The 144,179-nt window shown below is 42.0% G+C and overlaps 1 long non-coding RNA gene across 1 annotated transcript; it reads left to right on the plus strand.

Moving 5' to 3' along the window:
- Positions 1-53,434: 53,434 nt before the first annotated feature.
- Positions 53,435-114,391, plus strand: LOC112578130. The gene is made up of 5 exons (XR_003102403.3): positions 53,435-53,574; positions 95,862-95,955; positions 107,917-108,014; positions 110,864-110,920; positions 113,885-114,391. It is a non-coding gene; the product is annotated as an uncharacterized LOC112578130 (long non-coding RNA).
- The last annotated feature ends 29,788 nt before the right edge of the window (positions 114,392-144,179 follow it).

A 144,179-nucleotide genomic window follows, 5' to 3' on the forward strand; every position in this document is an offset into this window, starting at 1 on the left:
GGAGTTATTTCTCCACTGATCTCCAGTAGTATATTTTGCACCTACCAACCTGGGGAGTTCATCTTTCAGTGTCATATCTTTTTGCCTTTTCATACTGTTCTTGGGTTCTCAAGGCAAGAATACTGAAGTGGTTTGCCATTCCCATCTCCAGTTGACCATGTTTTTTCAGAAGTCTCCACCATTACCTGTGTGTCTTGCGTTTTCCTACACGGCATGATTCATAGTTTCATTGAGTTAGACAAGGCTGTGGTCCATGTGATCAGTTTGGTTAGTTTTCTATGACTGTGGTTTTCATTCTGTCTGCCCTCTGATGGATAAAAATAAGAGGCTTATGGAAGCTTACTGATGGGAGAGACTGACTGTGGAGGAAACTGGGGCTTGTTCTAATGGATAGGGAGGCCCTGAGTAGTAAATCTTTAATCCAATTTTCTGTTGATGGGCGGCGCTGTGTTCCTTGTCTGTTGTTTGGCCTGAATCCAAACTATGGTAGGGGTAATGATGGTAATGGCGACCTCCTTCAGATGGATTTGTGCATGCACTGTTGTATTCAGTGCCCCTGACCCTAAAGCAGGCCACTGTTGACCCACGCCTCCGCCGGAGACTCCTGGACACTCACAGGTAAGTCTGGGTCAGTCTCTCGCTCCTTTCTCCTTGCTCCTGGTGCACACAAGGGTGGTTTGTGCCCTCCAAGAGTCTGTTTACCCAGTCCTATTGAAGTTTGGTCATACACAATCAATGCATGGTCATATGTTGCAAATCTACAGTAACTTCCTGAGCCAAAGAAGAGATATTAATGCTAAAGTCCCAGGGCTGGAGTTTTCGCCTCAGTTTCTGGAAAACTATTTGCTTTGATTTCTGAACTCTTTACCCATTTTTCGAAATAAGAATCAGTAGCTCTATTGAGAAATTGCAGACCCTCCTTTTGGAATGGTCCCTTTCCCTGCTCAGGAATGGCTTGCACTATAGGCAAGTGTATGATTAGGGGCCAGAGGTGAGACTGTGGGGAGGGGTGGCTGGTCCACGGAGAGGGTCCTGGATGGGGATCCTTTGATTTCTCTTGCCAACACAGAGGTAGATGATAGGGAGAGTGGGTGGCAGAGTGGCTGTCTCCCTGTTCCCTGTGGATGAGGCTTTTGAGATCCGCTGCTTAGACGTGGAGTTTCTGGGGCTGTCCAGGATCAGGCACATCCTCACAACATAAGAGATCACAGAAAGCTGATGGGCGCCTGGTAGGGTGTCCACTGAAGATGGGAGGTCCTAGTTGTGTCCCAGGGGAGCTCAAGAGCAAGGCTTCAGAGTAGAAAGAATCCAGCCAATCAGAGTCTGGCCAGGCTCCAGACCAAGACATCAAGGGAGGGTGGGCTTCCTTTGCCTGGAGGTTCTGTAATCACCAGACGGGTGTGTGAATGGGTTCTTTCCAGAGCTGTGGAAGTAAGAAAGCGCCGTGAGCTGTAGCAAGGAAGGAAACATCTTGTTTACAAATGTCAGGCAGCAATTAGCATATTCTAAAGAGCGGAGCCTCCACTGCTGGCTTTTGTTAGTTGAAAACCTCGCTTGCTTTCTTGTGGGTCTGCTTTAAGAGGCCGGGTAGACACAAAGACTCTGAACCCAGTTCATAAATAGTTGATTTCATATTTTAAAATCTTGCACTAAAACTGTCACCCCCTCTCGTGGATCACAGATGGTGAAGAGCTAATGTGTTACTGTTTGATAACTGCTTTTATGTATCAAAGTGCTTATTTACTGCTCTGTGGGGGAAATGACAGACTAAGAACCATTGTGTGTTTTCTCTCCCTTTTTCTTTAACCGCGAAGCTTCTTGTTTCCCCATAGCCTGTTTCTCATTTGAAACATAAAATCACGAATCTTTTGCATATGCTGGCCTGATTGAACCCCCTTCTGGGGGGATCGGAAGATGCTCTCCAAACATATACCCAAGCCCCTCTTTTCTGATCCTTCTTAATGCCCTGGAGCCACGTCATAACACCCATCTCTCCTGCTCTAGCAAGCCAGGAAATGTTTCTGATCAGGGATGCCAGTGGGGGCTTTGCTTTTAAAAGCTGTCAGGGAAATGTATGAAGGTGTGAGAACAGTCACGAGCTGAATCCAGATCGCACGTTCCTTGTTTCCGGACAAACGTCTCTCCTTGATCATGGATTTTTGTTCATTCACTTGCTCACGGATTCCCGCACTCACTCATTCACTGATGTATTCACTCATTCATTCATCCATTTCATATTTAATTCACTTTTTCACTCAGTCAACCAGTTGACTGCTTTCCTTGTGGGAGGACCTGCTGGCCTGATTGGAACTTAGCTGCAGGTGCAGTGGAGGCTGAGCTTTGTGCGTATGCAGCACCACCCCTGCCCCTGACCTTGAAATGCCTAGAGGACAATTTGACAGTGAGCTAGTTCAGGAGGGCAGACTGCAGACTAGGAGCTGAGAGTAATTTTTGTATTTTCAAATGGTTGAAAAAGTCCAAAGATGTCTTGATGTGAAAATTACGGGAAATTCAGTTCTTGGTTTTCTTGGAACTCTGTGTCAGTGTTGGCTGACATGTATCACTAATGACCACATTCTTGGTCATGACCAAGAAAAGTGGTCAATGACCACTTTCTGCCACTTTCCACAGTGCTGGAACTGAGTCGTTGTGAGTGGGGCTGTGACCTACAAAGCCTAAAATACTCATCATCTGGCTTTTCACGGAGAAAGGTTACTGACCCCTGAGTGGCTCATTCCCTGATTCTGCAACACAATGAGGAAGGATTTGAATCACACCCCTGGTTGTAATTAAGATATATAGAAACATTTCTGCTAAAGTGTGTGTGTGTGTGTACATGCACATACATTAGCGTGAAGGTGGGATGGGGCACCAGAAGCGGGGTGTGTGTGTGCACGTGTACATGTACGTATATTAGCGTGAAGGTGGGGTGGGGCATCGGAAGTGGGGTGTGTGTGTGTATGCACATACATTAGTGTGAAGGTGGGGTGGGGCATCGGAAGTGGGGTGTGTGTGTATGCACATACATTAGTGTGAAGGTGGGGTGGGGCCCCAGAAGTAGTGTTGGTGTGGTAAGTTCTAATTAACAGTAGAGCCTTTGCAGGAAGAAAAGTGGAGATTTAAGAGTGTGAAGTAACCCTTGAACTCAAATGAACCCATCTTCCCCACCCTCTCCCCCCTAATACAGAAAGAAATCAGAGCATCTGAACAGAAATAACTATGTCCTGGGGATCTCAGTTCCTCTACTAAAAGAGTTAAACACTAAAGTTCCATACACTAAGAGAAGTCCTTTCCCTGCTGGCAGATAGAGACCAGAGTCCCAGGTCAGGGCGTGTGGAGGAGACAAGCTCCAAGAGCTGCAAAAGGCAAGCTCTGGGGGCAGCTGGTCTGGGCATGTGTAAGAGTGACACCCAGGGGTCTAGGAATCCGGATGATCTAGGGACCACATCCCACAGGGTCATTACCTACAGCAGGACTGACAAGTTGGCTAAACTGAAGTGTATTCAAGCTCTACGCTCATTCATTAAACACTTACTGTTCCAAGGTTTGTGCTGGATGCACCTGCTCCAGTGAGGTACCTATGGCATATTCCTTATTCTCAATACAGAAAAAAATGAAATGCCATCCAGTCCCTAAGCAGAGAGGAAAGCCTTGTCTACAGTTGAGCTCCATCCTGGTAGCTCCCCCTCCTCTACTCACTGAGCACCAGTCATCCTGCAAAGGTTGTCTTCTGCCCTAGGGCCTTTGCACATCTTGTTCTCTTTGCACACTAAATATTCTTTCTCCACACCAATTTTACATATTTTTTCCTCCAGGTTTTACATTGAACACCACTTTATCCAAGGAGACTCCACAATGCTTCAGACTAAATTAGGTCTTTGTATTTCATGCTTCTGTTGACCATCATTTTTTTCTTCTTTTCTTTGATAAGGGTGCTTGTCAAAGTTTTCAGTTATTTGTAATAGTGCTATGATTTATTTGATATTCTCATACAAGCTCTGCTGTTGTTTTTTAGTCAGTAAGTTGTGTTCAACTCTTTTGTGACCCCATGGAGTATAGCCCACAAGGATCCTCTGTCTATGAGACTTCCCAGGTGAGAATACTGGAGCAGGTTGCTATATCCTCCTCCAAGGGATCCTTCTGATACAGGGATCGAACCTGCATCTCCTGTGTCTCTTGCATTGCAGATGGATTCTTATCCAATGAGCCATCAGGGAAGCCCTTTGTGGTTCAGGAACTGTGATAAATGCCGTTCACATTATAGTGCATAGGCCCCTCCATGGTAAGATATGAATCTCATTTTACTGATGGAGAAAGTAAGGATGCTTTGGAGGGTTTGGCAGAGTTCTGTCTGACAGTGAGAATCCGCTTCTATCTGACTCCACATCTTTCAGGACTATTTTACAGATAAGGAAACTGTGTGTGTAACTCATCATGAATCAAATCAATTCCCACTGGGAAAGAAAAATGCCACAGAAAATATTTTAGTCTATACACAAAAAGGTTTTCTCAGCATGTTTTATCAACATAATCATCGTCACATTATCATCATTAAGACATGAAAGGATCACACAATTCAGAGTTTCTCCTTCCTCCTCAGCCACTCGGGGAGCAGACGGTAAACAGATAAACTGCTCTGCTCGACGTTTATTTGTGCTTCCTTTCTTGAATATCACAAGTTGCTGGAGTATTAGGAGGAACATTCGAGAAGCTCTCACTCACCCTGCTGAGTGAGTCCTCAGCCCAAGAAATACGAGGGGACTTCTCGTTCAGAGAATCCTCAGTCAACTCAGATACTCAGAATAAACTTTCTCAGCAGTGTTTGTTCCTGGGACTCCTTCCTGAAACCCTCTTTGACTTTTACTATACTTGATAACAAATGGCTCACCTTCAGCTTCATCATGTCATAGGTTTTCATGTTATTTAAACTAGTCCCCCTGTCCTCCCCCTCACACCCTGCCGTTGATTGCCCAGGGTTTGATTTTGAAGAACTGAACGTGTGAAATCAAGAAAGCAGATTTTACTTGTCACTCCTGGCTCATCAATATTGGATCGTGGGTGTTACTACGAGTCAGGGTGTGCTGGGAGGGCATGCAGCTTCTTAGCATACCAATCCCTGTTACTCTTTGCCCACATGAGGTCCAGTTCAGTTCAGTTCAGTTCAGTCGCTCAGTTGTGTCTGACTCTTTCTGACCCCATTAATCGCAGCACGCCAGGCCTCCCTGCCCATCACCAACTCCTGGAGTTCACTCAGATTCACGTCCATTGAGTCAGTGATGCCATCCAGCCATCTCATCCTCTGTCATCCCCTTCTCCTCCTGCCCCCAATCCCTCCCAGCATCAGAGTCTTTACCAATGAGTCAACTCTTCGCATGAGGTGGCCAAAGTATTGGAGTTTCAGCTTTAGCATCATTCCTTCCAAAGAACACCCAGGGCTGATCTCCTTTAGAATGGACTGGTTGGATCTCCTTGCAGTCCAAGGGACTCTCAAGAGTCTTCTCCAACACCACAGTTCAAAAGCATCAATTCTTCGGCGCTCAGCCTTCTTCATAGTCCAACTCTCACATCCATACATGACCACAGGAAAAGCCATAGCCTTGACTAGATGGACCTTTGTTGCCAAAGTAATGTCTCTGCTTTTGAATATGCTATCTAGGTTGGTCAAAACTTTCCTTCCAAGCAGTAAGCATCTTTTAATTTCATGGCTACAATCACCATCTTCAGTGATTTTGGAGCCCCCAAAAATAAAGTCTGACACTGTTTCCACTGTTTCCCCATCTATTTCCCATGAAGAGATGGGAACCGATGCCATGATCTTCGTTTCCTGAATGTTGAGCTTTAAGCCAACTTTTTCACTCTCCACTTTCACTTTCATCAAGAGGCTTTTTAATTCCTCTTTACTTTCTGCCATAAGGGTGGTGTCATCTGCATATCTGAGGTTATTGCTATTTCTCCCGGCAATCTTGATTCCAGCTTGTGTTTCTTCCAGCCCAGCGTTTCTCATGATGTACTCTGCATATAAGTTAAATAAGCAGGGTGACAATATATAGCCTTAACATACTCCTTTTCCTATTTGGAACCAGTCTGTTGTTCCATGTCCAGTTGTAACTGTTGCTTCCTGACCTGCATACAAATTTCTCAAGAGGCAGGTCAGGTGGTCTGGTATTCCCATCTCTTGAAGAATTTTCCACAGTTTCTTGTGATCCACACAGTCAAAGGCTTTGGCATAGTCAGTAAAGCAGAAATAGATGTTTTTCTGGAACTCTCTTGCTTTTTCGATGATCCAGCAGATGTTGGCAATTTGATCTCTGGTTCCTCTGCCTTTTCTAAAACCAGCTTAAACATCAGAAAGTTCATGGTTCACGTATTGCTGAAGCCTGGCTTGGAGAATTTTGAGCATTACTTTACTAGAGTGTGAGATGAGTGCAATTGTGCGGTAGTTTGAGCATTCTTTGGCATTGCCTTTCTTTGGGATTGGAATGAAAACTGACCTTTTCCAGTCCTGTGGCCACTGCTGAGTTTTCCAAATTTGCTGGCATAGCCACTTACAACATAAATGTGAATGGAGATCAAGAATTCATCCTGTACTTTCAGAGCACCCTTAGCCTTCCTCTGGATACAGTGATGATGATGGTAGTGACAAGAATGAAAACAGTAGGTGTTTAGAATGCACTTTACATTTGGCAAAGTCTTCCGAGGTGCCTTTACTCATGAAATCTTCACTCTCTTCCAGTGAGTATCATCTGGTACTATGGCTCAGTCTGCCTGTGAGGAAACAGAGTTCCTGTGGGCTTATGGGAAGTTCCACAAATCACATCATAAATAAACGGCAGACCCAGGGAAAATGCTTTATTGTTTTTAAGGAATAGAGTGACATTTCTCTGCCCTCTAAAACTATCTCTACATCTGTTCTCTAATTCCTCAAACCATGGTAATATGAGAAAATTCATAAGAGAAATGCCCCAGTGAAAGACTCAAACACTAACTTAAACTCACATTGAAGTAAAAATCAAATGACTACACGCTTGACTTGGGGAGTGCCAGCTTACACCTGCATCACTGCATGATTGCTAACAGTTCCAATCTTATACTACCAAAGTGTCCCTATTTGGACAAACAATTATGCACCATGTGGACAATAAGTTATGTATCATGCGACCACTCTAGATATAAAGAATTGAGCAGGCTTGGCTGGGATGGACAGGAAAGGAGGAGCGATCCACAGTATCTGAAGGAAAGTGAAAGGAGCGGGGTGGTCCACCTGCCCCTCAAGTTTCCTTCAGGCTGGTTCAGAAGTTGTGTAAGAACAAGACACACTCCTCAGCAGTCATTGAAATCTTGGTGAGGTCTTTTTTTCTGAAAAAAAAAAAAAAAAATGGTATTATTATATTTTCTCCAGCTTCACTGAGGTGCAATTGACAAACAGAATTGCAAGACATGTAAAGTGTATGTTGTGATGACATGTGTATACATTGTGCGAGGACTCCCCCAGCTAGTGAGCACATCCGTCATCTCGCTTTATATCTTTCTCTTCTTTTTTCTTGGCTTTGCTTTCTTTTTTGGTGAAAGACATTTAAATTCAACTCTCTTAGCAAATTTCCATTATATGATACAGGGTCACTAACTACACTCACCACATTTTATATACATAGATTCTAAGACCTTGTTCATCTTACAGCTGAAAGTGTCAACCTTTTCCCAACCGTTCCCTAGTTTCCTCACCCACCAGCCCCTGGGCTACCACTTTTCTACTCTGCTTCTATGAACTAGACTTTTTTTTTTTTCAGATTCCACCTATAAGTGATAGGTGGACTCTATAAGTGATACATGTGACACGTGTCTTTCTCGGTCTTATTTCACTTAGTATGATGCCCCCAGGTTCCCTCCATGTTGTTGGCAGCAGCAGAATTCCCTTCTATTTCATGGTGGAATGTTCCATCGTTATCTCCGTACTAGGTGGTGTCCTTCTTGGTGGGGATTGAGGTTTACACAGCATCTGTGAGCTTCCCGTGTATTAATAGCATCCTCCCGTCAAAGCCTGCTGTGAGTACCCCGCCACCAACGTCAGCTCCACAGTGTCTTATTGGCATTTCAAACTTACCTGTCCTTCTCCAGCCGGGGCTGTGTCACTCAGACTGACTTGTAGTGTGTGAAAAATACTTTCTTCCACTCCAAGCCATAGCCTTTTTTCTCATTCATATTCACAACATCTCCCAGATCCTATAGATGTCTTCATGCCACCTGCCTTCTTGAAGATCTGTGCCAAAGTCAGGGTCGCAATGGGACTGTCGCCTCTGGACACCTTAGGCAAGGTCACCAGCAGCTGGGAGGGCCACGTGGACCTCATAGATATCTGTCATGTCCCAGCCCCTTCTCTGCCCGCCTGCAACTCACCCTGAGTGCTCCACCCAGCCCTGCACCACATGGTCACAGATGTAGACACGCAACTCACGTGTGTGTGTGTGTCTGTGTGTGAGTGTCAGGACAGACATATGTGTATAGGGGATGGCCAGAGAAGAGAAACCCCGGAGAAAGAACACATTCGAAATTTATCCTTCCTCGTGTGTTTTTGATTTGGGGATAAAAGTGATAGCATGTTTAATGTGACTCTGTGCCCACATGGCAAAAGAAAGACTTGTGCTGTACATTCGTTGTACATTCTTCCCAAGGAAGCCCATCTAACTGTGTATCTCCAATGTATGGACATACAGAAAAGATTTCTGTATGTTCCTTGAAGATGTTTATATTCTAACATGGGAAACAGATGTGAATATAAAGGAGAAGGGATGTGTTTCCACAAAGCTAAAAGTATGCGAGAAATGTTTAAAATGGTCACGGAACCGCTCTTGTAATTCTTGGTGGGGACTCCAGTCCTCGGCACCCTTTTTATTTCACTCTGGAGGCCACATGGACTAGACTTCTCATGTCTTCGTGCCCTGACCCAGGTACTGCCTCTGAGCACAGGCATCGTTGGGGCTCCTGGGTTTGCTGAAGCCATTCTCTCTGGCAGAAGTTTTATGACTTAGAGGTATTGGTTTCCACTTAAGTGGATGATTTAGAGTATGCCAGGCCAAGGCATTATTTGCCAGCATTTTAACATGATACACAAATAAGGTCTGAATTTCTGCTTGGAAACAGGAAAAAGGTCATTTAAACAGCTTAAGTGTTATTAACTCTCTTAGAAAAAGAAAGAAAAAAGAACCCTGAAGCTATAATGGCATCTCCAGCTAACTGGAGAGATTTATTGAAGTTTTTGTTCTATGTTAGAAATAAATCTACAGATGCCCCGTGGTAAAATTAGGTAGGCTTATGGCACTTAGAAAACTGAAATCTAGAAACACATGGAATGAGTAAGATGATATTTCCAGCAATCAATGCGTTCTATAAAATGATTGAGGAGAGCTTCCTCTACACAACAGTTTTGGACTTATGGCTCCAGTTCTGTGTTTCTTGTCCTCAATTATGGTAAAGGCCAAATCCCATTATGACAAATTGTAATAGATCATCAAAATTCTTGAGTTAGACCTACAAATCTGTTATGTTAATACGTCTTGATCTAAATGTGACTGGGACTTGGAAATCTTTTTTGTTGTATTGAAAATTCTGGCTATAAAGATACTCCATGGATGTGTTCAGCTCTCCCATTCCTAGAGCAGAAGAAATCCCAGAGTCTAAAAAGAGCAGATTACTGGGTGAACTGGCCTAGACCAAAGAGTAGGGCTGCAGGCTCATGTCTGTTTATTGCCGATCCAGCAAAGGAGCAGAGGCGTAAGAAATCATGGATGCCCGTGGGTGTGTGTGGCCTTGGGGACCCCTTTGTCTCTCACAGAAGAGGGACTCATAGTGGTGCAGAGAGCCACTTTTGTTGGTAAGGTTGGGGGCTGGTGCACCTCCCTCAAAGCTGGGCTCCAGCCATTTTAGCACTCCAGGAGCACTTCATATCTTACCAAATAATTCTTCCTGCATTCCATATAAACATCAACGGGTCTACCCAAACATTCAGTGCAGGAACTAGCTAAAAAGGTAACTGCTGAGATAGTCTTCTGAAATAAAGAGTTTTTACTAAAAACTGTCTTTTCTGGAGGGTAATGTATTAAAAGTACTTTAAAAAGAAGCCAGAGTTTTAGAAGCTAATGATTTCTTACTTTTATTGATTTGTTGGTGATGATCAGTCATTTAGTCATGTCCGACTCTTTGCGACCCCATGGACTGCAGCACATTAGACTTCTCTGTCCATCACCATCTCCCAGAATTTGCTCAAACTCATGTCCACTGAGTCGATGATGCCATCCAATCATCTCATCCTCTGTCGCCCCCTTCTTTTCCTTAATAATAATTTTATGACTTTTACCATAACTAATGAAATGCATGTACATATTAAAATGTTCATTAGAGTCAAAGTACCCTTTTCTTCACAAACACATTCATTATGAGCTTCCTATTGACTGGGCTATTTTTATAACTCTAGAGGGTCAGAGTTCTGGGCTTCTGAAGTGGCTCAGCAATAATGAACCTACCTGCCAATGCAAGAAACGTGGGTTTTATCCTTGGGTCAGGAAGACCTCCTGGAGAAGGAAATGTCAACCACTCCAGTATTCTTGCCTGGGAAATCCCATGGACAGAGGAGCCTGGTGAGGTACAGTCCATGAGGTTACTAGAGTTGGACATGGCTTATTGACTAAACAACAACAAGAACAGCAAGTGATAGAGGTTAAGGTGTAGATTTTTATCTGGCAGAGTTACAAATAACTCTGTCCAGTGGGAATAATTAGCCTCAAAGATTTTAGTGTATGGCCTCACAGAACATTAGCCAGTTAAGGAGGTAACCTAGCAATCTTGTTCAGTCTTTTAACAATATAAGTGTATATTTACAAATATCCAGCTCTTCAAATTCTCATTTGACCCATTATTTACATCTTAGTGACTTCTTTATTACGTAACAAACAGGAAAAAAAAAATGTATGGCATGTGTTTATATTTGCGGTAGAGTCGCATTTTCTTTAGCTTTTTGAAAGTTGGACTGTAGCACTAGGAAATAATGGTGCAGAGCCTGGCAATTTCTCCAAAAGTTTTTGCAGGATTCTCTGAATAGCGTTCCATTTCTATCTCTCTTCTCTGCCCATGGGGCTTTTCTGAGAAGGATTCACTAGCTTCCACTCTTCCCAACAAAATGTTCAACTGTATCTGCACATGCCAGGGCCATCTGGATGGAACTTAGACTTCTAAGAAGAGAAAGATGAAGCACAAAGTAAGTTTGGTGGCTCTTCCCTCACGTAGAAACTCTGCCAGCAGGATAGGGAGGCCCTGATCAGAACTAGGTGCTGCTCGTGATCCTGAGACTCTGTCACCCCGAAGCCTGCCTCCCTACCTGGTCATCCCCCCAGGGTCCTCTGCTGGACCAGCCACCCCCTTAGAATGACTTGTGTTTGCCACTTTGACCTAAGGTAGCTTTTACCTGCCCACCTCACTGGGGCAGTTTTCCCTGTGGGAAGCTTGGTCTTGCTGCCCAGGGACCAACTTTGAGCCTACACCCTGTCTTTTCACATTCTGACTCTGCTTTCTCTCAGAATTGCACAAGACTGTCAGCACAACATTTTCTGGTGTTTGTTCATGGTAATTTGCTCCTCTCACTTCCCCATTATGTACAAAATGTACTCCATGCCTCATTATATGTCCCCTGCTTTTTCTTGTTTTCTCTTTCTGGGACATCTTCCCCTCTTAGAGGGCTCAGGCACACTCCAAATCCTTTAATTTTGTATTGTTGAGTAATTCATGTCTTCCTTTCCAGAATAAGCCTTGGGGGTTACAACTTCCCATGCAAAATAGGCCAATTAAGGTTCTTTTGCTAAGTAAAAGGGTTATGGACTCTAAGGAAGAAAGTCCCTTCTCTAGGAATCAGAAAAGACAGCAGTGTTTCCATTGGTCTGAGTAGCAACACTTTTACCCTTCACTGTATGCTAGCACAGGTATTTGGGACAAAGGTGATTCTGAGGCAGGAGATAGGCGGGCCCCAGGCTCAACAGTTTCTCCCCTATGGACAGATACTGCAAAATAGCAGCAATGAGAGAGGAGCTGAGCTCTGCTCAAACAAGAGAGCAAATACCACATTCCTGAAAACAAGGAGACCTTCAAGACCACACATGTGCTGAAAGGCTCCTTGGAGGTCCAAAAGGGAAGGGGCGCCATCCCATAATAAGTGCTGTCAACCTACCGAGAAGCCTCTTTGCTAGAATCCATCTTGACTAAGAGATGTACAGGCATACGCTGGGGGATCCTGAGATAAACCAAATATGGACCCGTGTGTGTGCGCTAAGTCGCTTCAGCCCTGTCTGACTCTGCAACCCCCTGTACAATAGCCCTCCGGGCTTCTCTGTCCATGGGATTCTCCAGGGAAGGATACTGGCATGGGTTGGCGTGCCCTCTAGGTGATCTTCCTGACGCAGGGATCAAATCCATGTCTCTTACATCTTCTGCATTAGTAGGTGTGTTCTTTAACACTAGCGCTACCTGGGAAGTCCAAATACGGACTCCATTACCAGGCAAATCAAAATGATTGGCCAAAGGAAACCTGGAAGAAATGCCCCATAAAAGAGATTCAAATTACCAGGAGGGCACAACTCTGAGTCTGCGCTTGTGTCTATCCAAATGTATCCTTTTTCTTCCTAACAGACACTTTGCTTGTCTCACTACTTACATCTCCATGTGGAAATCTATGTCTACACGGCTGATGGGTCTTGTCAGTGGCCACTGGTCCCTGGTGGATCTAGGGGCCAGGATTTATCAATTCCATGGCCTGGCCTTAGTCTCTGGCTGGGAATGGAAGCTCTGCTTCTGGCCACTGCAGGCCGAGGCCTCCCTGAGATCAATTGTAGCAACTGGAGAATCCTGGAGAAGGAGAAGACTTGGTTTGAAGGTGGGAAGTTCTGCTTTGCAGCAGTGCCAGGGGTGGGTCCTTTGGGACATCACAGTCTCATGGGAAGATTTTCATGACTTGAGACGCCTGCTTCAGGGTTGATACTTTCTACTCTTCCCCAGTGATGGGGAAGCCTTGCCTCTCGTTTTGGCTTCAGGTCACTGGAAGCCATTTGTTTCTTGTTCCCTAGTCCCCTCACATTTGGCTCTGAATTAGCAGGAGGCAGCCCTTTGTCCAGCTCAGGCTCTTCTAACAGAATGAAGTATGGAGTCCTGAGTGTACCCTCCTAACAGACCCCTGGCCTGTGCCCATGGCAGGCTGCCCCACACCTCCCTGGCATGCCCACTTTGTTGTGTGGTCCTGGCGGCAGTGGCCGGACATCAAACTTCAGCTGCTGATCCACAGCTTGGGTTTTAAAGAGCCCAGAAGGAGAGATTGAAACCTGAATGACAAGTGTGGCCTTCAGATGCTCTGTCTATCTATCACCCAGACAGTCTGTGTGGAGCCAACATGCTTTTTATATCTCACCCTCCACTAGCAAGAACCACTCAACTGTACTCATCAACCAATCAGGGTGAGAAGATTTATACTGTTGGGCCAGAACAAATCAAAATTGTTTTATGTTCTAAAAACCTGCATTATGGGCAGTGAAATTTCCCTAAGCTAGTGTGTCTGGTCTTGTAAAAAATGGTTGCCTGGAGGACTTGGGACATTTCCTGGGAAATATTTAATTATGTATTTTAGAGTCTGAGAATTAGATGTCGTTATTATGGATCAGACTGACTTGGTATCGTTTATACTCACCATTGGCCAAACTACATAGAAATCTATATTGTGCCAAAAATCTTTCAGAGGTAAATTAGAGAGTAAACATTAAAAAAAGAAATAACCTAATTAGTAGAAAGATAACTGGAAAGAGAGCTGGAGATTTCATTACTAGTTTGAACTTGATTCCCACCCAGCTGTGTGCCCTGGTAAGACCCTTACCGGTTCACAAGGCTCTAGTGTAATGTACAAGGTGATGAAGTTAAACTAAACACTTTCCCGGGCCCCTCTCCATTCTACACTTCATTCTGTGTGTGTTTCTATCTACATTCCTTGTAGGACGAGAAAGATAAGCTCCCACACTTCTCCCTGCTCACCTCACCCACCTGATCTAAGGGATCAGCAGGTATCAGGCCATGCCATTGTCATGGCCTTTCCCCCAGGAGCCCCACTTCCTTAATGAGGTGTTTATTGTAATGACCACCACTCATTTTTTGGTTGCCCAGCATCTGAGCATCTCTCCTTGCCTTGAAGATCCAATTTGTCACTTCCATAGGGTCCTGGGAGCCTTGATCATCCTAGAACCTAGCTCCCCAGGGTGGAAGCTTAACACATCAGGCTCTTGCTGTGCTGATCTCCCTTGCAGTTTGGGTACAGACTTAGGCTCTGCCATCAGTGTTAACACTCAATGATGCTGAGACCTCAGGGAACCCATGACGGTGGTGGTGGCTGCAGCCTTCCTGGGAATGGTGCTGGGAGCAGCTCCCAGGGCCCAGGTAAGTGGCACAGAGGCTGCAAGACACAGGGCCGGCTGCCAGACAGTAGCATCAGGGCTGTTCCCAGCAGACCCGTTCATGGTGCGAACTGGGGGGACATTGCTCCTGGTGATCTGCCTGTAAGTCTGGTGTCCCAATCTTCCCAGTGCTTTTTTGCAAGTTCATCTGCAAAATTTTAACATAGTCTCTCTATGCTTAACTCAGCCAGACTCAGTTTCTTTGGCTTTTAATGAACTACTCTGACTTGCATAGTGGCAATTTGGACAAAAAACAAACAAACAAACAAAAAAACCTAGGCTTTCCTTCTTTCTCCCTTTCCAGAGACCAAAACTGGATTAAATCATATAATCATTCTGCTTAAATTCCTGCCTCTACCACCATCCTAAAGTTCTGCAAGAGCAGTGTGTGTGCTCAGACACTTGGTCGTGTCTGACTCAGCAACTCCATGGTCTGGAGCCTGCCAGGCTCCTTGGTCCATGGGATTCTCCAGGCAAGAATACTGGAGTGGGTTACTATTTCCTTCTCTAGGGGATCTTCCCATCCCAGGGATTGAACCTGAATCTTCTGCATTGGCAGGCAGATTCTTTACCACTAGCTCCACCCCAGAGGCAATTCCTTATTTGTCTCTATGGACCTAGAACTTAATGCTCTACATTATACTGCACAGAAGGAGTTCTTTCATAGGAATATGAGCAAAGTGTAAAGGTCGTTCAAAGGAGAGGTCTTGTGGGATTCAAGACAAGAGTTATCATTTAGGTTGGGTCCTAAAATAGAAGTAAGTATATGTCAAGTAAATGAGTTGGCAAAAACATTACAATAGAGAGAAAAACTGAGTGTAAAGGCCAGAATGGGACATTCAGTTTAGGGCAGTCCACTTCATGCTTAGGGCTGCATCAAGCTGTTTCTTCCCCTACAAATTTGGCAGCAGCATTTAGTGCTGCAAGGTCAGGAGAAGCCCAGAGGAAAGAGGACTTTTACTCATCAGAACAACTCCCAAGTTTGCAAATCTTAGCCTTCAGTCAGTTCAGTTCAGTCGCTCAGTCGTGTCCAACTCTTTGTGACCCCATGAATCGCAGCACGCCAGGCCTCCCTGTCCATCACCAACTCCTGGAGTTCACTCAGACTCATGTCCATTGAATCAGTGATGCCATCCAGCCATCTCATCCTCTGTCATCCCCTTCTCCTCTTGCCCCCAATCCCTCCCAGCATCAGAGTCTTTTCCAATGAGTCAACTCTTCGCATGAGGTGGCCAAAGTACTGGAGTTTCAGCTTTAGCATCATTCCTTCCAAAGAACACCCAGGGCTGATCTCCTTTAGAATGGACTGGTTGGATCTCCTTGCAGTCCAAGGGACTCTCAAGAGTCTTCTCCAACACCACAGTTCAAAAGCATCAATTCTTTGGCGCTCAGCCTTCTTCACAGTCCAACTCTCACATCCATACATGACCACAGGAAAAACCATAGCCTTGACTAGACGGACTTTTGTTGGCAAAGTAATGTCTCTGCTTTTGAATATGCTATCTAGGTTGGTCATAATTTTCCTTCCAAGGAGTAAGCGTCTTTTAATTTTATGGCTGTAGTCACCATCTGCAGTGATTTTGGAGCCCAGAAAAATAAAGTCTGACACTGTTGCCACTGTTTCTCCATCTATTTCCCATGAAGAGATGGGACCGGATGCCATGATCTTTGTTTTCTGAATGTTGAGCTTTAAGCCAACTTTTGCACTCTCCACTTTCACTTTCATCAAGAGGCTTTTGAGTTCCTCTTCACCTTCTGCCATAAGGGTGGTGTCATCTGCATATCTGAGGTTATTGATATTTCTCCCGGCAATCTTGATTCCAGCTTGTGTTTCTTCCAGTCCAGTGTTTCTCATGATGTACTCTGCATAGAAGTTAAATAAGCAAGGTGACAATGTACAGCCTTGACATACTCCTTAAGCTTAACTGTCTACATTAACATATCTAAAGGCAGAATGCTTCCCCAGAAGCTCAGAGGTAAAGAGTCTGCCTGCAATGCAGAAAATGGTGAGACATGGGTTCCATTCGTGGGTCTGGAATATTCTCTGGAGGATGGCATGGTAACCCACTCGTTTTCTTGCCTGGAGAACCCCATGGACAGAGGAGACTGGTGGGCTAGTCTATATGGTCATAAACATTCGGAGACAACTGAAGCAACTAATCACACAAAGGCAGAATTGGCACATAAAAGGTGGGTGGATCTACCACAAATTGGCATCTGGTTTATAAAATCAGTCTTGCTAGTTTGGTTAATGGGAGACTGTCACAAAAAATTATTCTCAATTTTGATGATGATAAATTAAGATTTCTAAACAAGTAAGGCTCTGAAGCCGATTTAGGATAGAGAATCACTCACTGAGGAAATGCCATCTAGGTATTTGTAGCTGAGAGTTGACCAGTCAGGTATTTCATTATGCAGCATTTAGCAGTCTGCAAAATATACCTTTATTTTGAGCTTTTATATTTGGCATGGCTAGAAAGCAGGGTTTCTGGAAGGGGGTGATAGGGGTTGGGGGATCAGAAGAAGAACATGGGGGCTGCGTATATTGAGGGAAATCAGCCCTAAGTATGTTTGCATCATATGATGAGCAAGAGAGATGCTTCCAGCCTATGGATTGCTGTGAAAGCAAATTAGAAAAATTGTTTTCCTTCAACAAGTACTACCTGAGCAGACTGAGCAGGCAATGCCCATGGGTCTGGCCCCAGATCACACACTGCGTAGCTCTAAGCTTAGCCCTGTATTTGGATAGGGTGTCAGACATGTGCACAGGAGCAAAAGCCATTTTATGGAGAAGTCCCTTCAACTGAGAGCTAACAGAATCAAATTAGAGGAGGAACATTTCAGTCGGAAACTATGGAGTGCTTTTTCCTGGTGGCATTTTATTAGACCATGGAATGATTTCCCTGGGCAGTAGTGGCTGGCCACTTGTTTCATTTTAAAAAGTTGGCTTAGATGATATACAGGAGGTGCTGGCAGAGGGATAGATGAGGTGACCTAAGAGGTTTTTTATTGCTCCAACTTCTGTCACCAAATGAAATCTGAACAGCTTTTTCACATCTTTCCCAGACCAATGCAAAGCAATTAGGAAGATTCCATCCATTATAAAATACCACTCTTAATAGCAACAGTAGAAATATGCCACTCGGGTCCCACTAAATCCCCAATGAATAAGATATGGACAATCAGGTGGGAACAAACTTGAAACTTGGAGGCAGGTGACATAGGAGAAGAAACGTGGATGTAGAGGGTCCTCACCCAGATCCCTCCACTCTAGATCCTCAGCAAGGCAGTGCAGAGGGCTAGGGGCATGGAAATGGGAGGGGGGATAATGGCTTCTTCATTTTCTCATTTGTCACTTTGCAGAATGATGCTAGCATATGTGCTGTTATATTTAAATAGCAGATGCAGAAAACTCACAAAGGGGGAATATGCAGAAACAGGGTACCACTTGCAAACAGGTTTTCCAGGGAAAGCTGACTTCCTCTCAAGGTTTGGAATTTATCGCATCCATTTAGTTTCTAATTACAAAGGCCCGTAGAGTGGGAGCGTTAGTGGTTCTCTCTTGCTCTCTCCCTCTCTGGCTGGCTAATGGATAGAGCGTGCAGCTCTGAAGTAGGCTTATGTGAAATTGCTTTCCACACTGTCAGGGAGCTGGGGTGATCTCTTCACAGTGTGACTGTACTCAAGCACTGGCTGGAAAGCTGTCATTTTAGAAAGGATGAAGGCAAAGGTCTCGCTTTACATCTGAGAAGCATGAGGAGGCTGAAGCCCTCATCCTCTCATTAACAGGATGAAGGAAACACTCAGGGAAAATGTAAGGAACAGATGAGACTTCACAGTAAGAAAAACAACTGCCCTGCCCAACTCGTATGTATGGATTTAATTAGGGATGCCAGTCAGTTGTAGCAAAAGCAGAAAAAATGACAAATCTTGGTTCAAATCTTGTTTCCACAATGTATTAACTGTGGGATTTGGGAAAAGTACCCCAAATGGATTGAGTTTCCAATTCTTGTTGAGAACAGCAGGGATAATCATATCTGTCCTTCAAGGCTGTGGTCAGAGTTCAATGCAATGGTAGATGGTATCTATAATGACTCTGATTCATCCTATACAAGTTAGTAGTTCAGTTCAGTTCAATTCAGTTCAGTCCTTCAGTTGTGTCCGACTCTTTGCAAGCCCGTGGACTGCAGCACGCCAGGCTTCCCTGTCCATCACCAACTCCTGAAACTTACTCAAACTCATGTCCATCGTGTTGGTGATACCATCCAACCATCTCATGCTCTGTCGACCCCTTCTCCTCCTGCCTTCAATCTTTCCCAGAATCAGGGTCTTTTCCAATGAGTCAGTTCTTCGCATCAGGTGGCCAAAGTATAGGAGTTTCAGCTTCGGCATCAGTCCTTCCAATGAATATTCAGGACTGTTTTCCTTTAGGATGGACTTATTGGATCTCCTTGCAATCTCTTAAGAGTCTTCTCCAACACCTAGTTATTATTGTTAATTAATACACTTCTTTAGCTCAATTCCTAAAGAATGAATAGTACTGATTAATTATAAAGTTCATCACAAGTTTAAATACATGTTATAGTACACTCATTTTGTAATATTAATATTAATGCTCATTCCATAGCAACTAATAAAACAATTTAAGTTACTACTGTTACATGAAGTTCTTGTGTGTTCATTGTTAGATTAATTTTTTCTACCATGTAGTTTTGTTGCTATTGATAATCATGTGTCAGTTTCCTTTTATACTTTTTTTGGTTATTTCAGGTGTAAGAGAACACTACTGATTTTTATAAGGCAATCTTGGTTTAGCCAATCTTTCTCTAATTATTTCTAAGTATCAATCTACTGATCTTTTAATAATAATATAATCTGAAAATAATAATGGTTTTGTCTTCTTTCATCTAGACCTATACTTCTGTCTTTCTTGTATATTGGATAAGTCAAGACCTTTGATGTTATATAAACAAAGGTTGTTAAAATTGGCTTTATTCTTCTCAATCTCAAAAGAAATGTGTCCAAAACTTTCTCTATTAAATGTTTTGTTTCTTTTTTTTTTTTTAAAGAATAGTACTGTTACTTAAAATACCATAAAACTAAACATCAGTGAAAAAAGTCTAGAGAATGAAAAAAATTGGTCTCATTATTTGATCATTTACACATAATGTAAGTAAAAGCAGTTCATAGTGAATGTGTTTGTGAAGAAAAGTCTGCTTTGACTCCAATGGACATTTTAATATGCACATGTGCTTCATTAGTTATGGTAAAAGTCATAAAATTATTATTAAGGAAAAGAAGGGGGTGACAGAGGATGACATGGTTGGATGGCATCATCAACTCAATGGACATGACTTTGAGCAAAGTCCAGGAGACAGTGATAGACAGGGATGCCTGGCGTGCTGCAGTCCATGGGGTTGCAAAGAGTCAGATACAACTTGGCAACTGAACAACATTATGAAGTAGAAGTCCTCACCTCTTCCCCCACCTTTGGAGGCCCCTTGCTAACACTGGGGTGACAGTCAGCCTTCAGGAAGGGCCGAGAATTCCATGGTGGTTAGGGATCGGGTGGCATGCAACTTAAAATAATACAGTCAAATCTACATAGATTTAATGAGTATACATTTTACCATATTCACAGGACACCTGTTTTTAGACTTATGATGCATATTACTAAGAAATTAATTTAAAAAGAAAAGCTGAATGGCCTGTTTTTAGATTTAAAATAGGTAACCTTGTCCCAGTGCCCATTGTGACAGAACTTACAAATGCTGAGGCTGAACTGAAGCTTGTGCTTTGGTTAGACTCTCTCCCAAGGCTTCCCATCAGAACTCAGTTTCAATAAGAATATCATGGTCCCTAACAATGGAAATCATTGTACCACATTAAAAAAAAATGAGGGTACAGTATATACAAGAGCTTTGGAAGGTAATATCTGAAACTAAATTTTGTCATTTAAAATTGCATCTTCCCATAAATCTATTGAGATAGAATGCAGATTTATGGTTGCCTGAGGCTGAGAGTGGGGATGGGGAGTGACTACAGTGGCCATGAGGTTCTTGGGGTGATGGAAGTGTTCTAAAATTGTACCATGGAATACTTTATAAATTGATCATTTCATACTTGAAATCAATGAATTTTATGGCATGCAAATTAAACTTCAATAAAGCTATTAAAATTTTACAAAAAATAATAAAATAAAATTGCTTCTTCTCATATTTCCCCACTGCCCCTATAAGCAGGAGTTTTATTAGAGAAAGTTAGAGAGAAAGACACAAGTCATAGCTTAGCTTCGAGCTTCAAAATTTAGTTTTGATTATCAGGAGCTAAAAGTTGAAGGAATTAGCATTCAATTTATCTCCAAATGATAAGATTTCATAGAATGTGTGCCTAATGGATCCCTTTTCTCTTCTATATCCCACCTGCAGCCCAGGGAGGGGGAGCTAAGTTTTCATGGGCTGGCTGTCCTAGTCACATTTGCTCAGAAGTGTTGGATACAGAAAGAGTTAGACTGAGTTCTAATTCCCTCTCCTTTAGCTCACTTCAGATTCCATCCTAGAAAGGGAGCAGTTTGTGGGGTTAGTCACAGACCCTCCCTCAGTGTGGGGATCCAAAAGCAGGAGAACCTATGTCTTGCTTCCATAGCATCTTGCCCAGGTACAGAGTGTGTGCCCAGTCACTCAGTCGTATCTGACTCTTTATGACTCTTTGTGATGCCCAGACCCTGAGTAGAGCCCCCATCCAGCCTGGAACAGAGTAGGGAACCTCACAGACACACCCGGCATGGCATGAGGAAGAGCATCACAGACATTTCAACACATCCTAAGCCTTTATTCTTTGCCAGTGAAGGTGAGAGCCAATGGAAAGGCGTTTCTAGTTGTGATATGGACTACACATGTCCCAAAGCTGAGATCATGGTTGCTCGGTGGATGGAGAAAGAGATGCAGGGGTCTAAAGACCAATGAGCAAAGACTAGCAGATGCCAGCCTCCATTCAGAGGGTACCAGAGGAGGGTACAATCTGACCTGAACAGGATTCTGCCAGATGCTGTGTGAAACATAAGCCTATCAGGAGTGCTCCCAGCCTAGGTTGAAGACAAGAAGGAAGGAAAGGAAAAATAATCTGGATTTACTGACAGATTGAGATGAGAAATTGGAAGTGACATAATTTTTCCTGCATTGGTAAGGCTTACTTTTCTGAGATACATTGAAATATGAGTCCAAAATGGTATTAAGGCAAATGGTAGAAAAATAAAGTCATATTTCTGTCCACCTGAATCCATGATTTTAAAATGTCCACATCCACAAAAAACACTAGAAGAACTACTGGAGATGGTTTGTATTGCAGGGATTACGGGAAAGAAAGAACTCTGAGCTTATTCTACATTGGAAATGCTTTTTTTGGACGAGAAAGTATTTGAACTGGATCTTGGTGATGGGTGATATGTGAAGAGGAAGACATGTCAGGAAGATTGCAAGAGTAAAGGAAGGAATGGGTAAGGCATCCTGGGATGAGTACAAAGGTGATTTGATTGGAATGGAACATTCATTGAGAAGTATGTGTGGGGAGGTGGGGGGAGGGTGGTAGGCGGCAGGGGAAGGGAGTAGGGATGGGATGATTGGAAAAACAGTGAGCCAAGGTGATTACAGACTGAGTGAATGACTTAGTATAGCTCTTGGGACAGCATAGCCCAGGAGGGTTCTGATAAAATCTCCCTGGAAGAGAAGGTTGATGAAACTTCTGAGTAGAAACACAGTAGGAAATCAAGAGAGGCAACAGTGGCCTGCGGATAAGCTGCCTTTCAAAGGAAAATGTGGGTCCTCGTCTACGAGGAGGTAGACATGCAATCCTACGCAGACCCAGCTCTCCTGGGAATGAAGCCGATGTGGCCGTGATGGGTTCATGCAGAAGCAGGTTCCATGAGAAAGCCTATTTTGCTAAAAGCCAACCCACTATAGTATTCTTGCCTGGAAAACCCATGGACAGAGTGTTGCAAAAAGTCGGACATGACTGAACGACTTCACTTTCACTCACTTTTGAAGAACCAGGATGCCTGGTTCACTTCGGTATCTTGAATGTGGTGGAAAGGAAGAGTAGTCTGTATCAGTGGGGGCTCTGGGAGCACTGGCTTGGGAAGAGGTGGAGATGTCTCCAGCCTCAAGGGGCACTTCTGCAAACCAACCCCAACAGTGAGATAGGAAGTCTCTGGAATGATCTTCCAAATTACCAAGGAGATTCTGGGGATTTTCCTAAGAAAGGAGTGCCTGGTGACCTCAACCTGCAGTAGGAACATTTAAAGTGGATGTAACCTACTTTTACACCCTGGTTTCCAGCAAGTATGACATGTAGTCTATTTTCACATTGTCATTGAGCTTGTAAAGTGTCTATGGGCACAGCCTGTTTGCCATCCACGAAAGGGAGGAGCTGTGTTTTCTGCTGGGAGACCAGAAAGCCCAGGAATCAAATCATTAGTATTTCCAAACCTTAAAATTCATGAATTTATGTGTTTATTACAAATTCAAATTTTATTTTGATTTCTCCACAACCTTCCTCTTGTTGTATTTCACTTTGGGGCATTTGGACAAAGCCTGCCTCGTGTGGTCCACTCCTCACCACTCTGCGGCCCAGGCTTTCAGAGTCCATCTGGATTACAAGCATATCATATAGCTGCTCACACAACTGTCTGTGTACAGCTCAGAACATCTGCCCTAATTTTAACTATAAAATAAAACTTTCTGCACACAACATTTGTAGGCTTATTATTTGATTAAGAGGTTGTATGCATTTACGTAACATGTCATTAATATATTTTCATACATATATGATATATTGCTTGTTTTTTATTCTGATGATTCTCAGCATGCAGGTTAGCCATAGTCATCATGGATCCTCATTTCAGAAATAACATTTCTGGCCTACATGTAAAATTTCAATATACAGTTATTAAATTTTATTTATCTATATCTCTCTCTATATATGTGCATGAATGCTAAGTTGCTTCAGTTGTGTCTGACTCTGTGCGACCCTATGGACTGCAGCATGCCAAGCTCTCTCTCTATGTATATGGGCTTCCATGATGGCTCAGCAGGTAAAGAATTCACCTGCAATGCAGGAGACACAGGAGACATGGGTTTGATAGCTGGGTCAGGAAGATTGCCTGGAGAAGGAAATGGCAAACCACCACAGTATTCTTGCTGGGATAATCCCAAGGACAGAGGAGCCTGGAGGACTATGGTCCATGGGGTCACAAAGAATTAGACATGACTAAGAATGAGCACACCTAACCCACTATAAATATATATGTATTTGGCCGCACTGCACAGCATGTGTGATCTTAGTTCCCTGACCAGGGATTCAATCTGAGCCCCTTGTAGTGAAAACAGGGTGTCCTTACCATTGGATCACCATGTAAAGCATGTAATTCTTTGTATCTACTATGCCTTTGAACTTACAACATTCAGTAAGATGGTGATGACAGTCTTGGAATAAGGAAGCTGAAATCTATAGCAACTAAGTGACTTGGCCAAAGTCCTCATACTAGCAAAGCTAGAGCCAGAATTTGAATCCAGGCCTTGTTCTGTGATCTCAGGGTTTTTCCCACTGGACTCTTTTTAAGAAACAACTCTTCTATCCTAATAATTGCATATTTAACTGGTGTGCAGCCCTTCTAGTCAATCGTGGCATTTCTCAAATCCTCATTCTAACCTGACCACAAAGGGAAGAAGCCCTGTTCTTCATTTAGACGTGGAGGAATCATTAGCTGAAGGCCACACAGCAGGACTCGTGTAGCCGGGACCAGGATTCATCATTCTAAGCACTTTGATTTTATTTTTCATTTCTTAATTTTTTAACCATTTTCTTTCTTTCCTCCTCACTTCCTTTCTTTCTCCAAAATGACTTGCTTACGTTATTCCACACGCCTCCAAAAGAAAGTATGCCAAAAGAAAAGGATTATATTCTGTAATTCCATGCTGATGTTTGTGCTTTATTTTAATAATATAATTATAATGCTTTAATTTTTGTGGAAATTTTGAAAAATATCAAAAGGCTAAAAAATAAAACATAGATTTATTATCCCATAACTTGAAAATAACTACTAGTGTATCTAACTGTCCATTTATTTATTTAAATTTATCTTCCTTTCATCTACATTTTTTCTATACTTTCAGCTATCCTATTATCTATTTATATCTTTTACTTATGTTTCTATATTTCTATGGGCCTCCCTGATGGCTCAGCAGGTAAAGAATCCACCTGCAATGCAGGAGACATAGGAGACTTGGGTTCAATTCCTGGGTTGGGAAGATTCCCTGAAGGAGGAAATAGCAACCCACTCCAGCATTCTTGCCTGGAGAATCCCATGGACAGAGGAGCCTGGTGGGCTACAGTCCATGGGCTTTCTAAGAGTCAGACACAACTGAGTGACTAAGCATGCATGCTACATCTCTATAAGCATAATCTTTTAAAAAATTCAGGGCATACATAACAAACAGATGTTTTTATTCATAAATATATCATGAAGAGCAGCCAATGTAATAAACATTTTTCAGAAATGTGATTTGAATTGCTACCCTAGTATAATTTATTTAATCAATTCCCTAATGCTGGTCATTTCTGATGTTTCCAGTTTTTTCTTCTGAAATAGGTAACATTGTGGTGAACGACATTCCTAGATATGCTTCAGTTTCCTCAAATAATCAGACTTCTTCACAGCTCACTTGTAAGTTAATTTTTCTTTCTAATACATGGTACGTGTGGATGCAGCAGGATCCCAAAGCAAACAACTAGGGGCTTAATGAATTTCTTCAAGTATGGAATTGGACCACAGGATGAACTTGAGCCCACACATCTGATAGATTTGGTGAGCTCTTGGCCCCATAACTTGGTGAGTCTGTGAGCATATTAAATTGACCAAGATTATTTTTAGAAAGTGAGCTCCTCTGGCCTTGGGTGCCAGTCAGATAAAGGGGTGATTTCTGATCCTCCTGGGGAATAACATCACCTGAGAGCTCTTGTCCCTAAGTCAGTTCTTTAGATGCTTCAAATCTCTTTGTTCTGTGCTGGAATGACAGGCGTTTAGTGAGAGAAGTTCTACAACCTTCTTTAACAAGTATTTTTAAGGTACCTCCTATGTGCAGGGCATTTTCAGATTTCCAGGTGTGGCCTAAAACCTACACTTTCATTATCTTCTCTGTGGGTAAGAAAGCTGAGGTATCCCAAGGTTAAAGAATGTGCCTTAACATCAGATGCCTTGTAAGTGGTGACGCCTGTGAATAATCCAGGTTTGTCTAATTCGATGTGTTTCCATTTCACACCATGGATATTGTGGACGGGATCCTTCTTTGTTGAGTGGGGAGGGGGAGAGTCTGCGATGGGGCTGCTGTCGATGCATCTGGGGTGATAATGGCATCCTCAGTCTCCACTCACTGATGGCAGAGCATCTCACCATTCTCCCCAGTGCCACAACCAAAATTAGCTGCAGGTGCTGCCAGACATCCTATGGGGGCAAAAATGGCTCATGTTGGGAACCACTGGCTCAGTTCCTTTGCCTCATTTTGACCATTGTGCAGAATTTCATCTCATGAAAGAATGAGTTTTACCTAATATGTTCAGTTGGGTAGAAAAGTCATTTTTCCCAGCATGAGTCTCAAATTGATCAGAGACCTGTCTCGTGATGTGCCTTGGGTGAGCGGGAAACAGCAGAAGGTGCGATCATGTTTACTGACCTCCTCCTTCCCCACCTAGAAAGCAGGTTTTCCTGCTCAGTGTGGATTATTTCATTCCAGTCTCAGAGAAAGCTTTTTTTTTTTAACTCCATCAAGTAACATGTTGGTCAAAATAGGAATCTTTTTTATTAACATTCTGAATGTCTGATAATTTTATTCATTCCTGTCTTCATCTCCAGATTGCTGCCTTTTCCTTTTTACAAGCTGCCTTGATGTTTTCCAATCATCGCGTACCTGGCACTAAGGGGAAAAAAGGCAGCTTGTGAAATGCCTATTCTTGCTTCCAAGTTAGTGTGGAGAAGGAGGGAAGTTTGCATGAGTTGAAAAAGTCATTCCCTAAAATTAAATGGCAATTTCTTCTCCTCAGTTGTCCAGGGAGGAACCAGAAGTTGCCAATGATCTCTGTCCAAATTGGTCACTAAGGGGGTCTGATGGCAGAGCGAATATTATCACCAGAAACTGCAAATTTTATTGCTACGTGGGCCTGAAAGCCCGTGTTCTGCCTTCAAATGTAGCTGCAAAACAGCTGTGATAGATAATTGGTCATTTACCAGTGCTTAATGACTAATGCCCTACCCAATCTGAATTAGCAAGATTTATGACAGAATTGCTTTGTTCAGCTGAACTCTCTGCTGTTCTCCAAGAAACTACAAAGTGAGTGAGTGAGAGTGCTGTCCGAGCTCGCTGGTTGGGGATGACGTCTACCCCACACCCAGAGGGGCTGGCAGTGGACAGCCCACCAGCTTCCAGCCTGGGTTAAAACTGAGTCACATTGCTAAAGAACTAACTCGGTCAACAAATCTCAAGGGTCATCTTAGACAGTCTTGGTCGACTTCGGAACTGTTATCAAGGCAAAGGTGTTGACTCATCTACTCAGGCCAGATTCGAGCTTATCCATTTTCACCCAGCACGATGACCCAGAGAAGGATGCTGTGAATTGAGAGGCACGGCAGTGTAGTGGTGCCAGCTTCTGTGTTGAAGCCAGGCTGCCTGACTCTGCCCCTTAAGGAACCCTGAACAATGTACTTATCCGCTCTGTGTCTCAGTTTCCTCATCTGTAAAATAACACTTGCTTCATGGTGGGCAGGATTGAACGACTCAAGTCATATAAAGCTCTCAGAACATTTCCAGGCTTGTGGTATGTGTTTGATAAATGTTACTGGTTATCATCAACATCAGCATTGTGATCATCAAGTTTGCTTTTATGTTTAAAATGGGTGATCTCCCACCGTGTGTAGTCATCTTTTAAGCATGTAGACCTGATGCCTTATTGACTCATGTGTTTATTTATTTGTTCACTGTTTTAATCATCCATTGACATATTCATTTGTCTTCCTTCCTTATTTCTCCATAAATATGGTCCTCACTGAGTTAGGCTCCATAGATACAGAGATAAGAAGGAGCCCCACCTTTCTGCCTTTCTAGAGTTCAGAGATGCAGGTGGAAAAAACATGCATGGACAAGATCAGATGTAATGAGCTGTATCAGGAGCTGAGATGTAGGCCTGTTTGCCACCATGGCAACACAAAGGGCCATGGTGCCTTGTGGACATCGACTCAACTCTTCCAGCACCAGAGGCTGGAGCTGTATCATCCCACTCATTATAACAAATCATGATGGACTCTGCATTGTCTCCACTTTACAGAGGAGGGAGAGGGGGTGTAAGTCTACATACTACCCACTGGAGGTGGAACTGTAGTCACACCCAGACCTGGGCTTCACCTTCCTTATAAGGTTGGTAAGAAGAGGTAGAAACTCATCACAAACTTGTTCCAAATTAGAGACTTTTGTTCTTTTTGTTCCATAATCTCATTCATAACGAGCCAAAAATTCACGAATTCGTCTCTTTCCACTTGTCTGCCTAAAGTTGACCACTGCTAATAGGACACATACATTTGGGTCTTTTCTCAGTTCAGTCCATTAGTCGTGTCTGAATCCTTGTGACCCCATGGACTACAGCATGCCAGGACTCCCTGTCCATCACCAACTCCTGGAGTATACTCAAACTCATGCCATCTAACCATCTCATCTTCTGTTGTACCCTTCTCCTCCTGACTTCAATCTTTCCCAGCATCAGGGTCTTTTCAAATGAGTCAGTTCTTCTCATCAGGTGGGCAAAGGATTGGAGTTTCAGCTTTAACATCAGTATTTCCAATGAATATTCAGGACTGATCTCCTTTAGGATGGACTGGTTGGATCTTCTTGTGGTCCAAGGGGCTCTCAAGAGTCTTTGCCAACACCACAGTTCAAAAGGATCAGTTCTTCGATGCTCAGCTTTCTTTATAGGCATTTATAGGTCTTTTTTTGGAGAAGGTGATGGCACCCCACTCCAGTACTCTTGCCTGGAAAACCCCATGGATGGAGGAACCTGGTAGGCTGCTGTCCATGGGGTCACGAAGAGTTGGACACGACTGAGCGAATTCACTTTCACTTTTCACTTTCATGCATTGGAGAAGGAAATGGCAACCCACTCCAGTGTTCTTGCCTGGAGAATCCCAGGGATGGGGGAGCCTGGTGGGCTGCCATCTATGGGGCCGCACAGAGTCGGACATGACTGAATCGACTTAGCAGCAGCAGCAGCAGCAGCATAGGTCTTTTCTAAGACTTCCCTGGTGGCTCAGATGGTAAAGCATCTGCTGACAATGTGGGAGACCCAGGTTCGATCCCTGTTGGGAAGATCCTCTGGAGAAGGAAATGGCAACCCACTCCAGTACTCTTGCCTGGAAAATTCCATGGATGGAGGAGCATGGTAGGCTACAGTTCATGGGATCACAAAGAGTGGACACGACTTCACTTTTTTCACTTATAGGTCTTTTCTAGGCATTTACAAAACACGCATGGACATGCCCATGTATACACACGTCCCCTGTATCATTGTAAATCACACCACAGACTCTGGGGGCTTATGAGTTGATCAGCAAGGTGACATTTCTCCCTGTTTCTTTTACCAACTCAGCTTTTCCATGGGACCAAAAGTTATTTCCGTATTTTACCTGCTTTGGCAAAGGTAACCTCAAGCAAAAAAGCAAGGGACCATCAGAGCTCGAGGGCTTGGCCACATGTAGCTGTCTATGAGGTTAAATGTTCACTGTTGCCTCATGTTGCATGTTCAGTAGTCCTGAGCATACATCTCCTGGGAACAAAGGACACCCACTGTGCAAAAGTCTGCTCTAGTGGAATGAATAAGTAGCACAATTGCTTCCTCCTGACCCCATATACTCCCGAGCCAGGTGGCAAGCTCATGACAGGCAGCCTTTTCTCCTGGAATGCTCTGGTCTCCAGCCACAGGACGTGATCCACTGGGGACCTGCACCTGTCAGACTGGATGGTTGTCATTGATGAGACCATCGCTCCGGGCTGGCAGGAGCCATAAGTGCATCTCATGGAGGAACAGACAACGGCTTCCCGAAACAGATGTTGCTGCTGGAAGAGGCGAAAGCTCACGGTCTGCCTAGCGCTGCTGGAGCTCAGCTGGTCACACAAGCCAGGCTCCAGCCACACTCGTGTCCTGGGCTCCAGCCTTGTGCAGGTAGCCAGACATGCAGAAGCAGCAGATGAAAAGCTGTTCTCCAGATGTCCCCTGCTGAGGGTGAGACAGCCTGTCCAGCAATGTCATGCTTGGCAGCTGCTGAAAATCTCCACCTACTGCTACTGGCTTAGGGCTCCTACAGGGCAGGAAAGATGCTTGCAGTTCAGCCTCCTAAAGAGACAACATTAAAGGGTAAGTTTGGCTTCACTCACAGTGATGTGCTTTCTCGGTAGCTCATTAATGGCATCTTATACTGTCAGGAGAGCCATTCAGCTCAAACAGCTATCTGATCATGTTATCCATTCATGGTTTCCCAGGTGGTGGGTGCCAGGATAGAACTCAACTCATTTTCATGGCTGTAGTTACAGGACTGGACACTGCACCCACTCTGGAGTCACATTTGTACATCAAGTGTGGCTTTTTTATTTTTTTCCTAAGAGCCCTTACCCTGCTGGGCAGCAGAAAAACTTTTTTAAGGATTTTCCAGCTGTCAAGGCTGCAGTCTCTTCTAGTCTGAAGACATACTTTTTTTGAAATATTGCCTTTTAACACCAATTCAACTCTTTGCATCTTCAGAGGCTGCTTTCAGACATTGTGGTATCCTGTAAATGCCCAGATTTTTCAAGGTGCCCTTCTAGCCCTTCTCCCCAAGACAGCATGTGGGCGAATGATAGCACCTGCTGGTTCCCATGGGAGTCAGGAAGAAGAGGGTCTTGGGTCTGCTGGGCTGCCTTTGGGTCTCTGCTCTTCTGGGCTTCATGGCTTTTCTGGTTGGCTTTCTGGACTGAAGACTGCAGGCACTCATTGGTCTTTTAAGTAATTTGCTGGCACCTTCTACAGATGTGGCCCCACCTTCATTCTGCTCTAGAATCTCCATGTAATTCACCCTCTCCAGCTCTGATCAGAAGCCTCTTTGTCCTCCCAGCTCCCCAGCATCTGTGCATACCCTTGTTGGGCCCGCTGAGCCTTCTGGATGCTACCTACATATGGCCATGGGGGCAGAAGCCCTGCAGCAGGCTCGTCCCTCTGTCTTCCCCGCAGCTTCTCTGCACCATCTCTTCTGATGGTCCTGGTGCACACTTCCTTCCAGGTCTGCAGCCAGCCCCACAATGCTCTAACTCTGACAGATGGGCTCCAAGCCCAGGTGATTGTAACTAGGTTCCACTGTTCTAGATACTTGTAAAGCTGATGCTACTTCTCAGGATGCAATCCTGCCTGGGCCGGTGGATTAAGAACCTGAAGTCTGACCTCCCTGCTTTGCTTCCTTCCTTCTTCCCACAGACTCCTTGAGCTGATGGCTCAGAAATTGTCTAAATATCATGTCTTCTTTACTAATTTCATGGGTGCCAGAGGAGAGGCTGACTTACAGAAAACATTTCAACAATAAATTTCTGATATGTCCTCATCATTTTCTTGATAATTTTCTTAATAGAAATAAATATTCACATCAACTTGAGAAGAAGCAAAAATTTCAATCCATTGATATTGGTTTATTTAGTTTTCCCTGAAATATTAAAACACTAATAGCTAACACTTAATTGATGTTTGTCCACATCCTACGTATTTTATATTCAGGTACGTGTGCTCAGTTGTATCCAACTCTCCGTGAACCCACAGACTGTAGCCCACCAGGCTCCTCTGTCCATGAGGTTTTCCAGGCAAGAATACTGGAGTGGGTTACCATTTCCTCCTCCAGAGGATATATCTGACCCTGGGATCACACCTGTGTTTTCTGTGTCTCCTGCATTGACAGGCAGATTCTTTACCAGTGTACCACCTGGGAAATGTACCATTTAATCCTCCCAACTGTAGAGGTAGGTCCTCTTATTATCCATTTACAGATGAGGAAAACCAAAGCACAGAGAGGTTAAACAATTTCCTTGAAGTCGCACAGCTAATAAGTGGTGAGATTATGCTTGAAACATGACCATGTGAATCACAGACTGTGCTGCTCACAACCTTGTCATATTGTCTCTCCAAAGACAATTCTAGTTTATGTCGTTTTCAGGAGAGTGGCCATGGCTGCAGGTTAGTTTGCTCTCTGTGGGATGAAAAAATGAGCTGGTGTCTTTTCTCTCTCTGCCCTTTTAAGGGGAATAGCTAGACCATTTAGAACAGTCAGGAAACCCAGAGGCTCACCAAGGCAGCCCCTAGAAGAAGCTTAATAAACCAGACTCCACACGTGCTTCAGAAAGCCTTGGGTATCTAAACTCCGCTCCAGGGAAGACCGTCCTTGTCTCTGGTCACTAGACCCTACCTGCTAACTGGAAGGATGCTCTGTAGCAGGACAGAGGCTCTGTCACTCAAGGTTGGACCAATGGGGGTCAACTCTGAAGGCTGCACACACAGCCCAAACAATGGTGGAACTGGGTCCCCTGGGAGGGTGAGGCGGGAATTCCACACGGCCGGTGTTCAGTCAGCATGGCCAGCTCATGGCTCCCTGCGGGGGAACCATCCCACCCCAACTGCATACCTGTCCAAATGAAAAGTCTGAGGAGGAAGTGACCAGCGTTCTGGACAGGCACAGGTGCTCGTGTATACCCAGAAGGGCCTCTGAGTCTACAGTTCTCACTTATGTGGAGAAGCTTGCCCTGATGATCCAGGAGAGAAGATAAAGGACCATGGTATTTGACCCTTTCTGTTCCATCCACACATCATACGGCCAGCTGGATGCTCTCACAGCAGTGACTGCGTTTATCCACATCACAGCCCTCTAAGGTGTCATCACGGGCTTCCTTGTCTTGGATAGAGAAACTGTCTCAGAGACTTCAACATCACATCTGAGTAGCCGCGCTGGTGACTCTCAGAGCCGGGTGAAGCTTCTTGGGTCCCAGAGACCCCAAACCCTTGCTTCTGCCCCCTCACCACACTGTTTCTGAATAACCTTGAGTGATAACTCAGAGAATCACTGAGCATAAATAATGGTAAAGGATAGAGGGTTTGCTTTTCTATTTTAACGAGCATCTGAGCCCCTAAAACCAGACCAATAAAGTTGATGAGATTGAGGGCAGGAGGAGAAGGGGGTTACAGAGGATGAGACGGTTGGATGGCATCAACAATTCAATGGACATAAGTTTGAGGAAACTCCGGGAAATGAGGAAGGGACAGGGAAGCCTGGTGTGCTGCAGTCCCTGGGGTCACAAAGAGTCAGCATGACTGAGAGACTGAACAGAAACAACAAAAGTTGAGAAAGTCTCCCTTTTCTGTGGAGAAATAAAACTTAATATTCACTAGGCTTATTAATTCTCCACCTCTGTGTTATAGAGACATATGACACAACAGAGAAAAAAATTGAAAAAGACAATACGTGCTCACACCCTCAGTGGCTGACTCAAAAATCTCTCCAAGTGCCCTGTATTTATAGCTGGAAAGAGGGGAGCGGGAGAAGCAGCTGCTTGCTGTTATTTCGAAGAACTTCAGGCTTCTGACCAAAATAGTCTCTGAACTTTTGAAACTCCCATTCTAATAGTCTCGAGGAGGAGTGAACCAATATCCTAGAATTTGAGATGATATTTTTAGTCTTGAAATAATTTGTGCCCTTTCCTCTCTCTCCTCATCACTATTCCCTCCCCCTCTTGTTGAGTGATGGTGTTTTACAGAGCAGAGGGTCTCTTGCGGGACCAATGTGGAGTGACATGTGGATTATGGCTCCATTTAAGGAAAAAAGAAAGAGAGGACCTCAAAATATTGATAGGTTAAGGCAATGCTCTGTTGAGTCAAGAAATCATTTAAAATGCATTCATCGAATTAAAAAAAATAAATGGGGAAGCTTGTTTTTAAGCTTAATAAAAGTGCTTATTAAAATAGATTTGCAGATGCTGTGGTCCATATGCATGCAGCATATCTCTGTTCCCTATATGAATATATTAAGCTCAAAATGTTATGTGCCATATGCACATATTCTTTCCTTTATTAGAGGCAGAACTAGTGATAAGATTAAGACAAATCGCACAGAGTCCATTGATTATCGTCTTCACCCAGAAACACTGGCACCATAATTTATTCTTCTCCCTTCTTAACTTCCATGGGTAGCCCATCAGTAAGACCCACTGGCTCTATTTCTGAACATTTTCAAATCTGCCCTCCTGTCTTTTGCTCCTCTGCCATCACTGAGTCCGGGTCACCTTTAGCTCCTGCCTGGATCTCTGAAGCAACCTGTCGCTCCTTTTCCACTCCTGATTCCCACCACCGCAGTAGCTCCAAATCAGTAAACCTGAAGGCAATCCGTGCTAACCGCTTTTACTCTCTGAGGATCAAAACTCCTAGCGTGGACAGTGACACTGTCCCTTGAGAACTGTCTCCTTCCACTGCCTCAGTCTCAGTGGGGCTATTGAGTGAGAAGCCCCCATCTCTTCCTCTTGCTGAGAGTGGGGGCAAGTGATTCAGGCTAGACAATCAGATGCTGATGCTGGAGCTGGAATCTGGATCAAGGGTTAGGGGGTGTTTGAAGCTAAGGATCCATTATTCCTGCTGCTTAGATGCCCAGAGGCCTTGATTCCCAGCCTTTTTATAAGGGCCACTTGTTCAGAGATTTTATCATCTCAGACTTCTTCACTTAATTTACCCAGAATCGGTTTCCTTTGTTTGTAACCAAGAACTGTAACTGATCTAGGGTCTTTGAGGATGTAGTGAGGTAACAGTATTCCTCTGTTCAAAACTTGAATGGTTTCCCAATGTAGAATAAAATGCAAGAATGCAAGTATCATCACGGTAATGGATGATCTGGCCTTACTTGTGCCCCCAAAGCCAGATTTGGTGATCAGATAGGTTTAATGTCTTATGCTAAATTATATAAGTGATAGAACAGAGATTGAAGTCTTTCTGACTCCAAGATTATATCAGTCAGGGTTCTCCAGAGAAAAAACACCAATAGAATATATCTATATATCTACAGGAATGTAGACCAAAATGTCTCACAATCTGCCATCTGTAAGTTGAAGAACTAGGAAAACTGGTGGTGTAATTCAGTCTGAGTCCAACAGCCTGAGCATCAGGAGCATGGATATAGGGCAGAAGCCGGGTGTCCCAGCTTAAGCAGAGAGCAGACCTTATCTTCCACTTGTCCTGTTCAGGCCCTCACTGGATTGGATAGTCCCCACAGCATTGGTGAAGGAGCTACTGATTCAGATGCCAGCGTCTTCTGGAAACACCCTGCCAGACACACCCAAGAATAATGTTTACCCATTGTCTGGACATCTCTTAGCCCAGCCAAGTTGACATATATAATCGTGGGCTTCCCTGGTGGTCTCAGATGGTAAAGAGCCAGTCTGCCAATGCAAGAGCCCTGAGTTCAATCCCCAGGTTCGATCCCTGGGTTAGGAAGAACCCTACATAGAATTAACCATCACAAAAAGTCTCTCCTCTTTTACCATTTTATGGGACATTTTGTCTCTTTTTGTCACTAACGTCTTCCCTAGGAGAGCACTGGAAACCACATTTGAATTTTGCGCACAGTGGCTCTTAATTTTAGAGTCTCTGGAACAGTCTACCTATCTTTCTTCTCAGACTCAATGGCTGTCAAATGGCCCTGAATTCCAAATTCCTTGAAAGTTTACCCTCATATCAAATTGCTTGTTTGGTTTGAGTAACATTTTTGTAGATGCTGTGTACATCTTTTTAATTATGTGAAAAATTATATTTGCAACTCAGCGATTATGGAGGAATTGGTTCAATGTGGCCCTATTTGGGGGTATGAAATAGGAATGGCAGCGATCTTGTCACACACCATCAAATATTTGTCCCTCAGAGTGAAAGAGCATTGTGAGGTGTTCCCACATGCATCTGTAGCTTCTCTTTCTTGGGTCTTTTATTTGCATAAAATTTAAAGACGACTTTACGGGCACTACGGCTGGGAACAAAGTGGGCCATGTCTCCCTCGTTCTGCTTCTGCCAAATAATCTGTAAATTATAGCCCATTGGCGTTTTTTCATTAATTGCACATATTCTTTTTCATTTGGCTGCAAATTCCACCACTTTGGCCAAAAATGTGTACTTCTGCGACAGCACAAAGTAAGCACTTTGAAAGGACAAGCAGTTCAGGAAGAGTAGGTAATTATACCAAGGAAAGCAAATGCAAGAGGAGAATAAAGCCCCCAAGATTGAAGTGAAAGAAGACAATTCAATACAATGAAGTCACCTTACCGCGTTTTGAAGAACCAGATGAATGGGTGGGTGAGAAGGGCCAAGTGTCCCTGCTGGAGTGCCTCCTCCTCAGCGCTCCCTGGTCAGTGCAGAGGGATTCTTCTTTTTCATCGTCCTTTCTCTGGGACCAGGTGCAACAGAAACAACTTTGCCTGAAAAATGCAGGGTTGGCTCCACCCTGGTGGCTCCGGGTCTTCTCTGAGCACCTTCTGTGTTTGAGAGACTTCACTCTGTGCTGGGCACACAAGGTTGGCTGTACTTCTCTCCATTAGCTGAGTACTAGCCATGACTGTGACTATCTTTTTTTTTTTTTTTTTTTTTTTCCAAACAGAAAACTTAGAGTTAGAAAAACTAGAATTCTCTGAGCACTCAGACAGAATCAGCTTTCAGCCTGGACAGTCTGATATCAGGGCTGGGGAGACTTATTCCTTCAGTGCCGAATGCTTTTCTCTTCTTTCATTGAAAATCCCCAGAGACAGTGTTGGATGACTTGGGAAAAGGGCCCTGGCTCTTTCTTCCAAAGGAGGACTTTATGTTTCAAATCTTGTGCTTTTGGGGTGGAGGTGGGAGGTGGGGAGGGGGGTTGGATTTTGCTGCCTCTGTCTAAACTGGCTAAGTCTACATCGAAAAGGTGAAATTTTACTCTGAAATTTACATCTTAATTATATAAATATAAATTTATAAAATTATAAAAATAGTAAATATCCCATGATTACTTCTTTTTATAATACTGAACAAGCTGACTTACAATGGCTTTTTTACTGAGCAAAGTCTGAGTCTAGTTCCCATAAAGAATGGAATCACGGTTTGATCTGTGTCTCACCCCCTGAGCCTGGATACTTTTGTAAACTCAATCTTATTGGGTAGAAATAGAATTTATAGTTGGTTAAAAGCCAACACAAATCATCTAATCTATAGTCCTAGTCCATCCAAGAGAGGATCTTTCTTTCTCTCTTTTTTTTTTTTCTCTATTTAAGCAAACTATTTGAGTTGCTGAGGATTAGTAGACTGGAAATATTTTGCAGGACATTACTTCCCCATATTTAATCAGATAATTATATGTATTTTAACATAAAGCTAACTTGTAATTTCTAAACACTCACACCCTGCTGGGTAAGGGCTTTGGAGACTGTGGAAGCAGTTTTCCTTGACATAGTACACTTTTCCCAGAGTGTACAGAGCTCGAACCACTGTACCAAGAGAGGAGGAAAAAAAAACACTTTATGCTTTCATGTAACTTCTCACACCTTTTAGAAAGTTCAGGATAGGGAAAGACCAACCATATCTATGCTTTTTAGACATGTTGGATCTTTCTGTTGTTTAGTTGCCAAGTCATGTTCAGCTCTGCAATCTCATGGACTGTAGCCCATGAGGCTCCTCTGTCCATAGTATTTCCCAGGCAAGCATACTGGAGTGGATTGCCATTTCCTTCTCCAGGTTGGATCTTTATCACTGACTAAAAGTGAAAACTTACTGAAAAAAATATGTGTGCACACAACATCTAAATGCTCCAGGGCTAAGAGACCTGATACAATGTGGAATATTCTCAGGGTAATTTCTAAGCCAGTGTTGATTTGCTTTTTATTGGTATTCACTTTTTTGACTATGCTGAGGGCTTTCTTTCCTTAAGATCTTCACACATCGTGTTGATGTGGGCTTGGATAGGAAAATAGAGTCACTGTAAATGTTCTGGGGATAAAGGGGCTTAATGTGGACTTTGGGGCTTGCCTTATGCCAGCAAATTTGGAAAACTCAGCAGTGGCCACAGGCCTGGAAAAGGTCAGTTTTCATTCCAATCCCAAAGAAAGGCAATGCCAAAGAATGCTCAAACTACTGCACAATTGCACTCATTTCACACGCTAGTAAAGTAATGCTCAAAATTCTCCAAGTCAGGCTCCAGCAATACGTGAACTGTGAACTTCCAGATGTTCAAGCTGGTTTTAGAAAAGCCAGAGGAACCAGAGATTAAATTGCCAATATCCTCTGGATCATGGAAAAAGTAAGACAGTTCCATAAAAATATCTATTTCTGCTTTATTGACTGTGCCAAAGCCTTTGACTGTGTGGATCACAATAAACTGTGGAAAATTCTGAAAGAGATGGGAATACCAGACCACCTGAACTGCCTCTTGAGAAACCTATATGCAAGTAAGGAAGTAACAGTTAGAACTGGACATGGAACAACAGACTGGTTCCAAATAGGAAAAGGAATATGTCAAGGCTGTATATTGTCACCCTGCTTATTTAACGTATATGCAGAGTACACAATGAGAAACTGGGCTGGAAGAAGCACAAGCTGGAATCAAGATTGCTGGGAGAAATATCAATAACCTCAGATATGTAGATGACACCACCCTTATGGCAGAAAGTGAAGAGGAACTAAAAAGCCTCTTGATGAAAGTGAAAGAGGAGAGTGAAAAAGTTGGCTTAAAGCTCAACATTCAGAAATGAAGATCATGGCATCTGGTCCCATCACTTCATAGGAAATAGATGGGGAAACAGTGGAAACAGTGTCAGACTTTATTTTTTGGGGCTCCAAAATCACTGCAGATGGTGACTGCAGCCATGAAATTAACAGATGCTTACTCCTTGGAAGGAAAGTTATGACCATCCTAGATAGCATATTGAAAAGCAGAAACATTACTTTGTCAACAAAGGTCCATCTAGTCAAGGCTATGGTTTTTCCAGGGGTCATGTATGGATGTGAGAGTTGGACTGTGAAGAAAGCTGAGCACAGAAGAATTGATGCTTTTGAACTGTGGTGTTGGAGAAGACTCTTGAGAGTCCCTTGGACTGCAAGGAGATCCAACCAGTCCATTCTAAAGGAGATCAGCCCTGGGTGTTCTTTGGAAGGACTGATACTAAAGCTGAAACTCCAATACTTTGGCCACCTCATGCGAAGAGTTGACTCATTGGTAAAGACTCTGATGCTGGGAGGGATTGGGGGCAGGAGGAGAAGGGGACGACAGAGGATGAGATGGCTGGATGGCATCACCAACTCGATGGATGTGAGTCTGAGTGAACTCCGGGAGTTGGTGATGGACAGGGAGGCCTGGCGTGCTGCAGTTCATGGGGTTGCAAAGAGTCAGACACGACTGAGGGACTGAACTCTGAACTCTTGCCTACTGGGAGATCTCCGGGGGAGAAGAGGAACACTCCAGGTGGAAGATGAGGGCAGACATTGAGACCTCAGGCTGAAACATCCAAGACGGCCATTCCCAGCAGTTCACTGGAAAAGGGTATGATTCTCCAAAGTCCTTGGGAAAGCTCCTGCTAACTGCTTCAGTCTGCGACAGTCAGACAAGTCTACTCTGAATGCCTCTGGAGAAGCCTCTGTGAATCCCACCTCTGCTTTCATGTTTGATCCAGCTGCCTTTGGAGAATCATGGAGTCACCTCCTCTTTCCTCTCATCAGTGAACTCCATCCTGAATGACACAGGGAAGGAACACTGGGAGACGTCGTTGTCCCAGTGCTTCCTCCCATTGCCAAGGGGCTTGGCTGGCGATACCTTGCAACAGATCCATCACTGACTTGCTGCTCCATCCTCCTGGAACACTGTTCCTGTCACTCCTACCTGTCAAGTCTCACTGTAACTTAGTGCAACCCCCTGGACAACCCAATCTAAAGCCTGTGCTTTCTGATTAACCTCTAATTGCACCCTAATTTTCCCTCTTTGAGCTTACTGCAATTTGTAATATGTGATTGTTGGCTTACTGTTTGAAGTCCCCGCTAGAATGTAAGTTTCTGTGAAGGTAGGTACCAAATCAGCCTTGTCTAATTCCTAGCGCAGTGCTTATAAACAAATGTATATTAACTTTTCTTCTGAATTTTAATTTTTTAAGGTATATGTACCCATTTAAAGTGAAAGAAGATAAGAAGAACTACTTAACAAGTACTTGCAAGACAGTCTTCTAGATACTATGGGAAGGGACATGCTAATCCAAAAGACAGCGTGGTTCATGTACTTTTTTTCTTTTTTTTGGCCACATGGCATGTGGGATCTTAGTTCCCCAACCAGAGATTGAACATAGATTGAACTCGCAGCCTCTGCAGTGAGTGGAAGCTCAGATTCTTAACAACTGGACTGTCAGGGAAGTCCTCATGTATGGCTTTTAAATAATTTAGTCTTGAACATGTTGGTTACAGCGTAACTAAGGCCTTCATCCCAAGAAAGTCTTTTACTTGTTGCCTACTTAAGTTTGATATGGCCTCTAAGTTTTATAGAAAAATATGATCCTTTTATATATGTAGTTTCCACAATGGTCAAGAGTAGAAGAGCTTATGTTAGCTTCCAAGATTTTAAGAACAGGATATATGAGCTGCGATACTTGGAATTGGTCTGTATAGCCAGGGTTTCTGACCAACACAAATGCTATTGCCCAGAAAAAAAGAGTGCTTATAAAAAGCACCCCTATGGTGCCAGCTTGCTGGGTCTTGAAGTTACATATTACTATTTCAAACTTGGTTTCAGTCACATTTAGTTAGTTCTTGCCTTGGGGAAAGAAAATAAAAGTATAGGAATATCTTCTTTGGTTTTTGGATAACACAGAAATACTGTAACTTCAATTTTTTTTTTCCTCCTGTGAGAGTGGAAAAGATTAAAAAATTGTCTTTCCTCAGATGTATTATCATGGCATCTACCCACCAGGTTAGATGTCTATCTAGTTAAGAGGGGGATTTTAATTAAAGAACATAAAATTTAAATGGTTTGGAAAATGTCAACATGGTTTCCTATTTTGAGCCCAACACAGATGATAGAACAAGAGGGTATAAATGAAAATTAAAGAAAAACAAATTCAGAACAGATGTCAGGAAGTGTTTCTTTTTTTTTTTTCCATGCAGAGAATCATAAATGTGTGGAATAGCTTACCAGGCAAGATAGTTAAGGCAAAAAGAGGGAGGTCATTAAATAAACAATTAGATTGCAAATAGATTGCAAAAACAATGAGATGTGGTGAACCAAATGGTCTATCTCTTTCCCAGCATTTGGATGTTTTTGGATAAAATGAAATCTTTGAACATACCTTAAGCCTTAAATGTCTAGAGCATGAAAAGAGAACTTACAAATATTCTAATGTCTTTATTTCTGTGCCTTAAATGTGAGATTGTTGAGTGTCATCTTGGAGATTTTCATGTTGGAATTCTTCCACTCAAACACATGTGCCTCAGGAGAAACATGAAGTGTGAAAACATTAAGTTCCAAGTAAGAGACTGAAATGATGGACAGAGATAGATGAAGAGCTGCATCAACTCTCTCTATTAAATAATCATACCTAATCTTAACATTTTAGCTAATTACACTTGTGATTACTCATGTTGAAATAAGTAATATATTGACAAAATGTCCAGTTTATGCCGATACAGGGCATGTCCTATATTTAATGATTTTGTGTTGTGTCTTATATTGACTTTGTCAGGAAGTTTTTGATGTTCCATATTTGGCTTTTATCAATAAACCTTAAAAGTCAACAGAGTTATTTTCCCACCATGGTAAATGGGGCTTTGATCACAAATGACCACACTGACAATCATACCTCTACATACAGACTTCTGGATAATCTTTGTGGTCTCTCCCACAGGTTTGGATAAGTGAAAACCAGAAGAGGGGAATGAGAATTAAAAATACTTTAAAAATATATATTTAAGAAAGGAAACAATTGCTCTTTGGCCTAACTCCCAAGTTATAAACAAGTAACTGCTGTTAATTAAAGATAACCTGACATCAGTTCGTATATTCTATAAATCAGCCAATCTGTACAATCTCAGTCCCATGTGGGATCATGTTTCTGAAAATCAGAAAGTCAATAACAGCCCCTAGTTTTGCTAAGTCAACCAAAGACAGCCCTAAGATTGCAGACAATGGTTCATTAGTGACTGCTTCACTCCAGGGAACTTGCTTTTGAAAGTCAGCCTTACTCCAGAGATCACAAGTGTGACAGCTGAAAATTCTCAAAAGCAAAATACATCCATTTCTCAGAGTCCACCAATCCTTGCCAAATAGTCTTTCCCAAACCTACTACAAGACCAGCTCCAACTTTGTTTGGGACATTGTGAATAATTCTCCCTTGCAAGCAAGCTGAGAAGTTCACTGCTTTCACAGCAGGTATAGAGCTTACCTTATTGCTAGTGTGAAAATTTGCAACACTTTTAATGATTCATTGAGCCCTGTTTATGGTTGGCTATGAATTCAAACTTGTGAGTGACAGACAAACTGAATGGCACTGACATGCTCAAATCAATCTTTTCCATTTCTATAGTGGTCACTATTTTCCGTTTATTTTTTTTTTCTTGAAGAGGTGTTTTTTTGTTTGTTTGTTTTGTTTTTCTTAATGAGCAATTTTAGGTTTGCAGCAAAATTGAGAGGAAAGTACAAAGATTTCCCTTATAGCACCTGCCACCATCCCATTATCAATGTGACCTATCAGAGGGTACGTTTATTATAGCTGAGGAATCTGCATTGACACATTGTATTACCTGAAGTTCATGTTTACATTATAGGTCATTCTTGGTGTTATGCAGACTGTGGGCTTGCACAAATGTATAATGGCGTGTATCCAGCATTATGGTCCTATACAAAGGATTTTCACTGTCCTAAAATTCCTCTGTGTCTTGCCTATTTATCACCACCGCACTTTCCATCCCTTGGTAGCCACTTATCTTTTTACTATCTCTATAGTTTTGCTATTTCCAGAATGTCATATAGTTGTAATCATCTAATATGTATGCAGAATTTTTCAAGTTGGTATTTTTCACTTAGTAATATGCCTTGAAGTTTTCTCCATATCTTTTCAAGGCTTGATAGCTCATTTTATTTTAGCTCTGAATAATATTTCATTGCCTAGATGTACCCACAGTTGACTTATCCATTCATCCAGTGAAGGGTTCTCAACTTCTTTGGCTATGACTCCTTTGGGTAGATACCAAAGGATATGACTGCAGAATTGTATGATAAGAATGTTTAGTTTTGTAACAAACCATTAGATTGTCTTCCTCAGTGGCTACATTTTGCAATCCCACCAATAAAGAATAAGAGTTCCTATTGATAAAACCCCTCATGGCTCAGACGGTAAAGCATCTGTCTGCAATGCAGGAGACCTGGGTTTGATCCCTGGGTTGGGAAGATCCCTTGGAGAAGGAAATGGCAGCCCACTCCAATATTCTTGCCTGGAAAATCCCATGGACCGCGGAGCCTGGTAGGTTACCGTCCATGGGGTCTCTAAGAGTCGGACATGACCGAGCGACTTCACTTTCACTATTGCTCCACAATCTTATTGGCATTTGTTGTTGTCAGTGTTTCTGATTTTGGCCATGCATATAGGTCTGTAGTTGTGTCTCATTTAATTTCATTTATCTGATGACATATGAAGTGAAGTATCTTTTCGTGTGCTTGTTTGCCGTCTGTTCAAGTCTTTGGTACATTTTAAATCATGCTTAAAATAATGCTGAATTTAAAAAGTTCTTTGTATATTTGGGGTAATAGTCCTTTATCAAATGTGTTTTTTGCAAATATTTTCTCTCAAGTCAGTGACTTGTCTTCTCATTCTTTTGATATTGTCTTTGATATTGCCAAAATTTTTTATTTTAATGAAGTCCAACTGAACAATTACTTATTTCATTGGCCTTGTTTTTGGTGTCATATATAAAATAGATAGCTCATGGGAAGGAACTCAGTTTGGTGCCCTGTGATGACCTAGAGGGGTGGAATGTCCGGGTGGGAGGGACATTCAAGAGGGATAGGATATATGTATTCACATGGCTGGTTCACTTTATTGTACAGTAGAAACTAAAAAAGCGTTGTAAAGCAATTTTACACCAATTAAAAAACTGTGCTGTATTGTGCTCATTTACTCAGTCCTGTGTGACTCTTTGCAATCCCATAGATCACGGCCTGCCAGGGTCCTCTGTCAATGGAGTTTTCCAGGCAAGAATAGTGGAGTAGTTTGCCATTTTCTTCTCCAGGGGATCTTCCCAGCTCAGGGATCAAACCTGTGTCTCTTGCATCTCCTGCATTGGCAGGTGGGTACTTTACCACTGCGCCACCTGGGAAGCCCTTAAAAAAACTGCAGTTAAAAAAAGACATCACCATACCCAAGGCCATCTATGTTAACTGATATTAAGTATTTCTATCTATGAACATGGAATACCTCAATTTACTTAATTCTTTGATTTTGCTCATCAGAGTTTTGTGGTTTTCTTCACATATATGTTATATTTTTTTGGTTAGACCTATGCTAAAGAGTTTCTTTTGGGGGAGTGTTAATGTAAATGGTAGTACATTTTTAATTTTAAATTCCACTTGTTCATTGTTGGTATACAGGAAAGTGTTTGATTTTTGTACATTCACCTTGCATCTTCTACTTTGTTATAACTACTTATTACTTCCAGGAGATTTTTAAATACAGTATACCATTGTTTATGATAGAAATTAAAATGCATACCAGCATAGATAAGTATTTGATGTATAGATAAGTATTTGATGTATATATAATTTTCTCAAGCAGTATCGAAGAAAATAATAAATAACAAGTTTTTTGCTGAAGGGAAATTTAAAAGAAAAAGGAAAACACAGAGAAGAAATTTTAATGGCTTTCCACTATATCATCATCAGTATTTCAGTTTAAATGTGTATTTGAATGTTCTTCTACCAAAAGTACTTCCTGATCCCAAAATTGCAAACAAATTTTTAAGTGCCAAGACAAAATCTACTTCAATAATAAAGCACATAATAGTTCCACTACTATTATAGAGATTATCAAAGATCTAAATGCTTCACCTTTTTAAGGCAAATCACAGGTGCAAGTAATCACAATGCAGAAAAAATTCTCCTTCACTTGTGGAATACTTTTTTCTCATACAAATGTTATTCTTATAAGGCTATTGAGAGTAAAAACCCTTCCAGATGACTCTTCAGAAATAAGTAAAATTTTGCGGGGACTCGTGTAGTGTTGAAGAGGGGAATGCAAACTTATGTGTGTGTGTGTGTGTGTGTGTGTGTGTATGTACATACATATACACATATGTAACACACATTTCACACATATATACACACATTTCATAGATATACACAATTTTCACATATATACATAGGCTTTCATGTATATGTATATATGTATATGTATACATATATATATATGTACATATATATATGTCTGTGAACAAATATTATTTTAAACTTTATTTTGTTTTGAGGTCTAACCTATTAACAATGCTGTGACAGTTTCAGATGCACAGCAAAGGGACTCAGCCATACAGATCCATGTATCCAGTCTCCTCTAAACTCCTCTCTAGGCTGCTACATAACATTGAGCAGAGTTCCGTGAACCATACAGTTACCTATTAGTTATCCATTTTGGCTGGATCATCGAAAAAGCAAAGAGAGTTCCAGAAAAAACAATTATTTCTTCTTTATTGACAATGCCAAAGCCTTTGACTGTGTAGATCACAATAAACTGTGGAAAATTCTGAAAGAGATGGGAATACCAGACCACCTGACCTGCCTCTTGAGAAACCTATATGAAGGTCTGGAAGCAACAGTTAGAACTGGACACAGAACAACAGACTGGTTCTAAATAAGAAAAGGAGTATGTCAAGGCTGTATATTGTCACTCTGCTTATTTAACTTATATGTAGAGTACATCATGAGAAACGCTGGGCTGGAAGAAGCACAAGCTGGAATCAAGATTGCCGGGAGAAGTATCAATAACCTCAGATATGCAGATGACACTACCCTTATGGCAGAAAGTGAAGAAGAACTAAAGAGCCTCTTGATGAAAGTGAAAGTGGAGAGTGAAAAAGTTGGCTTAAAGCTCAACATTCAGAAAACGAAGATCATGGCATCTGGTCCCATCACTTCATGGCAAGTAGATGGGGAAATAGTGGAAACAGTGTCAGACTTTATTTTTTTGGGCACCAAAATCACTGCAGATGGTGATTGCAGCCATGAAATTAAAATGCTCTTACTCCTTGGAAGGAAAGTTATGACCAACCTAGACAGCATATTAAAAAGCAGAGACATTACTTTGTCAGCAAAGGTCGATCCAGTCAGGGCTATGGTTTTTCCAGTAGTCATATATGGATGTGAGAGTTGGACTATAAAGAAAGCTGAGCACCAAAGAATTAATGCTTTTGAACTGTGGTGTTGGAGAAGACTCTTGAGAGTCCCTTGGACTGCAAGGAGATCCAACCAGTCCATCCTAAAAGAGGTCAGTCCTGGGTGTACATTGGAAGGACTGATGCTGAAACTCCAATACTTTGGCCACCTGATGAGAAGAACTGACTCATTTGAAAAGACCCTGATGCTGGGAAAGAACGAGGGCAGAAGGAAAAGGGGATTACAGAGGATGAGATGGTTGGATGGCATCACCGACTCAGTGGACACGGGTTTGGGTGAACTGTGGGAGTTGGTGATGGACAGGGAGGCCTGGCATGCTGCAATTCATGGGGTTCCAGAGTCAGACACGACTGAGTGACTGAACTGAAGTGATCCATTTTTAAACACAGCAGTGTATAATGTCTATTCCAAACTCCCAACCTATCCCTTCCCCTCATTCTCCTCCCTGGCAACCATAAACTGAATAATATTTTAAAAAGTTGATCAAGATATTCAATGTAACCCTGAAGAATAAAATTTAAAAACAAATTATGCTGTAAAATATGGTATCACGTACTTGAGTAAATCAAATTTGAGGAGTGATTATCCGAGTGTAAGTATATGTTCAATACATTGGTTTATAATACCAATACAGAGTGAAATTTTCAATATACAAAAAATGAACAGTGTACAATGAACTCGATTGGCTGTGCCCATTGTAGGAGCCATGTTGCCGCGTGGACACTAACTGGAAAGAGATGCTTATGGAAGTTCTCAGGACCACGTGATTGAGGCAAAGGAGGTGGATGCTCACACAGGTGAGAGTAGATGGTGGCTGGGACTGCTCGTGTGGTTTACAGCTGAGGTGGGAGTTATACTGACCAATTTTGAAGTGGACAGTCTCCATATTCTAGGTTGGAACCCTATGTCTAGAATTTTGAGGGCTCTATTTGGAATTTTTATCTAAGCAGCCTAGTTAGGGGAGAGCAGGCTAGTGCTAGAGGTACATAGATGGTTGGCAGAGTTGCTACCTTGAATCCTGCCCCTGGTGATGGTGGGAGACCTGAGTCCCAAGCAGTCTGAGAGACAGGAGATGGGCAGGGATGAGAAGATCTCCACTAAGTCCAGTCTTGGAGGCTTTTGCATGGGAGTGTCAGACAGAAATGTTCTTCCAGTGCCTTCCCAAGGGTAAGGATATTTTGCTCTGTACCCAAATCAGTATGCTCCACCCCTCAGCCCCGAATCCTGAACTGATGTCAGACTTGGCATGCGGGAAGTAGAAAGAATTACTTAGCACAAGCTCAGATGCAGGAGCAGAGACTTATCCTTATTGTAAGTATATTGTAAGACATACTTATTGTGAGTATGGACTAAGGATGAATTATCCATCCTTAGTAAACTGGCCTTGTGTTTCCATTCTACTGCTGCAAGCAAGGACTCAGGACCACTGTTCGTGGCAGCTCCTGATTTCAGCATCAGCAGTATAGAATTATGGGTTCTCCAGGAAAATCAGATAGAGAAAAGAAAGTAGTGAAAGACAGAACCTCCTACTCTGATATTTAAAGGTGATTAACTTTGTCTAGAGATCTTTATAAACCAGGCCAGGAACAATTAGGGAATAAAAGATCTAAATAAGATGAAGTTAATTGTTCATTCCTGCTCATACCTTCCAAGTAAGTATCTCAAGTGTTTCTCAGAGATTGCATTTTTTTAAATTTTGAGAGTTGGGTTTGAGGGGAATGTTTTAAACATTGATTCTCACGTTATCATTCTCCTAATGCAATCTGCCAGGATGTTCCATTCAGCTGTCGCAATCTGCTCATCCCTGTTTTATAAGAGGAGCTATTCTCAAATGAAACTCTCTGCACAAAGAAATAAAGGTGTCACATTTCGATTTTCTTTTAATCTAAAAAAATTCAAGCAATTACTAAAGCCTATCTTTAGATAATCAAACTCAAATTGTTTTTGTATTTGTATATTTTCTAGTCTTCCTTAGCTATCATTTTGCCTCATCACATTTTATTTATTTTGTTTAAATGTATTAGTTTGTTTAAATGCATTATTTTGTTGAAATGTAGACAGCCCTTACTATGTGCAATAAAATAGGCACCATATCAAATACTGGAGTCAGAGATGTAACAAAGATACATTCTCTCTTGTGTCAAAGGGAGAAATACTTCATTTATTTCTCTGAGAAAATTTGTTCAGTGAAAGAAAAATCCAAAAGAGCTATTTAACTTAAAAAACAGGAGTTAGTTTTAAACATCTCTCACCTGAGTTCCTCAAGACTGAGCAAAAGAGGCCAGTGAAACAGATCTGAACTTGGACCTCATCTATCACTTAGCCATGTACTTGTAGTGATATTTAATTTCTTATAGCTCAAGTTTTTCTCTAAATTATAATTTGGCCATCTTGCTATATTGTTGAAGAAGATAAGAAAGATATAAGCAATTGCCATGGTAGGTGGTTAGTAAATCTTAGTGCTCTTTTCCTTTCTTTTTCTTCTTTGTTTATATATATATATATATATATATATATATATATATATATATATATTTAGTTTTTGGTCACTCCATGTGGCATGCAGGGTCTTAGTTCCACAAACAAGGATCAAATCTGTGCCCCTCTGCAGTGGAAGTGCCTACATGCTCAGTTACTCAGTGGTATCCCACTCCTATTGACCTCATGGACTGTAGCTCACTAGGCTCCTGTGTCCATGGGATTGTTCAGGTATGAATACCGGAGTGGTTTGCTATTTCCTCCTCCAGGGGATCTTTCTGACCCAGGGATCGAACCTGCATGTCCTGCATTGCACAGGTGAATTCTTTACTGCTGAGCTACCTGGGAAGCCCACAGTGGAAGTGTGGGGTTCTAACCGCTAGATCACCAGGGAAGTCCCTCTTTTGCTTTCTTCTTTAAGGACTCCAAGTATATCTTTACATTCCCCCTTTATCCTGTTCATATCACTTATTTGTTCTGCCAGAATAGCTACTTTATTATGCTATTGGATAAATACCTTCAAAATATTGATAATTATAGAATCAAAATGGGAAGGCAAGAAATATATCATTGAGATGCTTGAGCAATTCAGTAGGGTATGAATCATTACCAGTACATGTTTATATGATTGAAAGAAATCTATGATGCAGTGCTGTCTCTGTTACCAAGGTTTTGATCTAGTTTGTAACTATGTACACAGGAAGTTTCCCACCCACGAAGGTGTCATCGCTTCTTCATTTATCCATCCAAGGCATTAACAGAAAGACTATGTGGATTTATTTAATGAACATGTATAACAGGGTATCAAGTAGAATTTTACTAGCCTGGATACCTTGACTAGTGCTCAAAGACAGAAGAGATGATTAATCTCCCATATTCAAAAGGGAGATATTAGGTATCTCCTCGTTGGGCTGAGTAGCACAGAGCTCACTGTCAGGGCAGCCTCCCACCTCCACTCCCAGCAGCTGGATGGATGAGAGACCAGAGGCTGATGAAGCTGGTGTAAGGTGGACAGTATTCCCAGTGGCGTGGCAGTGATCTGGGGTTTCCCAGGCTGGGGAGCATGATGAAGACAGTAGTCAAGCTCAACCTGCTTTGCAGAGGCAGAGATCAAGGGCATGCCTGGTGTTATGAGGCTGTGGGGTGGACTTGTGGGTGCAGGGATGTAGTGGGAGAGAGAACAGTAGAAGGAAGCCGAAGAGCCCGCTACGTGTCTGGGAAGCATGTTGAAGCTCTGCAAGGCTTCTGAGGGACCACAGGCCTGCACTTCAGGAAGAGCCCAGCATTTGGACACCTAATTACTCTTACTCCAGGAATCGTATTATAACAAAACCAATCAAGTTAGACTCTGGTATGTTTTCTCAGGTCTCCCCTCGCCCTCCCCAGCCTTAGCAGTAGAAGGAGATAACTAAGCAAGGCGAGAACAGCCCACGGTTCTTCACTGAATTCCCCTGAACTGGGGTCAGACCTGAGCTGGGAATGGGCAGAAGGCTTGACTCCAATGAGAGGGACTTTTACATACTTTAAGGTGAGTCTTATTTTCCCATTGAGATGCTCATTAATAGAAGGTAGTGAGAAATTAATGTTAGGCTGAAAAGAAAGGGTAATGCTCCAAAGCATTTGTTTAAAGATTTTTATTATGGAAAATTTCAAACAAAAATGTGGAAACAGTAATAAATCTCCAGAAATCTGTCAATTAGCTTCAAGAATTATCAACACATGTCCCATCTCATCTCGTCTATGTTGTTCTCTTATCCCCTCTCCATTTTTAATACAATTTGGTTATTTATTTTAAATATAGCAGTCTGTACATGTCAATCCCAAACTCCCTAACTATCCCTCCCCACCATCCTCCCCCCTGGTAACCATAAACATTTTGGAAGGCAGTACTTGGAGAAATTAAAGCTTCCCTGGTGGCTCAAATGGTCAATAATCTGCCTGCAATGCAGAAGAGCTGGATTTGATTCCTGGGTCAGGAAGATCCCCTAGAGAAGGGAATGGCAACCCATTCCAACATTCTTGCCTGGAGAATTCCAATGACAGAGGATCTTGGCGGGCTACAGTCCACGGGGGTGGCAAAGAGTCGGATGCAACTGAGCAATTAACACTTTCACTTTCAATTGGAGAAAAGTCAAGCTTTTTGCTCACTGCACCCACCCGAGTTCAAACCCCTCAGTACAAGGCTGAGACCTTCACAGAACTCTGACTGTTGGCTATGAGAGGCCCCGTTTGCAGATGCTACTGGAGTTGAGACAATCAACTTGACTCAGAGGGAGAAACATGCTCCAAACTCAGTTCACATCCTCCCTACCATTATGGCTCAGTCACTTAAAATCTCTTACTCAGTGTAGAGTTTTGCAAAGATAATCAGACTTGGTATTATTTTCCTTATCACATGAGCCCCAAACGAATACAGTGAGCCTTGAAAAGTCAGAGCTACATAATTAGAGACACATTACTTGAAAGACGAAGGAAAAACTCAACTGCATTTCCCCACTTCTGCCATCCCCATTACCCCCAGAGTCTGGGATCACACCCGGGGTTGTTCTGGGGCTATCTGATGATATCTGTATTTCAAGAGACTCATTTCCTCCAACGTGATGACCGTACATGTATCACACTCATCTATTTGCAAGAAGACAATGTGTCTAGGAAAAGGATTGACTCTAGAGGTGGAAGAAACCTGCCAGAAAGACTGACAAAACCTCTTTCTAGAACCTCACTGCATGTGCTTTCATTCAAATGGGAATTCTTTGGAGGGAGAAGCTCAGGAAACAACTACATTCTTGCAACTTTAGTCCCTAGGAGCAATTCTCTAATATACTTTAGACTTCCCAGGTGGCTCAGTGGTAAATAATCTGCCTGCCAATGCAGGAGGTGCAGGAGATGTGGGTTCAATCGCTGGGTCCAGAAGACCCCTTGGAAGAGGAAGCAGCATCCCACTTCGGTATTCTTGCCTGGGAAATCCCATGGACAGAGGTGCCTGGCAGGGTACAGTCCATAGGGTAACACAGAGTTGAACACAACTGAAGCGCACGCAGTTGTGCACACAGGCAAGCACACATTCACTACTACTGTAATAATTCATCATCCTTTACAATCCAGTCCCCTGATGAGATATAAACTGAATGTCTCTTAGTCAATTCTCATATCTCTTAGAGAACTTCTGCTGCTAGATATTAGAGTTACAGGTTATCTCTCTTGAGGGAAATTGCAAAAAAGAAAAAGAAAGAAGTGGCATTATCAACAGAAAAGAGAAATAGAGTGGGTTATGGCACCCCAGTCCAGTGCTCTTGCCTGGGAAATCCCATGGATGGAGGAACCTGGTGGGCTGCAGTCCATGGGATCGCTAAGAGTCGGACATGACTGAGTGGCTTCACTTTCACTTTTCACTTTCATGCACTGGAGAAGGAAATGGCAACCCACTCCAGTGTTCTTGCCTGGAGAATCCCAGGGACGGGGGAGCCTGGTGGGCTGCTGTCTATGGGGTCGCACAGAGTCGGACACGACTGAAGCGACTTAGCAGCAGCAGCAGCAGCAATCTGTTTACAGTCCACAGTTAACAAAGGTGAATAAGCAGCAAGTCATTAATGCTACCAAAAAAAGATTGATAAAGCTGGAGAGAAATAGAATAATAAAAAGAAATGAATTTATAAAACATATTATTGCTCATTTAAGATGGTCAGCATGACAATATAGATTTGTTTAGTGTAGGTGTCTTTAAGATTGTAGTTTCTTTTTTACTGTAAAAAAATATACGTGACATAAAGCTTACCACTTTAGCACAGTTCATTGACATCAGGTATAGTCACATGGTTGCTCAGCCATCACCACCATCCATCTCTAGAACTTTTCATCTTCCCAAACTGATACTTGGTCCCCAGTCATCAAGGACACCCCTCCATCCTCTCCCCAGCCTCTGGAAAATGCCATTCTACCTTCTGTCTCGAAGAATTTGACTACTCTAGGTACCTCACACAAGTGGTATTATACAATATTTGTCCTTTTCTGCCTGATTTATCTCATTTAATGTCATGTCTTCAAGGTTCACTAATGTTGTAGGCTGTATCAGATGTCATGCCTTTTTTAAAGTTGAATAATATTCTATTGTGTATATAGACCACATTTTTTTTTATCTGCTCATCTGTTAATGGACATGTGGATCATTTTCACCTTTTGGCTAAAGAATGCTGCTATGAACACAGGAGTACAGATATCTGTTCAAGCCCTCACTTTCAGTTTTTTTAATTGTATATCCAGAAGACGAATTGCTGGATCATATGGTAATTTTATTTACATCTTTGAGAAACTGTCATACTGATTTCCATAGTGGCTGAATGATCTTACATCCCTACCAGCAGTGTCCCATGGTTTTTTCTTTATTGATTGTAAAAACATTTCTTTCTTTTTTTGTGGCCACACCAGGTGGCATATGGGATCTCAGTTCCCTAGCAGGGATGGAACCTATGTCCCCTGCATTGGAAGCACAGAGTCTTAATCACTACACTTAATTCCTTAATCACATTTAATTGTTTATATGATTTGTAGACTCTTGCGCACCCCCATCCGTTACATTTTCCTGCACACAGATTCTGTTACAGCCTTAAACCACAGGTTCCTCCTGGCTATTGGCAGAATGTGGGGCTACTCTGGAATAGTGTTTCTTGAGTCGGACACGACTGAAGCACCTTAGCAGCAGCAGCAGAAGGAAAGAAAGCACTCTAATGACAGGATACTTGCAATCTTTCAAACATTTTTCATAAACATTATTTCATTTGATCTTCAAAACACTGTAAAATAGGCATTACTATTGTTACGATTCGGAGAAGGCAATGGCACCCCACTCCAGTACTCTTGCCTGGAAAACCCCATGGACGGAGGAGCCTGGTAGGCAGCAGTCCATGGAGTCGCACAGAGTCAGACACGACTGAACGATTTCACTTTCACTTTTCACTTTCATGCATTGGAGAAGGAAATGGCAACCCACTCCAGCGTTCTTGCCTGGAGAATCCCAGGGACAGGGAAGCCTGGTGGGCTGCTGTCTATGGGGTCGCACAGAGTCGGACACGGCTGGAGTGACTTAGCAGCAGCAGCATTGTTACGATTTTCATCTTATAGGTAAGTTGAGGCTGGATGTCTCATGTAACTTACGATGTGTGGTGAAAAATGTGTGGGGATTGAAGTTGAACAGATCTACTTAGCTCTGACACTTAGACAAATATTGTGACATCTCGCTATGTAAGTATCTACCTGTGCCCTGTGGCTGGAGTCCAGGGCTGAGTCAGCCTGGTGTCTATGCCAGCAAGCCTTCTTCTGAGGGCTGAAAACCCCTCTACTTGCTGTCCTGTACACCCACTTATACTGATTTATTAAAAATTTACTTCTTTGTGAAACAATTGTCTCTAACCCATCCCCCACAAAAAAGCCAACTGCCAGTGTGGATGATGAAAATTAAGAAAAAGTGAGATAGGCTAAGCCACTTAGGATTCTTCACCAGAATATAAAAATGAGTAAATTAAAGAAAGAAATGAATTCAGCGGTAGCTCAGATCTGAGGAATGAACAAGTTCACCAATTTCTCCCTACAGAAATGAGAAAAAGACATTTGTGAAACTGTTGTAAATGATCCAACCAGTGAAAAAATTGCTCATCAAGTGAGAGATAAGACTTAAGTGAAAACTGAAAAGGGGTTAATGTGTAGAGTGAGAATATGCAGAGGAAACACAAGACTTATGATGGAAATGGGACTCGGCAGAAAGCCCAGATCCTGTACAAACATTTCCACGAAGCAGCAGATGGGGAAGACTCCAGTGTGGCTCCTCAACCAGGCTTTGCTGTAAGTGAAGTCGATCGGAAAGCTTGAAGAAGCTTTTTTTTTTTTTTTTCCCTTGGATGATATCGAAGTAAGTGGGAGAAATGGCACCCATAAATCTCTTGGTTGATGACCAGTTTTCTTCTATAGCCAGAGAAATTCTAAAAGGGAAGCATGGTAGACCAGAACAAGACTCGAACACCAGTTTCAAAAGCTTGATGGGAGTTAAAGCATCTTCATGAACAAAGAAATCCATGAGGAAAGCAAACATTCTTCGGGACTTTGGGAATTTGGTATTTTGGTGGTTGAGCCAAGTTTGCTCAAATATGCCTCAAACCCCAAGGCCTTTATAATCGAGGAAGAGAACTTCCTGTTCATATATGGCAACTCTGAACAGACTGTGAAGGGAATGTGGCTTATTTCCTTTTGCACAACTGTTTTGTCAAAGTGGAATTGAGGTTTATAAGGGTCTCAAGACACTTGCCCCATGTTATAGATGGTGTGTGCTCAGTCATGTCTGACTTTTTGTGTACCCATAGACAGTAGCTGCCCAGGCTCCTCTGTCCACAGGATTTTCTAGGCAAGAATACTGGAGTGGGTTGCTGTTTCCAATTCCAGGGAATCTTCCTGACCCAGGGAAGGAAGCTGAGTTTCCTGCGCTCCTGCATTGGCAGGTGGATTCTTCACCACTGACCAACCTGGGAAGCCCATTATAGATGGGGACATGGAGACAACAATCACACTGGCAAAGGATGACTGGGACAAATTTCAACTACAGATCAATTTGACTCCAAAGTCCATGCTTTTCCCACCATTCCTTGACAACTTCTGGAGTTGGGCCAGACAAGCAGAGTTCCCCCAAATTTGACAGCAGGGCTGAGAAACAGATATGTAGGGAGACCTTTTCTGGTCCCACCCATCTATCCCTTCCCCTCCCAACTGCTGGGCAGGTCCAGCAAATAGTAGGTCCACCTAGGCACCTCGTATGTAATAGAGCAAACTCCCATAGTGTGATGAGCCTCATTTTGATTTTATATGTTTTAAAGATATTTTTCTATCAATACTGTTCACAATTTAATTACAATAATTAGCATAGTTTTCCAATATTATTTTTGCATTTGATTATATGCCTAAAAATGTTGCAGCTGTGTTTACCTATATGCCTTTTGTCTTAGGCTTCATTTAAAATGAGAAGTAAATATCATTTTTATATATAGCTTTCTACTTGCTTTGTGAACTATTTTCATAATACCCCAATTTAGCCACATGCATCCTCGGGTGTGCTCAGATCTCGCCAATTAGGGTAGGAGTGGGACAGAAATCAGAGGACAACATCAGCTCCCTGGCCCCAGCAAGCGATGCTTCCAAGTGCTAGGAAAATAAATATATTTTTCTTCATAAAAACAATGTAGATAATTTGTAGTCATATTTGGCTACCCATAGCTTTGCAAGCAAAATGGAACAAAACAAAATCCTTTTTGGCTACTCTACCTCAGAGGAGGGAAAAGGAAAACGAGTTGCTGACCAGAAGCCAATTTCATCTTGACTGTTCAGAAAAAAAGAAGAAAGAAAGAAAAAGGAAAAAAGCCGCTTAAAGACCACATGGCACAATCAAACAGCCGAACAGAACATCAAGTGGCTTCTCATTTTAGAGTCTGAATTTGGGCTGAAGCACATTGATGGTCAACGTTCAGCAGGGGAAATGCAGGGATCACACCTGTCCCCTCACCCTCAGCTTCCTTCCCAGACCTGGACTGCACGTGCTTGTCCCTGAGACTACTGCCAGAATGCAGGGTCCTGAATGCAGTCGCTAGTGACTAATTCAAACACGTGTCGGGAACTTTGACCGCATTCATTGCTGACTGTGATTGGTTATCTCCATGAAGGTTGAAGAGACTAATATAAATGCATAAAAGTCAGTCATATACCCGTGTTGTCGTTGTTTAGTCTCTAAGTTGTGTCCAACTCTTTGTGACCCCATGGACTGTAACCCACCAGGCTCCTCTGTCAATGGGATTTTCCAGGCAAGAATACTGGGGTGGGTTGCCATTTCCTTCTTCAGGGGATCTTCCTGACCTAGGGATCGAAACTGAATCTTCAGTATTGGCAGGTGGATTCTTTATCTCTGAGCCACCTGGGAAGCCCCACATACCCATGAAATATACCAAATAATATATTTGCTAGGAAGACTGGTCAGTAGAGTATTTTTTTTGTAATCTAGTTTGGTTAGTATTTCCAAAAACTATGATGCTTGTCATGATTATCACAGGATGATTTTACATAATTCTGAGATGGAAGAGGAGACAGAGGTAGTATTGGGTTGGACTATAGAAGGTGTGCAGGTTGGGGTTGAGAGGAAGGAAGAAAGAGACTGGAGAGGGAGCCAGGATGGTAAGAGAAGAAGGTTGAATACAGACACACACACAGATACCCACAGACACACCCCACTGAGCTCACAGGCATCCTTGCCAACCAACAGCTTGATCAAGGTGTGTGACTAGGGCACTTGGAATGAGCAGTGCCCAGATCCACTCATCTGTACATTCTAGAACCCCTCATGCCTGAGTAGGGACCACCGCCTTCCAGGTTAAGGCCTGATGGAGGGCATATAGTTGCTCTGAGGGTATCTAGCAGCTGCAGCTTTTAGTTCCAATTTGGAAGATAAGAGAACAGTTTTAGAACTCAACATACTGAGGTTCATTTTTTGATGCTGATCTAAGACTGCAACTTACTACTGTGTGATTCTGGGCAGGTCACCTTAGCCCCTTGAAGCTCAAGTTCATAACTATATGGTGGGGATTTCAGCTGTGAAGGATAAGGTGGAGACTGAGTGACATAGTGTGTACAGACGGTGTTGTATGGCCTTTCAGACTCAGGAAGCAGTGGCTATTTTAATTATAATTGCTAGGCAAAAACACCCAGACCAAGGAGGTGAAACCTCTGGAAGTTCACCCATTCTATCAACCTGATCATGGTTATCAATTCCTATAATGTGATTATGGTTATAAGTGTCTATAAAGGAGCTGAGAACTGTGTTGGGATCATGAAAAGACAGCTGAAAGACCTAATGCATGATGTTCATGGGTATTTTCTCAACTCAATGACAACGGTGAACACTGGATTAGACATCTCTCTGTCTACCCTTTTTGGACATTATCATATAAACATGTAAATGTACACATTCAGAAGAAGACCTGATTTTGTGGGATGTGTCGAAGTCTTCCTAAGTAAAAGTTTATTGGGAAATTCACCTTTCTTGTAATAAAAATAAACTTTCAGGGTTTAACAATGTCAGAATAATAATCTACCCTTCCCAACCACATGTGGCTAACTTAACTAGCTAAATTGAAGAAATTAAGTTTTATTGACATAGACTCCTTGTGTTCAGTGGCATACACTTTTATCTAATTGGCCAAAAACATCTCTTTCTTTCTCATGAAGTACCTTATTCTCAGGAAGTCATTTAAAACAGAGTTTATTTTTTATGTTTGCATTATATTATCCATGATTTAGCTGTACAATCTTTTAAAATGAATAGTCTTTCTTATTTGTCTTTGTCTTTTCTCTCATTTGTGCAATGGCTTAAACTTTTAAAAATACATTTATGTGAGAATAAAGTTGAGCTGATTTAAAGAGAAAAATAATATGTAAATATGAAAAGTGAAAAAAATGTTTGTCACTCAGTTGTGTCCGACTCTTTGCACCCCCGTGGACTGTAGTCTGGCAGGCTCCTCTGTCCACGGAATTCTCCAGGCAAGAATACTGGAGCGGGTAGCCATTCCCTTCACCAGGGGATCTTCCCAACCCAGGGATCAAACCTGGGTCCCCTACATTACAGGTGGATTCTTTACCATCTCAGCCATCAGATAAGCCCCTATGTATAAGTATGCACAAATATTATAAATACATAAATATTATAAATACTATAATAACAGCTAGAGTTTGGGAACAGTAATCAAATATAAAACACTAATGAGTCAACAGAAGGCTCTGTATATTATTTTTTTATTCTACTGATTTTTTAACTAATACATTCCCATTTTAGTACATGGAGTTTAATAGGGTCTTTTGATCTCCATACATTAACAAATAATGTATGCAAAATGCTTCTACTCATATTCTTTTTATATTTATATTAAATCTGAGACATTTTTAATGTCAGTAAACACATCTTATTTGTTTAATTTTTAAATACCTACATTGCTAATCGCTATTGCTAAGTCACTTCAGTCGTGTCCGACTCTGTGTGACTCCATAGACCGCAGCCCACCAGGCTCCCCTATCCATGGGATTCTCCAGGCAAGAACACTGGAGTGGGTTGCCATTTCCTTCTCCAATGCATGAAAGTGAAAAATGAAAGTGAAGTCGCTCAGTCGTGTCCGACCCTCAGCGACCCCATAGACTGCAGCCCACAAGGCCCCTTCGTCCATGGAATTTTCCAGGCAAGAGTACTGGAGTGGGGTGCCATTGCCTTCTCTGAAATACCTACATAGTTTCCTTTAATATAGAAATGATCTAATTTATTTAATCATTCCTTTTCGGTGTGTATGATTTTCCAATTTGGAAATATTACAAATAATGTTACATAGATTATTATTATTAAATTTTTGTATATGATTAAATATTTCTTTGTGAGGAGTTCCTAGAAGTAGATTTGCTGATTTAAAGTTTGTTTGTTTGTTTTTTTTAACAAATAGACAAAATTAAATTGTCCTCAGGAGGCTTTTGCTATTTACAGCATCCAGCATTGCGTGACATGGTCTTATTTTTTCACTTCTATATTTATTTATTCGTCTTCTTTGAATGTTTTATCAGTTTAAAGGATGAAAATAATATATTCTTAAATTTAACTTTTCTGATTATAAGATGGACTCCTGTGAATATCCTTATTATCTATTTGTATTCTTCATCTGTAATGTACCTATTCATATTTTTCCCCTTTATTATTTTACATTTACTAGGTATTTACTTTGGAGAAGGCAATGACACCCCACTCCAGTACTCTTGTCTGGGAAATCCCATGGACAGAGGGGCCTGGTGGGCTGTAGTCCATGAGGTCGCTAGGAGTTGGACATGACTGAGCGACTTTACTTTATTTTTTCACTTTCATGCATTGGAGAAGGCAATAGCAACCCACTCTAGTGTTCTTGCCTGGAGGATCCCAGGGACGGGGGAGCCTGGTGGGCTGCCATCTATGGGGTCGAACAGAGTTGGACACGACTGAAGCGACTTAGCAGCAGCAGCAGCAGATATTTACTTATTCTTACTTGGAATATAGATCTAGGGTTTTCTCCATGGCTCAGCCTGGGGGTGACTGTGGTGCGTCCCTTCCACTCACATATAGCTGCCAGAATGAGACCGAGGGCCTTACCTAATGTTGAGGAGATATAGACAGTCGGTGGGACTCGAGTTTTCCTCCAGATGCAGTCTGCCCTATTCCTGCAGTTGGAGAGCAAACATTCCCAGAGCACATTCAATGGCGAGAAAAACTGTCTTCTCCAAGACTCTTTGGTCCTTGAGTCTTAAAAACAGGTAGAGAGGATTCAGATAGTATGGGGTCACTCAAAAATTGATCTGACTTTTTTCAGTTTTTGGGTTTAGAAACCAAGATTTCAGAGAGCAGTGAGACCTATGTTTGGTGAGTCTTGCTTTTTCTACTGACACTAGGGATCCTGCGGACTTTTGACCAACAGGCTCCTCTGTCTATAAGATTTCCCAGGCAAGAATACTGGAGTGGGTTGCCATATCCTTCTCCATTCTCTACCACAGTTGTATATAAGAAGAAGCAAACATACACATAAAGAAGGCTGAGCACCAAAGAACTGATGCTTTCAAGTTGTGGTGCTGAAGACTCTTGAGAGCCCCTTGGGCAGCAAGGAGACCAAATCAGTCAATCCTAAAGGAAATCAACCCTGAATATTCTTTGCAAGGACTGATGATGAAGCTGAAGCTCCATTACTTTGGCCACCTGACTGGAAGAGCCAACTCATTGGAAAACACTCTGATGCTGGGAAAGATTGAGGGCAGAAAGAGAAGGGGGTGACAGAGGATGAAATTGTTGGATGGCATTACCTACTCAATGGACATGAGTTTGCACAAACTCTGGGAGATAGTGAAGGACAGGGAAACCTGCCATGCTGCAGTCCATGGGATCGAAAAACACTGGACTCAACTTTGTCACTGAACAGCAGCAATAAACACACACAATGAAAAAGAATAAAGTGGTTCATAAATATAATCATTACTTGTGCCCATGCCTTGATAAACTCTCATTTTCATTTAAAATTTTACTTGTTGCATTTAAAATTGCTAGTAGTTCACTGTTATCCTATTTGAAAACTTACAGTACATTTGAACCTTTGTCTTTTATCCAGCTAATAAGGATTTTTAACTACATGGCATTGTGAAAGCTATTAAACTTCTCTGTGTTGTGGTTTCCTCATCTGTAAAATGGGAATAAGATCAATAATAATATGTCTGTATCAGAAAAACACTGTACACATTAAATGAGTTACTATATAGAAGAAACTTGACACAGCATTATATAAGTATAGAATATATGTAGAATAATTATAACTGTTTTATGACTGATTATTTTAAAAGTTCTAGGTAGAAAACAAGGTTGTTCAAATAGGTGCCTCAGACTGGGTTTTCCAGAAGCAGAGCTGGATTTCTAGAGAAGTTGTATCCTTGGGCGACACCTGTGAGGGGATGAGGGAAGCAGACCAGGGCAGGGAAAGAAGCTGGTCAAAGATGGGGCTCAGCTGTGGTACAGCCTCAGGCTGACTCCCCAGGACTGTCTGGATGGTGAATAGCGTCTCAGGGGACCTTTGATACCCTATGTCTGTCAGTCAGTAGATGACTGCAGATGCCCCGGGTATAAGGCGGGGTCCTCCAGGCATTTCTGACCATATGGCTTTCCTTCCACCAAGGACAGTTCTCAGGAAGAGGCTGAGGGCAGCTGAAAACTGTTGGAAGCCAAGGTTTGCAGCCAGTGTTTGCACGTCTGAGTGGCTGGTTGGAGAGGAGACCTGGATGGGGGCCCAGCAGCATTGTTTATAGCAAGGGTCTCAAACTTTAGCACACTTCAGAACCGCTCGGGGGCTTATTAAAACACAGATTTTGTTCTCCAGTCTAAAAGTCTCCAAATCATGTCTAGGATGGAGGTGATGGTTTGCACTGACGAACACTGATGTAGGGAAACTCTGCTCTATGCTCTTCCATACATTTTTTTTTTTTCTTATCGTATTTATCTTTCGCAACTTCTAGTTTCTGTGGCAGCAAGCATCGTTTTCTTGTTTCTGTCCTTGATAGGTTCTAGTGATTCATCCTTCCTCTGATGTTGGTTGTGGTTAACTGGGAAATTGCTTTCAGCAGGCTTAGAAAATTCCCTTCTGTTTCCAGTGAAAGCTGCTTACCAGGAAAACGTGCTGAATTTTATCAAAAGTTTTTCCAGTAACTATTGTGATAATCATGTTTTTTTTTTCTCTATTTATTCAAATTACCAAATATCAAAATTTCTTGGAAGTTCTAGTTTAAAACTGCCTGTTTATATGATGTTTTACTGTTTAAATGAGCTTCCCAGGTGGCGCTACTGGTAAAGAACCCACCTGCCAATGCAGGATACCTAGGAGACATGGGTTTGATCACTTGCATGGCAATCTACATCAGTATTCTTGCCTGGAGAATCCAATGGACAGAGGTGCCTGGTGGGCTCTCATCCATGAGGTTGCAAAGAGCTGGACATGACTGAATCAACTTAGCACACATGCACTTTTAAATATACTGATTAATTTGATTTACTGATATGTATTTTAAGGATACAATACATAAATGGCAATGACATTGTTTTCACACCATGGTGTCCTTTTCCTTTCTTCCTTCTGTTATCTTACTATCCTTTTTTTCTTTTGGTTTCAAAATTTTGCTAGCTTCATAACATGAGTTGAGAATAAGCCCCACCATTCTCTATGCCCTGAAATTTGCATAGTATAAAAATGACCCATCTTTTTAATATTTAGTAGAATTTACCTTATAAAACTTTGTATGTTTGGTATCTCTTTGAGAAATTGATTAATTTTCAATATCACATCAAATTTACATGGCAGGAATAGACCCCAGTTGGTCTTGATGAATTCTCATATATATTTGTACACACACACACACACACATATATGTTCAGTTCAGTCACTCTTCGAAACCCCATGAACTGCAGCACATGAGGCCTCCCTGTCCATCACCAACACCCGGAGTTCACCCAAACTCATGTCCATTGAGTTGGTGATGCCATCCAACCATCTCATTCCCCATTGTCCCCCTTCTCCTCCTGCCCTCAATCTTTCCCAGCATCAGGGTCTTTTCAAATGAGTCAGCTCATCACATCAGGTGGCCAAAGGATTGGAGTTTCAGCTTCAACATCAGTCCTTTCGATGAACACCCAGGACTGATCTCCTATAGGATGGACTGGTTGGATCTCCTTGCAGTCCAAGGGACTCTCAAGAGTCTTCTCCAACACCATAGTTCAAAAGCATCAATTCTTCTGTGCTCAGCTTTCTTTATAGCCCAACTCTCACATCCATACATGACTACTGGAAAAACCATAGCCTTGACTAGATGAACCCTTGTTGGCAAAATAATGTCTCTGCTTTTGAATATGCTATCTAGGTTGGTCATAACTTTCCTTCCAAGGAGTAAGCGTCTTTTAATTTCATGGCTGCAATCACCATCTGCAGTGATTTTGCAGCCCCAAAAAATAAAGTCAGCCACTGTTTTCCCATCTACTTGCCATGAAGTGATGGGACTGGATGCCATGATCTTAGTTTTCTGAATGTTCAGCTTTAAGCCAACTTTTTCACTCTCCTCTTTCACTTTCATCAAAAGGCTCTTTAGTTCTTCACTTTCTGCAGTAAGGGTGGTGTCATCTGCATATCTGAGGTTATTGATATTTCTCCTAGCATTTTTATTCCAGCTTGTGCTTCTTCCAGGTCAGCATTTCTCATGATGTACTCTGCATATAAGTTAAATAAGCAGGGTGACAATATACAGCCTTGACATACTCCTTTTCCTATTTGGAGCCAGTCTGTTGTTCCATGTCCAGTTCTAACTGTTGCTTCCTGATCCATATAAAGGTTTCTCAATAGGCAGATCAGGTGGTCTGGTATTCCCATCTCTTTCAGAATTTTACCACATGTATGTAATTGGATTTAATTTGCAATTATTTTGTTTAGGATGTTTGACTCAGTGTTCATGAGGTATATTTGTCTGTCATTTTCTTTTCTTGTCAATGACAGATTTTGATATCATAGTCATCTCTTCAATTTGGTATTTTCTTAGCCTGGATTCTAAAATGCCAATTGACCTGCCTTGGGCACTGAAGATATTTTTTCTGTGCATGCCTACACAAATGCAGACTTCCAACCAACTCTGGCCTCAGTGTTTTGCTTAATCATTTCACCTGCATCCAAACATATTCACTGAGCTCCTGGTGTGCCTCAAGTGCTATTCTTGGCACTTGTCAGAAGGAGCAGGGGAAATTTGAAATGACAATCAAGGACTTCCCTCATGGTACAGTGGATAAGAATCTGACTGCAAATGCAGGGAACACAGGTTTGATCCCTGGTCTGGGAAGATCCCACATGCCATGGAGCAACTAAGCCTGTGTGCCCAAACTACTGAAGCCCTCATGCCTGGAGCCTGTGCTCCACACCAAGAGAAGCCTACTGCAATGGCAATCCTGCACTGCAATGAAGAATAATCCCACTCACCATCACTAGAGAAAACCCTTGTACAAAGACCCAGTGTAACCAAAAATAAGCAAATAAATAAATTAAAAAATGGTCCACGTCAAAACAACCTTCTAAAAAATGACAAGCAAGCAAAATAAGCACTCAAGAAGTTTCTACCTCAATGATATTTTAAATGGCTCTTTGCCAGAACACTTGGTGGTACCCTAGCTCAAAGAGCTTTTGTTCTGTTGAGCATGTATTATATTATCCTTGTTCATATGTCTGTGTCATTCCATATCCCCACTTCCATAGGAGCCACTAGCTTGGGAAAAAGAATGACTTCATGCCTACTCACTGTCATGTGTATTTGGCCTGCTGCTGCTAACCCTGCTTTCATATTCCTCTCACCCAAGGTCTTAGTGATAAAAAGTTACCCGAGTATTATACCTGGAAAAAACCAACACAAACACTCAATTAAGTTAGGAAAGGACATTCTAAACCCTGACAGCTAGATAGTTCATAGTTCATGATTTACTTATTGATCCAACAAATATTTATTGAGTGCCAACTATATGCTAGATCTAATACTAGTATATATTGTATTAGATCCTGGGAAATTGATTATAAATAAGAAAAGCAATATTTATGGATTCCTGGAGTTTATTTTCCATTGAGTCAAAATAATAACTAACAAATGAACACTTTATAATACTATCATATGACATGAGAAAATAATCCAGACTAGTTGTGATGGAGAATGCTAGGAGTCAGGACCACATTTATAGATTATCACACAATGCCTCCAGAGGTGGCATTTTATTGAGACCTGAATAATCACAAGAATAGGTGGGGATGACTATGTTGAAGGTGGGTGCCACATCTGGCTATTTATGTCCAAAATAAATGGAAGAAGAAATACACGTTCAATGGTCCTTCAGTCTAACCATTTCTGTGAACCTTCCATAAAGACAATTATTTTTGGATTGGCTGTTTGAACCAGAAGTGGGGTAGAGGTACAATTTACTAAGATTAACTCATTGGGCAAAAAATTGCATGAGTTTTTGGAAAAAAAAAATCCTGACTTTATTTTTGAAATATTTACTTTGAGGTGTCTATTAGGCTTTCGTGCTTTGTAATATTAATGTTTTAAGATATGTCTTTTTCCTTCAACATGGCTGCTAAACACAAGCCAGTGACCTCACCAAAAAATAGCTAAAAACAGTTAAATGCTCCAACATAGGAGGAAAATCTGACTATGCTGGACTTAATAAGAGGTGATATGTCACTCTACAACAAGGCATTTTCTATAGAGAATTCAAGAGCAATTTTGATAATACTTAAAGGGTACAGTGCAAGTCTGGAAATTAATATCACCTCCTTGATAACTCAAAATTACATTCCAGCTCTGACTTGTCCCCTGTACTACAGATTTGTGAACATAATTACCTACTTGACATACACTATACACTTGAGTGTCTAATAGGTCTTGAAACTTAACATTTTCAAAATAGAGCTCCCAGATTTTCATGCAACCATCAATCTGTTCCTTCCAGAGTCTTCCAGATTGCAGTATATGGTACCATCATCCACTCAATTGCTCAAACAAGTTAGGAGTCTTAAATTTCTTTATTGTCCCCCATACTTCAGATATAATTATCATCTGGTTCTACTGGTTCTACTTCCCAATATATATCACATCACAAGTGTGTCTGCATTTGTTGACTGAAATCACCCTGGACCAAGCCATGATGCTCTCGGTCACTCAGACTGTTATTGCTGCTACTAACTGGCTTCTCTGATTCCGCCTCTGGAGTCCCCTTTGTTCATTTAGTCCAGCAATCAGAATGACCTTTAAGATATCTAAGGAGGAGCTCAGCTCATGTCCTGGCTTAAGGCCCCTCAGCAACTTCCAAGTATACTCAGAAATTGTTTCAAACTCTTCACCATTATGACAAAGCTCAGCCCTGCCCGCACACGATTCCCACCTTGTTCATCAGGCGCACCTTTGGTGGTCCTTTCCCATCCTGTACCAGGGTTGGTCTGCGTGACCAAAGAAAGAAGGTAAAACTGACGGCACATCACACCAACATTAGGTTATAAAAGACCACAGCTTCCATCCAGATTTCTCTCTTTTTCAGATAACCAATCTTATCAAGTAACCTTGGATTTCACCCTTCACTGGGAATGTCATCTGATTGTCTTGAGGACACTCAGGCAGCTGCCCTGTGGGCAGACCCCCATGAGGAAAAACTGAGACTTCCAGGCATTAGCCAATGAGGAACTGAGGGCTCCAGCCAACAGCCATGTGAATGCGTCCCCTTGAAGGCTGCTCCTCCAGCCCTTGCAGGGTTTTTGCTTTTTCATGCTTAAGCCTACTGCATTTTATTGTGTTATTATCCTTGAGCAAATCGAGGCACAATATTTCATTAGACTGGACAGATGCATTATTGAACACATAAAAGAATATCAAAGGCCACTCAATAGTTTCAGCAAAGAGGGGTGATATTAGATTTTGTAGGTTTGTGTACAAAAATGCGTTCTATATCAATAGCTATGTTTTTATAATAGGACTCATTTTTTAAATACTTCATGTGAACAGATTATTTAAGAGATGCATTTTTAGGTATTGCTTTTCATAGGGCTTTAATATTCGGAGTTGTTATATTCAGAAGAGGGATGTTCACATTCAGACTTATAAATTACATCTCAGAATTGGATGCTGAACCAGTTCTGAGGATAAGCTTGTGAAGTCGTCTATTACTTATTAGGGGATATGCAATTTTGTGGCAGTAGAGCATCTGAGATTAAAATTTCCCCCAAACAGTCACCACTTTCTACCATTAGAGATGTTAATTCATCACAGAGCATCTAAAGTGTTGATGCAGATCTGAGCCACAGCTTGACTGCAGTCTTATGAAAGACTCTCAGCTGGAGCCCCAGCTAGGCCACTCCCAGGTTTCTTAGTGAGATGACTAAGTCTGCTGTCTTAAACCACTGTTTCGGGATAGTCAGTTCAGTCATTCAGTCATGTCTGACTCTTTGCAATCCCATTGACTGCAGCATACCAGACTTCCCTGTCCATCACCAACTCCTGGAGCTTGGCCGAACTCATGTCCATCGACTCAGGGATGCCATCCAACCATCTCATCTTCTGTCATCCCCTTCTCCTCCTGCCTTCAATCTTTCCCAGCATCAGGTTTTTTTTCCAATGAGTCAGTTCTTTGCATCAGGTGGCCAAAGTATTGGAGTTTGGGGATAGTAACAATGCATAACTACCACAGCAAGATAGTAGTAGTTCAAGGATGTATATTGTCACCCTTATTTAACTTATATGCAGAGTACATCATGCAAAATGGCAGAAGCACAAGCTGGAATCAACATTGCCTGGAGAAATATCAATAACCTCAGATATGCAGATGACACCATTCTTATGGCAGAAAGCGAAGAAGAACTAAAGAGCCTTTTAATGAAGGTGAAAGAGGAGAGTGAAAAAGCTGGCTTAAAACTCAACATTCAAAAAACTAAGATCATGGCATCTGATCCCACCAGTTCAGTTCAGTTCATTTCAGTTGCTCAGTCGTGTCTGACTCTTTGCGACCCCATGAATCACAGCAGGCCAGGCCTCCGTGTCCATCACCAACTCCTGGAGTTCACTCAAACTCATGTCCATCGAGTCGGTGATGCCATCCGGACATCTCATCCTCTGTTGTCCCCTTTTCCTCCTGCCCCCAGTCCCTCCCAGCATCAGAGTCTTTTCCAGTAAGTCAACTCCTCGCATGAGGTGGCCAAAGTACTGGAGTTTCAGCTTTAGCATCAGTCCTTCCAAAGAACACCCAGGACTGATCTCCTTTAGAATGGACTGGTTGGATCTCCTTGCATTCCAAGGGACTCTCAAGAGTCTTCTCCAAACCACAGTTCAAAAGCATCAATTCTTCGGCACTCAGCTTTCTTCACAGTCCAACTCTCACATCCATATGTCACCACTGGAAAAACCATAGCCTTGACTAGATGGACCTTTATTGGCAAAGTAATGTCTCTGCTTTTGAATATGCTATCTAGGTTGGTCATAACTTTCCTTCCAAGGAGTAATTCTCTTTTAATTTCATGGCTGCAATCACCATCTGCAGTGATTTTGGAGCCCAAAAAATAAAGTCTGACACTGTTTCCACTGTTTCCTCATCTATTTCCGATGAAGTGATGGGACCAGATGCCATGATCTTAGTTTTCTGAATGTTGAGCTTTAAGCCAACTTTTTCACTCTCCACTTTCACTTTCCTCAAGAGGCTTTTTAGTTCCTCTTCACTTTCTGCCATAAGGGTGCTCTCATCTGCATATCTGAGGTTATTGATATTTCTCCTGGCAATCTTGATTCCAGCTTGTGCTTCTTCCAGCCCAGCATTTCTTATGATGTATTCTGCATATAAGTTAAATAAGCAGGGTGACAATATATAGCCTTGACATACTCTTTTTCCTATTAGGAATCAGTCTGTTGTTCCATGTCCAGTTCTAACTGTTGCTTCCTTACCTGCATATAGGTTTCTCAAGAGGCAGGTCAGGTGGTCTGGTATTCCCATCTCTTTCAGAATTTTCCACAGTTTATTGTGATCCACAAAGTCAAAGGCTTTGGCATAGTCAATAAAGCAGAAATGGATGTTTTTCTGGAACTCTCTTGCTTTTTCCATGATCCAGCAGATGTTGGCAATTTGATCTCTTGTTCCTCTGCCTTTTCTAAAACCAGCTTAAACATCTGGAAGTTCATGATTCACATATTGCTGAAGCCTGGCTTGGAGAATTTTGAGCATTACTTTACTAGTGTGTGAGATGAGTGCAATTGTGCTGTAGTTTGAGCATTCTTTGGCATTGCCTTTCTTTGGTATTAGAATGAAAACTGACCTTTTCCAGTCCTGATCCCATCACTTCATGTCAAATAATGGGGAAAAAATGGAAACAGTGGCATATTTTATTTTCTTGGGCTCCAAAATCACCATAGATGGTGACTGCATGTGTAAAATTAAAAGATGCTTGCTCCTTGGAAAGAAAGCTATGACAAACCTAGACAGCATATTAAAAAGCAGATATCACTTAGCTAACAAAGGTTCATATAGTCAAAGCTATGATTTTTCCAGTAATCATGTACAAATGTGAGAGTTGGATCACAAATAAGGCTAAGCGCTGAAGAACTGATGTTTTTGGAACTGTCGTGCTGGAGAAGATTCTTGAGAATTCCTTGGACATCAAGAAGATCAAAGTAGTCAATTCTGAAGGAAATCAACACTGAATATTCATTGGAAGTGCTGATGCTGAAGCTGAAGCTCCAGTACTTTGGCCACCTGATGCAAAAAGCCAACTCATTAGAAAAGACCCTGATGCTGGGAAAGATTGAGGGCATGAGGAGAAGGGGATGACAGGGTGAGATGGGTTGGATGGCATCACTGACTCAATGGATATGGGTTTGAGCAAGCTTCAGGAGATAGTGGAGAACAGAAGAGCCTGGCATGCTGCAGTCCATGGGACATGGACAAAGAATCAGACATGACTTAGGAACTCAACAACAACAACAACAGCAAGACAGAATGCCAGTCTACACAAGTTGTCTCTGAGTTTGACCTGGTTTTTCTCTCTCTTGCCCTTTCCCTCCCCAGCCAACTTGCCTCATAGTTACTTACACTCCTGCTCTATTGTAAATTGCCTCTCTTGGCAACCATCTTTTTATATCTGAAAAAAGTAAACATTTCAGTTGGCTTCTGCCGAAGGGCACCATTTGATGAGTTAGAGCCGAATCACTGGTTTTCTGAACTGGCCTGATGCCTCATTGCTTTTGTGCCATGTTGGTGAAAGAGCAAAGAGTAGGTGAATTCTCTTCACTGATAAAATGAAAGAGCTTATAGGGTTTTCAAAATTCAGGGTTATTTCTAAAAATTAGTCATTTCCTTCCAAAAGAAAGCAGTTGGAGAGGAAATTGGAGTTGATTCAATCCAGTTTGCTCATTTTTTTCAGAGGGAGGCACCGATGTCAGAGTAAGGGAGTGAAGGACCCACGATCTGTCAATCACTGAGTGAGAACTGGGGTGAGAAGCAGGTGCTCCAGTTCAACATTCTAACCACACTGCAGCCATGAAATTAAAAGACACTTACTCCTTGGGAGGAAGGTTATGACCAACCTAGATAGTATATTGAAAAGCAGAGATATTACTTTGCCAACAAAGGTCCGTCTAGTCAAGGCTATGGTTTTTCCAGTGGTCATGTATGGATGTGAGAGTTGGACTGTGAAGAAACCTGAGTGCTGAAGAATTGATGCTTTTGAACTATGGTGTTGGATAAGACTCTTGAGAGTTCCTTGGACTGCAAGGAGATCCAACCAGTCCATCCTAAAGGAGATCAGTCCTGGGTGTTCATTGGAAGGACTGATGCTGAAGCTGAAACTCCAGTACTTTGGCCACCTCATGCGAAGAGCTGACTCACTGGAAAAGACCCTGATGCTGGGAGGGATTGGGGGAAGGAGGAAAAGGGGATAACAGAGAATGAGATGTCTGGATGGCATCACCGACTCGATGGACATGAGTTTGAGTGAACTCCGGGAATTGGTGATGGACAGGGAGGTCTGGCGTGCTGTGATTCATGGGGTCACAAAGAGTCAGACATGACTGAGCGACTGAACTGAACTGAACTGAATCACACTGCCCTAAGCACCAACCTGGAAGGTGTTGCTGTTTTCTCATTTAGTCACAAAGTCATGTCCGACCCTTTTGTGACTCTATGGATTGTAGCCTGCCAGGCTCCTTTGTCCATGGGATCTCCAGAGTAAGAATACTGGAATGGGTTGCCATTTCCTTCCCTAGGGGATCTTCTTGACCCAGGGGTTGAACTGATGTCTCTTGCAATGGCAGTCGGATTCTTGGTGGCTCTATGGTAAAGAATCCGCCTGCCAATGCAGAAGATGCAGTTTCAATCCCTAGGTCAGGAAAATGCCCTGGAGAAGGTGTCAGCACCTTTTTAAGTGTATTAGATTCATGAGCTCACCCACTTATCATAGTAACTCCGTTAGTTATTATTAGTCCCATTTTGCAAATGAGAAAAAGAAACAGTTAAGGTAAAGTAACTTGGCAGAGTGGCAGAGTTTGCCCTCTTCCTAATTGGTGAGTCTGAGATTTGAGTACAGGCAGTCTGATTCCAAAGGTGGCCTTTCTCTTTTTGTATTACCTTCATGTACTAAGAAAGCTGAGTGCCAAAGAATTGATGCTTTTGAACTGTGGTGTCAGAGAAGACTCTTAAGAGTCCCTTGGACAGCAAGGAGATCCAACCAGTCCATCCTAAAGGAGATCAGTCCTGAATATTCATTGGAAGGACTGATGCTGAAGCTGAAACTCCAATACTTTGGCCACCTGATGTGAAGAACCAACTCATTGGAAAAGACCCTGATGCTGGGAATGATAGAAGGCAGGAGGAGAAGGGAATGACAGAGGATGAGATGGTTGGATGGCATCACTGACTCAGTGGACATGAGTTTGAGTAAGCTCCTGGAGTTGGTGATAGACAGGGAAGGCTGGCATGCTGCAGTCCATGGGGTCACAAAGAGTTGGACATGATTCAGCGACTGAACTGAACTGAACATGTACTGTGGGGGCTTCCCTGATAGCTTAGTTGGTAAAGAATCTGCCTGAAATGAAGGAGACCCCAGCTCTATTCCTGAGTCGGGAAGATCTGCTGGAGAATGGATAGGCTACCCACTCCAGTATTCTTGGGCTTCCTTTGTAGCTCAGCTGGTAAAGAATTCGCCTGCAATGCAGAAGACCTGGGTTTGATCCCAGGGTTGGGAAGATCCCCTGGAGAAGGGAAAGGCTACCCACTCCAGTATTCTGGCCTGGAGAATTCCATGAACTATATAGTTCATGGGGTCACAAAGAGTCAGACACAATTGAGTGACTTTCACTTTCATGTACTGTAAGGAAACTTTGCTTTTTCTTCTTCACACTCATATGCAGCAATATATTAAATTCTACACTCTGTTCTAAAATGGCCATCCATTCTGTGAGTCTAGATTTCCACCCCTTTCCACCACTAACACTACTATATTATTTGAAATTGGAAACAGCCAAATTTTGCCTCAAACTTTTTCTTTTCTGGTTAGAAGGAGACATTTGTACATTTCTTTATTGCAAGGAAAAAGTAGTAAATGGTGTAGAAATGCTATTAAAGTCTCCTGTGAGGATTACTTTTAGCTTCTTTCATGTAGATGGCAACAGCTTCTGTATTTTGGTTCTTATGATCCATGTATCTTGGACTGTGGAGGGACGCTTGTGAAGTTAGATTAAAGCCAATTATAAATCACCTCTCAGGGCTGGTTTCTGAGCCAAATTCTAGATGTGGTTTCATTAATGTACCTTCATCTCTGCTCAGAATTCTGTGCTGGACCCTCAAAAATGCATTTTGGAGAGCTGGTGCTAATTATAATACGGTGCTAATGGCCTTCAAAAAGGATGGAATGGCAGAAGCAAACTTGCTTTTACTTTCTATTCAGGTCCAGGGGGCCCTGAGACTCATCTACAAATTCTCCAGCCATCTGTGCAGAGGGATCATTTGCTTTTTACCTTTAGCTCCTTCATCTCTCATTTAGTAATGAGCTTGGAGATGGCTCTGTAATACTGGATGAAGAGCCATCTAGTGCATGGTCCAAGAACAGAGGTGACTTCAGATATGTCTGAAGAACAGGGCTCGTAGAAAGACAGGCCATTTTGCTTTATTTCTAAACACAGCAGAAGGATCAAACCTGATTCCTTCCAAGGGGGCTGCTGTCCTTCTGTGATGCCAGCCTGTCCTGTCGGGCTCCCAGGGACCCAAGATCCTGAGGCTCTGGATTGGTCTTTGAAAGAAGCGGAGTGGAGTTTCTTATTGAAGTCATGTTTACTGAGAATACGCTGTGCGAGGCACTAAGAAACTGGCTGTGAGGGTGACAGGGTTCTTCTGGCTCAGAGCTCACCAGCTGATACACAGAAACTGCCTGGCTGGCCCTCTGATGTGAGCCACTTTTCACAGGCAAGGATCCCAGCCGCCTTTAGTATGCATGGAGTGTGTGGCCCTAAACTTGGGCAGTTTACAAAGCAATGCTACTGCTGTTGCTAAGTCACTTCAGTCATATCCAACTCTGTGAGACTCTGTAGATGGCAGCCCACCAGGCTCCACCGTCCCTGGGATTCTCCAGGCAACAGCACTGGAGTGGGTTGCCATTTCTTTCTCCAATGCATGAAAGTGAAAAGTGAAAGTGAAGTGTCCAGCTCTTCGCGACGCCATGGACTGCAGCCCACCAGGCTCCTCCATCCATGGGATTTTCCAGGCAAAAGTACTGGAGTGGGTTGCCATTACCTTCTCCGTACAAAGCAATGAGATCAAATTAAACCCAACAAGAACTTGACCGTCTCCGTGGTATAAAAATAAGATGTGTGAATCCCATCTCCACACGTGTGGAGGTGTACTTAACCCTGTGTGGGGTTCCCACACAAGGTACTGCAGGAACTCGTGTTAACAGAGGTGCACTAGAACATGGGCATGAGGACTGGCCAGTGGAGTGGGGGAAGGGAAGGAAGCTGGTGATATTCATCAGCGAAACTGGAAAAGAATTCACACCAGACCCAACAGTTGTCCTGGAGAGTAGTCACTGATTGGAGGATTTGGTGGGGGAAGCATCTGTAGGGAAGCCAGGAGACTTTTTGTTTGTTTGACTTTGAGGCATATGGGAACTTAGTTCCCTAACCAGTAATCAAACTTATTCCCCTTGTATTGAAAGTGCGAAGTCTTAACCACTGGACCACCAAGGAACCCCCAAGACTTTTTTTTTGATACTGACTCTGTTCCTTTAATGTAAGGTAAGATATTGTCTCTAAAAACATCTCTTTAAAATTTCATGTTCATTTTGTAAAGTTGAAAACTTCTGCTTTTTTAAATGCCCTCATGATCTTCTATTTGAGATTTTTAATATTTTGGCATTCTTAAATATTAGTATTTTGTGAATATATCTATGTTGTGTGTGTGCTAAGTCGCTTCAGTTGTGTGTGACTCTTTGTGACCCTATGGACTGTGGCCCACCAGACACCCCTGTCCATAGGATTCTCTAGGCAAGAATACTGGAGTGGATTTCCAAACCTGCATCTCTTACGTCTTCTGCATTGGCAGGCAGGTTCTTTACCACTAGTGCCAATTATCTGTAATAAAAATATTATATTAAGATTTTTTGGTTGCTGTTTATTTGCAAAATCATGTCCTACTCTTTGCAACTCCATGGACTGTAGCCCACCCAACTCCTCTGTCCATGATGCTAAGTCGCTTCAGTCATGTCCAACTCTGTGCGACCCTATAGACAGCAGCCCACCAGGCTCTGCTGTCCCTGGGATTCTCCAGGCAAGAACACTGGAGTGGGTTGCCATTTCCTTCTCCAATGCATGAAAGTGAAAAGTGAAAGTGAAGTCACTCAGTCGCGACTGACTAGTAGCGACCCCATGGAATGCAGCCCACAAGGCTCCTCCATCCATGGGATTTTCTAGGCAAGAGTACTGGAGTGGCTTGCCATTGCCTTCTCTGATATCTTCTACTTATTTATTATGAAAGATCCTACTTACTTGAAGTCAGTGTTCATCCCTTGTACCTCATCACATCTCAATAGTGCCCTGGTGTTCAATAAATATATAGCGACTTGAGACAGCAATGAACATCGTAGCTGCTGGTAAATATTAGTTGAAGACAACTGGATAAGGTTATTTTCACTAAGAACAGAGTAGATTTTTACCCACTTAGAAGTTTGTCCCAAGTGGTGCTAGAGATAAAGAAGCCACCTGCCAGTGTAGGAGAGCTAAGAGATGCAAGTCCGATTCCTAGGTCGGGACGATCCCCTGGAGGAGGGCATGGCAACCCACTCCAGTATTCTTGCCTGGAGAATCCTATGGACAGAGGAGCCTGGAGGGCTGCAGTCCATGGGGTCACAAAGCGTCGGAAATGACCAAAGTGATTGAGCATGCACACACAGAAGTTTGACAGCCTCTAAAATATGATAATACAGAAGTAATTTTCTAGAAGAGCTGTTTTTGAAAACGTGTTCCGGACCCATTGAGAATCCACAAAGAGAAGCAGAGGTGAGGGAAGTGGGGATAACAGAGGGAGGATCCAGAAAGCACAAGTGGTCACAAGTCACTCATGAGCACTGAGCTAAGGAGGCAAGACAAGATGAATGATCCCCAACAGAGACTGAAGCTGCCAGTTGACTGGTTCTGTCAACAAAGCAGGCCAGAGGGTGGGTTTTGTCATCAGAAATATTTTATTTTCAAGTAGTCTGCTTTATCAGTCTTTTCTTTCTGGTTCCTTCTTTGGTTCAAAATTTTTAAAGGTCTTTCCCATTATTTTCATTGGAGATTGATAGCATCAGATTTGAGTCTTGAGAAGATTGTTCTGACTACAGTTCAGAAGATAGAAGCCATACGGGGGGTGAGGTGCCGGGTCCAGCCCCGGCTGATCCAGGGTATTCAAAGCGGGGACGGCGTCGGCGACGATCGGGATACAATGGCTTCAATTAGATATTAATTAGAGATGTAAAGAGTAATAGAATGAGGATAGCTCAGTAGGAAAATTCAGTGGAGAAAAGAGGCTGAGTAGCTTGGTTTACGCGGGAGACCAATAAAACTTCAAGACAAGAAGTTTGCACCACTTACGTAGGCCGCAGGCATCCTTCCGTTCTCCCGAAGGAGAGGAGACACTGAGGCCTCCCCGGTCGGATCTTAGAAGCCCAGGCATAATTAGCAAGCATGGCGGGTTTCGCGCTCCACATGGAGACTCAGCCAGAATTTGAGAGAGAGCGACATGGGGAAACCAAGTTTCAGTGAACAAGGCCTGCACTTTATTTTCCAAAGTAGTTTTTATACCTTAAGTTGTGCATAGAGGATAATGGGGGAAGGGATGGAGTCATGCAAGGACAGCAGTTCCTGGTCCTAATCGAAGCCAGGCTTTCAAACTTATCATATGCAAAAGTTCAGGTGAATTACATCATCTTCTGGCCAGGAGGCCTGTTAACATTTTAAGAAACTTATCTTTCTCTAAAGGTGATTATTCCAAAGTCAGGCACCAGCCTCCAAAACAGCATTGGACAAAGCTGCATTCCTATAGGGCAAAGGTGAGGTGGGCTCAATCAAGAAAAGAATTAACTCAAGGGTCCAAGGTTACAAACATTGAGGCTACTACTTACATTTCTATACACCCATTATATCAATCAATACACTGCCAAGGACACAGTAGGTAAGGAGTATGGAGACTTAGCAGCAAACATTGGCCCAACAAGTGAAAAACCCTTCACCAATACAATTTCTAATCAATCTTTTAACTACTCAAAGGAATCTGTATTTAGACAGTTTAGAACATCTCCTGCCTCTCACAGTTGAAAGGCTCTGAACAATCACATGTGGCCGGAAAAACCTATTCAGGCAGACTAGAGGATTTCCAAAGGAGTTTGTAGGTTAAACACTGTCACACCCAGGAATTATTAACTGGAGCTGTAAGCTAACTCTTTTTTCAGAGAGAGGTAGTGGGGGACAGCCCCCCGTAAAGTCAGAGGTGTAGGTGAAAGCACAAAGCAGAAAGTAGGCAGACTCTGGTTTTGGGGGTAGATGCTCGAGAATTTCCAGGGGGACTCCTGAGGCTCGATCCCGCCTTTGCGTATGCCGAGCCTCCTTCCTCATGACCTTTGCCACGGGTGGAGCTCCTCACTCTGGCTCCTGGCAGTGATAGAATTCCAGTGGAGCTATTCCAGATCCTGAAAGATGATGCTGTGGAAAGTGATGCACTCAATATGCAATATGCACTCAATATGCAATATGCTGGCTCCCGGCAGTGAGGAATATTGAACTTGAGGATAACAATTAGAAGGCGATGGCAGAAGTCCATGTGAGTGATATTATTAGCCCTCCTTGTGATGGTGGCAGTGGATGGATGGATTCAGGATCTAGTTAGGAGGCAAGACAGACAAGCACTGATTTGGATATGGAGGAGGAGATATACTAATATTTTAACAAATAGAAAAATGCCATTCATTGGGCTAAGGAACCACAGGAAAGGACCAGTTTTATCTCTTTTCTAACTTTTTCACCTTTAGTGCACAGGATGGACATCATGAGTGTGGTCTAATACAGGTCAGCTTTATGTAGTTTGGGGACTTCCTAAGGGAAGCATTGAGTACACATCTCAGATTCCCTGAAGAGGGATCCTGGTAGGGACCAGAAACTGAAGCGCAAGGAAATGATCAATGTGTTTGAAGCCATGTGCCTAGATGAGATTGCTTTGGTCTGAAGACAACAGAGTCGAAAGACATGGGAACCCTGAAGAACCCGGGAGAACTGCGACATTTCATGGCTGCAGGAGGATGACCTACTGAGAGCACTGGATGTTGGCCAGCCCCCCATGCTACATCCTAACCAGGAAGGAAGAGACTACGACAGGGCTACTTACCTCATCTTTCTGGGCAGGGGACCAGGCAAAACCCTGAAGGAGCCACACTGGGGAACCCACTAGACTGGGCAGCTTTAGGAATCATGAATGTCTGGGACATCCCATATTTTGTTTGTTTTTTCTTTCTAACTTTGTCACCATTTTCAGGTTAGGAGAGGAGATTCAAAAAGACAGATTCCTCTTATTCTTCCCCAACATTGACATCAAGTGTTTTCTTTCTACCTTGACTTGTTAGAGATGCAAAACATACACACACACACACACACAAAACTTCTTCAAGAAAAATACACTTTGTTCTGTCCAGGCAAGATGGTAGAATACAGTAAAGACACAGCAAATCGGGGTGTGAATAACATGGAGTAAAGTGGTTTTCATCATCTTTACCTAAATGCTTGTTGTCATTTTTCTTGCTGTTGGTATGGTGTGTCATGGCAGAGTCTAGATATTATACATATTTAGACCTTGGTTCAGATGACCATTATATCTACTACTGCAGGCAGAAATCCCTCAGAAGAAATGGAGTAGCCATCATGGTCAACAAAAGAGTCTGAAATGCAGTACTTGGATGCAATCTCAAAAACGACAGAATGATCTCTGTTCGTTTCCAAGGCAAACCATTCAATATCACAGTAATCCAAGTCTATGCCCCAACCAGTAACGCTGAAGAAGCTGAACTTGAACGGTTCTATGAAGACCTACAAGACCTTTTAGAACTAACACCCAAAAAAGATGTCCTTTTCATTATAGGGGACTGGAATGCAAAAGTAGGAAGTCAAGAAACACCTGGAGTAACAGGCAAATTTGGCCTTGGAATACGGAATGAAGCAGGGCAAAGACTAATAGACTTTTGCCAAGAAAATGCACTGGTCATAGCAAACACCCTCTTCCAACAACACAAGAGGAGACTACACGTGGACATCACCATATGGTCAACACTGAAATCAGATTGATTATATTCTTTGCAGCCAAAGATGGAGAAGCTCTATACAGTCAACAAAAACAAGACCAGGAGCTGACTGTGGCTCAGATCATGAACTCCTTATTGCCAAATTCAGACTGAAATTGAAGAAAGTAGGGAAAACCACTAGACCATTCAGGTATGACCTAAATCAAATCCCTTATGATTATACAGTGGAAGTGAGAAATAGATTTAAGGGCCTAGATCTGATAGATAGAGTACCTGATGAACTATGGAATGAGGTTCGTGACATTGTACAGGAGACAGAGATCAAGACCATCCCCATGGAAAAGAAATGCAAAAAAGCAAAATGGCTGTCTGGGGAGGCCTTACAAATAGCTGTGAAAAGAAGAGAAGCGAAAAGCAAAGGAGAAAAGGAATATAAGCATCTGAATGCAGAGTTCCAAAGAATAGCAAGAAGAGATAAGAAAGCTTTCCTCAGTGATCAGTGCAAAGAAATAGAGAGAAACAACAGAATGAGGAAGACTAGAGATCTCTTCAAGAAAATTAGAGATACCAAAGGAACATTTCATGCAAAGCTGGGCTTGATAAAGGACAGAAATGGTATGGACCTAACAGAAGCAGAAGATATTAAAAAGAGGTGGCAAGAATACACAGAAGAACTGTACAAAAAAGATCATCATGACCAAGGTAATCACGATGGTAGATCACTCACCTAGAGCCAGACATCCTGGAATGTGAAGTCCAGTGGGCCTTAGAAAGCATCACTATGAACAAAGCTAGTGGAGGTGATGGAATTCCAGTTGAGCTATTCCAAATCCTGAAAGATGATGCTGTGAAAGTGCTGCACTCAATATGCCAGCAAATTTGGAAAACTCAGCAGTGGCCACAGGACTGGAAAAGGTCAGTTTTCATTCCAATCCCAAAGAAAGGCAATGCCAAAGAATGCTCAAACTACAGCACAATTGCACTCATCTCACATGCTTGTAAAGTAATGCTCAAAATTCTCCAAGCCAGGCTTCAGCAATACGTGAACAGTGAACTTCCAGATGTTCAAGCTGGCTTTAGAAAAGGCAGAGGAATCAGAGATCAAATTGCCAACATCTGCTGGATCATGGAAAAAGCAAGAGAGTTCCAGAAAAACATCTATTTCTGCTTTATTGACTATGCCAAAGACTTTTGACTGTGTGGATCATAATAAATTGTGGAAGATTCTGAAAGAGATGGGAATACCATACCACTTGACCTGCCTCTTGAGAAATTTGTATGCAGGTCAGGAAGCAACAGTTAGAACTGGATATGGAACAACAGACTGGTTCCAAATAGGAAAAGGAGTACAGTCAAGGCTGTATATTGTCACCCTGCTTATTTAACTTCTATGCAGAGTACATCTTGAGAAATGCTGGGCTGAAAGAAGTACAAGCTGGAATCAAGATTGCCGGGAGAAATATCAATAACCTCAGATATGCAGATGAGAGCACCCTTATGGCAGAAAGTGAAGAGGAACTAAAAAGCCTCTTGATGAAAGTGAAAGAGGAGAGTTAAATAGTTGACTTAAAACTCAACATTGAGAAAACGAAGATCATGGCGTCTGGTCTCATCACTTCATGGGAAATAGATGGGGAAACAGTGGAAACATTGTCAGACTTTATTTTTCTGGGCTCCAAAATCACTGCAGATGATGACCGCAGCCATGAAATTAAAAGACGCTTACTCCTTGGAAGAAAAGTTATGACCAACCTAGATAGCATATTCAAAAGCAGAGACATTACTTTGCCAACAAAAGTCCGTCTAGTCAAGGCTATGTTTTTTCCAGTGGTCACGTATGGATGTGAGAGTTGGACTGTGAAGAAAGCTGAGCGCCGAAGAATTGATGCTTTTGAACTGTGGTGTTAGAGAAGACTCTTGAGAGTCCCTTGGACTGCAAAGGAGATCCAACCAGTCCATTCTGAAGGAGATCAGCCCTGGGATTTCTTTGGAAGGAATGATGCTAAAGCTGAAACTCCAGTACTTTGGCCACCTCATGTGAAGAGTTGACTCATTGGAAAAGACTCTGATGCTGGGAGGGATTGGGGGCAGGAGAAGAAGGGGATGACAGAGGATGAGATGTCTGGATGGCATCACCGACTCGATGGACAAGAGTTTGGGTGAACTCTGGGAGTTGGTGATGGACAGGGAGGCCTGATGTGCTGCAATTCATGGGGTCCCAAAGAGTCAGACACAACTGAGCGACTGAATTAACCTTAAGAGAGAAGAGCATCCCTGGGTGAGTGGAAAAGGTCCTCGTGTGGGGTGCACGTATTTGTACTGAGTCCCAGTCTTTGGCATTTGCTTGAGGATGGGTTTGGTTGTCCCAATCATTTGCCCTCTCTGGGCCAAAGAGTCCTCATCTTTCAAATGACAAAAGATGTGCCCTTTGATTTCTAGGGTCCCTTCTAGTTCTGATGAGCAAGGAACCTGAAAGACCTAGAGGCCTTTGTAAGGTCACCAGGGTTAGTACTGGTATTCCAATCCCAGTGAGGAGCCAGTTCTCATATTGGCAAATTTCACTTTTTTATTATTTGAATCTCATTGTGCAGCAAAGCATGCATCACTGGTAATTAATGCTGCCGGCAGAGCACTTGCTAAACGTTTGTTTAGCCTTGAGCAGAATAAAACACCACGACGACGAGTACAGTATCATTATGTAACAGAAAATTAAAAATCTGATAATTTGATTGGAAGTCTCAGGTGAGTTTTTTGTATAAAAATGTTAACCTCAAGTAGTGATAAGCAGGTAAATGTTTTATTCATCCCACTGATATGAAATAAATGCTTATGATATAAATTATGTATAATTAATACTCCTGGGATAAAAAGAAATGTATGCTAATAGGTTGTCAGTTAATTAAGAAAGGAATAGGAGGTAAACAAAGGTGATTATAATTTATCCTGGGACCATAAACAGAAATCATGCCTTAAATAATCTCTGTAAAAAATTACATTATGCAGCAAATCCTCCGTTTCCATCCAGAGCAGCCGCCTAATGGTTCACAGCAACTGTTCATGGAGAAGTTATTATAAATGAAGAAACAGCTTGTGAAAGCTGACTGGGCTTGGCCCTCCTGGCCACTGGGATGCAGCTGAGATGGTCTTTTATGAGCAGCCTTGATCTCTTTAGGAACATTCTCTGAAATATAGCTTTTTGGAAGCCAGGAGCTATGTTACAAAGACAAAAAAAAAATGCATCCAACTAATGAAAGGTTGAAAAAGTATACATAGACTAAAGGACAGTTTCTGCTTCCCAGCTAATTTAATCTTCTCTGAAACTGGGTAACAGCTTCATGGCACTTGTCCCTACATGTGGCTGGATGAATCACAATGATGGGCAGCATGGGCCAGAAAAAGACACAGCTGAGAGTCTCTGAGCTTCCTTCACTATTCTTTCCATCCTTCACTCATTCAACAAGCATTTATTGACCACCTACTCTATGCCAGGCACAGAAAGTAGAAATGCACTCTGGGTGTTGCCAGTCTTATCTCTTTCTTCTCAGGCAGCTTTGGGGTCTGGATCTGCAGATGAATATATCTAGCAAAGAGCTGAATATGGAAATTTGAAGCTCTGGGGAAAATTCTGGGCTCGAAACAAAGATTTAAGTTATCTGAGTGGTGTGAGCTGAGGACGAAGGGGAGCTAGCCAGTGATCACAAACATTCAGGCTCAGGAAGGAGCACATCTTAATAGAAGGGAGGACCAGCCAGCAGGTCAGAAGAGTACTCAGAAAGTCTCTGAAATTAACAGAAATTAGTAAACAGGAAGACTCAAGGAAGATGGAGTAATCCACAATGTCATTGTGAAGGAGTTGTGCAGTCACTATGGAATGGGATGTGTTCAGTGGATTCTAAAACTCCATGGGCTGAGGACAACAGCTATAGCAAAGTGGAGAGGTGAAGAAGGTGCATCAGAAATCAGTGAAATTGTCACTGGATATTTTTAAATGAGAAGTGGGGGAGAGGTTTTGGATGGTGAAGCAGATTTCAGGGGGTCAGTATAGAGGGTAATTCAGTTGAAGAGTGATACAAACACACCCAGAGTTTGCTTCTCTGAATTTATGAAGCTCTTGTATGTTTTCTTTTAAACCTTTATCGTTTTACTCTTTCACATTTGGATCTACAATCATCTAGATTTGAATTGTATGTGTAGTGTAAGGTAGGGGTCAGGATTCATTTTCACTCTCCCCCAACCATGAATGTCCCATGACCTGACATCACTTATTGAGAAGATGACTCTTGACTTTTTTCTGATAGGACGGCTTCAACACAAGCAATTAAAAACTGATGAAACATATGGAAGGGATAAGGGAACAAAGACAGTGAAGCCATTGCCAAAGTTCTCAGCTGACAGCATTAACACGAGAGATGTGCAAGAGATTGCTTGAAAGCTGCTGAGACAGTCACAACCACTTTCTACCCATACTTTCAGCTATGAGGCGGGCTCTGCTTCTATCTGCCACTGCTCCTAGAGAATACCGCTTTCCTCTCTCACTGTCACCAGCACCTGAAAACTGATGGAAAGGAGGTCTGAAAATGCATGCTAGGATTCTTCTCTAAGATAGAGAAAACTGTGGAAAGGGGTGGCAATGATGCCAAACTGGAATATCGTTCAGCATAGTCCCTAAGTGCTTTTGGTCCTCAGATAAGGAAATTAAATTTGAAGTCAAATTACAGAGTCGCTAAGAACTTCCTAGTGTTAACGTTTATTAAAAAAGTGTTGGGCATTAGAAAAGCTCCATCAGTATAGTTTATTCATTCAAGTATATAATAGTCTGAGAATATAAAAAAGGAAGGGGAGCTCCTTGCAGTAGAGGCACTTCTGAAACCACTGAGACAGGGGTATGGAAAGAGATGATACAGTGCCATAGAATAGTGGCTATGGGTGTAAATTTACAAAGTGCAGCAGACTACCAGCAAAGCAGCAGCTAGATCAGCCTTCGAGTAGCGGGCAGCTCCTATAGTGATCCGGAAAGGCTGGCTGAGATCCTACCTGGAGCAGCAGAACAGGAATTGTGAGGCCTGAGGAAAGAGCAGCAGGTGCATTCCAGGCTGCAGTGTTATTACCTGGGAAAGATGTAAACGCATGCTTTGTTTCCTTTTATCTTGAATTTTTTCAGGAAAACCACAGGTGCCTTCAAGGAAACAGATGGAAGTTGTAATCTGTTTTGTGTAACAGAAGCATTAGGCAGTGTTTGTGTGGCTTTGGGCAAGTTACTTCCTCTTTGTGCTCCGATCTTCTCTCAGTAAATTCTCCAGGATGCTCCGCACTCCTTTGCGGTAGCAAAATCCAGGCACCTCAGCTCACTGGGTAGATTTACTGGGGTCCAGTTTGGCCTTATCTTCTTCATAGGTTTCTCACCAGAATCCTTGGGAAGTGGGGTGCAGCAGGGGCAGAGAGGGGAAGAAAGAACTGGGGGTGGATGTCAGTCAATCACAGTGGCGTTCAATGATTTCCCAGGGATTGCAACATGTGGAATCGTGAGGATGCTGGAAAAGGGCCTGCTCCTCATGAGGTCTGCTTAATATTAGGAATTATTGCCTCAAACGCTGCAGGTGTGGGTCGCTCTCTTTCAGTCCCAGCAAATGGGGCTGCAACTGCCTTTGACAGCCTCATACCGCACAGCGCTCAGGCCCCGGGGCAGACAATGAGGCGGGGGAGTTGCTGATTTTAGGATAGAAAATTACAATGCTTATATAGTAAACAGCACCTGGAAGTTTACTAATGATTTTTACAATTAACAGCAGCAGCGCGGTCTGATTATTCATGCGCCTTTTCCATGAAAGAAAAGAAAGGAAGCAGATGTTGAAAAAAGGCACATGGCTTAGATTTCATTGGGGGTGGGCAGTGGTAGGGAAAGAAGGGGATGGAAGGGTTGGAGGCAGGAAAGAAGGTGAGGTAGAGAGTGTTTCCTGTTGTTTTCTCCACACCATCACAGGCAAGCCGCCTCTTTCTGAATCTGGAGAATAACATTCTGATATGTGTTGTATAACGATGCTTTATCTAAATCACAGATATTCCAAATTGTGTATCCTTAACAGTGATTGGGCAATTTTATGGGAACACTAGATATTTAATAGAAATAAATTTGATTGGGCATTTTTCAATTTCCATACTGAGGGTTGGGTTGCTCTCACATGCAGTATGCTGACTGAATTTTTCCAAATCCCACCAGGTGGGCTCATGGTTAATTTTAGAGGACTCCTATTTTCAACCAGGGAACCATCTGTATTATATTTTCAAGTCTGATGACTGATTTCATTTGTTCTTCACTCATCTCTGATTAATTTTTTTAAATCCATTGATCAGCCTATGGTAAATTCCATTTCCTTTATCAGTTCTTGCATCTATTTATTTTATGTATGGGAAAGATGATGCAATAAGTTTAAATAATGTTCAGAAAAAATAAATATTTTCTTATCTCAAGACACACATGTAACCAATAATTTCTTTTTCCATTATTTTATCCTGGTCTTTGTCTAGACAGATTTCTTTCATATATTGAATAGTTGCCACAATAAGAAAAATGGTATTCTGTACTTTGCCTTTTTAAAATTTAAAAACACACAGAAAAGTTTCCATTTCCATATAGAAAACATTCTTTTCATATAAAAAATTAGCAAATTACTGATGGGGAATTTTCAGTTGTTTTAAGCAACACTGTAGTGAATGCAATTGAGTAGATTTTTGCTTCTGTTAAATCGTCCCTTCAGTTCAGTTCAGTTCAGTTGCTCAGTTGTGTCCGACTCTTTGCTACCCCATGAATTGCAGCACGCCAGGCCTCCCTGTCCATCATCAGCTCCCAGAGTTCACTCAAACTCACGTCCATCAAGTCGGTGATGCAATCCAGCCATCTCATCCTCTGTTGTCCCCTTTTCCTCCTGCCCCCAGTCCCTCCCAGCATCAGGGTCCTTTCCAATAAGTCAACTCTTCGCATGAGGTGGCCAAAGTATTGGAGTTTCAGCTTCAGCATTAGTCCTTCCAATGAACACCCAGGACTGATCTCCTTTAGGATGGACTGGTTGGGTCTCCTTGTAGTCCAAGGGACTCTCAAGAGTCTTCTCCAACACCACAGTTCAAAAGCATCAGTTCTTTGGTGCTCAGGTTTCTTCACAGTCCAACTCTCACATCCATACATGACTACTGGAAAAACCATAGCCTTGACTAGAAGGACCTTTGTTAGAAAAGTAATATCTCTGCTTTTCAATATACTATCTAGGTTGGTCATAACTTTCTTTCCAAGGAGTAAGCGTCTGTTAATTTCATGGCTGCAGTCACCATCTTCCCTTAGGGAAGATCCAAATGATGGAACCATCTGGCCACAGAGAAGGGGAAACCATCACAGATTTCTGGATTCTTCTTATTTTGCTGGACTGGAGGTGTCCTCAGTGTACACTAACTTCTGCATACACTCATCGATATTGGAGTGACTTCTGGTGCATCTTAACTTTTCTATCACAATGTGATTTTAATCTGAAAAATCTTTGATTATTGGCCAAGGAATTTATAAACATTTATTGGGTTTTCTTTCATATGTCAAGGGATCGTTCCCATTTATCACTACTGGAATCTTGACATTTCATTTAAAATTTTCGATAGACAATATCTCCATGATGGCAGGAATATATACATTTTTTTTTCTTTCTTTTATGTTCCACTGATGCTTAGAATTATACCTGGCACAAAGATGGTGCTATAAAAGTACTTGTTGCATAACTCAGTAGCATACATAGACATGAAATCCTCACAGTCCGAGGTATCTGGGGAGGCAGTGTTTACTTTTTAAAACAAACTGCTCTAAGCTTGGAAATAAACTAAGTACCATATTAAAAATGATAACCTTGATTATTATCACATTTTAAAAATCAAAGTAGTTTTAATAATCTTTTAATTAATACATTGATTAGGAATCAGATCAGAACAGTCGCTCAGTCGTGTCCGACTCTTTGTGACCCCAAGAATTGCAGCACGCCAGGCCTCCCTGTCCATCACCAACTCCCGGAGTTCACTCAGACTCATATCCATCGAGGCAGTGATGCCATCCAGCCATCTCATCCTCTGTCATCCCCTTCTCCTCCTGCCCCCAATCTCTCCCAGCATCAGAGTCTTTTCCAATGAGTCAACTCTTTGCATGAGGTGGCCAAAGTACTGGAGTTTCAGCTTTAGCATCATTCCTTCCAAAGAAATCCCAGGGCTGATCTTCAGAATGGACTGGTTGGATCTCCTTGCAGTCCAAGGGACTCTCAAGAGTCTTCTCCAACACCACAGTTCAAAAGCATCAATTCTTCGGCGCTGGACCTTCTTCACAGTCTAACTCTCACATCCATACATGACCACTGGAAAAACCATAGCCTTGACTAGATGGACCTTTGTTGGCAAAGTAATGTCTCTGCTTTTGAATATGCTATCTAGGTTGGTCATAACTTTCCTTCCAAGGAGTAAGCGTCTTTTAATTTCATGGCTGCAGTCACCATCTGCAGTGATTTTGGAGCCCCCCAGAGTAAAGTCTGACACTGTTTCCACTGTTTCCCCATCTATTTCCCATGAAGTGATGGGACTGGATGCCATGATCTTTGTTTTCTGAATGTTGAGCTTTAAGCCAACTTTTGCACTCTCCACTTTCACTTTCATCAAGAGGCTTTTTAGTTCCTCTTCACTTTCTGCCATAAGGGTGCTCTCATCTGCATATCTGAGGTTATTGATATTTCTCCCAGCAATCTTGATTCCAGCTTGTGTTTCTTCCAGTCCAGCGTTTCTCATGATGTACTCTGCATATAAGTTAAATAAACAGGGTGACAATATACAGCCTTGACGAACTCCTTTTCCTATTTGCAACCAGTCTGTTGTTCCATGTCCAGTTCTAACTGTTGCTTCCTGACCTGCATACACGTTTCTCAAGAGGCAGATCAGGTGGTCTGGTATTCCCATCTCCTTCAGTATTCTCCACAGTTTATTGTGATCCACACAGTCAAAGGCTTTGGCATAGTCAATAAAGCAGAAATAGATGTTTTTCTGGAACTCTCTTGCTTTTTCCATGATCCAGCGGATGTTGGCAATTTGATCTCTGGTTCCTCTGCCTTTTCTAAAGCCAGCTTGAACATCAGGAAGTTCACGGTTCACGTATTGCTGAAGCCTGGCTTGGAGAATTTTGAGCATTACTTTACTAGCATGTGAGATGAGTGCAATTGTGCTGTAGTTTGAGCGTTCTTTGGCATTGCCTTTCTTTGGGATTGGAATGAAAACTGACCTTTTCCAGTCCTGTGGCCACTGCTGAGTTTTCCAAATTTGCTGGCATATTGAGTGCAGCACTTTCACAGCATCATCTTTCAGGATTTGGAATAGCTCAACTGGAATTCCATCACCTCCACTAGCTTTGTTCATAGTGATGCTTTCTAAGGCCCACTGGACTTCACATTCCAGGATGTCTGGCTCTAGGTCAGTGATCACACCATCGTGATTATCTGGGTCGTGAAGATCTTTTTTGTACAGTTCTTCTTGTATTTTTGCCATCTCTTCTTAATATCTTCTGCTTCTGTTAGGTCCATACCATTTCTGTCCTTTATCGAGCGCATCTTTGCATGAAATGTTCCTTTGGTATCTCTGATTTTCTTGAAGAGATCCCTAGTCTTTCCCATTCTGTTGTTTTCCTCTATTTCTTTGCATTGATCACAGAAGAAGGCTTTCTTATCTCTTCTTGCTATTCTTTGGAACTCTGCATTCAGATGTTTATATCTTTCCTTTTCTCCTTTGCTTTTCACTTCTCTTCTTTTCACAGCTATTTGTAAGGCCTCCCCAGACAGCCATTTTGCTTTTTTGCATTTCTTTTCCATGGGGATGGTCTTGATCCCTGTCTCCTGTACAATGTCACGAACCTCAGTCCATAGTTCATCAGGCACTCTATCTATCAGATCTAGGCCCTTAAATCTATTTCTCACTTCCACTGTATAATCATAAGGGATTTGATTTAGGTCATACCTGAATGGTCTAGTGGTTTTCCCTACTTTCTTCAATTTCAGTCTGAATTTGGCAATAAAGAGTTCATGGTCTGAGCCACAGTCAGCTCCTGGTCTTGTTTTTGCTGACTGTATAGAGCTTCTCCATTTTTGGCTGCAAAGAATATAATCAATCTGATTTCAGTATTGACCATTTGGTGATGTCCATGTGTAGACTCTTCTCTTGTGTTGTTGGAAGAGGGTGTTTGCTATGACCAGTGCATTTTCTTGGCAAAAGTCTATTAGTCTTTGCCCTGCTTCATTCCGTATTCCAAGCCCAAATTTGCCTGTTACTCCAGGTGTTTCTTGACTTCCTACTTTGGCATTCCAGTCCCCTATAATGAAAAGGACATCTTTTTTGGGTGTTAGTTCTAAAAGGTCTTGTAGGTCTTCATAGAACCGTTCAAGTTCAGCTTCTTCAGCGTTACTGGTTGGGGCATAGACTTGGATTACTGTGATATTGAATGGTTTGCCTTGGAAACGAACAGAGATCATTCTGTCGTTTTTGAGATTGCATCCAAGTACTGCATTTCGGACTCTTTTGTTGACTATGATGGCCACTCCATTTCTTCTGAGGGATTCCTGTCTGCAGATGTAGATACAATAGTCATCTGAGTTAAATTCACCCATTCCAGTCTATTTCAGTTCTCTGATTCCTAGAATGTTGACCTTCACTCTTGCCATCTCTTGTTTGACCACTTCCAATTTGCCTTGATTCATGGACCTGACATTCCAGGCTCCTATGCAATATTGCTCTTTACAGCATCGGACCTTGCTTCTATCACCAGTCACATCCACAGCTGGGTATTGTTTTTGCTTTGGCTCCATCCCTTCATTCTTTCTGGAGTCATTTCTCCACTGATCTCCAGTAGCATATTGGGCACCTACTGACCTGGGGAGTTTCTCTTTCAGTATCCTATCATTTTGCCTTTTCATACTGTTCATGAATGAATTCCTATGATTAGGAATACTGAAGTATATTTCCAAAATTAAAAAAAAATTCAAACAAAATCTTGATCTCTGCTCCCCTAAGAAGCAGTGTACCCAAGAAAGATTATAAACTGTTGACTGGACTTGCTCCCTCCCTCCCTCTCTTCCTTCCTCCTTCCCTCCCTGTCTCTGTCCCTTCCTCCCCTCTTCATTCTTCCTTCCTTCCTTCTTTCTTTCCTCCCCCCTCCCTCCATTCCTTTTTCCTCCCTTCTTTTCCTCTCTCTCTCTCTCTCTCTCTCTTCTTTCTCCCTTCCTTTTTCAGTGTCCCTGCTGTCCAGAACTCCATCAGGAGTATTGCTTCTAGTTGAGATTTCTAATTAACAAAACCATATGGTTTGATTTGTAGTTAGATCTGGGTCCAACTTAGATCAGATGCCAAACTCTATGCTGCACTTAGAAAGGATGACAAATATTTCTGTGTTTCTGATCTTTTAACTTATGGTAGATCTTCTGTCATCACTGAAGGACAATTTGGTTTATTCCCTCACTGTACAGCTTTTGGAATCTCTATAATTGTCTTCTGCAATATCTGTAGATCCACGAGGAAAAGAAAATCATGTGTGAGATATAAAGCCATTCAGAGCCTGTCTACTATGTAAAGAGGCAGCATGGGGTAAATAGCTTTGTGACCAATGGCTAAGCTCTGTCATATGCCTTTTTCTCTTCTTTACAAGGTGAGACTACATTAGGCTAGTATTTATTTAAATGCTGTATTTCAGACATATTACAAAACTGTTCAGTGGAAATTGCATAGGGAAAAAGAAAGAAAAAAAAATAACATCCTGCATGTCTTTATCAGTATTTGTCCAACGTAGCTCAGTCCTCTGGACCAGTTAACAATCATCTTGGAAACTCGGTTACTTCATCTATTGATTGAGAGTAACAGTAAGCACCTCACAAAACACCGTGTAGTTAAATGTGAAGACGTACACAAAGCACTTGACACAGTGCTTACCATGTGAAAATCTCAGTAACTGCTACTTCTCTTTCCACTTTTGAATAGCCAGATAGAGGGTCTAGATAACTTCTTGCCCATGATGGTAAATAGAATTCTGAGACCAGCAGCACAATGGTCTGAACATGAACTCTGCTAAGCTTTCCATGTGAATTCACTGGGTGATTGTCTCATATGCATGGGGAAAACCTCAGTCTTCAGTCATTCTGAGACGTTAACATCTGGATATTCATAGTCACAAAATGTTACTTCCAACAAAATATCAAAAGCTACACAAATGTAAGGATGAGAATTATAAATTGGTCTTTGGTCTTTCTGAACATGGCTATGCACCTGAGATAAAATTAGAGGTGTATGGAGGCATCTTTTATTTTTAATTCTAATGTATTTATTTATTTGGCTGCATTGGGTATTAATTGCAGCATATGGAATCTGTAGTTGCAACACGTGAATTCTTAGTTGCAGCATGTGGAATCTAGTTCCCCGACCAGGGATTGAACCCAGACCTCCTGCATTAGGAATGTGGAGTCTTAGCCATGGGACCCCCAGGGAAGTTCTTGGAGGCCTCTTTTATTTGGCATGAAATCCCTTTCTCATTTTCATTGTTTTCCAACTCCATGGGTTATAGATCGAAGGCACCCCTACTGAGAAACATGGCAGGTCCTTCTGGTAGGCTTCCAAAGGGGGCATTCATTCTCATCACTCCATATACACTAAAGCCCACTGCTTTCACCACATCATTAGGAACTCCACAGCAAGGGAGGCAAACAAACAGGAAGCAGTCGCATCATAATAGAACATTCTCTGTTTGCCTTAAATTGGCCTGTTCATCCCACCCCAGTCTTATCAGCTAGTGGACAGGGTTCTCTTCAGAGCTGACAGGCAAAATATTTCTCTCTAAACCCCCTGGGAGGGGAGACAAGGGAGAGGAACCAGGGGACCATGGGACTGTTTAAGCAAATGACAGCCCGCATCTGCCCATCCAACGTAATCCAAGCACAGATGTCTATTCCCAAGGAACCGTGACTCTGCCAGGTAAAATCTCACTACTGTCTGTAAGTGATCACTCTATCTAGTTTTCATACTGAAAACAAGTTTTCACCTTGAACAGTATGTAATCATATGGTGGAAGGCAACAAGTCCCATTCTTCAGGCACCAAGCATCACTGCACCGAGTGGGACCTTGGGTTGACAGAATGGCTGCCTGTTTATTCATGACTTCAAATGAGTCCTCATATTATAGTCTTCCAGGAATTTCCAACTCAAGCCCAATGGTCTAGCCATCACTGCCTGCAACTTGTATCCTGGACTCTTCCATCCTGAGAATTATAAAATAGAGAACTAAGAGTCTCTAGAAGAGATATGAATGACCTGAGTGTTTAAACTTTACCCTTAAAAGGCTATGATAAAATGGAGGCTGAATGGGTGGACCCAATAAGAAAAGAAACAGAAATGCATATATAGATAAGAAGGGAAGAGATGAAATTATCATTATTTGGAGATCACAAGAAATTAAAAGACGCTTGCTCCTTGGAAGAAAAGCTATGACCAATCTAGACAGCATATTAAAAAGCAGAGACGTTACTTTGCCGACAAAAGTCCATCTAGTCAAAGCTATAGTTTTTCCAGTAATCACGTATGGATGTGAGAGTCGGACTATAAAGAAAGCTGAGCACTGAAGAATTGATGCTTTTGAACTGTGGTTCTGGAGAAGACTCTTGAGAGTCCCTTGGACTTCAAGGAGATCCAACCAGTCCATCCTGAAGGAAATCAGTCCCACATATTCATCTGAAGGACTGACGCTGAAGTTGAAACTCCAATGCTTTGGTCACCTCATGTGATGAACTGACTCATTGGAAAAGACCGTGATGTTGGGAAAGATTGAAGACAGGAGGAGAAGGGGATGACAGAGGATGAGATGGTTGGATGGCATCACTGACTCAATGGACATGAGTTTGAGCAAACTCTGGGAATTTATGATGGACAGGGAAGCCTGGTGTGCTATAGTCCATGGAGTCGCAAAGAGTAGGACAGGACTGAGCAACTGAACTGACTGGAGATCACATGGTTGTTTCAATAGAAATCCTAAGAGAGATGAATCCCAATGGTTCATTAATTCATGAGTCATTACTACTGTTAAGAAATTCAGCCAGATGGACAGGGAGATAATCAGTAAGCAAAACACAGCAGTGCTTTCCACACCAACTAGTAATTTATACCCAGAAAACATTTTACAAAGCCATAGAGATACAATTTATAATTGCATATGTCTGAGTCCCTTCACAGTTCACCTGAAACTATCACAACATTGTTAATCGGCTATATCCCAATACAAAATGTTTTTGGTGTTACAAAAAATAAATAAAAATCAACATTTATAACTGTGACAAAAAACAAGGTTCAAGGACAACTGAAACAATGTACAAAATCATTATCACTACAAAGATGAGAGACAGAGACAGACAGACAGACAGACATGCGCACAAGTCCTCTGATTGGGTGAGTGAGTTGTCACAATGTGAATTTGCCATCCTGGTGTTTTCTGGCCTCCATGCTTCTGAGGAGAAATCATCTATTCATACTATAGGGGGTTATATGTATGTGATAAATTCTCTGAATACGGGTCTTTGAAGGCACCCCACTCTCAGTCTGCCTCCTCTGGTGGTTGCCAAGCTACTGATTTCCATTGTGATTGCAGAGCATTGGTTTTCAAGATTCCCATGGAGCTGGCGAAAGGAGAGAGGCAGTAGGGCAGTGCATAATCCAACTTGCTTTTCTTACTGAGACACAGTCGTTTTTCTTGAATAAATGCTTCCACAGATTGCTTCAAGCCTCTGGCTAATTTCTAGAGTCCTGAAAAGGTTGAATCTAACCATCTTTTTATCCCCCAGCATTTTTATTTCTTTCATGGAGGAAAGATTTCCAAAGGTCATCACTCATCCTTTTTGTTGTGGTCAATCTTAGATGAGTTAATTTTAAAACTATCTTGTTTCTATCAGTGCAATGTAATTTTAATTAAATTCTCAGTAGCAGGGTTTTTTTGGTTTGTTTGTTTTTAGGGGGGTGAAATTGGCAAATTGATTAAACAATGTTTTCAATAGTTAAGAAATGTTAGAGAAAAAGAGAGGGGATGGAGGCAAACTCTACCAGATAATATGTTTCGAAACAATCATAATGAAAACAGTGTTTTGGAATACAACTTGACAAATAGGGACAAAGAATAGATCCAATAATCTGCAAATGTGTTGTATGCTAGAGATGACCACCCAAATCCATGGTGAAAGGAGAGATGTTTAGAAATGAAAAATCTGAGTCACTACATTTGAAGATCAAAGTTGGATTGCTAACTCACAGCACTTCAAAAATGGACCACTTTCATTTTTGAAGTGGAACTGAGTTAAAACATTTTATTTCTAGAATCAGAAAATAAACCCCAAATGTAATAAAGACCTAAATGTGAAAGGTAGAGATAGAAAACACACAAAAATTGAGAAAAAAAACCCATCATTGTGACCTTGAGACTAAGGAGATTCTCCATAGAATTTCAAAGCCACAAAACTTAAAAGGAAAATTGAATAAACAGGACTACATCAGCATATAAATTTGTATTTAACCAGGAACACTGGAGACAAACTTGTAAGAAGGCACCAAATACAAGATATTTATAAAATATTAAATTTGCAAAATAGTCACATCTAGACCACATAGGAATTCTTACAAATCAGCAAGGAAAGAAAAATCCATCAGAAAAATGACCAAAGCATAAAGGACATTAATAGTCAATTTGCAGGCCTGGAAGTACTAATATAAGCAATTATAAAAATAGACAATGCCAAATACAGTAGCAATAAGCAGAATGTTGATTTTAAAAAGCAATTACTCAGTCCTAAAAAAGAATAATGCCTCTTAAACAACATGGATAAGCCTAGAGATTGTCATTCATATATGGAATCTAAAAAAAAAAAAAGAATACAAATGACTGTATTTACAAAATAGGAGTAACAGATGAAGAAAATAAACTCATGGTTACCCAGGGGGTAAGGAGGGGTAGGGGGAGGATAAATTAGAAAATTTGGATTGACATACACACACTGCTGCTGCTGCTGCTAAGTCACTTCAGTCGTGTCCGACTCTGTGCGACCCCATAGACGGCAGCCCACCAGTTCCGCCGTCCTTGGGATTCTCCAGGCAAGAACACTGGAGTGGGTTGCCATTTCCTTCTCCAATGCATGAAAGTGAAAAGTGAAAGTGAAGTCGCTTAGTCGTGTCTGTCTGATTATTTGCGACCCCATGGACTGCAGCCTACCAGGCTCCTCCGTCCATGGGATTTTCCAGGCAAAAGTACTGGAGTGGGGTGCTATTGCCTTCTCTGATACACACACTACTATATATAAAATACAGGCTTCCCTGGTGGCTAAGATAGTAAACAATCTGACTGCAACGCAGGAGACTTGGGTTTGATTCCTGGGTTGGGAAAATCCCCTGGAGAAGGGAACAGTTACCCACTCCAGTATTTTTGCCTGGAGAATCCCAAGGACAGAGGAGCCTGGAGGGCTACAGTACATAAGGTCATGAAGAGTCAGACATGACTGAAGTGACTGAGCATGCTCATATGTATATGCATAATTTTGCTGTACACCTGAAATTAATGCAACATTATAAATCAACTACAGTCCAATAAATTAAAAAGAAAAACAAATGGGATAATTCATTTTATTTTTGCATATGGTAGCATATTAGGGCATATTTGTAATAAACTTCACTACTCACTAATCTGAATTATAGAAAGATCTGAAAAAACTTAGAGATTGAATTAAGAAAAAACTTTGAGTTTATATTTAACATGATCATAAGTATCAATTTGGCAAAGGTAACCCCAGGTTTGCCTGTTATCTCAGAGTTATTATTACTAGCTCCCCTTTTAAATCTCAAGGTGTCCTGGTTTGGAAAATAAATTATATGGTCACTCTACTTATTATACAATACCATTAATTAAATTAAAATGTAACAACCTCAGAATGTATTTGTCAAGAGATATATTGGTTTTATAAATATGGCATCTAAAGACAAAGAAATATGTTAGGGGGTATTGAGGAGATGGAGGAAGTGGCATGAAATAGTTAATAATAATGTAAGGATTCTGGAGCTTGGAGCTGAAGTTAAAAGTCAGGAATTTTTCATGGCCTCTTTCTTTCCACAGTCAACGATTAGTTCCCAAATTATGTAAGGGCCATCCATACTTCTTTGTATAAAACTGAGAAAGGTAAGACTTAGGGATACATTATGGCATCCTTTTCAGAGTAATTAAACAGTCTTTTTTTTTTTTTTTTTAATGTATGAAGCATGTATTCAGGACCCAAACATATCTCAGACATTAATAAGAAGTCTCAGCTGTATAAAACAAAGTTAAAAGTTTTAAATTCTAGAATTCTCCTTTTACATTAAACAAATAAGGAAAACAGTTTGATTGGGTTCTGTGATGATCAGATCCTATCTCCTTCTTAGGTTCACAAAGTTGGGTTAAGAGCTGGCCCATGCACCGACCCTGAGTGCCCTGTCTCACGCATCGAACCTGGACTGGAGATCTATTTCACACATGGTAATATACATGTTTCAATGCGATTCTTTCAAATCATCCAACGCTCGCCTTTTTTTTTCTTTTCCATGGGGATGGTCTTGATCCCTGTCTCCTGTACAATGTCACGAACCTCATTCTATAGCTCATCAGGTACTCTATCTATCAGATCTAGGCCCTTAAATCTATTTCTCACTTCCACTGTATAATCATAAGGGATTTGATTTAGGTCATACCTGAATGGTCTAGTGGTTTTCCCTACTTTCTTCAGTTTAAGTCTGAATTTGGCAAAAAGGAGTTCATGGTCTGAGCCACAGTCAGCTCCTGGTCTTGTTTTTGTTGACTGTATAGAGCTTCTCCATCTTTGGCTGCAAAGAATATAATCAATCTGATTTCGGTGTTGACCATCTGGTGATGTCCATGTGTAGAGTCTTCTCTTGTGTTGTTGGAAGAGGGTGTTTGCTATGACCAGTGCATTTTCTTGGCAAAAGTCTATTAGTCTTTGCCCTGCTTCATTCCGTATTCCAAGGCCAAATTTGCCTGTTACTCCAGGTGTTTCTTGACATCCTACTTTTGCATTCCAGTCCCCTATAATGAAAAGGACATCTTTTTTGGGTGTTAGTTCTGAAAGGTCTTGCAGGTCTTCATAGAACCATTCAAGTTCAGCTTCTTCAGTGTTACTGGTTGGGGCATAGACTGTCTGGGGAGGCCTTACAAATAGCTGTGAAAAGAAGAGAAGCAAAAAGTAAAGGAGAAAAGGAATGATATAAGCATCTGAATGCAGAGTTCCAAAGAATATCAAGAAGAGATAAGAAAGCCTTCCTCAGAGATCAATGCAAAGAAATAGAGGAAAACAACAGAATGGGAAAGACTAGAGATCTCTTCAAGAAAATCAGAGATACCAAAGCAACATTTCATGCAAAGATGCGCTCGATAAAGGACAGAAATGGTATGGACCTAACAGAAGCAGAAGATATTAAGAAAAGATGGCAAGAATACACAGAAGAACTGTACAAAAAAGATCTTCATGACCAAGATAATCACGATGGTAGATCACTCACCTAGAGCCAGACATCCTGGAATGTGAAGTCAAGTAGGCCTTAGAAATCATCACTATGAACAAAGCTAGTGGAGGTGATGGAATTCCAGTTGAGCTGTTCCAGGTCCTAAAAGATGATGCTGTGAAAGTGCTGCACTCAATATGCCAGCAAATTTGGAAAACTCAGTAGTGGCCACAGGACTGGAAAAGGTCAGTTTTCATTCCAATCCCAAAGAAAGGCAATGCCAAAGAATGCTCAAACTACCGCATAATTGCACTCATCTCACACGCTAGTAAGGTAATGCTTAAAATTCTCCAAGCCAGGCTTCAGCAATATGTGAACCGTGAACTTCCTGATGTTCAAGCTGGTTTTAGAAAAGATTTGGGAGAATGGCATTGAAACATGTAAAATATCATGTATGAAATGAAAAAAAAAAAAAGAAAGAAAAGGCAGAGGAACCACAGATCAAATTGCCAACATCTGCTGGATCATGGAAAAAGCAAGAGAGTTCCAGGAAAACATCTATTTCTGCTTTATTGACTATGCCAAAGCCTTTGACTGTGTGGATCACAATAAACTGTGGAAAATTCTGAAAGAGATGGGAATACCAGACCACGTGACCTGCCTCTTGAGAAATCTGTATGCAGATCAGGAAGCAATAGTTAGAACTGGACATAGAACAACAGACTGGTTCCAAATAGGAAAGGGAGTACATCAAGGCTGTATATTGTCACCCTGCTAATTTAACTTATATGCAGAGTACATCATGAGAAACACTGGACTGGAAGAAACACAAGCTGGAATCAAGATTGCTGGGAGAAATATCAATAACCTCAGATATGCAGATGAGAGCACCCTTATGGCAGAAAGTGAAGAGGAACTAAAAAGCCTCTTGATGAAGGTGAAAGTGAAGAGTGAAAAAGTTGGCTTAAAGCTCAACATTCAGAAAACGAAGATCATGGCATCCGGTCCCATCACTTCACGGGAAATAGATGGGGAAACAGTGGAAACAGTGTCAGACTTTATTTTTCTGGGCTCCAAAATCACTGCAGATGGTGATTGCAGCCATGAAATTGAAAGACGCTTACTGCTTGGAAGGAAAGTTATGACCAACCTAGATAGCATATTCAAAAGCAGAGACATTACTTTGCCAACAAAGGTCCATCTAGTCAAGGCTATGGTTTTTCCTGTGGTCATGTATGGATGTGAGAGCTGGACTGTGAAGAAGGCTGAGCGCCAAAGAATTGATGCTTTTGAACTGTGGTGTTGGAGAAGACTCTTGAGAGTCCCTTGGACTGCAAGAACCAACCAGTCCATTCTGAAGGAGATCAGCCCTGGGATTTCTTTGGAAGGAATGATACTAAAGCTGAAACTCCAGTACTTTGGCCACCTCATGCGAAGAGTTGACTCATTGGAAAAGACTCTGATGCTGGGAGGGATTGGGGGCAAGAGGAGAAAGGGACAACAGAGGATGAGATGGCTGGATGGCATCACTGCCTCGATGGATATGAGTCTGAGTGAACTCCGGGAGTTGGTGATGGACAGGGAGGCCTGGTGTGGCATGCTGCGATTCATGGGGTCGCAAAGAGTCGGACACGACTGAGGGACTGATCTGAACTGATCTGAACCCTCACCTTCTCCCACAGAGTCCAATAGCCTGTTCTTTACACCTGTGTCTCTTTTGCTGTTTTTCAACCCTGAGGGATGGTATGGGGAGAGAGGTGGGAGAGGGGGTTCAGGATGGGGGACACATTTACACCCATGGCTGATTCATGTGAATGTAATGCAAAAAGTACTACAATATTGTAGAGTAATTAGCCTCCAATTAAAATAGATAAATTAATTTACAAAAAAAAGCTCAATATTCAGAAAACTAAGATCATGGCATCTGGTCCCATCACCTCATGGCAAATAAATGGGGAAACAGTGGGAACAGTGGCAGACTTTATTTTGAGGGGCTCCAAAATCACTGCAGATGGTGACTGCAGCCATGAAATTAAAAGATGCTTACTCCTTGGAAGGAAAGTTATGACCAATCTAGATAGCATATTAAAAAGCAGAGACATTATTTTGCCAACAAAGGTGCATCTAGTCAAGGCTATGGTTTTTCCTGTGGTCATGTATGGATGTAAAGTTGGACTGTAAAGAAAGCTGACTGCCGAAGAATTGATGCTTTGAACTGTGGTGTTGAAGGAGACTCTTGAGAGTCCCTTGGACTGTAAGGAGATCCAATCAGTCTTTCCTAAAGGAGATCAGTCCTGGGTGTTTATTGGAAGGACTGGTGTTGAAGCTGAAACTCCAATCCTTTGGCCACCTGATGCGAAGAACTGACTCATTTGAAAGGACCCTGATTCTGGGAAAGATTGAAGGCAGGAGGAGAAGGGGACAACAGAGGATGAGATGGTTAGATGGCATCACCGACTCAATGGACATGAGTTTGGCTAAACTCCGGGAGTTGGTGATGGACAGGGAGACCTGGCAAGCTGCAGTCCATGGGGTTGCAGAGTCGGGCATGACTGAGCAACTGAACTGAACTGAATCTCTGTTTGGATAAAATATATATGTCCTTTTCCAGTTTGAGCCAAAGATGAGAAACCAATTGTTTAATAGTATATTTATTGCTGTTTTAAAACAAATGTATTTGTTGTAATTTTTTTTAAATACTTAAAAGTCTAAGTTTTTTTTTAGTCTTCTCAGAGATAAATACCTGAACATATTAAGGTATTTCCTTCAAGTTTTGGTATGTAGGTATACATATATATGTTTATGTAGATATGCATGTATGTGTGTGTGTGTTGGGTAAAAATCACCCATATATATGTATACACACACACAAAATGGGATTGATGCTCTTAATATGTTTTATCTTAAATATGTCACTAAAAACATTCCCAGGGATCAAACCCAGGTCTCCTGCATTGCAGGCAGATTCTTTACCATCTTAGCCACCAGGGAAGCCCAAGAATACTGGAGTGGGTATCCTATTCCTTCTTCAGGGGATCTTCTCAACCTAGGAATTGAACCACTGTCTCCTGCATTGTAGGCAGATTCTTTATAAGCTGAGCTACCAGGGAAGCCTTTAATTTTTTTTTTTTTTTTTTTTAGTCTTCTCAAAGATAAAGACCTGAATATATCTAGGTATTTCCTTCAAGTTTTGGTATGTAGGTATACATATATATGGTTGTGGGTGTGCATGTGTATGTTGGGTAAAAATCACACACACACACACACACACATATATGTATAATAAAATAGGACTGATGCTGTCAAAAAAAAAAAAAAAAAAAAGAGAGGCCCATGGAGACTCGTGCTGCCTTGGGACCTTGGCCTATTTTTAAAGAGTTGCAACAGTTGGAATAAAAGCTTCTGAGGTGAGTCATAGACGATCTTGCTGTGATTTATGTCAGAGAGTGTTCTGCCTACGTTTTCCTCCAAGAGTTTTGTAGTTTCTGGTCTTACATTTAGGTTTTTAATCCATTTTAAGTTTTTTGTTTGTTTGTTTGCTTATTTGCATGTTAGGAAGTAGTCTAATCCTATCCTTTTACACATAGTTGACCAGTTTTCCCAGTACCACCTGTTGAAGAGACTGTCTTTTCTTCATTGTATATTTTTGCCTCTGTCAAAGATAAGGTGCCCACAGGTGTGTGGATTTATCTCTGTGCTTTCTATCTTGTCCCACAAGAACATATTTCAGTTTTTGTGCCTATACTGCCTTGAGAAGGCGATGGCACCCCACTCCAGTGCTCTTGCCTGGAAAATCCCATGGATGGAGGAGCCTGGTGGGCTGCAGTCCATGGGGTCGCGCAGAGTCGAACACGACTGAGCGACTTCACTTTCAATTTTCACTTTCATGCATTGGAGAAGAAAGTGGCAACCCACTCCAGTGTTCTTGCCTGGAGAATCCCAGGGACGGGGCAGCTTGGTGGGCTGCCATCTATGGGGTCACACAGAGTCGGACACAACTGAAGCAACTTAGCAGCAGCAACGGCAGCATACTGTCTTTATGAGTGTAGCTTTGCAGTATAGTCTGAAGTCATTGATTCCTCCAGTTCCAGAAATAAAAACAAAAATAAACAAATGGGATCTAATTAAACTTAAAAGCTTTTGCAAAACAAAGGAAACTATAAGCAAGTTGAAAAAACAGCCCTCAGAATGGGAGAAATTAATAGCAAATTAAACAACTGACAAAGAATTACTCTCCAAAATATACAAGTTTCTCATGCAGCTCAACACCAGAAAAGCAAACAGCCCAATAAACAAGTGGGCAGAAGACCTAGACAGACATTTCTCCAAAGAAGACACACAAATAGCTAAAAAAAACACATGACAAATGCTCAACATTGCTCATTATTAGACAAATGCAAATCAAAACTATCATGAGGTATTATCTCACACCAATCAGAATGGTCATCATTAAAAAGTCTACAAACTATAAATGCTGGAGAGAGTGTGGAGAAAAGGGAACTCTCTTACACTGTTGGTGGGAATGCAAATTGAATGAGCCACTATGGAAAACAGTATGGAGAATCCTTAAAAAAAAAAACTAGGAATAAAGCTATCATACGACCCAGAAACGCCACTGCTAAGCATATACTCACAGGAAACAAGAATTGAAAAAGACACATGCACCCCAGTGTTTGCTGCAGCACTATTTACAATAGCTAGAACATGGAAGGAACCTAGATGTCCATCAACAGATGAATGGATAAGGAAGTTGTGGTATATACACACAATGGACTATTACTCAGCTATAAAAAGGAACACATTTGAGTCAGTTCTAATGAGATGGATGAACCTAGAGCTTATTATACAGAGTGAGAGAAGTCAGAAAGAGAAAGATTAATATTGTATACTAACTCATATATATGAAATCTAGAAAGATAGTACTGATGATCCTACATGCAGGGCATCAAAAGAGACATAGACATAAAGAACAGACTTTTGGACACAGTTGGGGAAAGCGAGGGTGGGATGATTTGAGAGAATAGCATTGAAACACATAATTGCCATATGTGAAACAGATAGCCAGTGGGGGTCCAATGTATGATGCAGGGAACCCAAAGCCAAGGCTCTGTGACAACCTACAGGGGTAAAAGGAGGAGAGTGGTGGAAGGGGGGAGTTCAGGAGGGAGGGGACACATTTTACCTAATGTCGATTCATGTTGACATGTGGCAAAAACCATTACAATATTGTAAAGTAATTATCCTCTAATTTAAACAAAGAAAAAAAGAGTGATGGGATTCAACAACAACAAAATGACTTTCTCCCAGTGGATCATCTGGCACATGGAGGGTGCTCAGTGTGTCTAGAGGAACCGATGAATAATGAGTCATTATTCTTTTTAAGTTTTATTGAAGTTGATTTATAATGTTGTGTTAGTTTCTGCTGTACAGCAAAGTGATTCAGTTATACATATGTGTGTGTATATATATATTTATATAATTTTTTGTATTCTTTTCCATCATGGTTTATCAGAGCATATTAAACATATTTCCCTATGGTATATGGTAGGACCTTGTTGTTTATCAACCCTATGAGTCATAATTTAAAAACTCTCATCAAAGGCAGCCTACAATTTTTGAGAATATTTGAATGCTAACTATGACTTAACTTACTGTTTGCTCAAAAATGATAAGCCACTAAATAATAAGTAGCAAAATGATAAGTAAAATCTCACTCTTACAAATAAAATAAATTGTATTCTTATTAATGTCAAATTTCTATCTTTTGATTAGCAAATGGTTCTTCACAACTTGCATCAATTGAAATTAATGCAGCCTCCACACATATGGAGTTTTGATCACACGTTATCCTTCTAATAATCCTGAGATGTTCTGTGCTAAACAACCTTCCGAGGTTCTGTCATCAGCCCTAATATCTCATTGTACTATGAAACCAAAGGAAGTGGTGTTCCTGGCATTTATTAATACAGGCCTGCTTTTGAAATGGGTTAACATTAATTAGTTTCATATGTGTGTTTTGTCTTTTATAATTTGAATAGTGTGTGGATTTAAAACCATAAATCTCATTTCCTAAACTACTTTCTCTATGTATTTTTCTTCCTGGATTTTGAACATCCCTAGGGATGGTTAGCATACAGTATCCACATGGCCTAATGGAAGTCAGAACAATCCTATGTGAAATGGAACTAGACTAGTCCCTCTGCTCCTCTAAGTGACCCCTTGAAGCTGTTTAGAGAAGATGTAGGAATAATTTTAATTAACCAAAGAGCAATTGCAAAGGTGCATTTCCCGCTGCCTGCCAGAAACTGTCATAAACTTTGCCAAGATTTATTTCATGCAAACGAGACTGAATAAAAGTGACCATTATCATTGTCCTTGTCTTGTTTATGAGCATCAGTGTTTTCACAGAGAAGCCACTGAGCCTGCTCAGTCCATGTTATCCCAGCTTCTCCTCAGCTGTGGGAGTTCAGTCTCAAGTATTTGGAGGAGAAGCCACAGGAGCTTTCACTGACCTGTCTGTGTTACTGACCAGCAGCCTGGTGTTTGAACCAGCTGGTGGGAGACCTGAAGGAAACTGAAGGAGAACTGCTAAGGGTGTATACGTGTTAACTACTTTTGGGAGCAAATGTGATCTATGTTGCTACTGCTGTCACTTCAGTCGTGTCCGACTCTGTGTGACCCCATAGACGTCAGCCCATGAGGCTCCCCCGTCCCTGGGGTTCTCCAGGCAAGAACACTGGAGCGAGTGCCATTTCCTTCTCCAATGCAGGAAAGTGAAAAGTGAAAGTGAAGTCGCTCAGTCGTGTCCGACTCTTAGCGACCCCATGGACTGCAGCCCACCAGGCTCCTTCGTCCATGGGATTTTTCAGGCAAGAGTACTGGAATGTGATCTTTAACAAGACATTAATAAGTAGCAGACACTCAAAAATTTGATCCTCACTTGTATTCCTAATAATTGTTATAAATAAGAATCATGAAAAACTTAACAAGTTTAAGAATAGTGTTAAAGACTTGTCCACCAGATCTCATCCTTTCACATATTTGCAGCCTCAGTTACCTATTTCTGATGGATAAAGAACCAGTAGTGATTAGGGACATCATGAGTATTTGCTAAGCCTCCTCTAGGTGCCAAGGGCTTTAAAAGGCATTGGTGGCACAAACCAAGAGAGGCAGTCTGCCCTTAACTGCTTGGATTTAATGTGAATGCAACCCTGAGAACTCATCGCTTCAGCAACAATGGTTTTCAGGTCTCACCGTGCTGTCCTCCTGAGATATGACTCAGCCCAGAATAAATACGTGTGCAGCTCTGAAGGGTTTTACTGTTTGAAATGCTCTTCATTGTTTTCACTGTGGCGCAAATGCCCAAAAGTGAATGTAAAAGTTTAACTTGTCCTTTTATTAGATACAGGCTTGCCTTTCCAAGAAAATAGTACAGCCTAGCAGCTAGTACAAGATACAGGAGAATACCAAACAATGAAATTTTGTGATTTGCAACAACATGGATGGACCTGGAGGGTATCGTGCTCGGTGAAATAAGTCAGACGAGAAAGACAAACATATGGTTTCATTCATATGTGGAATCTAAATATAAAACAAACAAATATAATGAAATAGGAACAGACTCACAGATACAGAGAACGGATTAGTGGTATCCAGAGAACAGAGGTATGTGGGGAGGACAAAAGAGGTAAAGGGGATTAAGAGGTACAAACAGCTAGGTATAAAATAGATAAGTTAAGGATGTAATATATACAGCATAGGATATAATATCAGCCAATATTTTATAATTATTTTATAGCACATAGCCTATAAAAATATCAGATCACTATGTTGCACACCTGAGACTAATATAATATTGTAAGTCAGCTACAATTAAAAAAATAAAAAGCATAGAACTACAATAGACAATGAGGTCTCCAGAATTGTGGTTGTATTAATAGCCATGAAAGCTATGAACTCAAAAAGATCCACATGCCTTCTACTGATAAATGTTTGGTGATCTTACTCAAATTCCAGTGGTTGTCCAGCTGTACCTTCTTGGTTGTGAACTCGTCTCCCCAACTTGGTGTGATGCTGTTCTCTGTGTTTCAGGGGGTTCTGTCCCTAATGTTTGACTGTGGAGGGACAACCCCTCTTGTTGCTCCAGAGATTGGTCCACTTTTATGTTTTAGAAATGAAAGAACAGACCTCAGGGCCAGCAAATCTAGACTTGAACCATTATCTCCTTCACACCAGATGTGTGGCTTTAGGTGAGATTTTCATCTTCTTGCAGACATTCAGCTTTAGCATTCTCATCTTTAAAAGCGAAAATGAAAGAATGCATAGCAGTCCATCCAGGGGCCTCTAGGTCCTCAGGTCAGTGTATGGCAGGGCTTCCCTTCTGGGGCTTCTGTCCTTCAGCTGCCATTTCCTTGGCCAAGATGGGCTTTGCTAAGACAGGCCAGGCCAGGACTGAAGGGGCCTCAGAGGAGGTGATCCAATTCAAAATTCTATTTGCAGGTTATCTAGTGGAGAAACAAGCAACAGAGGGATTAAGGAGAGAAGATGTGCAATTAATTAAGTATATTCTTGCTTCTAATTAAGATCAACTGAAAATAGGGAATTTGACAGGTGTTTGGCCAAAAAGAGCATTGTTGTTGGTTGTTGTTCAGTTGCTGAGTTGTATCCGACTCCTTGAGACACCATGGACTGCAGCACACTAGGCTTTCCTGTCCTTCACTCTCTCCTGGGGCTTGCTCAAACTCATGTCCATTAAGTTGGTGACGCCATCTAACCATTTCATTCTCTGTCACACCCGTTAAACAATTTTCAATCTTTTGGGAAAGAGCAGGGGACGTTCCCAGAAAGCATTCCCAGGATAGTTCCTGAATATTCTTCTGCGATATGATGCTTTCAATGCTTTTTAGAGTTTTCCTTCCTTTTTTTTCCCCAGAACCAGTGGACATCTATTCCACTCTACACAGGTAGATCAAACCTTTTCATAAAGTATCATAACATTTGTCAAATTATCTGATTAATGTTCCATATCATAATTGAACAAAAAATAAACTGGCCAAAGCACTTGAGCTATCAATTTGATGATTCCTAAATATCAAAATTCTTTATCAACTACCTCTGTGATGTAAACCTCATCCCAGAGGGATATTCCTTCTTCCTTGTTCACTGATTTATTTTCAGTGCTTAGAACAGTGCTAGTATAAAGTATGCATTCAGCAAATGTTTGTCAAATGAATGAACCAAAGAGTGAATGAATTTCTTTTGAAGAGGATTATTCAGGAGGTCAGTGTGCTGATGGCATGAAACTGTAATTTTCAGCATGCCCAGATGCGCTTTCCATTTTGACACCAGCTGTCAGAGCTCACAGTGAGGTGATGGCAAGGGCTCTTTTCAGTTAACTGGGATCGAGCAGGTCAAGTTTATAGTTTATATTTGACAGTTGATATTTGTATCAGTTTCTTTGAGCTGCTGCAACAAATTACCAGAGACTAGATGGCTTAAGACAATAAACACTTATTGTCTCACAGTTTTGGAAGCCAAATGACTCAAATCAAGGCTTGTGCACATGCCACTCCAGTCTCTGCCTCTGTCCTCATGTGGTCTCTCACCGTGTCTGTACATCTCCTCTCTTCTTCTAAGGACACCAACCACACTGGATTTAGGGTCCAACCTACTGTAGTACGACCTCATCTTAACTGGCTGCATCTGCAAAGACATTTATTTCTGAACAAGTTCACATTCACACATGCCAGGGGTTAGAGCTTGAACATCTCTTTTCAGAGAACAATTCAACCCACAGAAACGTTCTCACAGGACTGATTATACATAGGAATTATACTCTCGGGGTATATCTTCAAGGAAACCAAATGTCTGTTGATCTCTCCAAATACTTCCCCGACTGTCTCTTGCATTTCACCTCACGCATTTTCCCAAGGTCAAATACAACACATAAAATATCTCCACTCTCCTGAAACATGACACATACCAGGATATTTTTTGAGAGTAGTTTAGACATGAAAGGGACATAAAACCTTAAAGAATGGTTAAAGTACAAGAATGAGAACAGATTGAGAAAAGGCACATTAATGTAGAACAAAAGGATTTACTGAAAGAAAGTTGAGGGCAAAATTTCAACAATTTTTCCTCCATTGAGCTGTGTCTCTGATGATAACACATCTGTCATTTTCTTTGAATTTTATTGTATTCCTTAGTTAAAGGAAAATTATATATATAATTTATATATAATATATATGATTTACATATATTATACACAATTAATTCCATAATAATATATAGCATAAATATATAGATGTATAAATTATATATGATTTACATATATTATACATAATTAATTCCTTAATAATTATATATAGCATAAATATATAGATGTATAAATTATATATATATATAAAATTATATATACATTATAATATCTCCACAGTGGAATTAATAATATCTCCACAGTGGAATTTTCCGATGTCAGCTTCTCACTCCAGATCATTATTATTTGTCATGTGCTGCATTAGTTACTAGAAGGGCAAATAATATATCAATGACTAAGTTTGATCTAAAGAGAACTAAAGTGTACTCATGATGTAAACTTAAAAGTACCAAAAATGACATCCTTATATTATTTTGACATTAGGGCATTTATTCAAGTAATTATAGTAAATTTGGTAAAGCAAATTCATCTGTGATCTCTCACTCTAAGACATGTAGCTTCTACTTCTTCAACCCTGTACTTTTCTGTGCACATTCTTTTGTAACATTTGGCACAATGCTTAGTAAATATGATCACTCATTTGCTCCTTCCACTAGTCTTCAAGTCCTTGGCACATAATCATTTCTCCATAATAATTAGTGGAATGAGTAACTGACAGATATTATTTGCTACAAAATGGTAGCAAGTAAAAAATGAAAAACATTGATCATGTACTTTGATATTTGAAGGATAGCCTCAACTATTTGTATCTGTCTTCAACAGGGAATGATTCTTGGAGGAGGTGGAACTTGACTAGGACTCAAAGGATGGAGGAGAGTAAATGAGAGGAAAGCATGTTCCAGAAGTCATGCCATACGAGGGTAACAGACAGCTGATGCATGCCCTTGCCCCTAGTCCACTGAAATGTCTCAGGGTGATAGAGCTCAACAAATGACTGGCTCCTTAAGACTTTGTGTTTAACCTAGTCTTCTTTTACTCAGTAAAAGCAACAATGGTCTATGGACATCAAATTGACTATAGCCTAAGGTCATTTGGGTAGGTCCCCAGGAGAGGGTAGATCCCCTGGAGAAGGAAACGGCAACCCACTCCAGCATTCTTGCCAAGGAGAACTCCATGGATAGAGGATCCTGGTGGGCTACAGTCTGCGGGGTCGCAAAGAGTTGGACATGGCTGAGTGGCTAACACAACACAACACATTAAGGTCATTTAGGTTCTGTTGTAAAGAGCGTGTTGGGTTTAGTATACAGAAGATGTTGGGTTTTATTGTCCAGGGGGATACCGGTATTGTTTTCAAAAACACCAAAGTGAAATAAGACAAAAATGGCTTCACTTTCCCTAAGATAACAGATGCACTGAGCCCTACGGTAACAACCAGCTGGAGAAATAGTACTACAAAATTTCATGTATTCAGCTAACAGCTGTGGAGTGCCAAGGACTGAGCTGAGTGCCATAAAGCCCTGATTTCAAGGCAGTTGTAGTCTAATAAACACAATATACAAATACAATATATACTGTATAGCACAGGGCACTCAACTTAATGCACTGTGTGTGACCTGAATGCTAGGGAAGTCCAAAAGGGAGGGTGTATATGTATATGTATGGCTGACTCATTTTGCTGTATGCTGCTGCTGCTGCTAAGTCACTTCAGTCGTGTCCGACTCTGTGCAACCCCATAGACAGCAGTCCACCAGGCTCCCCTGTCCCTGGGATCCTCCAGGCAAGAACATTGGAGTGGGTCGCCATTTCCTTCTCCAATTTTGCTCTATAGTAGAAACTAAAACAACATTGTAAAGCATCTATATTCCAATAACAATTACTTTAAAAGGCAATGTATAACAGCAATACAATTTAGAAATGATAAAATACCATGAGTTGTCAGAGAAATGGGGTCTGGCCTTATGCATTAGGTGAGTTTACTTAGAGGAGTCATCTGTATTTGTCCTTGAAGAACAAGTAAGCTTAGGTCATGGAGAAATATGGACACAGAGCTATCCTAGGCAAAAGCCACACTGGATTCAGTTTGATACAGAGGCTTGCTAGAAAAATGTGCTTAGAGCAGAGGCTGGAAATAAAGGCTGAGACAGATCATGCCACCTCAGGAATTGTGACATCATTGTTTAGTTTTGTCCAACTCTTAGCTAAGTCTTGTGACTCTGACTCACATGCTGAGTCATGTCTGACTTTTTGCGACCCCATGGACTATAGCCCGCTGGGCTCCTCTTTCAGTGGGGTTTCTCAGGCAGGAGTCCTGAGTGGGTTGCCATGCCCTCCTCCAGGGGATCTTCCTGTACCAAGTATATAATAAGGTGTATCAAAGTTTATGGAACTTAATAGGCATGACTAAGGCTCATTTAAAGAATATTAAAGTGAAAGTGAAAGTTGCTCAGTCATATCCAACTTTTTGCAACCCCATGGGCTTTACAGTCCATGGAATTCTCCAGGCCAGAATACTGGAGTGGGTAGCCTTTCCCTTCTCCAGGGGATCTTCCTAATCCAGGGATCGAACCCAGGTCTCCTTCAGTGCAGGCAGATTCTTTATCAGCTGAGCCACCAGGGAAGCCCAAGATTACTGGCGTGCATAGCCTATCCCTTCTCCAGTGGATCTTCTGACCCAGGAATTGATATTAAGTGGGGCGCTATCTGAGGCACCGGATGGAGAGGAGGCAGACAGATCTGCAGACACACAACGGGGAGCCTGGTTTGGATGCTCAGGTGAGGGGCAACAGAGTCTAACAGCATAACCACAGGAGAAGAGGCCGAGTCAGAATATTGCCAAAAGTAACCCTCATGTTCATGGGTATTGTATGGACACGTGCCTGGGGAGATGGCCCACTGCCTTGACCAGCTTCCCAAAGGTGTCTGTGAGAGATTTCAAGCCACAGAGCAGCAGTGGTTTCCAGTCTTGAGCCTTGGAAGGGAGGCATGTGCAGACCACAGGGGCCAACTTACCAGAATTTCTGAAGAGTGCATGACTTGAACATTTGACTTGATTCAGGCTTCCCAGGCGGCACTAGTGGTGAAGAACCTGCCTGCCAATGCAGGAGATATAAGAGACATGGGTTCGATCCCTGGGTTGGGAAGATGCCCTGGAGGAGGACATGGCAACCCACTCCAGTATTCCTGCCTGGAGAATCCCATGGACAGAGGAGCCTGGTGGGCTACAGTTCATGGGGTCACAAAGATTCAGACACCACTGAGATGACTTAGCAGCAGCAGTAAATTTCAAATAACATTAGTAAAGAGGTGAAGTTTGTATGTTCATGAAAGAGGACAGAGCTTCAAGTAGTTTCACATGTAAGTTAAAAGGATGTCTGAAGGGGAGCCTCAGTTCCAAGAAGGTGAATCTTTTGATTCGATACAACCCCTTAGAGCCTGCTTATCAAAGTCTTCTTTAATGGCTCAGGGCTGCTATTGAAGTTAACTCAATGAAGCACACTTTAATTAAAACAGGCACAATTTATTAAAAACATGTTTCATAGGTTTTATTAGCAAGTGCTTTACATGTATAATTTCGGGTCCTCCTTGCAACACTGCAATGTCGCTTTATATTTGCTGTTTTATAGATGAGAAACTGGTTCTCACCATGGTTAAGTGACTTGCTCCAAATCACCCAACCTGTAAATAGCTAAATAAGGAATCATATCAATTATCTGCCTCTGAAACACAAAATGTTTTAAATTATCTCTGATATATATTTTTCTTTTTTAAGTTCCTAGCGGCAACCTGAAACTCATCTGATGAAAGTGTATGAGCTCTGTGCAAAAGGGTGAGCAATATTAAATTCATTGTGATTTATTGTGTGTGTGCGTGTGCAGGTACATGTAATGTACCCCAACACACACAGAGAGGACAGGGACAATGTCTAGCCAAGACATTGATGCATTCTGATTCTTAATGCAAAAAGTATGGACTTCCCTGGTGGTCCAATGGTTAAGAATCCACCTGCCAGGTTCAAACCCTGATCTGGAAGATCCTACATGTTTTCGGACCACTAAGCACATGCTCTAAAGCACTCGAGCTGCAACTGCCAAAGCCTGCACGCCCTAGAGCCAGTGCTCCACAACAAAAGAAACCAAAACAATGAGAAGCCCGTGTACCACAACGCACCACAACTAGAGAAAGCCCATACATAGCAGCAAAGATCCAGTGCAGCTAAAAACAGAAATAATAAATTAAAAAAAATTTTTTTTAAAGGATTTGCTCATTTGTCCGCATGCTGGGTACTATGTCGGAGGCTGGTAAACGATGATGAGATGATAATGGTGAAAATGATGAGAGGTGTCAGGAGCTGATAATCAAATGTTGGAGGGAAAAATAATCAAATGCCCCCACTAAGACGTAGTTACAATTTATCTTACTGTAATCTCAGTGCAAAAGAACTGCATGAGCACTTCTTCAAAGGGATTTGATCTGGACTGGTGAAGTCAGGTACATTTTCCATAAAGAAGGTCAAGTTCATCTGAAAAAAGAGTCATGGGAGGCAGGGTTCTCACGTGGCAGAATATTGGCAACAGCGTGTGTAAAAACCCTGTCGGGAGGAATGAATAGATGCTTCAGATCAAATCAGTCGCTCAGTCGTGTCCGACTCTTTGCGACCCCATGAATTGCAGCACGCCAGGCCTCCCTGTCCATCACCAACTCCCAGAGTTCACTCAGACTCAGGTCCATCGAGTCAGTGATGCCATCCAGCCATCTCATCCTCTGTTGTCCCCTTCTCCTCCTGCCCCCAATCCCTCCCAGCATCAGAGTCTTTTCCAATGAGTCAACTCTTCGCATGAGGTGGCCAAAGTACTGGAGTTTCAGCTTCAGCATCATTCCTGCCAAAGAAATTCCAAGGCTGATCTCCTTCAGAATGAACTGGTTGGATCTCCTTGCAGAATAGATGCTTAGTGATTAATTAATTTAACACCTGGAAGCATGAATCCCAGAACATTTATTGGCAAGGTGGGAGGGGCACTTACCATTACATGGAGTTCACTGGGCTGCCCACTGCCCCAGGGTTTTATGGCAGTGGGATAAAGGACACAATGGCCCCAATGGTTGTGAAATAAAGATTACTGTTCACATAGTAAACAGAAAAAGGGAAGGACAAGAGTAAAACAAGGGCAAGGGAAGAGGAGTCCAGCTCTGGGTTTTTATTGTTGATGGAATTGGACCTGGAGTCGAGGTACCCTCCGAGGCTGGTACTTATATTGTTTGAAATGTCCATAGATCAAGTGATGAAGGACACAGATGTTGGTTATCAATTTTCCCAGATATGGGGCAAAGGGGAAAGTGAGCCTGGAAAGCTGGCAGCTGTCATTAGAAATGGATTCCTGATCACATAGCGGAAGTCAGAACAGAATGAGTTTCCATGTTTTCAGTGCAATGTCAGTAAGTCACCATCCAGGGTAAAATATGATCAGAAATCAAAGTCACATAGTCAAACAGAGGGAAAAAGAAGGCTTTCTTTTTGTCAAAATAATTATCTGAAAAGGGAGGAAATGCCATGAATGCTTTAGAGTGTATGTGTGTATATGAAGTTTATGAAGATAAAATTGATTTTTAGGGAAGTGGACTGATGAAAACATTTTTTATTGTATTTCTTTTTTTAACTTAGAGAATATTAGTTTCTGTAATCAAACCCATGGAGAAAAGATCTTACATCTGTAATACAGTGTGTTACTCCTATAAAAATGGAAAAAAAATATGTTTGACAGAAACCATTCTCTATTTACACCAACAGTTCTGGTGGTAGAGTTACAGAGGTAAAGAAAAGAAAGATAAATGGCATAAAGCAGTAGTTTTGGGGTCCTTATAAAATACTACTGTCTGCTAGGTGCTTTGCATAGGTAAACTCTATAAACCTTCATAAAAATCTATTATGCTAATATTCACTTCATTTTGCAAATCAGTAACCTGTAATTCACCTACAGTTGTGAGAGTTTGACCATAAAGAAGGGAGAGCACCAAAGAATTGATGTCTTTGAACTGTGGTGCTGGGAGGACTCTTGGGAGACCCTTGGACAGCAAGATTAAACTAGTCAATCTTAAGGGAAATCACCCCTGAATACTCATCGGAAGGACTGATGGCGAAGCTGAAACTCCAGTATTTTGGTCATCTGATGCAAACAGCTGACTCATTGGAAAAGTCCCTGATGCTGGGAAAGATTGAGGGCAGAAGCCGAAAAGCGGGTCAGAGGATGAGATGGCTGGATGGCATCAAGACGCAAAGAACATGAACTTCGGCAAACTTCGGGAGATGGTGAGGGGCAGGGAGGCCTAGCATGCTGCAGTCCACGGGGTCACAAAGAGTCAGACAGGACTGGGTGACTGAACAGAAACAACAACCTGAAATTCAAAGAATTATGAAAGATAACTCAGTGTGACAGAGTTGGGATTTTAATTTATTTGAGTAATTGTGACTTGACTACCACCATGTGTAACCAATTGTTTCAAATGTGTTGAGTTTATCTAGATCTTTTTCTTGAAAAAGTCGTTAAAAGTTTGAGAAATTCCCTTCAGCTTACACTTACTATTGATTAATCAAAAGCATTTTTCCTTCCTGTACAAAACTGTCTATTTCCCAACTTTCCCATGAATTCAAAGTTATTTTGAAACACAAATCTTCTTAAAACTCAATAAACACTTTTAATTTATTCCAGGAAGCCATAATAGCATAACTTTTCTCACTCTTGGAAATAATCATAAAATGCTAATTTGGTCTGTTTTCCTCTGTAATTTTTTTCAGAGCTCTGTTTGGGAAATATATTGGCATTATATCCAACTGTACACTATTCCACTGAGAACAACAATCAAAAGATATCACTTCGCCCTGAAATCTCAATACATTTTTCTTTTCAAGTTTAATTTTGTGTGTAGTTCCATTCCCATCATCCTTCTTCTCCTTCACATCTATATCTTTATACTCCCTGTTGGAAGAGATGAAGTTGAGACTTGGGAAACAGAATATTTGTCTGTTTTAGAAATCCCTTAAAAGATTAAAGTCAGAAGATTCTTCTTTTGAAATTTCTTTGTTTGAAAATGTGGTTTGATGATTTGGGGGTTCATCGCTTGGTGAAGTCATTTGCTTTGCTGACACAAATTATAAGATGCACCATTTTAAGTTAGAAAATATATCAGTATTTATCCATTCATCCATCCATCCACCCATTACTGTGTAATAGCCATAGTGCACCCCCAACTTGAATATCAACTCCATGAAGAGGGGAACTTGGTCTTATTTAGAACCCCAAGAATGATGGATACTTAATAAATATTTGTTAAATGAGTAATCAAATAAATCATTTCTTCAATAAAAGGTACTGCCCATTGTATTAAGATCAGTGGGGAAAATATTTGGCTGCAAGTAACTGAAATCTCAACTATTACTCTTTTAGACAAATAGTTAAATATTTTATCAAATAATAAGAAATTTGAAGGTCAGTGTCTAAGCCTATTGTAACTCCTCAAGGGTCTGGGGGACCCTACTCCTTGCTTTTCTGTCCCTTGTTCTGTCCTGTGACTGTAGGTTGGCTGCCACCTTGCCAAGCAAGGGAACTTGCACTGCAAACCACAATGCAGATGGCTCTCTTGTAAGAGGGCTTCCCTCATAACTCAGTTGATAAAGAATCTGCCTGCAGTGGAGGAGACCCGGGTTTGATTCTTGAGTCAGGAAGATCCCTGGAGAAGGAAATGGCAACCCACTCCCGTGTTATTGCCTGGATAATCCAATGGACAGAGGAGCCTGGCAGGCTAGTTTGTGGGATCACAAAGAATCGGACACAGCTTAGCAACTAAACTAGTACTACTACTTTCCTAAGAAGATTTTGTCTTATTACTTGACAAATGTTTTCTGTCCATAATTCTTTAGCCAGAACATTAACTGGCCACAATGATAGTAGAGCTTACATCCAGTTTTTGAGCAAAACTGGACTCTGTTAGGAAGGAGGGCAGGGAGAGTGGAAAGTGGATGGGCATTTAGCTCTGTCTGCCAGAGCACCATGGGTTCCAGGCCCTTTGCTACAGGAGGCTGCAGAGGTATCTCCTCTCAAGGAACATATTGCATAGAGAGGATGCAGAGAGTAAAAACAGTCCTAACAGGGAGCAAGGACTCTGCTGAGAATTCAGAGGATGGGTTCATTGGCTTCTCTGTCTCTCAACAATGTTTATGTGTCTTCAGGGAGACGTGTCCATTGGAAAAGTCTGAGAAAGGCATTCCAAGCAGAAGAAGATGATTTACAAAAGCATGCAACTATGCATGTTGAGGGCATACTTGAAAATGGAAAATAGCGTAATAGTAGAGCTTCAGGGTGGATGAGGAGACTGAATTGTGGCTGATGAACAGCTTGAGAAGGATTTTAAGGAGAAAATCTATATAAGCCACAAAAACACTTCTGAAGGATCAGTCACTTTCAGTGAGAAGGAAGAAGTAAAGGGAGAGTGACTTGGGGCAAGGAGGTTAGTTGGAAACTCTCTTTGCTCTGCAACCCATAGGAGCAGGCTCCTGTATCGCCCAGACTGTGGGCAGAATGTAGAATCAGGGTCATGATCTCAGGAGTCAGCAGTGAGGGACATCCTACATCAGGCAAACCCGGTCTGAGACACAGGGGGCGAGAAGCCTGCAGCAGAGTGAAGGATGCATTCCCCCCCACACAAGGACATGCACATTTAGTCTGGAACAAAGCAAAACTGCAGCACCCACTGCCCCAAAGGAAATAAAAAATGCTCCAGAGAAAATTTTGCCCAGGGATCACTAGTTCACAGGGCTTCCCTGGTGGCTCAGATGGTGAAGAATCTGCTTGCAATGCAGGAGACCTGTGTTCGATCTGATCCCTGGGTTGAGAAGTTCCCCTAGAGAATGGAATGGCAACCCACTCCAGTATTCTTGCCAGGAAATCCCATGGACAGAGGAGCCTGGTGGGCTACAGTCCCTGGGGTCCCAAGGAGTTGGACACAGCTGAGCAACTAGCACTTTCAGCAGCTCACAAGCCCTGGTTTAGAAAAATCTGCTTAGGGAACTAGTCACAGGAATGCATACACATCATTTAAGACATGGAGTATGAATCAGAATTAGAGAGAATCAGACATTTTTGACTCCTTACAAGCTTTCATGACTGGCATTGGGTTGGGGCAGCTGGAGAAGGAAATACTCCCAATTATGGGATTTAAGGTGTGGACACCTAAGTTTCTTCACTGAACACAATTTTTTGCAGCACCCATACAACTGATCTTACAGGTAAGAAGGACTTGGAAAGGAAAAGCCAAGTTTCATTCACCACAATAGCAATGCATGTCTTCAAAAACTTGTTGTTGAAGATTTATAATACATTAGACATTCTTCCACATGTTACTTAATTTCATAATATTCCTATAAAGTGAAAGTCAAAGTTGCTGAGTTAGGTCCTACTCTTTGCAAATCCATGGGCTGTAGACCAGAATTCTCCAGGCCAGAATACTAGAGTGGGTAGCCGTTCTCTTCTCCAGGGGATCTTCCCAACCCAGGGATTGAACCCAGTTCTCCTGCATTGCAGGCAGATTTTTTACCATCTGAGCCACAAGGGAAGCCCAATATTCCTATAAAGGGGGCATTATTACACCCATATTATATATAACAAAACTGAGGCTCAGAGGGGTGTGCAAGAAACACAAAGTCACATAGCTTATAGAAGCAAGATGTCAGATTTCAATTAGTGCCAAGTCTAACATTGTTCCCGATCTGTCCTAGTTTTCCATCCGTGTCCCAGGCAATACAGGCACACCTCAAGAAGCAAGAAAAAAGTCAAATAATAACCTAACTCTACACCTAAAGCAACTAGAAAAGGAAGAAATGAAGAACCCCAGGGTTAGTAGAAGGAAAGAAATCTTAAAAATTAGGGCAGAAATAAATGCAAAAGAAACAAAAGAGATCATAGCAAAAATCAACAAAACCAAAAGCTGGTTTTTTGAAAGGATAAATAAAATTGACAAACCATTAGCCAGACTCATCAAGAAACAAAGGGAGAAAAATCAAATCAATAAAATTAGAAATGAAAATGGAGAGATCACAACAGACAACACAGAAATACAAAGGATCATAAGAGACTACTATCAGCAATTATATGCCAATAAAATGGACAACGTGGAAGAAATGGACAAATTCTTAGAAAAGCACAACTTTCCAAAACTCGACTAGGAAGAAATAGAAAATCTTAACAGACACATCACAAGCACGAAAATTGAAACTGTAATCAAAAATCTTCAAGCAAACAAAAGCCCAGGTCCAGACGGCTTCACAGCTGAATTCTACCAAAAATTTAGAGAAGAGCTAACACCTATCCTACTCAAACTCTTCCAGAAAATTGCAGAGGATGGTAAACTTCCAAACTCATTCTATGAGGCCACCATCACCCTAATACCAAACCTGACAAAGATCCCACAAAAATAGAAAACCACAGGCCAATATCACTGATGAACATAGATGCAAAAATCCTTAACAAAATTCTAGCAATCAGAATCCAACAACACATTAAAAAGATCATACACCATGACCAAGTGGGCTTTATCCCAGGGATGCAAGGATTCTTCAATATCCGCAAATCAATCAATGTAATACACCACATTAACAAATTGAAAAATAAAAACCATATGATTATCTCAATAGATGCAGAGAAAGCCTTTGACAAAATTCAACATCCATTTATGATCAAAACTCTCCAGAAAGCAGGAATAGAAGGAACATACCTCAACATAACAAAAGCTATATATGACAAACCCACAGCAAACATTATCCTCAATGGTGAAAAATTGAAAGCATTTCCTCTAAAGTCAGGAACAAGACAAGGGTGCCCACTTTCACCATTACTATTCAACATAGTTTTGGAAGTTTTGGCCACAGCAATCAGAGCAGAAAAAGAAATAAAAGGAATCCAAATTGGAAAAGAAGAAGTAAAACTCTCACTATTTGCAGATGACATGATCCTCTACATAGAAAACCCTAAAGACTCCACCAGAAAATTACTAGAACTAATCAATGACTATAGTAAAGTTGCAGGATATAAAATCAACACACAGAAATCCCTTGCATTCCTATACACTAATAATGAGAAAACAGAAAGAGAAATTAAGGAAACAATTCCATTCACCATTGCAACGGAAAGAATAAAATACTTAGGAATATATCTACCTAAAGAATCTAAAGACCTATATATAGAAAACTATAAAACACTGGTGAAAGAAATCAAAGAGGACACTAACAGATGGAGAAATATACCATGTCCATGGATTGGAAGAATCAATATAGTGAAAATGAGTATACTACCCCAAGCAATTTATAGATTCAATGCAATCCCTATCAAGCTACCAACAGTATTCTTCACAGAGCTAGAACAAATAATTTCACAATTTGTATGGAAATACAAGAAACCTCAAATAGCCAAAGCGATCTTGAGAAAGAAGAATGGAACAGGAGGAATCAACCTACCTGACTTCAGGCTCTACTACAAAGCCACAGTTATCAAGACAGTATGGTACTGGCACAAAGACAGAAATATAGATCAATGGAACAAAATAGAAAGCCCAGAGATAAATCCACGCACATATGGACACCTTATCTTTGACAAAGAAGGCAAGAATATACAGTGGATTAAAGACAATCTCTTTAACAAGTGGTGCTGGGAAATCTGGTCAACCACTTGTAAAAGAATGAAACTAGAACACTTTCTAACACCATACACAAAAATAAACTCAAAATGGATTAAAGATCTAAACATAAGACCAGAAACTATAAAACTCCTAGAGGAGAACATAGGCAAAACACTCTCTGACATACATCACAGCAGGATCCTCTATGACCCACCTCCCAGAATATTGGAAATAAAAGCAAAAATAAACAAATGGGACCTAATTAACCTTAAAAGTTTCTGCACATCAAAGGAAACTATTAGCAAGGTGAAAAGACAGCCTTCAGAATGGGAGAAGATAATAGCAAATGAAGCAACTGACAAACAACTAATCTCGAGAATATACAAGCAACTCCTACAGCTCAACTCCAGAAAAATAAATGACCCAATCAAAAAATGGGCCAAAGAACTAAATAGACATTTCTCCAAAGAAGACATACAGATGGCTAACAAACACATGAAAAGATGTTCAACATCACTCATTATCAGAGAAATGCAAATCAAAACCACTATGAAGTACCATTTCACACCAGCCAGAATGGCTGCGATCCAAAAGTCTACAAGTAATAAATGCTGGAGAGGGTGTGGAGAAAAGGGACCCCTCTTACACTGTTGGTGGGAATGCAAACTAGTACAGCCACTATGGAGAACAGTGTGGAGTTTCCTTAAAAAACTGGAAATAGAACTGCCTTATGATCCAGCAATCCCACTGCTGGGCATACACACTGAGGAAACCAGAAGGGAAAGAGACACGTGTACCCCAATGTTCATCGCAGCACTGTTTATAATAGCCAGGACATGGAAGCAACCTAGATGTCCATCAGCAGATGAATGGATAAGAAAGCAGTGGTACATATACACAATGGAGTATTAGCCATTAAAAAGAATACATTTGAATCAGTTCTAATGAGGTGGATGAAACTGGAGCCTATTATACAGAGTGAAGTAAGCCAGAAAGAAAAACACCAATACAGTATACTAACGCATATATATGGAATTTAGAAAGATGGTAACAATAACCCTGTGTACGAGACAGCAAAAGAGACACTGATGTATAGAACAGTCTTATGGATTCTGTGGGAGAGGGAGAGGGTGGGAAGATTTGGGAGAATGGCATTGAAACATGTAAAATATCATGAATGAAACGAGTTGCCAGTCCAGGTTCGATGCACGATACTGGATGCTTGGGGCTGGTGCACTGGGACGACCCAGAGGGATGGTATGGGGAGGGAGGAGGGAGGAGGGTTCAGGATGGGGAACACATGTATACCTGTGGCGGATTCATTTTGATATTTGGCAAAACTAATACAGTTATGTAAAGTTTAAAAATAAAATAAAATTAAAAAAAAAAAGAACTGAAAAGCAAAAATAAATAAATAAATAAAACAGTGATGTGTATTCCCTGGAGTCTGGCCTAAATTAATTGCAATTCTGACTTAGGCCTTGCTTTTCTTTTGCAAACACTAATGAGCACCTTTCTATTCCCTCCCAGTATGGTGAACTTGATGGATGAGCTGGGTGGGGCCAGGCAGTCTCCTCTGTTCCATCATGTGCCCCATGCTGTACAGGAATCCACCTTGAACTTGGAGTCAGTTGCTATTCACTGAGAATCTGCTACTTCCCCGGCATAATGCTGGCAGAAGTTACTCAGTGTGTGTGCTTAGCTGTTCAGTTAGGTCCAACTCTTTACAACCTGACGGACTATAGCCCACCAGGCTCCTCTGTCCATGGGGATTCTCCAGGCGAGGATACTGGAGAGGGTTGCCATGCCCTCCTCCAGGGAATCTTCCCAACCCAGGGATCAAACCCAGGTCTCCTGCATTGCAGGCACTCATTGCAGTCTGAGCCACCAGGGAAGCCCTAAGTTAGTAAATAGCTACATTTTGACTTATGATTAACATCTCCACCAAAATTCTGATGTTATTGCCCATAGCCACCCTCTGTGCTCCCAGAGCACTGTTTATGTCACAACTGTGGCTTTTGCCATATTTTGGTTTAATTCAGGTGTGTACATGGCTTCCCTGGTGGCTCAGATAGTAAAGAATCCACCTGCAATGCAGGAGACCCGGGTTCAATCTCTGGATTGGGAAGACCCCCGCCCCCCAGAGAAGGAAATTGCTACCCACTCCAATATTCTTGCCTGGAGAATTCCATGGACAGAGGAGCCTGGTGGGCTATTACAGTCCATGGGGTCACGAAGAGTCAGACAGGACTGAGTGCTAACACTTTCACTGTTTTTAGTGTCTATGCCAAGGAAGCTCCCCATACTCCGTTTTTCAATCCCCATCTTGCTCAGCATGTGTTCTGGCCCAGAGTTAGATGCTCCATTTCAAAAACAAATTAAAAAAGACAATACAAAGAAACTTTCCATTATATACCAACCCCCTTCTTTCTGCTCTGTCCAAGCCACCTTCTCACAGCAGAATCATTTTATTTTCTCAAGGAAGGAGCAACCACCCATGTTTTTTTTTTCCTTCTCCTATGAGGGTGGGGGAAAAAAGAAGAAATAAATAATATACTTCCACAGCCTTCTCATTATTATTTCTGGGAAAACATAATAAAGCTACAGCTGGCAGGCACTTATTTTTTTCTTAGCATTTAATAATAGAATTAATTGCTAAGTGGAAAGCTTGCAACCCCCTTTCTGTTGTGCATTGCCCTCTGCTATCATTATGAATAGATGAAAAAATCAAAGCTAATTATCATTCAGTATGTTTGAAGAAATAGACTGAACCTCTCCACAAAACTCATTTTACCCCTACCCTAGCCCCAGGTTACAAAGTTCACACACACACACACACACACACACACACACTGTAGGGTAAGGGCAATCCCCATGGGTACCCAAGTGTTCCTTGGATTTAGGTCTTTTTGCTGTAACTATTGGAGAAGACAATGGCAACCCACTCCAGTACTCTTGCCTGCCAAATCCCATGGACGGAGGAGCCTGGTGGGCTGCCGTCTATGGGGTCGCACAGAGTCGGACATGACTGACGCGACTTAGCAGCAGCAGCAGCAGCAGCTGTAACTATTGACTGTATTCTGGCAATTTCACCTGGCCCCATGTGTCCCATTGTTTCCTAGGAGCTGGACTCATGTCAGCTGGAGGTCAAGGACTCAGGCTGTTTTGAGAAGCTCTTTATAGTCAAGGGTGGGGCTTATCTGCCTTCAACAGGATATGAGTGACCCCATGAGTGACCCTATAGTCAAGGCTACCTGGCAATGTGTTGAGTAAAAAAGCAAGAGTGGAAAGGTGAGTGGACAGGTGTGAGAGAGAGGAGTGGATAGACAACACCTCAGTTTAGAAAGGAAAAAACTAAGGGGGGGGGACCAAGTCCAGGGAACTAGAGAATTTAGAAAAGGAGAGCTTTTTAATGTTGCAGGATTCACAAATATGAAGAGAAAATAGATCATAATAAGATCATGAGAAAACTCCCACCTTAACTCTTGAAGCCCTGAAGACCCCTCAAAGGGAGCTGGAATCAGTAAGGGCTATTTTTAAGAACAATATAGTGGGTTGCTGTGGCTGCTAAGTCGCTTCAGTCGTGTCCAACTCTGTGCGACCCTATAGACGGCAGCCCACCAGGCTCCCCAGTCCCTGGAATTCTCCAGGCAAGAACAGTGGAGTGGGTTGCCATTTCCTTCTCCAATGCATGAAAGTGAAAAGTGAAAGTAACGTCGCTCAGTCGTGTCCGGTTGAGGAACTGGTTTTTTAGAAATAAAGGTGGAAAGGCTAATTTCAAGTTTTTCTTTTTTAAATTTATGTTAAGTAAAGGATAATGAAATAAAATTTTCAAAAAGTTTAAGTTTTAGGTCTTAAATAACAGATAAGCACAGGTCAAAGATTTTATTAACCTATTAATTAATGGGTGAGCCAATAAGATGTTATACCAGATACAAAGAGTATTTAAGCAGGTACAGCTGGAGCACAAAAGTGGTTAATGACCAGCAAGGCCACAGCCATTGGGGTTATATGTTCCAGCAGAGAGAAATCATCAACATCTCTTTTAAGCAAGCATTTATAATGTGACTTCACTAGTCTGAAGCTTTTGATTGATAGGGAGCAGTGAAATTCAGCACAGTCTTCTAGATAAGTTTTGAGTGGCTTCTGGCCCAGTATGACATAGAGAAGTCATGGCACCCACCTCTTTGCCTTATTTTCAGATTTTTGCATTATTTTTTTCTGACTGACCATGAGGTATGCTGTCAACAGTGTGGGAAGGCAGGGTTGGGAAGGGTTGGTTTGTGCATGAAGTTGTTGGCTACTGGAAAGTGATACGTAGGGAGAATGGTGTGCTGGGCTACATGTGATATTAAGTTCCATTAAAAAAAAAAGTCTTTCATACAGATGGCCAAAAGGTACATGAAAAGATGCTCAACATTGCTATTTATTAGAGAAATGCAAATCAAAAATACAATGAGGCACCACCTCATACAGATCAGAATGGCCATCATTAAAAAGTCTACAAGCTGCAAATGCTGGAGAGGGTGTGGAGAAAAGGAAACCCTCCTACATTGTTGGTGGGAAGGTAAATTGGTGCAGCTACTAGGAAAAACAGTATGGAGGCTTCTCAAAAACCTAAAAATACAGTTGCCATATGATCCAGCAATCCCTCTCTTGGGCATACATTCACAGAAACCCATAGTTTGAAAAACATACATGCACCCCTGTGTTTATAAAGGCACTATTTACTGTGTGTGTGTGTTTATGTATGGACTTTGTAAGTTGTGCTAGTGGTAAAGAACCTGCCTGTCAATGCAGGGGATATATGAGACACTGGTTCAATCCCTGGGTTGGAAAGATATAGGAAATGGTAACCTACTCCAGTATTCTTGCCTGGAGAATCCCATGGACAGAGGAACCTGGAGGGCTATAGTCCATAGAGTCAGAATCAGATAGGACTAAAGTGACTTAGCAAGCAAGTGAGCACAAAAGCAAGCGCGCGCACACACACACACACACACACACACACTCATACACACTTGTCATACATACAGCAAAGGCCAAGCCAAGATGAAAACCCTGTCTGCTAACTTCTGTGGCTTGTGCAGCTTTCCTCCCATGGACTTTGCAATTGACAAGAGTCAGGGAAATAAGGGCAAACTCCACCATTTTCAGCATGGATGTAAAAGAGGCCAATGAGATTTTATACTACAAGTCCATGGAACAAATGTAGCACCACAGTAATTTGAAATATCATGGCACATTATTTTCCCTCAGTCGTTTTGTCACGAGTGCTAAGCCTGAAGTCTTGGCTGGCTGCCCCAGACAACAAAGACCACCTAGAGCCTTTACTCAGCTTCACATTTCCTACCAGACTTTTAAAATTCGACAGCAAGACAATAGCACTTCAAGAGAGAAAAAGCTTTGCTAGAAACACGCTTGAAACTGGAATTTTGCTTGAGAGTCAAAGCTAGAAAATGTCCCTTGGAATGAAATGCAGGGCTGGAGATGAGAGGGGAAGGAAGAGTTAGTGGGGCTTTCAGCAGGTCCCAGGGTGTTAAGAAGACAGGACGATGAGAAAGGTCTAAGAAAGAAGGCTCCAGTGCGTGGCAGACTGGTAACCAGAAGCAACAGAAGGTTTAAAATCACCGTCAGTGGGCACTTGAATGATGTAAAAAGGAGCAGGTAGGACCAGCCTTGTTCCTCAGTCCTTTGACTTCTTTACATCCCGCAGTCTTCTCTCCTTTCACAGATTTGTAGGAGTCTCTCTACCTAATGAATACGAGGCCTTTCATGATTAGGTTTCCATGTGGCTCAGATGGTAAAGAATCCACCTGCAATGCAGGGGACTCCAGTTCGATCATTGCATCAGGAAGATCTCTGGGAGAAAGGCATGGCAACTTACTCCAGTATTCTTGCCTGGGGAATCCCATGGACAGAGGAGCCTGGCAGGCTATAATCCATGGGGTCACGAAGAGTCAGACACCGCTGAGCACAGCACAGATAGTGTTTTAGAAGCTTTTCTGCTTTTACTGTCTAATTTAGTTTTTTTAGATGTGGTATGGAAAAAAATAATGTTTTATTTGGTGTTGGTAATGGCCCCGGGACTGTTTATTGAAATGACTTTTGTTTTCCCTCTGCTCCAATAGTTTCACCTCTAACATAAATCCAGCATCCATGTATGTACAGGTTATTTCTGGGTGTGCTTTTCAAGTCCCTTGTGCCCATCCCACCCTGGTTTAATTACTGTAAATGTATAAAACATTGTGACATTAAAGTAAGCCCACTTCATTCTTCAGTAGCGCCTTGCGTATTCTTAGCCAATTGCATTGTCATGTATGTTTTGGAATTGGTTTTTCAATTCCACAATAAATCCTGATTGAATTTTGGTTGGGAACTTTCAGATTTTTGGAGGAAAATTGTTATCTTTAAAACTTTGAGTCTTCTAGTCTATGGATATGATATATCTCCTTATGAGAACTTTTTATTGTATCTTTATTTATTTAATACTTGCTAGGCCATTCCTATTGTTAGAATATTGTTGCTTTTGTGTCATATAAAAGTTTAATGTAAGGTATCAGTGGAGCACAAAATAGACAAAGAGCTGGAACTCCATTGAGCTTAGAGCATAGGCAATAATGCTGCTCTGTGCTTGCAAAATAAAACATCACACACGTGGCAGAATTTGCTGTAGTGATACACTTCCCTTATAACTGCTAGGGAGCTTATAGCAGAAGCACAGCCAACTCTTACCTGTCTGCCTACACTACTAGAAATGCCCTCATATTTATATGTAATCTAAAAGGTAAGCCTGTAATAGTGTTAAAGGAAACTGAGTGCTTTATAAGCAGTAACCAAAGATTATCTTGAAACAGTAAGATAAAGTCTAAAACATGAAAGATTATTTTCCATAGGCCATGTGTGAATAAGAACAATGTAGAAAGCATAGGCTGGAATCAGGAGGACTGTGAGAGACGGGGGACCCCGGTAGGGTCAGAAGAGAGATGGTGTCTTAATCAAGGCTAAGGATTCTCTCTGACCTTCAGGGAGATGTTAAGGACTCTATAAAGATGAAGCAAAACACAAAAGGACAGACCAAACTAAGTTGAAAAATCAAAGACAAACTCAAAGGGAATAGGAAGTCAGAACTCTAAGGTGACTCAAGATCCTTGCTCCCTGGTATACACACCGTGTTATCCCTCCCTTTGAGTGTAGGGAGGGTATGAGTACTATTGAATGTCATGCCAGTGATTAGATTATAGTACATGTCAAAAGTGAAGGAATTTTGCAGATATAAACATGCTGATTTTTTAGTTAATCAAAAGCGAGATTGCCTAGGTGGCCTGAAGTGATCAAATGAAGACCTTTAAAAGAGGATTATTCTCTTTCTGCCTTTGGGAGAAGGCAATGGCATCCCACTCCAGTACTGTTCCCCGGAAAATCCCATGGATGGAGGAGCCTGGTAGGCTGCAGTCCATGGGGTCGCTAAGAGTCAGACATGACTGAGCGACTTCACTTTCACTTTCCACTTTCATGCATTGGAGAAGGAAATGGCAACCCACTCCAGTGTTCTTGCCTGGAAAATCCCATGGACGGAGAAGCCTGGTAGGCTGCAGTCCATGGGGTCACACAGAGTCGGACACGACTGAAGCGACTTAGCAGCAGCAGCAGCAGCATTCTCTTTCTAGAGAGTTTCTCCTACTGGCCTTAAAGAAGTGGTTTCTGCAGATGTAAGGAAATGCATTCTGGCAACAGTCATGTGGACCTGGAGTGGACCCCAGTCTCCGATGAGTCCCTGGCCTGACTGCAACTTCCTGAGACCCTGGATGAAGCCAGGTTCAGACTCCTGGCCTTCAGGGACTGTGAGATGGTAAATGATTCCTGTTTTAAGCCACCATCTTAGTGATAATGTCTCATCCCCAAACAGAAAAACAACACAGGGAAGTATAAAAGCAAGAGTAGAAATGCGAAATATCTAGCAGATAAATTGCTCAGAAATTCTTTTTGAAAAAGTAATCTAAAGACATATCCTAGCCAACTAAAGATGAATAGAAATAAATAATTCAAAAATGGGGAAATTAAAATATTAATAGCAAAAGAGCAAAGTCTTCATCATTTAGATATTTTAAAATATGGAAATAGCCCCTGAAACAAGTCCTGATTCAAAGAGGGAATTTAAGAAACAATTACAGACTAATTTAAAAATTATAGCATTGAGTGTATTATCTGAGAAGCATACATACTTTAAGCCAAGTTAGATTTATAGTCCAAAGTATTTTTATTAAGCCATAATGATAATAAATAAAACATTTTACCCATATAATTAGTAAGACAACATATCAACTTTATGAAAAGACAGTAGAGTAGTACATTTATGACAAAGCCAGACAATAATAAATTAGGGGAAAAGAAACATGAAACATACAAATATTGAGAGTTGTTTCTTTAAAGAAAATTATAAAGTATATAAAACACTGACAGATCTAATTAAGCAAAACAAGGGGAAAGAAAACATAAATAAATTCAATTAGGCATAAGAGTAGAAGCAAAAAAAAATCAGAAGACAATTATGCATGTCATTTATTGTCCACCCATCAATAACAAAGGGCCATTGGAACTGGAATTCATTTTCTCTTCCTGTGTAAAATTAGGCAACTCTCACCTTTCTTGGCCTTTCCAAAGAGTGGTTAATCTCAAATATTCAAGAACTTAATAGAATTAACCATAGTGGGCACTGCTTCTAGGTGTGATCAAAGTAATCAAAGCTACTTTTCAAGGTACTTGAGGTTTCTTGTTTCAGAACTAAGAGAAACCTCTTTGCTCCAGCTCTGCCAATAAAATCTTCCTCAAATTAGGAGAGGAACAAATAGTTCTAACTGTGTGCTTGATAGATTGAAATCACACACCCAGAGAAAATAATCCCAAGTGTACAAAAAAGATTGCAACAAACCAATGGAGAAAGGCTCAGGAAAATGAGTCAATCATCTAGGCCAGCACAGAGCTCTTTGTAAAGCGGCCTTTGCTCTGGGTCCCTCCATCCGTCCATCACCCCCAACCTGGCCCCTCTATTAAACCCGTGTCAGAGCTGCAAGTGAAGTAGGCTTCCTCTGGCTTCATCTGAGTCACCTTTTTCACCTCTTCCGCCCGCCTCCTTGTCCTCAGATCTCAACTGAAACTGTAGCTCTCCGGAAAGAACCTCTTATTGTAGCTGAGTTCTAAAAATGCCCCTTTCCCCCAAGATTTCTGTGCCTGTGTCATTCAGCCCGGTGCTAAGCCATTTACTGCCGTCAAGGGACTTGGCGAGTTTCATTCATGTTACAGATTTAAAGTAGGGGGATTAGCCTGGATGTGCTAGGTGGGCTCCATCTCCATCACTGTTGCTTTCCAAGCTGAGAGATTTCTCTGGCTGGAGTCAGATATGATGGATGAGGAAATCAAGAAAAGATGAGACCAGAGGGGAGGGCAGAGCGATTTGAAGTGTGCGGATGTGACTTGCTGTGTCAGACTCTAAAGACGGAGGCAATGAGCTGAGGACTGTGGGAGGCCTCCGGAGAATGACCCAGCGGACAGCCAGTGAAGAAGCCAGAACCTCAGCCACATGGAATGGAATCCTGCCCACAACCTTAAAGAATGTGGGAGCAAACCTTTCCCCAGAGTCTCCTAAATGGGTGTGGTTCCCTGACCCTCACTTTTAGGCTGTGAAGTTCTAAGCTGAGCCACACCGACCCTAGATTTCCAACCACAGAACTGTGAGAATGCACATGAGTTGTTTAAACTGCTGGATCTGTGGCGATAGAAAACTAGCACACTCCTTAACCTCTCAGAGTTAGCTACAAGCGTGACATCCAAAATCTTTCACAGCCACTTAGGCCCAGGAACCGAGTAATCCGGAGAGACCACAGCCTTGGCGCTGGTGTGTGGTTCCCCAGGGCCCACCTCTGGGAATGTAGCTTTAGTTGTTGGGTTTGGGGAGGTTTGGGGTCCCCAGGGAGGCTGAGGAGAAAGGGAGGGTGTAGTTGGAGGTTAGGGCTGGTGCAAGTGGTTATTGCCACTCTGTACAAAGTATCTCTAGATGTTGGCAGCCAGAGTGTCCTGACAAGACCCCCATCATGGTTAGGTGCTCCTCTGTGATCTCCCAAAGCACTTCCTATTTATTACATCCATTATTCTATGCATCCCAGTGTACTATAATGGCCCGTGTAACTCCTGGTGCTCCAGCAGAGGGGAAGCACTTTAAAGGCAAGAGTTGTGTCCTCTGTAATATGGTCTGCAGTCGGGAGAGTGAGGTCTGCCTGTCCTCTGGGCCATGCTTGCAGGATTTGCAGGCATGGGTGGGGCTGAGTCTACAGATACACAAGGAAGGACTGCTGGGAGCAGCGGGTGGCCTGTCCTCACAATCCTGACATGGCAGGTGAGTGGTACCACCGGGAAACAGACACTGCCTGCTCTGACCAGCTCCCTTCACAGACACAGTCCCCCACTGGAGGGCAGCTCCCAGCCTCCTGAGGGCTTCAGGGGGGCAGGTGGCAGACAGAGCTGTCCTGAGATCAGCCCAGACTGCCAGTCCTCCCAGAGGACTTGGCCGTGCAGAGGCCTCTGAAGACCCCACAGCGTGGCCGCGAAGGACCAGCCCTTAGCTTCCGAGGAGAGGGCCAAGGGCCTTGGGATGGCTGGAGAGAAGACAAAGACATCAGCTGGCAGGTTTGATTTAGAAATCTTGGCCTTTTCAAACAGCTGACTCTTAATCACCTAAAATATTTATAGATAACAGACCTGGCAGAGGCTGCTTGATGGCAGTGGCTGAAGAATGCAATCAAGCTTTTCCTACTTGTCCCCTCCTTGTGTTTACTAAACTGAATACGCTTCCATCCCCACAATAAACAATCGCTGAGAAACTGCGATGGAGAAGGTAGGTCCTGTGGGTAAAACTGTGGTCTCTAACCTTGACGTTCCCCATCTAATGGTGTGTGTGGAGGCTGTAACAAGTGAACCCAGAGCAGTAGGAGAAGGGCTATAATAAAGTACGGGCTGCAGATGCACCAGCAAAAGACCTGGAGAAAGGGGAAGGGACCTCTGCAGGGAGTCTGGGTCACCATGGACCCCACCCCCACATAGCCACCTTGTGGCTGTCTGCCGACAAGCTGTGCATGCTGTGAGACACTGAGCGAAGCTGACACTTGGAGCTGAGCAGTGGGTACTTTTGAAAGGTTGTAAACAGGGGGCAGGAGTCAGGCTGGGAGGACAGTGGTTGTGGGACAGGATGGAGTGTAGGAGCCAAAAAATCAGAATGTATCTGGACAGAATTGCTCCTTGAGAATACTGTTCTTATGACAAACTAACTCTCCTGAAGTCAGGATGGATTCCACCAAAGGATCCAGTTTAATCTGCCTAATTACATCTACTATGTTATGTGAAAAAACCCTGATGCTGGGAAAGATCGAAGGCAGGAGGAGAAGGGGACGACAGAGGATGAGATGGTTGGATGGCATCACTGACTCAATGGACATGAGTTTGAGTAAACTCCAGGAGTTGGTGATGGACAGGGAGGCTTGTTGTGCTGCAGTCCATGGGGTCGCAAAGAGTCAGACATGACTGAGCGACTGAACTGAACTGAACTGATGTTATGTGTTGTAGTCAGGTAGAACTTTAGTTCATGGTCACTTTTTTTCTGGTCTGCATACATGCATTCTCAGTCACTTCAGTCTTGTCCAACTCTTTGTGACCCCATGGACTGTAGCCCGTCAGGCTCCTCTGTCCATGGGATTCTCCAGGCAAGAATACTAGAGTGGGTTGCCATGCCCTCATCCAGGGAATCTTCCTGACCCAGGGATGGAACTCACGTCTCTTACATCTCCTGCATTTGGAGGTGGCTTCTCTGCCACTGGCGCCACCTAAAATCCCCTTTTCTGGCCGGTGTGCTGCTCATTTCACAGCAAGGCCCTTCTGGAGGACATCCTGCACAGACTGGAACTGACTCTCCTGCATGACCCTGGGGAGGGAGCCTTGACTTCCTGGCACCACGGGGGGCACCATTACCCTGAGTGTCCCGCCCTATGGGCTGCACTTATGGAGGGTGCAGGAGAGTTATCACCAAGCTGGTTTTAGGGCCTGGGGAGATGGGAATAAAACTAGAGGTGAGTGAGAGTCAGGGAAGAGGGTGATAAACAGCTTCTCAGAGTTTGCAGCACAGACTGCCCCATTCATAACATGTTCAACTGAAGCCCGGAATGCTTTCAACAACCAGGGACACGTTATCTGAAGCCAGGATGCACAATTTCACTTCTAACAAAGCTCCGCATAGAAAGGGCTCTTATCTCCGAGTCCAGAATGAGGGTATTAGTAACAGCGCTGGCTTCTTTTTCAAGCCCCATTAGCACCAGGTAATAGGTTTCCCCAATGGTCTTAGCATTGCCTCAGCCACAGAGGGCTACTAAAAAAGACAATTTCTTCAGAAACAAGGTAGGTTTATACTGAGAAACATTACCTCATCATGGAGGTTGCTATTGATACAAGTATTTTAGAAAAATTGCTTCTGAAGAATTTCTGGGGAGTAAGTGAGATTTTTCCTGTACACTTTCATTATGAAGGTGAAAATAGTGTAATTACACTATTACAATAGTGTAATTTTGGTCAAGCTTTCAGGCAGCCTTGCAGAAAGCCTGTATGTGTTTCTATGAGTATAGATGTCTTTATGACTACCTAATGCTTTACTGCAGCAGTTTGAAACTTTGAAGATACATGCATCAGTTTCCAGGGTCCTCTGAAGTCTGTGAAACTGTATACAAGACTTCCGTGCATCCTTTGTGGGACAGGAGGGAATGGTTTTAACTAATGACACAAATAAATGCACAGATCATTTACAAAGACACTGTTAGAGAAGAGGTCTAATGTGGAGGGGTATGTGAGAGCCATTCTTGCCAAAAGGTTGGAGCAAAGAACACGTACAAAAGCCCCAGTCTCCGGGGGTGCTCCTGAGATGTTCAAGACACAGCCAGAGGCCAGTGGGGCTGGACTAGAGTGAGGAGGAGACTCTGGAGATGAGGTGAGAGAGAGAGCTCATGGTGGGGTGGGGACTTGTCTGAAAGAGCCTATCACCATTCTAAGGATGGTCTCTGGTGCTTGAGTGAGATCAGAAGTGAAGAGAAGCTTCTGAATTTGGAAGTCCTTGACTGGATGAAAGGAATCAATGAGGGGGAGGACAGCAGTGAGGAGACTGGCCAGGAGGCTGTTGCCAGGGTCCAGGTGATGGAGATTTAAATCTGAGTAGAAGCAACGGGGGTGAATAAACGTGATTGTATTCTGGGTAAACTTCATAGAGCTATGAGGATTGTTGATGTTTAGGTTATGAATGGGAGGAATGGAATGTTTCCTGCCGTATCAGTAAGCAAAGGATGTCAGAGTCATCAGTGATTGCAGCCACCACTGGTGGTGAGCTGGTGAGCCTTGAGGGAACTCAGGAAAGAAAGAATAACTTCTCTCTAGCAGCCATCAAACTGCAGCCACTGACTAGGATGAGCCCTGAGGAAATTCAGGAGGTGAAAACTCGGGATCCTGACACCAGATAGATGAGGTGCATAGGAATGATTTCAGTGAGCCCAGACTCTTGCATCTTTCTATACATAGAAGAGGAACTAAAGAACCTCTTGATGAAAGTGAAAGAAGAGAGTGAAAAAACTGGCTTAAAACTCAACATTAAGACCATGGCATCTGGTCCCATCACTTCATGGCAAATAGATGGGGAAACAATGGAAACAGTGACAGACTTTATTTTTGGAGGGCTGCAAAATCCCTGCCCACTCCAGTACTCTTGCCTGGAGAATCCCATGGAGGGAGGAGCCTGGTAGGCTACAGTCCATGGGGTCGCAAAGAGTCGGACACGACTGAGCGACTTCACTTTCTTTCACTTTCAAAATCACTGCAGATGGTAACTGCAGCCATGAATTAAAAGACACTTGTTCCTTGGAAGAAAAGCTATGACCAATCTAGACAGCATTTTAAAAAGCAGAGATATTACTTTGCTGACAGAGGTCCTATAGTAAAAGCTATGTTTTTCCAGTAGTCATGTATGGATGTGAGAATTGGACCATAAAGAAAGCTGGGCATCAAAGAACTTATGCTTTTGAACTGTGGTGTTGGAGAATACTCTTGAGAATCCCTTGTACTGCAAGGAGATCCAATCAGTCCATCCTAAAGGAAATCAGTCCTGAATATTTATTGGAAGGACTGATGCTGAAGCTCCAGTACTTTGGCCACCTGATGAGAAGAACTGACTCATTGGAAAAGACCCTGATGTTGGGAAAGATTGAAGGCAGGAGGAGAAGGGGACAACAGAGGATGAAATAGTTGGATGGCATCACTGACTCTATGGGCATGAGTTTGAGTAAGCTCCAGGAGTTGGTGATGGACAGGGAAGCCTGGCATGCTGCAGTCTACGGGGTCACAAAGAGTCAGACATGACTGAGCAACTGAACTGAACTGAACTGAACTGATACATAGAAAAGCACTAAATTCCTTAAGTTGAGATATCTGGTTTTCCTCTAATTAAGAAGAATCTTGTGGCATTCAGACTACCTGCTGTGGCAAAACTTGGCTCCCCGGACACTGCACCTCCTGTTACAGTTTCTCAGAGTTCTCTGAAGCACTATCCCTAGGGCTGCAGTCCTCATTTTGCCCCCAAATAAAACTGAACTCACAACTCTCACATTGTGCAATTTTTTTTTTTTTAAGTCAACAAGTGTCACAGAAAGAAAGGAACCAAAGTGGACTCATTAATGTCCTTTCACTTAGAAATCCTGAGCCTCACTGTCTTTGTGTGGGCACCATGTGCTCCTCGCTCCAGGCAGAGGAAGGGCTGAGTGTCCTGGAGGACACTCGGGAGGGGTCACTCAGGATGAATTCCACACCCTTGGTCTGCCTTGGGAACCTCTTCAGACCATGAGCAGATTCTATCAGAACAGTGAGTGCCCATGTCACTATTTGCTAAAGGCAAGACCAGGAGGAGATGGGGAGGATCAGGGAGAGGAATGTAACTCAACTTTTTTTTTTTCCAAATTGAAACCTATCCTTTCTAAACATCATTTATAGAGTCCTTCCACTTTTCTCACAGACGATCACATACTAAAACTTATGGAGTCTATCTGGACTCTATCTTGGGAACTAGCCTATTTTCCATTCCTGTGCTAGTATCACACTCTTTTTAAATATTATGGAAAAACATTTCAACTTGATTTTGTTGAAATATGTTTTTGAACTGACAAAGCTAATTATATTCATTTTGGTTTTCTCTGTGCAATGTATGTAAAAAAGTTTACTCTTGTTACATCACTGCCAAAACTCTTTCTAATAAGTCAGTACATTTTTTGAAAACAGAATCTTTCAAAGAAATTATTGATATTTGGGCTTGGCCTGTGTATTCCTACATTCAAAGACAGAATCACAAATGGTGTGCAAGGGAATCTTTCCCAATGTGTCCCAGACATAGGGCATCTGGAGTCTTTAAAGGTGCCCTCAGAGCATAACTAAGACTTTAACTCCAATGGGAGGTCTTGGAATCCCAAAGTTATATGTGATTTCCTCAATGGACAAAACCTAAAATTGTCTCCCTGACCATTTGTGTTTTATTGATGACTTTTAAATCCAAACCAACTGCCACATATATAGCACTTTTATTAAACTTGAAGGTGATTTGAAAAGTCAAGTGTGTGTGTGTGTGTGTGTACATGTATGCGCACATATATAAATTTTGACTGGATCAGTAGACATGCCCTATGTCCTCAGATCAACACCACTGGAAGTTTAGTCTTAGCTCAGTCAGTAAAGAATCTGCCTGCAAGGCAGGAGACCCAGGTCCCACTCCTGGGTCAGGAAGATCCCTTGGAGAAGGAAATGGTAACCCACTCCAGTATTTTTGCATGGGAAATCCCATGGACAGAGGAGCCTGGTGGGCTACAGTCGTGGAGTTGTAAGAGTCGGACAGGATTTAGAAACTAAACCACCCTCATCTTACTTTTTGGTGGACAAAGGGAAAACATGAGGGACGATCACCAGAAGGTACTGATCTTCTTTGAATGCTCTAAAGCTATGGCTTACGCTAAAGTGATGCTGAAGAGAGGACTAGGTTTATGAGGACGATGACCCTGTTTTCCTACCTGACCATGAACATTACTGTTTATACCTGTTGTCCTAGCACTGAGATTTATAGAGACTTTTCATTCTCTGGAGCCGTATTCTAGATAATAAATAATGTGGCCACCCTAGACACAAGGTAAGTGACCTTGTTGGTGCCCACTCAGGCCTGTGACTTCTCTAGGTGAGGGAAGTGTCTTTGCTCTTAGGGTCAGATGTGTTTGAGGACTTACAGGTGAAGCTGGACACATGCAGGGGAAAATGCAGATGCTGAGGCTGCAAACCCATCATTCTTGCTAAGGAGGGATGTGCGTTTTCAAAGGAGCTGTCTGGAGAGGGTAGGATTGTTGGGTTGGAGACATTTGTCTTCATGGAAACCTGCATTTGCATGGGTTTTACAGAGTGTCAGAAAGTGAAGAGGAACTAAAAAGCCTCTTGATGAAAGTGAAAGAGGAGAGTGAAAAATTCGGCTTAAAGCCCAACATTCAGAATACGAACATCATGGCATCTGGTCCCATCACTTCATGGGAAATAGATAGGGAAACAGTGGAAACAGTGGAAACATTGTCAGACTTTATCTTTTTGGGCTCCAAAATCAGTGCAGATGGTGATTGCAGCCATGAAATTAAAAGACGCTTACTCCTTGGTATAAAACTTATGACCAACCTAGATAGCATATTCAAGAGCAGAGACACTACTTTGCCAACAAAGGTCCGTTTAGTCAAGGCTATGATTTTTCCAGTGGTCATGTATGGATGCGAGAGTTGGACTGGGAAGAAAGCTGAATGCCGAAGAATTGATGCTTTTGAACTGTGGTGTTGGAGAATACTCTTAAGATTCCCTTGGACTGCAAGGAGATCCAACCAGTCCATCCTAAAGGAGATCAGTCCTGGGTGTTCTTTGGAAGGAATGATGCTAAAGCTGAAACTCCAATACTTTGGCTACCTCATGCGAAGAGTTGACTCATTGGAAAAGACTCTGATGCTGGGAGGGGTTGGGGGCAGGAGGAGAAGGGGACAACAGAGGATGAGATGGCTGGATGGCATCACCGACTCGATGGACATGAATTTGAGTGAACTCCGGGAGTTGGTGATGGACAGGGAGGCCTGGCATGCTGCGAGTCATGGGGTCCCAAAGAGTCCGACACGACTGAGTGACTGAACTGAACTGAACTACAGAGTGTCATGGGCACAGAAATTTTAAAATAGAGGGTACAGAAATTTTCTGTGACAGGCAGCTGTGGTAAAGTGGAAAAGCACTACATTTGAGTGGTAGGATGGTCACCTATGCACTATGCAACTTTAGGGATGTTGTGAAGCCTTTTTTTTTTTCTTATTTATTTATTTATTATTTATTTTTAATTTTATTTTTAAACTTTACATACTTGTATTAGTTTGACTCTTCAAAATGGGAAGAATAATGCCCATCTCTCAGAATTGTTGAGAGTTTCTCAGGTGGCTCAGTGGTGAAGAATCCACCTGCCAAATCTGAGGCAGGTTTGGACTGTAGGTCAGGAAGATCCCCTGGAAGAGGGCATGGCAACCCACTCCAGTATTCTTGCCTGGATAATCCTATGGACAGAGGAGCTTTGAGGTTTCACAGCTCACGGGTTCACAAAGAGTCAGACACGAAGACACAACTCAGCGACTGAACACACACACACAGGATTGTTGAGGGAATTTAAAGATAGAAATGCGTATAGGTGTACATAAAATATACTTGCTGAAATTATATGGAAGAGAAAGAGAATGAAGTATCTATGGGATAAGTTCAGTTCAGTCCAGTTCAGTTCAGTTGCTCAGTCGGGTCCAAATCTTTGCGTCCCCATGGACTGCAGCACGCCAGGCTTCCCTGTCCATCACGAACTCCTGGAGATTGCTCAAACTCATGGTGATGCCATCCAACCGTCTCGTCCTCTGTTGTTACCTTCTCCTGCTGATGAATATAATGACCTTAAGCTTCAGAGCATGTGGCAGAAATTAGTATAAGACTGTCTAGAAATGTTAATATTGCTTCTTAGGTGTGGTCTTTAATATTGCTTCTTGTGTGTGTGTGTGTGTGTGTGTGTGTGCGTGTGTGCATTCACACAAGGAGAAAGAGAGAGATCAATCTTTGCTACCCTGTCTAGTTGCATTGAGGGTTATGCATGGGAACTTCCATGCCTGACCATTATCTTTTGTTTGTCTCTAAAAACACTTGCTGCCCTCTACTACAGTCCGTACTATCCTGGTTTAACAAATTGAACAAGCTTTGCATAGAACCTCACTGCTGGTGCTTGGAGAGAACGGGAGGCTGGATGCACAGAGCACTCCCCTCACGGGGGGGTCTGCACAGTGAGAGGCCTTGTCCTGGAAGGTGACTCAGAGGGCCCTCCTGCAGGATAATAACACAAGTGCCACGTGTGGCTCAATGAAGACTACTATAATTAAAAAGAAAAAAATAGCATTATAGGTATAATCAAGTCCAAGGTCTATATGCCATTCCTTGTCTGCCAGCAAATTTGTCCGCTCAATGGGCACGGTGAGCAGCAATTATCTTCTCCAAGCTATGAAACCCTAGCAGTGATTGTCAGTGACCCTGGCATCCTATGAGCTCACAGTTTGAAGGTGCCTGTTATTGGAAGTCACGAGTCATGTCAGGTCTGCTCACTGAGTCAGGCTGAGGTTATACATGTGTCAGGCTTCCTCCTGTATCACTCCACACCAACCTCTAAGAGTGAGCTCACAAAGAACACAGCTCAATGGAGAGATAAGGATACGGGGTCCTAGCCTCAGTTCTGCAGGCCCCTCAACTGGTCTATCTGATCTGGCACCAAAAAAAAAACAAGTTTTATGATCAGATGAGGCTTCAAGCACCTACTGAGCTACAGTGGCATGAAAAGATTTATTTTTTGCTTCAGTAGATGTAACGTCAAGACAGACTCTATTTTTCCCCAAGTCTACTCCCAACATTGGACTTGACTTCTTGCCTCTCCATGATGAAGGAAGGTCAATTTAAGGGAGAGGGAGACAGCCAACAGGAAGTAAAGGTGTCATTCCTACAATAATGGAATTTTTAAATCCTTTGGGCTACTGTTCTTCGCCTAGAAATAGGGCTCAGTGAACGTTCTCAAGCTTGCAAGTTTCTGTCTTCCCCCCTTCTCCCTGATGTTGGAGTCAGAGAAGAGCTCTTATTCTTCTAGATCCAAGCATCCTCACCTGGTGCCCTGGAGAGGCTGCAAGTTTGCTGAGATGCGGATCCATTCCTGCACTCAAGAATTAGGAGTTTCTGGGCCTGACTCCTGTTTTAACCTGAGTTAAATATATAGAACGGAGAAGGCAATGGCACCCCACTCCAATACTTTTGCCTGGAAAATCCCATGGACGGAGGAGCCTGGTAGGCTGCAGTCCATTGGTCGCTAGAGTCGGACACGACTGAGTGACTTCACTTTCCCTTTTCACTTTCATGCATTGGAGAAGGAAATGGTAACCCACTCCAGTGTTCTTGCCTGGAGAATCCCAGGGATGGGGAAGTCTGGTGGGCTGCCGTCTATGGGGTCGCACAGACTCGGACACGAATGAAGTGACTTAGCAGCAGCAGCAGCAAATATATAGAAAATATCATGTTATAAAACATACAGAAAATATTACTATTATTTGATACCATATCATGTTATCACTAGAGCGTTTACAATCTATATCCTAATATCATATAATTATTATACTCAGAAATTCCCAAACCCAATATATAAAATCACCTGGGGATTGTGGTTAATTGTGGACCCACCTAGATAGATTCTGACCCATTATGTCTGGGGTGGGAGTCAGAAATTTCCAACTCCAGCCTTGCAGGTGACTGAGAGAAATATTGACCTAGATCCACATGGCTGTTTACAACCTCAGACCATAGCAAACACTTAGTATTATCTAAGTAAGCAGATATAGGAAATATGTATTTTCTTGTTTCAGCAAAATAGAATACTGATCACTCATGCTAGACACACTTAGGTGAGGACTAGGACCTTCAACTCCACTGAGGAAAGTAATCAAACAGTTGACGGGGACCTTATGCTGTTCATTTCCTGCATGTGGGGGAGCAAGGGCTGGAACTGGCACACCACCGCTCATGAAACTCTTTCCCCTTGAAGAGCATCTAAAAATATTGCTAAGAAAGGTGTGAGAGTGGCATGTATATTTCTCCAAATATTTTCTTCTCCAATTATTTAAAGCCTCTGTGTTTCTCTTTCAGTCTCCTTATTGACTCCAGCATTCCTGAAATTCCACTGTTGAATCAGCTCTGGCCTCTGACAACAGACCATGCTTCCTCCCTCTGCTTGAGCTTATCCTGGACCACATCCTCGTCCTGCATAGGGTACCGTCTGTCTCCTGCTTCATTGGCACATTCTCCAGTCATGGCTGAGGTTCTGCTGGGCTTTGATGGCCCCATGGCTGCTCCCTCTCAGGCATGACTTGCACCTGGGTACCCCAGCCTGACACAGGACGTTTTCCTTTTGCCTGTTTGTTTTGAGTAGAGCATCCAGCTCAGCACGTGGATGTCACCCCTTGCATTCCCATCTCAGGTCTGTGTGAGTTTCAGACACGTTCATGGGGCATCACTGAGCTGTGAGCCACACACCTGTCTCCCTTACCCGAGATGCTGTCCTTCGTCCTGACACATGCGTCCATTTTTGTCCCAGGAGACCTCAGTGATCCCAACTGCGGGATCTAACCTGGCCAAACACATTCTGTGTTGGGACGAGCCCGGCCCCTCCGCCTCCCCTGCTTGGTGTCTGTCCCGTAGGTTTACTGTGTACATCACAGGACGTCTATCCCAGCCCTTGCGCTGGCTCCTGGGTCAGGGTCCTGCTTGACTATCCTGTGTCCTTCTCTGACTAACAGATGCCCATAGTTGTCCTCCCTTGCTAACCTCCTCTCACATCTCCCCAAACTTAAACAGGCTCTCTGTGCACTGGTCACTCAGGGATATTCAGGAGACCAGTGTGGGCTTCCAGCCAACAGGACTACATGCTATGCACACATTAGGGCTTCAGGTCACACATGCTGAGGCTTAGCTCAGCCCAGGTAGGAATTTATTGACACATACAGGACTGCAGCTCCTTCATATTCCAAGTATGAAACTAGCTCTTCATGTATTATTGAGTGTACATGTCTTCACCTCTGTCTTCCCAATTGGACATATCTTTTAACCATGTGGAGTCATTGTCCAATGACTGTGTCTCTTTATTTGAAGTATATGGACAATTTTAGGTGCGAATGTTTAGAGGGTTGGTTCATTTTTCTCATAGGGGAGTATATGATTATTAAAAATGATGGATTATTCTGCATTCGTCTTAAATAATTTAGACCAGCTCTTGCAATAGTGCTAACAGTAGGCCAGCTGACTTTCAAAATGATGCTAGAATTTCTGAAATTAACTTTTTACTTTAAATTGTAGTTCACTACTTTCTGTACCAGAAGAAAAGAAAAAATCTGAGAAGAGTATTTTGAGTGGCAATACCTCTTAGGCGTTATTTCACTTATATTCTAAATCAAGTCTACAACTGAAAGATAAAAATCTTTTACATATATGTTAAATAAGCTGTTTTGAAGCTGTCAAACCAAGAATTTATAATGAATGCACAAGTTCCACTTGATTTTCCTAAATAAGACAGGTTTTATATCAAATACACGCTTCAGAGAGGGCAAAAGTCACAGCACTTTTTGGATAGATAAAAAGTCTAAGAGTTGGGCTTAAAAGGAAGAGTAGATATTTTTAAAGAAACCACTTACTGAGAAGGAGAAATCAAAAGCAAAAGTTTCAGTTTTAAATAAACATGAAGAATCTATAGGTTACATTTTAAAGACAAGATTTCCCATTTACTGTATCTGAGGGTAAGAGTAAGTTAAGCTTTAGATACAAGGGTGAAAAGAAGTGAGTCTTTTACTCAGAAGCAGCTGAGCACAAGAATGTGTGTTGTGCTGAAGATAAGGGATCATGGGTCTAATTTAGCATTTCCCAGAATTTTAATAATCGTAATGTCTGCACTAACTATATTCCTATTAGATACCAGTCAGTGTTGCTGGTCATTTAATTCTTATAATATTAGCTCCATTTTATAGAGGAAGTAACTGAAGCTTAGAGAGGAACACTGTGCTATAGTGATGAGATTTGATGAGTCGAGTTGTCTCTAAATTTCATTCTACCATGTATTTTTCCAGTATCTATTTCAGAAACAATGTGAAACTGACTCCCAACATCCACCCCCCACTTTCCCCAACCCACTAGTCCCACTTTCAGTATTTTATAACATACATGTGCAGAGCTGTTTGATATGACTCAGTGACACCAAGTGATGAAAAAAAAAAATCCCTGACGCATCTTATGAAAATCAGATGCTACTACTGAAGTATAATAACTTAATCAATATTTATTACATTCTTATAATGGGTCAGGTTTGAGTTGAACAGAGACCAAAACCAGATATTGTCCACACCTTTATGGAACTCCTATGGAGTGAAAGATACTAATTAAATGTTCACACTAACAGATGCATAATGCAGACAAATAAAATGACTGGGACTCTGGGGGAGCATAGAAAACAGACTTATTGGGGAATGATGACCAGAAGAAGGGGTTTTGAGCTAAAATTCTTAGGTGATAGCTACATGAACTATAATGTGCTCAGTTGCTCAGTCATGTCTGGTACTTTGGAACCCCATGGATGGTAGTCCACCAGGCTTCTCTGTCCTTGGGATTTTCCAGGCAAGGATACGGGAGTGTGTAGCCATTTCCTTCTCCAGGGGTCTTCCCAACCAGGAACTGAACCTACCTCTCTTGCATCTCCTTCACTGGCCGCAGATTGTTTACCCCTTTGCCACCTGGGAAGCCTTTGACATAGGGCCTGTTATCCAAAATTCAGAGACTTAGGATCTAGTCTGTGCAGAGGTAACAACAGCCAAGTTTGTACCACCTGTTAATGATACCCCACGGCAGGAAGAACATCACACTGAGGGGCACACACGTCCATTCTAATTACTGCTGTGGACTTTTTGGTACAGAAGCTAGTTCTCAGCCTATGATGCGAAGACCCCTCAGTGCAGAAAGGAGGTGCTTATTATGCTGATGGAGTTCTGGATTGTTACTGGATGTTAAATGGAGATGTTAGCGATGCCCCTGGTGGGATGAGGTGAGAAGGTTAAAGGCAGAGATAAACATTCCTGTGACTGCACGGGGCTGGACTGGGGCTCCAAGTTCAAAGGAAGAAAACAAATTTCATTTCTTGCAAATTCCATTTTAAAGAGTATTAATTTTTTACAGTTAAATTTAACTGAGAAATATAGAAAAATTATAGAGGAATGGTATTCCTTGCTCATTTACTAACCCTAAATAAGAAAATCACCTTAAAATACAGTATTTTATGAAAAGGTAGTTTAGGAAATGTCAAAAAAGAATACAATATAGAATAGAAAAGTCACAAAAACTTCTAATATGAAATCTATATATTTAACCAGTAAACTAATAAAGAGAAGAAAAAATAAGTCTTACAGGAATATGGGGCTTATGGTCTGAGGACAATAAACTAATTGCAAGAAATGTTATGTGTGTGTGAGTATCTTGTTTTAATATTTCTGAAAAATTAGAAATTGGTTTTCTAAGATAATATAGATTTAAATTGATTTGAAAAGGCAATTAATCTGAATAGACCAATAAAAATGGAAGGAATTTTTAAAAGTTTGAAAAACATCCAAAAATCTAGTGGGTTGAATCATCCATTCCTCATCCTTGAAAAATGGGAATGTGACCTTGTTTGGAAGAAGGGTCTTTAAAAATGGAAAGCAGTTAAGGACCTTGAGATGGAATCACCCTGGATTACCTGGCTTGTCCCTAAAGCCAATGGCAGGCGTCCTTTTAAGAACAACACAGAAGACACACAGACCCAAGAGAAAGAGGCCACATGACCACGGAGGCAGAAATTGGAGCAATGTGGCCAAGGGGAGCTGGAGGACATAAAGGAAGAGAATTTTCCCTAAAGACTTTGGAGGAAGTAGAGTCCTGACAACACCATCTGGCCTTGAGAATGTGAGAGAATAAATTTCTGTCGCTTTAGACAACTCAGCTTGTGCTAAGATTGTACTATAATAATACCCCAAACTCTTCCTAGAATATCAATAGATGGATACTTGTTTGTTGTGATCAACAGTATCTATTTGTCAGTGCAAGCGAGTGCATCTTAGGAGGGATAGAGCAGGGGGTGGGGTTTTATTGCCAAATCTTCTTAGCCATTTACCATTCGTCAAGTTTGTTACTAAATAAACCTCAGTTTCTGGAATGTGGGTAACAAAATCTCGTATAAAGTAGACATGCTATTATTATACAGGTACACCATGTATATACAAAGGTACATGTATAGGTTAGGCAGACTGTATAAAGGCAATTACTACAATGCCTGACCCACAATAAGCCTATATAAAGTAGAAGCTCTCACGTACACACAAATACACACAGAGTTATGGGCCCTGGGCCGTGCTGTTTGGTGTCTGGCAGCTTCTTATTTCATCAGATAGTTCAGTAAGGCAGACACTACTGTAACAGAAATAGAGCTAACTGGTCAACTGAAAAGATTATACCAAAGTGATTTTTTTTTTCATTCTATGATTCAAAGAGAAATAATATCAAAGAAAAGAAGAGTAAGATTACAAAACTATTCAGAAAGCTGAAGGGCCTTTGTATCAGCCACAAATAAAAACACATTTTCCCAAATACTGTCTCACAATGCTGGGAACACCCACAGCACAGAGGCAGCGCCCACACTCTGGCTGTCCCTGAGCAGACCTCTGTGTGTGACTTGCTGTCATACAGGAAGGTGAGCTTTTCAAATTCTTGGTGTGTGCACTGGAGCGGTACTTTCCTCTGCGGTGTAGGCAAATAAAGGGAAATATAACATTTATGATAAAGTGTGGGCACATCAGTTGAACACACATTAGTACCTATATCCAGGAACACTGAGAAATCTCACACATTCACACATGGGTCTCTGCTTTTGCCTTCCTGGAGTCATTCACTCACTTGAACCAGCTGCATTTCTTTCTAGCCTCACAACATTTGCACTTGCCAGTTTTCCCTGCCTGAAACAGTTCCCCTCGCCTCACAGGTGACATGCCTGATCACTTGTCATTCTTGCCTGGTCAACTGATAGCTTAACTTCAAGGGCCTTCTCTGACAACTCATGTTCGAAGTAGCCCTTTCTCAGTGATTGCCATCTCTTCTTGTTCTTTCTTTTGACTCTTAGCACAACTTAATTCCTTTTATTTATTGTGTGATTCCTTGTTAGAGTTTGC

The sequence above is a fragment of the Bubalus bubalis genome, chromosome 12, assembly GCF_019923935.1.
Source record: "Bubalus bubalis isolate 160015118507 breed Murrah chromosome 12, NDDB_SH_1, whole genome shotgun sequence".
Classification (NCBI taxonomy): Eukaryota; Metazoa; Chordata; class Mammalia; order Artiodactyla; family Bovidae; genus Bubalus; species Bubalus bubalis.